The following is a 144,179-nucleotide window of genomic DNA, read 5'->3' on the forward strand; positions in this document are numbered from 1 at the left end:
TCTCAGCAAGTATCTTCCTTCCATGGCAATCAGTCATTTGCATAAGTTCAATAAGAATCTGTTCTCCTTGTAACAGGACACCATTGGAAACACTGGTTATTTTACCAAGTCTCTGACTGGAATGTCATATTTGAAAAGACTCAGATATGACCAGACAGTTTAAAGGAACTAAGTTTGACTTTATAAAACTTGGAGCTGTAAAGCCCTTTGGAACGGTTGGCCTGATAACTTGCTTACAGAGTTCCCAGCAGCCTCACCAGGTGAGTAAAGGATGTCACTTTCTGCCAGGTGCAGGACCTCAGGAAGAGGAATTCGCCCAAATCCGACAGGTATTGCAGGCATGTCTGATGGCAACTATGTGGCTCGCCTTCTGGCCTGGAGAGGCTACTAAAAGTTCAAACTAGAGATTCCTTATAAAAACTTCCAGCAAGGGGCGCCTGGGTGGCTCAGTGGGTTAAAGCCTCTGCCTTTGGATCAGGTCATGATCCTGGGATCGAGTCCCGCATCGGGCTTTCTGCTCAGCAGGGAGCCTGCTCCTCCTCTCTCTCTCTGCCTGCCTCTCTGCCTACTTGCGATCTCTGTCTGTCAAATAAATAAATAAAATCTTTAAGAAAAAAAAAAGAAGTTCCAGCAAAGCAGATTCTAAAAGAGCTATATGATCACACTCACTGTTCTTGCTGAGCTTATGTAAATAATTAGGCCAAGTTTATTAAAACTGGACTTGTTTTTCAAATAAATTAGTCCTGACTTGGCTATCTCTGGAAATGAGGGTTTATGGATGTTAAATTCTAGATTTGGTTGTCTTTAAATGTTTGTTTACCTAAGCTAGCAACTTGAGGTAAACTTCAGAGAAGTTGCACGATAGCTCGTTTAGATGATCTTGCTTCTGCCAGTCAGTCAGCCCCAGATATAAGAAGGAAACTTCAGAAAATTGAAGGATTTGAAAGGAAGAATCTGACTGAGTTAGTGGGAATAGCAGAGATAGCCGCTGAGGACTATGAGTCATGCTTTCGGGGGACGAGAGCTCTCTTACAGACTCTGCAGGAAAAAGGGTATCAGGTGTCAGCAATGAAAGCACAGCTTTGTCAGAGCCACACGACTTATTTGATCTCCACGAAGGAGTTCCTTGGGATGGTGGGCTACTGCAGGCTGTGGATACCGCGGTTCGCAGAGATGGCGCGCCCTCTCTATGAACTAGCTAAGGGAGGTCTCACTATAATAGAGTGGACAGCTGAGACAGAAGGAGTATTTTGGGAATTACAAACAGCCTTACTGAGTGCCCCAGCATTGGCCACCCCAGATGTCACCAAGCCCTTCCACTTGTATGTGGATGAAAAGGCAGGGGTGGCTGAAGGAGTTTTGACTCAGATTCTGGGGCCTTGGCAAAGGCCAGTAGCCTACCTTAGCAAGAAACTAGATCCAGTAGTGGCTGGGTTCCCCCTTGCCTCTGCATAGTTGCTGCAACGGCCCTCCTTGTCAAGGATGCAAGTATATTTACAGAAATGGACTAAATTAGACTATAAAGGAGGTGGGCTAAGACTAGAACAGGAAAGTTAATTCTTCCTCGAAGACTAGGAAGAAATTAGTAAGCCAAATACATCAGGGCACTCATTTGGGGACACGCAAGCTTAAGGAGCTTATGGGCAAGCAGTTCCAGGTTCCTAAATTAGGGCGTATGGCTCAGGATATGGTTGATAGATGTGCTCAATGTCAGGTGGTAAATGTGGGAGGAACTAGAATGGGAAGAGGGAAAAGAGAAAGAGGTAAGGAGCCAGGGATTTATTGGGAAATAGATTTTACAGAGATGAAACCAGGAAAATATGGACACAAGTATATGTTAGTTTTTGTGGATACCTTTTCAGGCTGGGTAGAGGCTTTTTCCACCAAACATAAGACGGCAGGAGTGGTAGCCAAAAAGCTACTAGAGGTTTGGGTTACTTCTCGCGATCAGGTCAGACAATGGCCCTGCATTTGTGAGTTCAGTCTCATAGGCATTGGCCAAGGCCATGGGCACTAATTGGAAACTACATTGTGCCTAGCTCCGGGCAAGTAGAAAGAATGAACTGGACTCTTAAAGAGACCTTGACAAAGTTAATTCTGGAGACTGGTGGTGGATGGGTGGCTCCCCTTCCTTTCACTCTCCTCAGGGTGCAATGTACACCCTACTTAAACAAGGTGATCCCATTTGAAATCATGTTCGGGAGACTCCCCCCCACTCTGCCCTTGGCTACAAGAGGTTGCCCTAGCAGAAATGACTGATCAGCCTGTACTCCAGTCACTGCAGGCATTACAGTCTGTCTTAAAAAGAACCCACACAGGGATCTGAACTGCCCACACTGGGATGGAGACGGAGGTGGAACCACATCCTTACCAACGTTGTCACCAAGTGGGAAACTTGGAGCCTCGCTGGAAGGGACCATTTACTGTCATCCTGACCACCCCCATGGCAATAAAAGTAGAAGGCATCATGGCCTGGATTCACGCGGGTCACGTCAAATGAGCTGAGGATGAGGACGCCCCCCAGAGATGGATGCTGCCACCGGTGGACCCCGCCGATCGTGGACTAAAGGTAAGACTCAGAAACAATGAGTTCATTGAGTTCATTGTTGCTCCTATTGTTAAAGTATAGGTGGGAGATATAGACAATTGCAAAATAGAGGAGGGCTTGACACACTATTTCTAGAAAAAGAGGGGGCTCTACGTAGCCCTAGGAGAGGAATGCTGTTTCTGGGTAAATCACACTGGAGTCATTAAAAACAGTCTGGCAGCCGTTAAAAAAGGACATAGAACTGGCTGAAAAGTCAAAGATTTGACTAATCTCCAAAGAAAAGTGGGGAATGTAAGGGCCTATTTAGCCAGAGCAATTCCATCCGGTTAAAAACAAGTCCCAGAAACCTGTCCCAGGTAACAAAGCCCAAATACAAGGGTGGGTCAGGCCAGGTGGAGATATCCAATCAGTGGGGGTGCATACTGTCTCCCTAGCTACCAAGGAGTGTGGGTCCCACCCTTTGGGTGCCTTTTGGGCACCAATTCTGACCAAGGTGATAGGCTAGTTCAGATATCTACTATAGGGTAAATTGTAATTCAATTGATTCAATTGGTCACTTATGTGTGACCTAGCATGACTATGCAGCTTTCTCTGTGTGTTGCAATCTCATTGGCCACCGGTGTGTGGCCAGGCCCAACCACATGGCCTTTGCCCCTAAAAGCTAGTCTGTAAGGCAGAGAGAGGTCGCCTCTTTATAAGAGATGGCCCTGGCTGGTCGGTTTGATTCTCGGTGCTTGGCGCAAAATAAAGCTTTGCTTGACCTTCACTTTGTATCAGTCTCATTCCTTTGACCATGGACCCAACACTTCCACATAAATTTAATTCAGGGACTTCATCAACAGTTTGTTGTTTATCTGTACTGGATTTGGATTTGGGGTGGGTGGACACCCACCAGGACACTGAGATACCTAGTGACTTCTGATGACTTGTTCAGTGTATGCCCATGGCAAGCCACAGGAGGGCAGAACAAGATACCAAGAAAGAGGTGAACTGCTTACTTTCTCCAGCTTACTTATTTTGGGCTAAGAGACTGATGATTGACCAAATCCTGAAGGATTAAGGGGCCTCTAGCCTGGTTCTTGACATAGCTGAACCAAATAGGTCATTGCTTTGATTCTCTCTTGCAAATGTGCAGCCCATTCCCAGGGCCAGTGCAAGTTTTGGCAAAGAGAATCAATTTAGATTCTGACTTCAAATTAGACTGGCCTTTTGGCCTTTGGGCATACTTTTCTTAGGATTAAGGCTGACCAGCCCCATTAACTAGTAGCTTATTTGCTTTTTGTTCCCAGGGGCACATCTTAGTTTAGGAATATGAGAAGACAACATGATGTTTGCACAAGGCTAACCAGTGAAAATGGTTTCTTGCAGAACACCTGACCTCAATAATCTGGAAAGAAACATACACATATCTAGTAACTTCTATTTTTCCAAGGACTTCCATATATGTTATTTCTTTTGAATTTAGCAACATCTCCATGAATGAGATGAAGTAGAAACAAATAGTCCTATTTGACTAGTGAGAAAACCAAAGTCCATGACATGATTTGTTCTAGACTGCAACAAGCTAATAACAGCATTTAGACTAAGTCTGAAGTTTTCTAACTCCCAGAGTTATGTTTTGTGCTATATTCTCTTATGTCATTTTCCTTTTTTTCCAAATATTTATTGAATACCTACCACATGCAAGGCACTATTTTAAGAACTGGGGATAAGGCAACAAACAGAAGTCCTTGCTTTCATGGAACTTACATTCCTGTGAGAAGAAACAATATGTAAACAAATAAACATAAAGTTATTATTTGTCAAGTGGGGTTAGAGGCTATAAAAAATTTTTAAAGGAAGATGAAAAGTGTGATAGGTGTCATTTTTTATAAGATAACCATAGAAAACATTCTCCATTAAGATGATATTTGAGCAGACACCTGAAAAAAGGAAAAAGGAAGATTATGTGAAGGCAAAGTATTCCAGGCAGAGGGAATGGCATGTGCCACAGCAAAGACTAAGGTAAAAATATACATAATGTGTTTGAGGAACAGTAAGGAGGTCATTGCATATTTTATGATGACATCCACAGACATCCTACTGTATATGAAAGCAGACAACACTCTCCCACCCTAGTCTGTTACTCATGCTATCAGAATTTGGGTGGGTTTATCAATAATGTGACTTAGGGAGCAACTCAGTCAAGGCAGAGCCAAGCTCTCCAAACAGAGTAGGGCTCTAACTCTGGTAGCTCAGTGGCATCATCAATCAAGAACTGAAACTGACTGTGCTACATCTGTATCAATTCAATTCAAATTCAATATTAAGATTATTTTGAAGTTCTGTGTTAGTTTTGGCTAAATCACTTTAGAAAATGCACAATGTCAGTCCCAGTTTGAATCAATTCACTATATGTTAAGAAAACAACAACACGCTTTTTTAAAAGTTTATTCAAATTCCAGTTACTTAACATACAGTGTATATTAGTTTCAGGTGTACAACGTAGTAATTTATGCTTTCATTCATCACCCTATGTTCATCGCAAGTGCATTTCTTAATCCCCATCACCTATTTAACCCACTCCTCCACCTACCTGCCCTCTGGTAACCATTAGTTCATTCTCCATAGTTAAGAATCTGTTTCTTGATTGGGAGGGAGACAAACCATAAGTGACTCTTAATCTCACAAAACAAACTGAGGGTTGCTGGGCAGAGGGGGGTTGGGAGGGGGGGGGTTATGGACATTGGGGAGGGTATGTGCTATGGTGAGTGCTGTGAAGTGTGTAAACGTGGAGATTCACAGACCTGTACCCCTGGGGAAAAAAATATATATATATGTTTATAAAAAATAAAATTATAAAAAAAAAAAAAGAATCTGTTTCTTGGTTTGCCTCTCTCTCTCTCTCTCTTTTTTTCCCCCTTTTCTCATTTGTTTTGTTTCTTAAATTCCACATATGAGTAAAATCATATGGTATTTGTCCTTCCTTGACTGACTTATTTCACTTAGCATAATACTCTCTAATTTCATCCACTTTGTTGCAAATGGCAAGATTTCATTCCTGTTGATGGCTGAGTAATATTCCATTATATATCTCTCTACTCCACATTCTTCCTTATCCATTCATCATGGACACTTGGGTTGTTTCCACAGTCTGACTATTGTAGATAATGCTGTTATAAATACTGGGATGAATGTGCCCCATTAAATTAGTGTTTTTGTATTCTTTCAGTAAATACCTAGTAATGCAATTGCTAGGGTAGTTCTTTTTTTTTTTTTTAAGATTTTATTTACTTATTTGAGAGAGAGAGAGGGAGACATAGAGAGTGAGAGAGATAGAGAGGAAGAATACGAATAGGATGAGGGGCAAAGGGAGAAGCAGACTCCCCACTGAGCGAGGAGCCCATTCTGGGGCTTGATCCCGGGGCTCCAGGATCATGACCTGAGCATAACGCAGATAATTAACCGACTGAGCCACAAAGGAGCCCCAGGGTCATTCTAATTTTAACTTTTTGAGGAACCTCCATACTGTTTTCCAGAGTGGCTGTACCAGTTTGCATTCCCACCAACAGTGCGAGAGGGTTCCATTTTCTCCACATCCTTGACAACACCTGTTGATCTTTGTGTTGTTGACTTTAGCCATTCTGACAGGTGTGAGGTGATATGTCATTGTAGATTTGATTTGTATTTCCCTGATAATCAGTGATGTTGAGCACCTTTTTATGGGTCTATTGGCTATCTTTACATCTTCTTTGGAAAAATGTCTATTGATGTCTTCTACCCATTTTTTAATTGGATTATGTATTTTTGGAGTGTTCAGTTGTATAAATTCTTTATATGTTTTGGATACTAACCCTTTATCAGATATGGCATTTGTAAATACCTTCTCCCATTCTGTAGGCTGCCTTTTAGTTTTGTTGATTGTTTACCTTACTGTGCAGAAGTTTTGTATTTTGATGAAGTCCAGTAGTTTATTTTTGCTTTTGTCTCCCTTGTCTCAGGAGACAGACCTAGTAAGAAGTTGGTATGGCTGATGTCAAAGAGCTTCTTACCTGTGTTCTCCTCTAGGACTTTGATGGTTTCAGGTCTCACATTTAGGTCTTTAATCTATTTTGAATTTATTTTTGTGTTTGGTAAGAAAGTACCCAGTTTCATTATCTTGCATAAAAAACACACTTTGGTTCAGATATCAGTTCAGTGAGAATATTTGGCTTCAGTCTGTAAAATGTGGCTTAACAAATATGTGTGGCTAGTCCTAGCATTTGGTTTTTTGTTTGGTTCCATCCAAATTCCAGTATTCAATATCCATCAGAGGCCCCTACTGTAATCAGAGGTAGAGCTTCTTGAAGCATTGATGGTGTTGGTGGTATAAAAGTATTTTTTTTTTTGTTTTTTAAGATTTTATTTTTAAGTAATCTCTACACCCAACATGGGGCTCGAACTCACAACCCCAAGATCAAGAGTCACATGCTTCACTGACTGAGCCAGCCAGGAGCCCCTATATGAAAGTTGTTGTTTTTTTTTTAATGTTTCAATAAATGATTTTTCCTATGTCAAATGTTTTGAAACAAAACCTCTAAGAGGCTGGAACTTGGGTTAACAGCACTGTGATTTAATGGTTTGTGTTTGTATATTTCCTTTAACATTTTAAGGAAACTTATTTCCACTTACCTGGCCAGAAAAAACCCAGGGAGCACACACTCTGACTCTGGTTGCTGACTGTGCTTGCCCCCGACCCTTCTGTGTTTTCCAGTATCTGCTTTGTCCATCAAGTGTCTGAAAGCTAGGAAACTATTCCCTCAAGTGGGAAAAAAATTCCCAGAATTCAGAATTCCAAATAGTCCAATGCCTTGCAAAGTCTGTAGTGAAAATGTTATTTTGGTCTCCTTGGATAATATCACATGATGTGAGTATAGTAGAATGTGAATGGGCTTTGGAATCAAGATGAACTGGTTTTGATTCTGCTTGCCACTTATGTTTGTGGTCTTAGGTAATATGCATAACCCCTCTGAGCCTCATTTTGTTCATTTGTGAATTGGGGTTCACAATAGTACCTGCCTTCCAGGACTGTCATGAGTACCAGAAGAGATCATGTTTGTACAGTTTCTAGCACATAGTAGGCACACAGTGATAATGCTAATAACAATAATGAGATTTTCTGCTAAAAGGAATAGATTAGCAATTTCTGGATTTGAAAATGTTGTTAACTGGCTCTTCAGAAAACTAATGTTTGGAATTAATAGCCACAGTTGATGTTTACTCCAAGGATGATCAGCTAAAAAGGAGGTAAGTCTTGAAAAGTCTACAGCGACTTGATTTCTCATAAATAGATAGCCGAGATAATTTCAGCACCCCTATCACAAACAAAAATCCACTTTGGAGATCATTTATCTGGTTTGGCTGCTTCTGTGGATTTGATTAAAAGGGTATTTGCCAATTTTTTTTTTTTTTTGCTGTATTTGTCAAACTTACCTTGATTCCTTGGCTGAGAAATGGATTGGAAGAGAAGCAGAAAAGAAACTCCAACTATTACCCATCTGGCACTACCTCTTTGACACTGTAATAAAAAATGACTGGAGAAATTTCCAAACACATGCTCAGGATTGCCAGGCTGTATGAATACCCAGCTGATGTCACAGGATATGGATTAACCATTGAGTTATTTTAATGAGGAAGACTTTGGACAGACTCTAGGAGACAGCTTATTCCAAATAGTTCTATTGTAGTCAGGTAGGTGGATGGTTTATCAGACCTCTGGGTATTAGTCTGTTTCAATGGTTAACATTTGATATATTCAAGTGTCCTTTGGAAGCTAAGCTTATCTCTATGCCACGGACCAGAGAGACAGACAGGGAGGACAGGTCAGAATTACAGTTCCACTGAACTTACTGTCATCACTGCCTATAAATGACTTTGAATAAATTCAATTCTTTTTTTCCCAAGATAGAGAATACCAGAGAATACCACTCTAGTGATTGTCATAAATAAGTGAATTAGCACTCACTGGCGTAAGTACAAGATAGAGTCTTGAAATCAGTTAACTTAATATCATGAAAACATTATTTGAAGGACTTAGTCTGAAAATTGTTACCTAGAAGATATGGCAGCTCTTAGCAGATTCTCAATCTGGTTCTAACTTTTCAGTCAGAAGATTTAGGCCAGAAGATTATGGAAACTAAACAGTTGATATGTGATCCTAAATTGATCCATAGATTGGTAACTTCAAATCTTTCTCCCATGGGGGAGAAGAAAGCTGAGTAAATATATTATTCACATAAGCATGATTTACTTCCTTATAAAGTCTAAAGACTAAGTCCATTTAGAAAGTGAAAGTCAGGAAATTCTTAAGAGTGTAGACTAAATAATCAAAAGTTGAGGCCTTTCCTTTCTATGATGTGATACAACTAACCAACTGAGCTTGTCCAAAAAATAGTTTGTGTAGCTTTTTCAGTCAGTGCCAAAGAGGAAGGGAGAAAATGCAAGATCATGGAATGGGCTAGAAATTTTATTGCCACATGAAGACTTAATGAATCATTAATGATTCATTGGCTTCTTTATGGAAAGGGGTCAGAATATATCAAACAGAAGAACAAAAGTCATTATGGAGGGGCGCCTGGGTGGCTCAGTGGGTTACAGTCTGCCTTCGGCTCAGGTCACGATCCCAGGGTCCTGGGATCCAGCCCTGCATTGCGCTCTCTGCTCAGTGGGGAGCCTGCTTCCCTTCCTCTCTCTCTGCCTGCTTCTTTGCCTACTTGGGATCTCTTTGTCAAATAAATAAATACAATCTTTCAAAAAAAAGTCATTATGGACACTGGGTAACTTTTCAGTAGCAGATACCCTGCTGATAGCCAATGTTTAAATTTAATAGTAACTATGCACCTCAAACAGAGGAGAAGTTCTAGTCCCGGCTCTGCCACTAACCAACTGTGCAAACTTGGAGAAGATAATTTCTTCTCTGGGATTAGTTTCCCAGTCCGTGAAATAAGAAAGTTGAATTAAATGTTATTTGTGGTCCCATCTACCTTTAAAATTCTATAAATCTATTTATTGGGAACAGAAAAAGGAATAAGAAGGTATAAAATCTGTATATTTGGCGTCTGTAGGTAGAATATTTGGGTAGATGATAAAGAATGTGTATCATAGTAATCAACCAATAAGCTTGACTTGCATTTTTATGAATATGTGCAAGAGCCTTTGCTAAGTTCTTGAAACAGTATGCCAACACTGCTATGAATCATTGAGTTATTCTCATTGCTGTGTTTATGCCATCTACTACTCACCATATCTATAATCAGAGTGCAAATCCCATCTGGTGTTAAAATCCCATGACTTACAACATGAGATAGTAAGGTTAGAATAAATACTGAAGTGGTTTACTTTGTTAATCTGGGAGTAATCTTCAAGAGATCTAGAAATTTAGGCATACTAAATTTAGACTTTACCTTTTCTACAATACATAGAAGCTGGTGTTTCTTTACTTCTACAGCTAGTATTAGGGCCATAAATGAGAGGATAAAAATGTTTTCTTCATGTCTTTAAAGTGCTTTCAATTCAATTTTCTATCTCTTAGCCAAATTTTTTGTTAATAGAAAAAGATGTTATGATTGGCTACTGAAATAATTTACATTTGGCTTTAGAATTTTGGGTTGAATTTTTGTTTCAAGAGGTATTCGTAATGCTTAGGGACTTCACACCACAAGCCAGACATTGAAGCTGCATTGCAAAGGGCTATAGAAAACACTGGGAAGTTTAGCTAGCCCCTCTTTGCTCTCTCTGTGTGTTGAAGATGGCATCTTTCATAATGATGCATAGAACTAGTTCGAGGTTCTTTAGCACTTCCACTAGGCTTGCTGCCTTTTCTGACCATATCAGCCAGCAGGCTTTTACTATATCTAACTACTATTTCCAAATATTTTTGTTTCCAACTCTTGTGGGGAAGCCTATTCTATAAGTTGGAGTAGAAAAGAAGAGAAATTGGGTTAATAACAAAAGGGATTGAAATTGAATGATTCCAGTAATTCATCTGTCCATAATGAAGAATTGACTAAGCTTCCATATCATGGTGTGAAAATTATTAATGTGTATATGTTAACTTTCTCCTCTATCAAACAGAAGTTGACTTTTGTTTTCTCAGATTTTTACCACTCCATCCTCTTTCTTCTGTGTTTGGCAAATTGATTTTTTGCTTTTTATGATGAATCAAGAAGAGAAAGAACAGGAATACATCAGAAGCAAGGGGAAAGGACTTAGGCTGAATTCTAAGTCAATATACATAATAAAGTGCTTGGAACAAAGGCAATATTGAGAAAAAAGAATTATTCTGCCTGGAGGTCCAAGAAAAGTTGGAGGGGGTGATGAATTGGAGATAGAGACACTAGAGACCTGTGGAATATGATGGAAGAAAAAACAGGAGAGAAAGTGGGATTTCAATGAGTTTTTCTGAATTCCTTTCATGGATTTTGATTAGTGCAAGGATATAAATTATTCTGAAATTCTGTTGGTGGCTAGACTATATCTTTGACCAAGACACTACTCTGAAACTGGTCAGCAAGGGTCCTTACTCCAAAAAAGTTTCATTAATTTCATAAAATCATCTTTCTCTGAAGTTGAATGCCTTACCCCTGTAGATATGCAATGACACTTCATAGCAGATCTGACAAATTGTCTTTTCCCAGTAGCTAACCATCAAAGCCCTCCCTTAGGCTTAGGCCCTGGTGAGATGCAGTCTGGTGGCAATAACACTATCCCTCATCCCTGACATTTGGTTAGAAATTGTAACTTTCCCATAGCTTTGGCATCAATTTTCTCTTCTTCCATCTTCATAGCATCCCTATGAGGTAGGTAGGACCAGAATGCATATCTCTACTCTCCTTTGCCAGCAAATATCTGGCAGAGACCACAAATCCTTAGACTCCTAATCTCTATTTTTTATATGTTTTTATATGTTTGATAATTTATTCAACAATAAATTATCTGTGATCCAAAGGATAACTTGATACAGGAGATACTTGAGAGCAGATAAGGATCATGTTAACTGTCCATTCTTCTAGGTACTCTGTGCCATGTCTCTATATTAAGCCAGACCAACAGAAAGCAATTTACCTTAACCATAATATCTTAGCTTTCTAAGAGAAAAAGACTCCTACTGGCTTAAGATGTGACATTTTACAGTTTTGTGTTTTTTTTGAAGGGGAAGCAAAGACATTTCCATTTGAAGATAGTGTCTATATCTTTTGTAAAACTCCATTGTCCATTATAATATACTACCTATCATATAAGGAATTACATGATAAATTCCTCCTAGAATTAAGTGGTGGAGGGAAAAAATCTATCTAGGCAGATGAACTCATAGTAATTTTACTTTTTTACTTGACATAGAACCATGTGACCCAATTTTGTTGTCTTCTTTTTCTACCTTAACTGCCAAGAAACTCAAGAGTAAAATTTAGTGGTCAAATGCAGTGATTTATCATGAGGCTATCTAAAGCTTCTAATTCTGCTTCTCATTACTTCTTGTCTGCTTTTAATTTGAATTGATCTGTTTTCATGTGTTCTTAACATTAAACACTGCTTAATTCTATTTTAAGGAGGCATGTTAGAAAATCATGGAATCAAAGACTCAAGTGGGAAGAAATATCAAAAAACCATTTATCCCAATCCTCCATACAATGCTAGAAATATCATCTACTCTTCCTCACAACATGGCCATTCAAATTCTTCCTTACATTGACCTTTTGCCTCCAGCTTCCATCATTTGACTCAGATTCTATCTCTTGAGGACCCATAAAACAAAGCGAAACCCTGCTCCCCATGGTATCTTTTCACATATATCAAGAGAGCTATCATGGCTCCTCTTAGTCCGTTAGTCTCTACTTCTCTTGGGTAAATAGTGTGTTTCCTAAGATTGGTTCTCTTCAAAGCTTCAAGGGAAAGCCACAATAATAACTGGATTCTTTTCAATGCATGAATCATCAAGAACACAATAAATAACAAGTGTTGGTGAATATGTGAAGAAAAAGGAACCCTTATGCACTGCTGGTGAAGATGTAAGTTGATGCAATCACTGTGGGAAATAGTATGGAAGTTCCTCAAAAAATTTTTGAAATAGAATCCAATGCATGAATGGGGAGCATTTTTGCTATCAAAGGTTAGTAACCTTCAAGAAAAAATAGCTAACCAACAATGGTATAATAAAAATGTGACTTGATTTATCTCTTTAGAATTTTATGAGGGGAATATGAAAACACTACTGGTTTTCAGATTAGAAGCATTGTATTTAGCCTCAATTTAACAAATTTGACAAATACAAAATATACTTTTTAAATAACAGTTAACTAAATTATATAAATATATCATTTTACATATCTAGAAATAGAGACCAAAATGGGTGATAAGAGATAGACAGCTATATGGGAAGAAAAACATTAAAGTAAAAAGGGAAAAGAGATAAAAATGCACAGAGAAAAGTACACAGGCATAGAAACATTCATTTATTCATTTAACAAATGTTTATTGAGTGCCATTTATATGTGTCAGGCTCTGTGCAGAGTACAAAGATGACTCAAACATGATTCCTGCCCTCAAGAGGCTGTAACATTTATTATTTTCTCTAGATCAAAACATAAGAGGGATAACTAAACAAACAGCTATATAAAACAAGTAAGTATTATATAACATTAAAGAAGTTAGGTAAAACTATTATAAAAATTCAGAAATAGGAACCTATCACTAGAGAGAACAAGGAAGGCTTTATAGAGGAAACAATATTTGACTACACTTTCAAGGATGGGTTGAATTAGGGCCTGTGGTGGTGGAAGGCAGGGGAGAGATTTAGATGGGGGAAAAGCATGAATAAAGACATGGAATCAGAAAAGTTCTAGAAAAAGAGCAAGTAATAGGTTTGGGCTAGAGCGTAAACTGTAAGAAGAAGGATAGAGAAAGTTAGGTTAGAACTTCACTAAGGAATTTATAAAAATGTACAAACATTAAAATTTTTTGGAACAAGAACTCAACTCTAATCCCAGAAAAGTACACTGAAATAGAGATACACAGAGGGAAAAAATTACTTCTGGAGTAACATAACCACCTTATGATACTCTTTTGGAATACTATCACTATAAACTATTAAAGTAATGTTGGATTTTCAAATTATAGGCATAAATGAGGATATTCCATGTTAATGTTTGTCCTGTAGGACCGTACTAAGTCAACCCAAGTCTGACCAATGTGGCAGGTTCTACAGACTCACAACTTTCCCAATGAATTTACTCTAACTTTAGGTTGTTCCTGGACCAAGGAATACTCAAAAGAAGAAGCATGTCTTGCTTCTTAACCACACTGCCATTTGTAAAGAACCTAGCTCCATCAACTAGCCCCTTAAAGGGCTCCCAGCAATTGCATTCCTTTTCTTTGATCTTTCATTCCAGGAAGGCATGGTCATGAGAGGTTCACCCAGGACTATTCCACATGATAGGCTCGATCACCCTTGAAGCAGCTAAAGTCAGTGAGCACAGGAGCAAAGTCCCTCTTTGTCTAGCTTATATTCACTAGGTACACAACAATGCCCACAACTCAGATATTGTTCTGGAAGATCAAGGTGGTGTCAACAAGAGTAATCTGAATTAGTTCTTATCTTGCTTTAAAGTCTGTGGGCTTAGTTCCCCTCTGACGTCCCTCACTATATACTGGAGTTATTATTTGAATGATGGGTACAATGAAAATATTCCTAAGATGTCCTCTGTAGTCAGTTCACTTCTCAGATATTTTTGAGACTAATTCTGTAAATGGGGCTAAGGTCATGTGCTATAAACTACAAATGAATCCACAGGGTTGGGAAAAATTGGAAGTTTGTTTTCCATACACTTGGGCCAAATCAATTTAGGAATATTTATGGCTATGAATAAGATTCTGTCTGCATGGTAGAGGTGATTTAGAAATCTGCAATCTTCTCTATCTCTGGACTGTTATGTCAGTACAGTCACCTAGCTCAAAACACTCTAAACCAAAGTATTCCTGCCAAACTTCTGCCCATATACATGCTTAGAGGTCTTACACCAGGTTCTCTGGAAGAAGTGTTCCTAAGGTTAAGAGTTGTCCTTGATAACTGACATCTCTTTTTGACTTTGGTAAGAGCAGTTCCTCTTCTATTAACTAGATGGTAACCATAAGAAGATGACTTCTCTTCTCTGGACCCCAGTATCCTTTTTTATATTTCAATAGGATTCATGATCTCCAAGGCCCTTCTAACTCTATAATTCTATATGCATATTTACTTGGAATTAGGTCACCTTTGAAAAATTCTTAATGGCTCCTGGAGCCATTCTAATTTGTAGTGAGCCAAAGTGAGAATATAGATTAATGGTCACCTCTATTCTCAGTGTCTCTTTGAAAATGATCCACTATTGTTTGCCTGCAGTACACTCAAACTGGAAAAGGGAGGAGATAGCAGGGTTTTTACAAACCACTCCAGAGAAACCCAAGCAACACATGAACAAATATATCATGTATTTTTTAAAGGTAACTTGTGTTTGTGTCTGTGGTCTACCTATCAGTTATCTTGACCTAAAAAGATGGCATGGCATGGACCAGGAAGGGGGTAAAGAGAATTCTATTACAGAGTTACCACTATTTTAATTGGGCTAGAATCAACCAACCAAATAGGAAATGTGCTTGATTAGGTCAACCAGATTCAACTGGAGAACAGGTTAAAATAAAATGGTCAATCCACTGTGGACTTTCATCTAATTAATGCTTACTTGATTCAACTAAGTTTTTAAGTTATATCCAATTGTTTGATGTCACATAGATGTGACCACCAAGTGCATGAAGTATTACTATTTGGCTGTTTGCCACCTCCTACTCCTTGCAAGTTGATTCCATTTGGATTAAGGACAAGAATGTAATGAGATGAGTAGCTTGGTAATAAAGCTGTTTATAGTAAGTCACAAACAAAATAGACAGAATGGAAATCCTTGGAACAACACTTTTTGGTAGAGTAGCTTTATGTAGTAAACCAAATTAGAGCTCACTGATGAGGTATAGCCATATGCTATCTCCTCCTGCTTAGCTATGCCAAGAGAAATAAGAACAAGTGGATCACTGAAAGCTGCCCACATTCTAAGCAGGTTCAGTCTCTTACCACCAAAAGTATAAGTAGCATGGGTAGGAATACAATAAAAGTGAAACAGGCTAATTTGGGAATCAGCTGACTTAAGGTATTATTTGGCTAAGTGGGTATTATAATAACATGCAATAATGTATGAGGTGAGTCCAAACAAGGATAAAATAGAATAAAGGATCTAAGGGGAATCTGAGCAATTTAAATTTCCTACAAACCTTTCTGTGTTTTTTAAATTTGCTATAATGAACCTGCATTGCCATTGAGATCAGTAAGAAAAAAGTCTCAAGGGACTTAAATGATGCCCCATGGGATGAGCATTTTGTTAAGTTACATTGTAAAGTACAAGAAAACCTCAAATAAGCAGAAACTAACTTGCAATTTATTAACACTTAACTTTCTTTCTCTAATAATCTATTCTTAGAAGAGACAAATCATAAGAAAACAAGCAAATATAAGAGAGGTGATTAAACAAATTCAAATCTTTTGAAAACATTGCGCAAATTGTTTTCCAAATATTTTGTTTTGTACAAGGAATATAAGCTAGAAAAGAGTTGTAATAAAAAATCATTTTGGTCCCTCTTAGCCACTAACTCAAGCCACTGTGCACTAGTAACAGGTGAAGAGAAAAATAATCAATTGTATATAAGAAGTGGGCTTTACCACTATGTAAGTCAAGTGGTTCATGGGAATAGAGAGTGTTTTTCTTCTCAACAGATAAGTAAAATGCTCAGGCAAATTAATGAGAGCTTAGTTTTGGTCCATGCAGAAGGCCTTAATAAAAAAGAATCCAAGAAAGGATAGGCTGGTTTTAGATAGGGCTTCATGACTGAATCAAGCAAAGGCAGACGTGATCATGCACAAGACAAGATTAGTAGGCAGTTTGGTTGATATGCTGGGCTTGAGAAATACCAAAGAGGGAATAGGGGATAGGATCAGACACAGAGCTAATGTATCAACCTCAGTGGGTCTTGTTGCTCAATATTTTGCAGACCTAGCCCTGGGGCTATAGTTCCTGCATTAAGGGACTGGACTAGGTTTGGGAGAATCCCAATCCATGGAGCCTATAGCTGAAGCCCCATCCCCCTCCCTTGCCCTCAATGATCCTTGCAGTACATACTAGAGGGCAGTGCCACCTCTTGTAGGAGAAGTGAAGTCCTCTGTTTTGAGTTGCTATCTTTCTTGGAAACTTCCCTTAGGCCTTGCCTCTCTAGAATTCTTTTTTTTTTTTTTTTTGCCTCTCTAGAATTGTTAAAAGCTCAGCTTTTGACTAAGACCTAGCCACAAATGGAGGATATTTCATGTCTCCTCCTCTGCCATGTCTAGAAAAAGGAATTAGAAACTCTGATCAAGGAAGCTGAAAGGAAGCTTCAGCCTTTTCTGCATGCTCTTGAACAGCTTTAGCATAGTAAATAGACAACTTGAGGCTGAGAGAGGTTAAGCTTCTGTGAACAGTCCGAGGGTGTTTTGACTGAAAGTGGAGGGGAAACTGCCGGGAAGAGCTTTTGACTTTAAGCTTAGATTCAGGGTAAGTTGATAATAGAGAAATTAAATATGAGTGAGAAAGGAATCAAATTATTCACTAGGCATTTTTTTTAAAGTCTTGTTCTAAAGAATTAACTGCTTTACTGGCTGATATGTTTGGGTTCAGCTCTTTTAATAAAGAGATTTATTTTTATAATAAAAGGGAGGGAAAGCTTACTTAACTATTTTAAGCATGTCTGTGACTTAAGTCTTATTGTTTTGGTCCATGTGACTGTGGCAAGCCATTGCCAATAACCCCTTGAAAGTAGAATCTGGAAAACTAAAAGCACAAAGTAAAAACAAATGTTCAAAGGGATCTATTTTAGGCCAGGGTAGGAACTTGAAAGGCAGAGTGGGCAGGAGAAGGGAGAAAAAGAACAAAATTTAAAAGGAATTGCCCAATTCACTCCACTACTTCTGTATCTTTTATCCTGACAATATCTCTTACCTCTCTTCCGTCAAGTTCAGAATATAATCCTGAGGCCCAGTGAGCTACTCGCCTATCTAGCAAGGACAATTGAATTATGTTGCTTAGATTCTCCTTACTTAGATAGGAAAAGAGACCATGACAGTTGTGGAAAGATTTGAATAGTAAGCAATAAGAAAACAAAGGAACTTCTTCTTAGCCTTCAATTATCCAAACAACACAATTAACCAGACTCTTCTCCTCCCCCCTATTTCCTATGCATTCCAGTCAACTAAGGTCATAGTGGACTGGGATTCAGATGTATGTTTGCTGGAAGGTTTGGTTTTTTTTTCCTGGCACTAATCTCATAGTATCTGAGTTATAAATTATACTCATTAAATACTTTCTAGAGATTCAAACGAAATGAAAAAGAAACAAAGTGCCTCCTACTTTTTCCTGTGAAAATAGAGACCTTCTTATCTTAGTCCAAGTTGGGCCTGCTATTTGGGAATGACTAAACTTGGAGGTGGTTCTCTACCCTTTCTTAGGATTCACATCCATTGCATTTTACATTCAAATGGCCTTTTTGGTGATGGCTATGTAATGAACAAAACTTATTAAAGTTACTTCCCAGGGGCTCCCTTACACAAGAATTAGGCTTGAATAACCCTGTAGACTGGTCATCCTCAGAGGTATAGTCATTCACTAACTTCTTGCCCAGGCAAAACAATTTGTTGAACTGGAGCGTGGTTTTCCATTGCCTCACCAAAAGATTCCAATCTCACAGCCCTTCACTCGTGGGTGGGAGAAGGAGAACACAGTAAGTATACCTTCTCCATCCTAGCCTTTCACAGGATTTCATTATGAATGATTCCAAGCCACACAACACTGCTCTACACGAAGAGCTTGCAAATTGCTAAACCTTCCTAGATCACTGAACAAATAAACATTATATTTGTCAGGTTTTCATAGCTAAATGTTGCTATTTATAAGGGTTTTTTTTTTTACAAATTTAACAAAAAAAGGGGCATGTTAATAAATAAGTAATCCTCAACTTACTAATGAGATGTGTCCTAAACATTTATAAGTCAATGATTTGGAACTTGGAGTGCTCTGTTCCATAGAAACTGTGTTCATATATATATATATATATATGTAGTGGTCAGGTTTCTAGGCCAGTCCTCAAAGGCTGATTTAACCCACATGGAGCAGTTATATTAAAGCTCTGGCAGGAGTCCTAGGTCCTGAGAGCAGAAGGAAAAGCATGCTTTCTTCCTATTCTTTACGTCCAAAGAAAACCCAGAGCAAAGGTTTAAAAGTGGGGGATTCTAAAATGACTTTTCCACTCCCATACTTGTTTTCACCCTTCTCCCATCTCCCAGGGATCTGTTACTCTTGTGTTGTCCAAAGACCTCCACTATGATCTTCCATCTGTCATAAGTGCCAAAATTCCTCATTTCTCCTGGTCCCAACCAACATGAAACCTCCAAGTGCTCCTGAACACCTAGCTCAATTCACCTTCACTCTCATATAAGGGATCCATCACCCCTTACCCTCCAAAAGGTACATCTATGATTGAAAGGCTCATCAACCCCAAATAGCCCAGCTGGTGAAATTCTAGGGAAAGTGACTAGATGAAGTGGTAACTTTTAGGAAGGTTTGGACAGTGGTAGGTATTTGGGGACATGAAGAAGAAACTGCTTGGGAGATAGCAGGGCTCTGCCTGAGAGGCAGCCACAGCAGTCAGTTCACCAGAACTGTGCTCCTTTCACATTATCTTTCTTTCCTCCCTGTCCAACCCCAGAGGTCTCTCTGAATGTTTCAGATTTTCCCCTAACAACTTCCATGATGACAACAACAGGTGAGAGGCATTCATTGGTATCGTGGGTCTTCTGTACAATGGTCCATCTCACTAGCAGTCAGCCTGCAAATTCAGATAGAGTGGGAAACATTGTGGAATAGGTGGTGTTACTAGATGACATCAACATAGGACATTTAATGAAAGAAGTGAAATGTCTGAGAGCTCTTGGATTTGGGTCAAGCCTTCTGATATTTGTCAAGGGTGCTCTTCTTGAGGATATTTGTTATTTGCACAGTCTGCCAAGGCCACTGTGGTCAATTAACATTTTATTAAAGCATAAGTGCTAACGAGGCCAAGATCAGAGGTCAAATCCATTTTGGGGCCAATTGGCTTCAAACTGTCCCAAATACTCACAGCCCACAGAAACATGCCCTCTGTCAAGGGGGTGCAGATGAGTGAGTATAAATGGCCTAAGCCACTTCCATCTGTAGGGCTGGGAAAGCATTACAATACACACAGTCAGTGATGGTGAGTCAGCTGCAGTGTCCTCTACAAACTCCAACACATTCTTAGGAATGGATAGGTTCTCACACAGTGCCTGCAATGTCTATGCCACCCCACTAAAGGGAAAACCCTTCAAGAGCTTCCAAGACCTTTCTTGTTGTGAAAGAAAGATAAAGAAAGAGACTGACTGTGTGTCTATGTGTGTCTGTGTGTTTCCTTCCCCTGGGAAAGAGCATTCCTGGAAATTAGGTGAATGTGCATCTCAGCTGCTTAATCTGCTTGTATTGACCAATAGGAAGAAACAGAGTTAAGTCCCAGGTGGCAGGATGGCAGAGGGTGGTACAGGGGACTGCAGGGGAGCCACATACTCAGTACTGAAGACTTTCAGAAGCATAAATATTATGACTTACAGAGGGTACCTGTGATAGCTGCAGAAATGAAGATACACTGGGTTTCCTTAGGGAAAAAAAACACTCATAGAGAGCTGACAAAGTCAACAGAAGCTAATGGGAAAACAAGAAGTATGTTTTATGCATTTGATAGTTGCTGCTAGAACTGTGATTATTCTGAAACATGCTAAAAAAACAAGGGAGCAAAAGTGTGTGGAGAAGTCATAATGTTTACTTCATAATCTCGTGATTTCTGAGGATATGTGGAGGGAACAATGGGTCTTAGGGTCAAAGTCTCCATAAAAGAAAAAATTAGAAAGCAAGATAGAGATGAGATACTGACAGGAGCCCCAGAAAGCAATGGATTCCTCAGAGATAAATACATGGGGAGAATTCTTGATAATCAGGATGTTGGTGCTGCTTCAGAATCATACCATTCTAGTAGGAAGAGGAGCGATGGGGAAATTTGTCCTGAATTCAAGCCAGGCAGTCAAGGAGTAAAAAAAATCTTATTTTGGTTGACAGTGCCAACCTCAGAAGGGATCAAACAGTGCCTCCAGAGGAAATGACATAACATCCCTCCAAGATGGTCTTGTCAATGGATCCTGGGAAAAAGGGGTCATCACAATATTGCTGTATTGTTCAGATAGATGTGAATCTCCAAAGATGTGATGTGGCTCATCATGTGGTCCTGGTATTTGACAATGAAACAGAAAGGTGCACCTGTTTGATAACTGCATGACAAGGCCAGCATTGTTAACATTCAAATGTGTTATCAGTGCAGGAGGCAACAGTCTTTCAGGCCAGGGCAGCTGACCTCCCTCAAATGTAGCTTGGTCTGCAACAGGCCTCCCCACAGGGTTTTTGCTCAACTCAGTGGAGATTGGAAATTCACCAACTTCATCACACTCTGCCAACAGAGTGTAGGCTGAGACTGGCACCCAAGCCAAAGGGAGCCCTCTGAGAATTTGGCAAACTCCAGTGTTCTGTTTTCCTGCTGGCCATTACCTTATGGCTTGTTTCTCACCAGTTGCCTTTCTGCTTTTCTTCTTTGGAAGGCTGAAATCTCTATTGGTTGTAAGCCATGGCCCACTTGCCTGTGAGACAGGAGAGACACAAAAATAGTGAAGACAGTGGAACATAGTGGGGCATAGGAAGACTCTAATTGTGTACTTACCCATCTTTGCCCACTGGTGGGGGCACAAGAAGGAGCTTTTTAAAGCCTTTTTTTTCCAACCAGCCAGAAGGTCTCTTCTGTGCCTTTGCCCTTATTATAGAAAATACAAAAAATCTTAAATGTGCTATAACCAGCTTTCCCAAAGATGTGCTTCTGATCAACAGTGTATAAGCATTCAGTTTGGCTCAGAAATTGCCTCTGCTTTCCCCTTGTCACCACTCCCTGGAGTCTTCCTTCCTACACAGCTTCCTTGCTATATATACCTGACAAGCTCCATAAGCTGACACAGTAGACAGACAAAATCTGAACACCATTTGGGGGAACTTGGGTGCCTCAGTCAGTTAAGCATCCAACTCTTGATTTCAGCTTAGGTCATAATCTCAGGGTCATGAAATGGAGCCCTGCCTTTGGCTCCATGCTGAACATGGAGCCTGCTTAAGAGTCTCTCTCTACTCTTCTCACACCACCCCTCCCCCTTCTCTAAAAAAAAAAAAGAAAGAAAGAAAGAGAAAGAAAAGTGAACACCATTTGAAGCTGCCATCCAAATGTTTTGTCTACACACTGCCACACAGCTCCATTGCTGAGCACGTGTGGTTGTTTGGCTTCATAGTAACCAAACATCTGGATGCTGAATTCAAGAATTTGTTTGTCATCTTTGCTTTGATCTTTTGACCATAGGCATCCCATTGTCTTTCCTGTCTAGAGTACATATATTCAGAATCTACCTCCCCCAATACTTGCCATCCAAAGGCTCTCCCAGAAACCAAAAATTGGAATAGAAATGGAAAGCAGGCTATACAACTTTAAAGGCCAGGGCATCTTGGCTGCTTAGAGAGGTCTGCATTTCTGCAGTGTTCTTTTCTTCCTGCCAAGGGATTCTCACGGGTAGAGAGAGACAACATGTAGGCCTCCATCTACAGCCTGGTTCCTTGGTTGTGAAGAATTATGGTCTGAGAAGAAAAAGGGAGTGTAAACTCGAGCTAGTCACCCCAGGGCCTAAGTGACTACCTCAGAGGAGCCAAGTTTTCTGCCTCAGCTTTGCCCTCCCCTTTTTCTAATAAACCCTCCTCTCAATGTGTTTCACTCTCCTTTCAATTTTCTTTCATCTGTTCTTTCATTTCCTCCAATCCATAGGAAAAAAGTGTGTTTACTAAAACTGAGAAAAGTAATGGGATGTGTTTCCAACTCATTAATCTGAAATATGGTCTCACTCTTGGCTGATCTCATTTGGAACAGTTCTAAATTGTTTAACTTAGAAATTCCAGTTAGGTTCCCCCCCCTTTAAATATCAAATCCATTGTTTTTTATTTTACATCACATACATTCATCCCTTAACAGTAATGACCACAACCAATAATCACATTTAGTGGAAGAATCTCAAAGCATTTTTCAGGTATTTGGTTCAAGGCTCTGAACAAGCCCACCATAGGCAAGTACGAAGAGAATACCACAACAACTCAATCTTCACTAGCTGACAACCAATTCACCCTAAAACTCAAATAATTGGACTGTTTGGAGCCACTCTGTTTTCAGAAGAAGTGAACAACTTTAAAATATACTCATATCACTCATTCTTACATTTATTCTACCCTCACTGTACCAGGTGTGGAAATACAGAAATGGCTCTGTCCTTCAGGAGCTCACAGTGCAGTTAAATAAAAACACGGTCGGGTCACGTTTGGGGCTTTAAATACAAACCCAAATTTTCTGCCTCCTAAACTCTGTTCCTCACAGTACCTAGTGCAGTGTCTCATATAGAATAGTTGCTCAGTAGATAGACTGTTTCATTCACTAGAAAACTCAACGCTTGAGCAATTGGAATACTCAAGGTGTCATTGGACCTCACTTTGCTAAAGCATTCTCTTAAGGCTCAAACTTGAGGATCTCAACCCTCAGGCGTATTTGGGTGTTTATCTTGAAATCAAGAGGCTATTGAGACAGTGTGCCAATACCCAAGGGAGCTTTGTGGATGCCAGGATTGTCCAGATATCTGGGTGAGTCCTGGGACACAACACTGGGATGCCAAAACTAATGGTTGCAAAAGAGAATGGGAGTGTTATGGACTCAGACAAGCTTCCAAATCAAACAGTATGCAGGGGAGCCCCAGGGGTTCTCTGAGGTTTTGGAGCCTATCCAGAATTCTTAAAATCCTAGATCTCTGTTTATCCACCCTATTTCCAAAATTCTGTTGAAGAGAGAGAAAGTGGGGGAGAGCAAGTATGCAACAACTAAAACCTAAAGCAAACCCCTTGACTTGGTATCAATCCCTGAGCAGTCCCAGAGGACCACCCCCCCAAATAATAGTATCTTACTTTGGTCTGACACTTTTAAGACACTTTGGCATCTCCTGTCTTTTTTAATTCTCACAAAAACTCTGGAAGGTGAGTTTATTATTAACCTCATTCTGCAAATAGGGATACTAAGTTTCATGGAAATTAAATGACTTGTCAATAAGCAAGCATAGCTGAAACCCGAACCCAATTTTACCAAACTCCAGGTTTTATTTATTTTCTTTTTACTACAACTTAGCTATTTTTTTATTGAGGTATAACTGACATACAATACTAGTTTCAGCTGTACAATATAATGATTTGATATGTATATATATTAAAAATGCTCATCACAGTAAGTCTAGTAAACATCTTAGACTCCAAATTTTAAATGCTCTTCCTTCTATACCACATAGCTTTTCCAACACACTGGAGTCAAGGGAAGGTCTAGAGGCCAAAATGCAATGGCTTGGAATTTTAAATCTTGTGATTAATGAGCTTCCTGATAATCACGGGTCAGAAGAGGACTCTATGTGAAGAAATGAAAGCACAGAGAGGATAAAGTTACTTGTCCAGTGTTACACATTAAGTCACTGATGGGACAAGTATTACAGACCAGACCTCTGACCTTCATGACTATGCCAATAAAACCTCATTACTTCTTTCTCTTTTTTCTTTTTTTTGTTTTTGGGGGGGGGGGGTGGGGAGGGGCAGAGTGAGAGTGAAAGAAAGAATCTTAAACAGGCTCCACACCCAGAACAGACCCAAACAGGGCTTGATCTCGAAACCTTGAGATCATGACCTGAGCCAAAATCAAGAGTCAGATACTTAACTGACTGAGCCACCCAGGTGCCCCCAACCTCATTACTTCTTAGCTCAAATGCTGGTGTGTGTGTGTGTGTGTGTGTGTGTCCACGTGTGTGTGCACACACTTACACATGTCCAAACTTCTGTATGTGAGTGCAAGGGGTTGAGGATGGGGTGGAAGAGGTTGGGGGAATAAAGAGAAATCACAAATAAAACAGGATTACTGCTTAAGGGCCTGAGAATCAAACACTATTTATCCCCAGAATGTTACAAGTGTCCACCCTGCAAGGACATAAACTGGCTGAGAACAATCATTTGGGAAAGTCTTCTCAGAATGTAAATTTACCTAAAGAGGTCTTAGTAAATATAACCGATAAGCCTAGATATATACAAAGTCTCAGCAAGAAGCTTCAAACTTGTCAGAAAAACAGTAACTGAAATAGGACTCATGTAAGAGAAGAGGTAATAAGATGACTTATCACCAGGCCATTAGGAGAGAAATTTTGAAAAAAGCAGACTTGGCCAGTTAAGCCCTGATGATTTGTTGCCAGTACAATACAAGAGGGGGTTGGAGTGGGCCGTAGGCCAACTCCCCATAGAGGCTGAGCTTGTCACCTCTAAATGACTCCTCCCCCAATCTACCTCAGCTTCCTCAGTTTGATGTCTTTCTTTGTTAACCCCACCCGCCTAATTATTCAACTGCACTATGTTCTCTTCTCTCACCCAACCCAATCCACACTTTTGATTCCACTAGGGGAAACAACTTAAAGTGTCATCATTGCAGTGAAGGAGATGGAGTGGGAAAAGAGTGTTGTTACTGGATCCAATCCTTGAACCCAAGAGAAGAGGTTCTGATGTAGGAATTTCAAATATCAGCCAGCTGGAAGGAGAGGATGTTTTCAACCATCCTCTTTGCTATCACACCTGGCAGGCTATCAAATGTGGTCCTTCTGACCCATGTACTAAAGCCATTCTTGCTTTCCAGCAACACAGAGTGAATGAGGAATGGAAATGTTGGATCAGAATTTCTGAAGTGTGCTGGTAATATGGTCATATTGGGGATATATTGCATGCCCCAAGTGACAAGGAATCTCCTGTCCCCCAGTCCCTACTATGTAATGTCCAATACCTATCTCTGGTATTGCAGACAGCAGGGGGTACAGAGACAGAAAGGATCTCCCATTTTCTCCCTTCCTTCTTTGGGACTTCCTATTCTCTTCTTCACATTGCCCCTCCCTCTCCCCTGGGGCCCCCTCTCTTCTCTCTCAGTATCGCCCTTTTATCAGGGAGCCTCTAACACCTCAACAAGCAAGGCCTGACACGGCCTTAGGGAAAAACTTTCCTTGCCTTTTCCTCCACCTTGCTGTATCAGGTTCCCAAATTCCCTGGGGTAAGGGAAACTGTGAAGTTTCAAAGGGCCCTTCTGAAGTAGTCCTGCTTTTATACTCAAAACGCCCAAAGATATGATTCTTCCTTAGAATTTGGGGGCAATAAAAGCCATGGGGGTTGGGGGCATATTTTTCCTTTTCAGTTTCAAAAGTGTCACCTCTTCAGCTTTTAAGTGACGGAATCTGTGCCCAGCAATCCAGAGAGGAAAGTGCCTTGGGAAATAAAGCCACCTTTGTCGTCCTCTGATAAGAAATGTGAATATATAGAGGAATCACAAAAGCCTTGAGGAATGTGATTCACTGTTCAAGTAATGTTGCCGCTTCTATCATCTCACTGAGTTCTCTGCAGAGGTGAGAAAAGAACCTCTGCCCCCTCATAAATGACTCATCCCATCTTCTAGAAGATATTCAAATCTATTGGAAGAGACAAACCAGAACTAGCCAGAAAAGGAACTGATCAATTAGAATCAAGCCTTCCAAACTTTAACTTCTGAAATCCTTTTACATGTAAATTGCCACCATCCGAGGAAGGCTTGCCAATGACAGAAACATATTGTGCATCATTCAGCACCTGGGTTTTGCTTTGCCGAAGTATAATCACTGCGAAAATAATTTTCATGCACAATGGTACCATTGAAAGGATACTGAGTGGGAAGTCAGACTTCCCTGGGTTTTGGCTTATTCTTATTGACTGTGTGACCCTGATCAAGTTACTTCACCTCTCTGGGCTTTGGTTCTTTGTCTAAAAATGAAAAAGTTAGGGGCGCCTGGGTGGCTCAGTGGGTTAAATCCTCTGCCTTCAGCTCAGGTCATGATCTCAGGGTCCTGGGATCGAGCCCCACATCGGGCTCTCTGCTCAGCGGGGAGCCTGCTTCCTCCTCTCTCTCTGCCTGCCTCTCTGCCAACTTGTGATCTCTGTCAAATAAATAAATAAAATCTTTAAAAAAAAATGAAAAAGTTAGATGATCGACTCTCTAGAGCCTCTTACAAATGGGGAAGCTAGGGGCTCTGGGGCTACCTAGAGGAAGATGAAAAGAATCCAGTGGAGATGGCAAAAAAGAAAGAAAGAAAAGGTAAAATTACTCTAATCCTGAATCCCAGATCAATCGTCCTAACAGAGAGAAAAGGTGCTTCAAAATGTTTGTCTTTCACGGGAACTGACTTTATTCCTCCTGGTCCTTCAGGGAAGACATAAAGCCTCTCTGTAAATGGGAGGGGGTCAATTGTGTGCATGAAAAATTAGAAAGGTGGCCACTGAGCAGGCAAATAGAAAACCCAAACTCACTAATACTTTAATTTATTGAATCATGTCTGAATTTCAGCCAAAGAGTAAACAAAGTTTACTTTGTTAGAAGATATAAATAATAGTGCAGTTCACTGAAAACCCAAATTCTGGGTTATCCTTTAAGAGAGAAAGATGCAGCTCATAGTCTGAAAAACCCAGGAGTTGTAACACTCCTCCTCATCGTGGCCATATTTTAAAGAGAAGAAAACTGAAGCAAAAAGGAATAATCTCTTGGGAACCGCAAATATGGCTGGAAATTCTGCCCAAATTATAGCTCTAAGTCTCAGACATCCAGGTAAACTCTTTCAGCAGACCATGACCTCTCTAGAAGCAGGTGTGTTCAAGTGGTTTGATTTAAACAAACAAACAAAAAAAGGATATTATACCCTGAGCGCTGTCCTTCCTCGAAGCTCTGCTTCATAGCCCTCACTCAGAGCTCAAAGAATTGTCACGGTGCTGTGACTGACATGAATGCAGTAAGCTGTAAAAGAAAGACAGATGTGACTGGATCCTTCCAGGTAAAATCAATGAGAAAATATTAATGTAATAGATGGCCCCACTCCTAAATGAACGAGACCCTAAGAAAAGTCCCTGAGAGAGAACTTCAGTTAGGATTTCAAAGGAGGAGGAACAGGGAATGGTGGCCTTCCTCACCAGGCCCAAATAAGGTGTTAGCTATAGCACCTATCAGCCTCCTAGACACTATCCCAGATGAAAGGCCATGCAACAGAAAGGTGTTAATTTAACTCTAAGGTTGTGATTGAGAAACAAGCTACCACTACTGTGCTCTCAGCTGAAATGTGACCTCCTCAGAGGCAAGTTAGGTGTCAGCAGCTTCTTCTCTGCTAAAGCAGAGCTTCCAAGGTCTACATACCCTACTTAAGAGACAGCAGGGTATCTTTTTACATACGCATCCATACAACCATGTTACAGTATTGCTGCACTTAAAATAGAACATCAATAAAAAAAAAGTCCCAAGACCTTGGTCAACATTCTGTGACAATTGTACATTTATAGATTTCCTGTGGGTAGACGCATCTATATGTATATACACACAAATGTATTATTTTCCAACTAATGAGCCCAACCCGGATAAGAGTGTTACATGGAAAACTATGACTAAAAATTTTATGTAGCAACTAAGTGTAACTCTTTGGTGAAGAGCAGTCACTTATTATTAACTCAGGTAGAATCCTTGACTTTCTCAAAAACTGTTATCTTATGAAGTAAGACCTGTTCAAGTTGAGTCTTAAATAAGAGTCCAAGACTTGTTCCCACACACACTTGAGAAAATAATTCTTTTAGAAGCTGAAAATAATCAAAGTAGGAAGGCACGGCTGGAAAGAACTGCAAGAAATTTCTGCTGTGTTCTCATAATAACTTTCACATAATAACATAATAACATTTTTCCCAGCTCAGTACTGTTGTTTTTGTCTTCCTTGCTAAGTCATGGTCACCCAAAACCTCTGTTCAAAAAGGGTCCCTAAAAGCTGCATGCTTGTCTAGGTGCCCTTTGTCAGCCCTATGTATACGACTCCACTAGCATCTGGTCGTCAGTCATAATCCTACTCGTGTGGAGCACACAGGTCAAAAGAGAGAGCTCATTCCAATGAACACCCAGGTGTTTTGCAAGGAGAATCAGTCCCGCACTAGGTCACTAGTTACTTCCTTTCCAGAATCAGTGAATTCAACTGGGCATAATGGTGATACTGATGAAATTAATTTTTAGTAGACCTCTGACATGTCCTGGTCTCATATCCAACATGAGGCTATCTCTTTACAAATCTTCAATCAGGTGTGGAGCTTAATGCCCTATTTTGGTCACAGTCATTAGTTTCCAGAAAAGCATACTAACCAGCCCCTTTAGTCCTGAGACCACATGTGTTTGCTTCTTTATATCCTTCACAATGCCTTCCTTGCATAGTCAGTGCTTAATAAACACCTGCTGTGCATGATTCATTCCATTTTCTTCTTCGTAGCTGCTCACTAGACAAGGTGATACCTAAAACTGAAAATTCTATTTCTGTTTTCAGCTCTATATTTCCAATGTGAAATGGGTGGAGTTTCCCTGGTGCAGACCAGAATATGACTTCAATCTTCTACAAGCTTACATCAGTCCAGAGTGCTGTGCCAAATCTGCATTGCGGTTCCATGATCAGTTTCACTTCATCCTGGGTTGCATTTCAAGAGCAAAGTCATACACATGCAGCAGTTCCTGGATGACTACTTCCATAGCTTCTGCCATGTCTATGGAGTTCGAAGACTTTCCCAGATGTCAGAAAATTTATTCTGACAACAGCTTCTAAGTTCTGTGCTGCCTCCTTAATCATGGCCGCACAGGCTAGATTGACTAAGACTGGACCCATTGTGCAAGCCTGTTTTTGCACATGAGTGGGGTCAGACAGGGCACCACCCACTGTGATATAGGCCACGATAATATCAGAGACTAGTCTGAGTATACTACTGGAGTTTGGGAAGAGCTTGTCTTGCCTAGTAGCTGCTAAAGCCAGGGCTGCTAAGAGCTTAAGTGTTTTTTAAGTAGAAAACCCATGAAAACTGTATATAGAACCTATTATTGTTTTCTATGCTTTCCTATATTAACATAAACAAATTGCTTTGCTCAATCCTGATAAAGGGCAAAGCCTGTTGTGTTTCTGACATTGCCTTGTAGTGGCAGTAAATAACCAAAAAAGAGGTGCCAGCATAGACAGATGGCATGAAGATTTGTACAGTTTTATTCTCAAAGAAGGGGGGAAAGAAATGGTATCTTTGACACCATGCTTGTTTTGATAAAAACTAAAGATTTTATATACAGGCTAATTGGAGTTAATTATTTCAGATTTCCAAGCTCCTTAGGTTGAAGGATTATTGCCAGCTAAATTCAAGAGGACTATTTGATAAAACCAGAACTCCTAGGATCCTAACTAGTTCAGAAAGAGGACTAGAGCAGTAAACAGCAGTCTGATGGGAAGCAGCTGATTCTGGTTGTGTCTCCACAAATTAGTTGAAAAACTAAATATGCCAGTCCCTTACTTTTTCTTTTTTCAACACGACTTCCCCGAACCCACCATGCTAGCCAATTTTTTTTTCTATTCCCAAAGGACATTTTTAGTTGTTTTGATCAAATTGACTGTTTCAGTGTCACTTAGCTACAGCTTCATAGCTAGAACAAGAAGGGTACATATTTAATCCAATATCACCCCCTACTGGCTTATCATTAGAGACCAGGAAATTTGTGTGTAAAATCTTAATCTTAAATTATCTTTCATTTCTTTAAAAAACATTAAAATATTAGGTGTCTTGTTCTCCTTCCCTCTCTAGAAAAATAATCACTTTTCCATCAGTAGGAGATTACCATCCCATCCCATCACAGGTACTCATGTAACCCTGTTGATTCCCTCCGAGAAGCTGTGCTCAAAGTGTCTCCAAACAGGCAGTATCTGGGCATGGTGAGCCCCACCACTCCAGCAACAACTGGCCCTGTAAAATAGCAGTCAGTTGGGATTACAGTCAACAGGTATATATCCAATGCTAATAGAGGAACACTGCCAAGGGAAAGGAATATAGCTGCATAAAAGAACAAAGTTGCCACCAAATAGCTCTGGGAATCTGAAGGAAGCCCTACAGTGAGTAATAAACTCTTTGCCCTACAAGAAAGCAAGTTGATAATGATGCAGGCATGACTGCCCTTCTGATTTACACTCTTGTTCCAAGTCACAGTTATACCCAAGATACTTATATCTGTCAACAGGGACAAATAAGCATAAAAGCCAAACCAGAAAGGCCTAGGCAGGGACTCAGGATCCAAGCATGTTTGTTACAATAAAAAAGAAGTGACCCTTTCTTATGTCTTAGGGTCAGAAGAAGGGATCTCATGGGGTTATTTATTTCCCAGGAGAATTATTACTAAGACAATTGGAAAATCTGAAAAGAAGTAGAATTGGCTTTCAATCATTTGTGTTAGGGGCACGGACAAGCAGCATATATAGATAACCCAAGAATATATTATATTTGCCTTTAGAATGTGTTTTGTTCTTACATTTCAATATGGCTGTTAGGTGTTCAGACAGTGAACATTACTTGCAAAAAACTTCAGCAACCATAATGAAAACCTAATTCAGAAGTATTTAAAAAATTTGGGGTGCCTGGGTGGCTCAGTGGGTTAAAGCCTCTGCCTTAGGCTCAGGTCATGATCCCAGAGTCCTGGGATCAAGCCCCGCATCGAGCCCCACATCGAGCCCCACATCCGGCTCTCTGTTCAGCAGGATGCCTGCTTCCTCCTCTCTCTGCTTGCCTCTCTGCCTACTTGTGATCTCTGTCTCTCAAATAAATTTTAAAAAATCTTAAAAAATTAAAAAAAGAAGTATTTTAAAAATTCTCCACCCTTACTTTTCTGGCCTCTGCTCCCTTTCTATTTGAAATTGTTCATCATTATCTTTTTGCTATTTCCTGGGTTAGAGAAAGTAATTAAGTGTTTTTGCTTCAAGAAGTTCTTCCTTTAATTTATAAGAATAAAAATAAATAAGAACTACAAAACTTATGTTTTTCATTTTAATTCATTTCTTCCCATTCATATGCATTCATTGGACACAGAGCTAGGCACCAAGGGGAATAAAAAAAATGTAACATACTTGATCTCAGTTCTGTAGGAGTTTATAGTCTAATTAAAGAGAAAAGACTATTAAACAGGAAGCAAGTAAGCAACAACCCAAAACAATGTATGGTTGAAATAAGATAAATGGGGGGGGGGCTGCTAAATAGGATCCGGTTCAGTCAAGAAAGGTCCAGTGGAGAAGATGGAATTTAATTTGAATCGTGATGGGTGGGTAAGACTTGAGTAGGAGAAAAGGGACAAGAATCAAATATTTGTGGTTTGAATTTACCATGAAATTTTGGGAAGCTCTCAGAGAAAGCAGTCTGCCTAGTTCAGGGGCTCAGGAAAAACTGGAGACAAGATTGGATATTGGGCTGTACCAGATGGAAGACCTTGTACCACTAGAGAATTTTGAGCAGGGAATTACATGACAAAAATGGTTTTTCCTTTTTTCTTCTCAGATCAGTGTATGGAATGCATTGAACGGGAAGAAAGTAAAATCAGGGAAACCTGTTAGGTAACTGTTGTTTTAATGCAAGCACAAGGTCGTGAGCACTGGGAAGGAGGAGGTGATAGGGAGTGGGTGGGCAGAAAGGGGAGATGAAACAGAGACATCATGAAAGGAGAACCAACAGACTTATTGGCTCTCTGACAACCATGAGGAAATTGGCCTGGGCTTATAATTCATGGAAAAAGATGACTTGAACTTTTAGATATGTTGAATTCAAAATAATGGTGAATCATCTAAGAAAAGTTGTGCTGAAGAAGGTTGAAGATGTGGAACTGAAGCACAAAGGAGAGATGAAGTCTTTTCTTTAAAAGAAAAATGCTGAACATAAGCATTCAGGATGCTAACATGAGTAAGATATGGTTCCTGCCATCAAGAAGCTTATAGTCTAGGGGTACCTGGCCGGCTCAGTTGATAAAGCATGCGGCTCTTAATCTCAGGGTCATGAGTTCAAGCCCCACATTTGACATGAAGCTTACTTAAAATATTTTTTAACTTTTTAAAAAAGATTTTATCTATTTATTTTAGAGAGAGTGAGCACTCACACATGAGTAAACAAGGGGGGAGGGGCAGGAGGAGAGGGAGAGACAATCTCAAGTAGATTCTCTGCTGAGAATCTACTTGATTCTCAGTGCTGATGTGGGGCTCTATCCTGCGACCCTGAGATCATGACTTAAACAAAACCAAGAGTTGGATGCTCAACGAACTGAGCCACCCAGGCACCTTTCCCCAAAAAAAATTTTTAAGAAGCTTATGATCTAATGTAAGGAGATACAAGTAAACACAGATTATGCTGATGACTATGAGAAGGATGGATAGAAAGAAGCAAGAGTGGAAGCAAGGAGATGTTATTGCAGTGATCCAGGCAAAAGATGCTGGTGGCCTAGACTTGAGTTATGAAAGTCAAGTATAGACAAGACAGATTCAAGAAATATTTAAAAGGTAAAATGCTCAAGACTTGGTAAATGGTTGAATGGTGTAAGGGTGAGGGAGGAATCAAGAAGGATGACTCCCAAAACTAACTGGAGTAACTAGGTGAATAGTTGTACCACCAACTGAAATAGAGAATAAACACAGGAAGAAGAGGAAGCTTATGTGGGAAGAAAATAATTCTGTTTTGGGATTGAGTCTGAGGTCCGTGTAGAACATTCAGGTGGAAATTTCAGCAGCAAGTTTGATATAGAAGGCTGAAGCTTAAGGGAGAAAACATATACAGAAGTGGGGATGGAGAGAAGTTTGGGTGGCTCAGTTGGTTAAGCAACTGCCTTCAGCTCAGGTCTTGATCTCAGGGTCCTGGGATAGAGTCCCGCTTCAGTCTTCCCACTCATTGGGGAGCTTTCTTCTCCTTCTCCCTCTGCTGCTCCCCCTGCTTATGCTCTATCACTGTTTCTGTCAAATAAATAAATAAAATCTTAAAAAAAAAAGAAATAGGGCTGGAAGTCATCAGCATACAAGTTGTACTTAAACCATAGATATGAATGAAAGAAAAGTATGTAAGGGGAGGAAAAAAAGTGGATGAAAGACAGAACCTTGAGCATCAATATTTAAGGGATAGACAGAGACAGAAAAGATTATCAGACAATGGTAGAAAATGAAAGCCAGGTTGGAGTGGGTTGAGAAACAAAAATCAAGATCTGAGGAGAGCAATTAGATCACAACTCAGAGCTTTACAAAAAATCGGGTAGCAGCTACAGTTAGAGAGCAGGAGTTTCCAAGACAGCCAGTGAATGAAAGGAGAAAAAGCATTCAGAGTGAGGAGCATATCATAAAAGCCAGTTGAGGGAAGTTTTAGGCATAAAGTTATCAGGGGCACTCTACCCTTTTTCTAGTCTTCCCCTGAGGCACATAGGAAATGTTGGCTCTAACAAGAAAGGTAGATTGAAAGGGATTGGTACCTAGAACAAGTACTTCTGCCCAATGGGGTAGTACAGGTGTTGGGAAGAGAGTAAAACTTGGGTAGGCATAAAGAAATTAGGCACCATTAGACACCTGGATAATCCAACTGCCAGTAATCAGGGGAGCACCACCCTCTCCGACCTTTTCTAATCTTCTCTTGAGGTGCATGGGAATGTCTTTTCTTCCTGTAGCTGGTTGTTGTTACCTGAATGCAGGCCTATTCGAATCTGGACTAGCACCTCTGGCATGTGTCTCATCTTAAAGGTCCCCATGGAGCTCAGGATATCTAGGGACATGTTTGCAATCTCAACTGCATGCCGACTACCATTCCTCTTTGGGAGGCCTGAGGCCACCATGTAAGCATCTCCAATGGTCAATACTTGGGAATCACGGGAAATAGAATGAGCAGACAAATTGTGTGTGTATGTGTGTGTGTGTGTGAGACAGAGAGAGAGAGAAAGAGAGAGAGAGGAGGAAGGCTTATTTCTTGTAAAGTGAGGAAGATGGTGAGAGACTGTCAGAGATTCAAGGTCTGGCTGCATATTAGAATCATTTAAGGAGCTTTATGAAAAAAAAATTGATGTCTAGGTCCCACACCCATAGATTCTGAAATAAGCAACTTTGCAGTTTCTTGGCTGGCCCTAGAGAACTATCAGGCCCCAAGTAGTTCCTGGGGGAAGGAAAAGAGGAGATTTGTAGGAATATCCATGGATACCCATGGAAGAGTACCCTAGGAGAAGGTACATATAATATTCCTCTAGCAAGTATTTCTCTAGAAGATTTCAGGTAAATGAGCTAGCAGCCTTAAGACAAGTATAGAGAAAGGGAAAGGAAGGAGGTGGAAGAGACTGTTCCTTCTGCTTTGCATTGTTAATATGATGAAGTTAGTTTTGTAGTCCCTTGGGTGTGAGAACTGAGTCTTTTTTCCACCAGCTACCCCCTCCTCTCCTAGTGCCACTTGTCAAAGGACAGAAGAACCCGCCCTCAGCTGCTTTAAGCTGGACACCTGTAAGGAAAGGCAAATCTGTATTCCTCATCTTCCCAAAAGAAGTGTGCTCACTTTTTTAGGTGACTAGTAAGTAGAAGCTTTTCAAGTAAATCCAAAAGATAAGTCTACTGGAAGGACTTCCATGAAATGTGCCAGTCTGACTCTGCTAGGACAAGTTTGGATCCAATTAAAATCCATGTTCTTCTAGAGAACTGCACTCACAAGTGCAATAGTTAAGACCACGAAACTCTGATGTCACACTGCCTTGGTCAGAATTCCAGATGTACCATTTACAAACTGTGTGGCCTTGCCAAGTCACTTAACTTCTCTATGCTTTAGTATCCTTATTTGCAAAACAGGGATAATAAGAGTATCTGCCTTATGGAGTTTTCTAAGGACTAAATAACTTAACATATGCCACAGCACTTAAAACCTGCCTGGTGGATAAGTGCAAGCTATCATAATCATCATTACCATCATCAAACTAATATGTCTTAACATAAGTCATGGGATGATGGCTATGACTCAGCTCCAGAGAAAGTTCAGTAATCAGCAATAGGCCTCTCATCTTGACTTTCTGTATAGCCAGTAACAATGATACTTTGAATACACAAGACTTTGTACCTCACCATGCTTCCATCCAGGGCCTCCCTTTCCTTGTACAATTGGAGAAAGGGATCCCTGTCCTCAAATAAATATGCCAGCCTGCACAGAGGAAGGGAACAGGTACAATCCAAATGTTATATGGGAGGGAGAGACTCACTTACTTGCTGGCCATTATCAAAGAATAGTGGTTGACTCTTCCCCGAAATGAGTCAGTCACTCAGGAGTCCCTACACACATGGATGAGGAGAATAGAAGGGCAGGGAGCATGGGCAGTGCCTAGCCTTGGTGAAAGACTGTTGTGGGGGACTGCAGGGGGGCATGAGCCAGCAGGAGGACACAGAAAGGACAGGAGAGGTATAGAACAGGGGCTGGTTGAGATGGGTGGTGGCAGGAGAACAGAAACTGAAAACAAATCACCAGCTTTGTAATTTTGCAGTAACCTTCTCACTTCCATTTGATTATCAAGTGCTGGGGAGGTGATTTCAATTTTACAGGTAAAGAAAATGAAAATACAAACGGGTTTGGTGACTCACTGCTGGTTCAATTTTATTTCCTTTGCCCTGTTGCTTTTAATAAACAGGACTGAAAAATTAGATTTCATTTTTGGATTTGGAGAGCCCCACTCTACCCTGGAAACAGCCCACGAACTCCTTACTGCAGCCATGAAGTACCAAAATGTCTTATGGCCTCATCCCTAAGACTTCAGACAATTGTCTGAAGAGTATCAGCTGCATTGATTAAACCAGTGGCTGTGTTACTGCCCACGCTGAATCATCTTTGATTTTAGTTTCAAATGAATTAGCTTTCGGTGATTTGTTTTCCTCTTCAGGCTGCTTGAGTTCAACAAGCTAAGACAGGTAGTCTGGTTCTATGGATTTTTCCTCCACTGTGGCTTCCATGTGTGCTTCTTGATAAGTTTGCAGCTCCGGTTGATTGACAGGTATGATATCTATTTCTGAGCCCTATTTAGATGGCTTAGCCTATCCCTGAGGCTCTCTACCTGACCTGAAAGGGCCCTGTCTAATCTGAGATAAACACACTGCCCTGTGTGTGATTTGAGAGTTGGAAAATTTCAGACTACTGTGAAGGATCCAATGAATGGAGGTACTCATTCCCCAGCTCTACCTTGGTTCCTGGGACCGAGGAGCTGTCTAAAGTTTGGGATGCCTGGGGCATGTTTTTCCATCAATAAGACAAGTATCCATGTTTCAGGCAATGTAGAAATGGCCTTGCACAGCTATAAGATTTTTTAGTCATTTTCTGCCTAGAGATAAGACAACATATAAAAATCAAAGGTAGGGAAGCATGGCAACCAAAGGAGTGAACGTAGTCATCTATTCTCTGCTCATCTTCAGCAACCTTGGATAGGAGGAGTGGAAATTGACAGCTAGAGTGGGGGGATGTGGGAGCAGTAGGTTGCAACCTCACACTTTTAATGACTTCCCTAGACCTCAGACCACAAGATGGGCTCATGGTTACCCTATAGCAATCCCTTTGACCTATGTGATGCCAGAGTTCCCTCCTGTATAAAAACGGTACTTAGGGGAACAAACCAAATTTTAACAGCATGTGTTAGATCTACATGAGTTTTACCAAGATGAACTCTGTAGCAGTCACCAGCTATGGGCAAAGTACCAATGCTGCTTCTATTGCCCTTGTATCATATCTAGCATGATACTACCTACACTGTGGTTACTTAGCCACTGAAGTACAATAACCCTTTTGGCTCCAACCTCTTCTTAGTCTCAGTTCTAGAAAACAGCTCAAGAGAAATCTGCCTGGCAATCTCTTGCTCAGTTCATACTGTTATTTTATGAAGTGTGAGATTGTATGCATTCTGCCTGGCCTTCATTTCCAATAAGATACCAATGGAAGTGCTATACTATTTAAATTTTACGTCCTTAATCAGCATTGGAGACAAACCGTGAGTGACTCTTGACTATAGGAAAGAAACTGAGGGTTGCTGGAGGGGAGGTAGGTTGGGGGGAGGGAGTAAATGGGTGTTGGGCATTAAGGAGGGCACATGATGTGGTAAGCACTGGGTATTATATGCAACTGATGAATCACTGAACTCTACATTTGAAACTAAAATAAATAAACACATAAATACATAAATAAACTTTACTTCCTACATAACAGCATTCAGTAAAATTCCACCTTTTAATTTTGGGATTGCGAGACTCATATAAAAATTTCTCTCTAGAATATACTTCTCTGCTCAGTAACTTACCTTGTAGACATCATGACTGCCTATGACAGCATCAAAGAGGGTGTACAGGTCATTGAGAAGATTACCACCTCAATAGGCTCACTCATGGCTGAGATGGTGGTGAAGCCCACAATGTCACTGAAGTACAAGGTGATCAAGTCAAAACCCTCAGGTTCAACCATGTAGCCCTTTTTGAGGGATTTGCAACTGATCAAAAGCAGAGACAGCTATTCCTCAGAGGACACAGGCCTCGCGGCATGCCACACACACATCTGCTAAAACACAATTTCTCCGAAAATCACTGCCAAGTAAATGAGTAGGAAGAAGATGTCATCTGGATGAAAACATTAATTCTTTAATTTAGTCTATAAATATATTTTGAGTGCTTATGACGTGCCAGGTACTCTCTTCGGTGCTGTGTTCCAGCATCTGGCAGACAGCCTTGGTCTGTGTTTTTGTGGAGCTTTTTTTTTTTCTTTAAAGATTTTATTTATTTACTTGACAGAGACAGAGATCACAAGTAGGCAGAGAGTCAGGCAGAGAAAGAGGGGGAAGCAGGCTTCCTGCTTGCTGAGCAGAGCCCGATCCAGGGCTCAATCCAGGGCTTGATCCCAGGACCCCAGTATTATGACCTGAGCCGAAAGCAGAGGCTCAACCCACTGAGCCACCCAGGTGCCCCTTGTGGAGCTTTTCCTCAGCTGTCCCTTCACTCAGGGAACGATCCCAGGTGGTTGCTTTAGATGAGACCAATTTCCCCAATTATCTCCTAAACAATCATGTTACAATATGATCAGGTGTCTCGGAAATTTTGGAAACAGTATCAAAAAGTAAGGCTTTGAACAAGGAAGGAAAACCTAGAAAAACAACTCCGCTACTCTCCTCTAGGACCTCAAAGAACTGACTCTTTTTAATTGGTCAGCTTCTAGGCAAAGTCATGAAGTTACACATAGAAAAACAGAAACACCAAAAACTTAAATGACCAGCATGCTCCACAGGCAGTGGGAAATTAGGAAGGTGTGCTCTACTCCCTTGGTTTCCAATTCATCTTTGATTTGAAGGTGTGGCTCAAACCTACCGGAAGTAGAGAGGGTTCAGGATAGGGGGAAGGAGCAGTTAGTTATGGGTAATTTTTTCTTTCAATTTCTAATAGAACACACTGTTACAAGGATTCACACTCCTCAGGTGTTCACACATACAGTGGTAGCATCTGTGTTAGAAGTTTTTCCGTTTTCTGTTTTTCAATTTCCAGCTCTTCAGTCTGTTCCCGGATCAAATCTTCCAAGTTGCTAGAATATTGCTCCAAAATCCGAAGCATGGAGTCAATGATATTGGTCTTCTTCCCTTTATTCAAAGTTTTAAACTGAAAGTAAAACAGAAAAAGGACCCAGGGGAATTTTTATTCTCCAAACTCAGAGATGATGGAGTAGGACCTCTTATCACAAATTCCTTCCTCTAAAATGCCAGGGCACAAGAAGTAAACTGAGGTATAAATGGAAAAAGTCACCACTCAACCTCACTGTTACCCTGTCCCATTCACAAGGTTCTTTTTCCCTGAATAGCTCTTCCCCCACACTTCTGGCTCTTTGAAGTCTGAGCAAAGGTGTTCTGGGAAGGGTTCTCCAGCTCTCAGATGCTGTCACATGGTAGTAGCCACTTCAAAGGCAACAGGATATTGTCTTGAGCCTAGGTCATTTGTGAGTGGGATGAGGAGAAGAGAGGGCAGGGAGTACTGTTTTACCCTTCTGGGTAATCAACCTATTAAGTCATCCTGACTTCTAATGTCACTGTGTTACCAGTTTTTGGATAGTGGATGGTTCCTTGACCTCTTAAATATGACCCAAGACCTATATGGTAAGATCTACTCCCTATTTCTTACCATCTTACCACGGAGGTCCAGGAATAATGATGTGCTTTAGCACCTGCCCTTCATTTCCATCAGGGTCATGTAGAAATTCAGCTGGTCTTGGCCCATTCTATGCCCTGATGCCACAGGGTGCTGGCTGCATGCCACAGTTTTTTAATGTGCCCTCCTGAGCCCTGTCCATCTACAGAAACAGGGAGCTTGGCATAGCATTGGAATCACGAGGGGGTAATCCCTCCTTGCTGATGTGTTCAGCATGCACAAGGCTGTGTTTACAACAATAAAAGACTGGTGGTAGTTTTGCTGAACAGACATCCAGAAATCTGTCCCAATGAACCTTCTTATGCATCTGGGCCACACATGGTCTCCTTAGCACTCAATCCCCCAAGGCTGATACCAGGAGTTTCCTTCTGAGCCTGATCCACATCTACAGGTCTACCAAGGTCCTGCAGGTAATCTCAGTAGTCTGCTCAGATGTTTAAGGCTCCCCTATTGCCTGACCCTGGGAACCTCCCTCTCCTTCTCAGCCCATTTAAGTTTTATTAGCTGCAGGGAGTTGGCAGGCTATCCTGGTCTTTCAGACAATCTAAACTTCCACCAAAGCATTTCAGTGAAGGCAGCCCCCCCAATGTCCATTTGAAGGCTGTATGATGTACACTCCTTCCATCTATCACCAGCTTCTCTTCTGTCTTCTGAAATAACATCTCTAGTATCAACACAAGGACAAATGCTTTCTCTCTTGCCTCATGGTAGGTTCTCAGAAATGTGACCTTCATGGTCTTTTGCCTTTTCCATACTATTGAATACCTGTTTGAGTGTCCTCAAGAGACCCAGTCAGTCTAATGGAAACATTGTTAGCTGGGGACATGGATGACTTCATACACAGGGCCCCTAAGGCTTTCAATCCACCTCTTTCTTTTTTCCGCCTCAGATACCTGCCACTCAGAAAGCATCTCAGTGCTGTACTCCAGCCAGGCTCGAAAGCCTCTCCACCAGAGCTGACACAGCATTCACAGAGAGTACCCTCAGTTTCATTATCCTATAGTTTCAACAAAGACCTAAGCTGCATGTTCCAATATAAGAACTGCACCCTAGGTACCCTTGGCAGAGCTTTCTCTGTCCTTTCCTCATTTCCCCCTTTCTATCCCCAACTCTAGGAAAAGAATCAGACTCTTTAGAAATTCAGTATCTTAAGGAGAAAGTTTACCATTTTTGTGCAATGTATTGCCTCAAGTAGTTCCCTAGGAACTTAAAAAAATCTCCTGCTTTTGTACTCCCCATTTGCACATTTTTCTGTCATGAGCCTCCTTTCAAAGACCCTATGTCTTTCCTCGCTCCTCAAAACCACCTGGTGTTACTTCAGTGGTATACTCAGTAAAGTTTTCTGGCATCTCCATAGCAAACATAGCCCTACAAGAATTTGTGCCAAGCTGAAATCAAATATGATACTCATCTTTTAACAGTCTCAATGCCATTGCCTTGCAAGTGCCCAGTGGTTCAATTCTATTTCTGAAAGGTTGGTTAGGTCAGATTGTGAATGGTTCAGAATAGAGGTTCATATACAGAAGCACATTCAAATCAACCATTGCACACTTGGAGGATGTGCTAGGGGTGCTCCAGTATCAAAGGCCTCCAAGTAGCCACCCCAATTCTTCCTCCCCAAGAGGAGTGATTTTTTTTTTTCTCTCTCTTGCAGGAGTTTCCTTTTACAATATGATGAAAACTCAAGGAGTTCGTTTGGGGTAGGCTGGCTTTAGGATGCCTTCTGGGCAGTGCTGAGATTCACAGAGTCCTTACCTGATTAAATATTTCATCAAAAGTTGGTTGCTATTCTGAAACTTCAGCCCAGCACTGCTTCATCAGCTGGAGACATTCTGGAGGGGCACACTCAGGAGGAACCATGGGTCTGTACACAGGAAGAGGCTTCTTAACTCTGTCTAAGATTTCTGTCCAGAAGTAAGAAGAGAAAGTTTTATAAATCATAGAAAAAGTGCCAAGATTTGACAAAGATCATTGAGTTTTAGCAAAGAAAGAGGTTTGTCAGGAAAAAAAAAATCACAGGCCATCTCCTTTGCTTTCTCCTTAAGTGGCTTGAATATAAATTGTCTCCGAGCAAAGGAAGTATTGGTCAATTTTAGGTTTTAGGTTTTAGGTTTTAAATGTGGCCTATCTGATGTCAATTTTAACACTATACCCCCAATGATCTGTCTCCCTTCACCCACCCCCAAATCATCTAAACTTTCCAGTCCCCACAGTAGACCCACTTAGCCCTCCCTGAAGGCCCAGACCCAGCCCAGATCCATGCTGTGAGTCCTGCCTGGCCCGTAGGAAAGAGGATTAAGAACTCCAATAAATAGTTCAAGACCTCATCTAGATCCTCCTAACTGCTTGTCCTTGAACTCCACTTTCAGTGGAACATGTACTATGTATCAGACTATGGACTAATGACTTTGAACACATTCTTCCATTAGATTCTCACTACAAACAGATGATGTAAGAATCCTTATTTTTATTTTACAGAAGGTTAAAATGATGAACAGAGAAAGTCACATGGCTAGCAAGTGACAGAATTTGAATTTGACTCCAGGCAGTCTCAATCTACTACATTGTCCCACTTCCAAATACCTCAGACTTCAACCAGGAGTTCCAAAACTCCCTATTCAAATCCAAAAGCCATTAGTGACTGAGAAGTCCAGATCAGGCAGACTAATAGAAAATTCCCAGGAAGTAGGAGAAAATAGTTAACCTTCAATGTCTTCAGCAATCCACACCGGACCTCAAACTGTTCTCTCTGCTTCCAGGCTAGCCTTCTGCAAGCATTCTTAAAACATGAATTTGGAGATGTCATTTTCTTGCTTAAAACCCTTTAATGAATTCTCATAACACACAGGGTAAAATCTATGCCCTATCACTTCAGCTCATTTCTTACCCCTAGCCCCCTCCCCAAAGCCCCAACTCCAACAGGCACCAAACCTTGCTTGCCCCACCAGTGTGCCCTTCCCACTCCTACATTGGATGTAACACTCCAACAGTGCTGCTTTATACCATACAGTAGGCATCCCCTTGCCTCCATGAAAGAAGAGGAGGTTGTTGCCTCTGACTTCTCCGCAATTTGTGACATCACACTTCTGCTCCTTTAACCCAGGTTGGCCTATACTAGTAATGTTTTCTCCATTGCAGTGCAGTTTTCTCCATTGCAGTGCCCACTGCAGTATAATAGATTCCATGTGAGCCAATCCCTTGGAATGTGACTGTCCTCATCCAGTCTCTGGTAAATGGAGTCCTTATCTTTTTACCAGAGCACCATAGAGTTGAATGGGTTATCTCTCTACTTAGGCCCAGTATAATTCATGCCCTTGAGGAGCTTATAGTCCAGTGGAGGAGCTAAACAAGGACAAAGAATATAAGTGTTCTAGCAGACATTCTACACAGGTAAGCACAGAGGGGGCACATGGCCTGCACTGAAGAGGTCAGAGAAGGCTTTCCAGAGGAGGTGACAAAAACTGGATGAGGCAAAGTAGGGAGAAGGCAAGGGCATTCCAGGGACTCTGAACAGCTCTCTTGAAGGCACAGAGGTAAGACCATGGTACTTTTAGTCACGTGGTTTAGCTGGAGTGTAGGGAGTGACAGGAGGTAAGCTCAGAGAGGTGGCTAGAGGCCAGACTGCAAAGAGCCTTGTATGTCATGTGAGGAATTTGGGCTTCGTTTGATAAGTGATGGGAAACAGGAAGTTTTGAGTAGTGGAGTGATATGGGACTCCGAGTGAGGCAAAAGATAGCTAAGTATTTGGGTTTCTTTGTTTTTTTTTGTTCCCATTTTTTAATTTTTTTATTTTGAAATAAATTTAGACTTCCAAAAAAGTTATAGAACTAGTATAATAATTACCTACTCTTCACTCAGCTTCCTCTAATGTTATTAACTTATATAACCATAGCACAAAGGAAATTAATATTGGTACATTACTATCACTATTATATTACTATTCTGGTCCTCATTTTAATTTCATCAGTTTTATTCCCAGTATCTTTTTCTGTCCCACAATCCAATTCAGGATCCCATATTGCATTTAATTATCATGTCTCTATCTCCTTCAACCCATGATGGCTCCTTATTCTGTCCCTGCCTTTCATGACTTTGACATTTTGATGAGAATTGGCTAATTATTTTGCAGAATGTCTCTCATTTGGGGTGTGTCTGATGTTTTCTCCTGGGTAGACTGTTATGCATTTTTTCCAAAAATTCCACAAAGGTGACATTGTGCCCTTTTCAGTGCATCATGTCAGGGGGTACATGATGTCAGTGAGCCTTGATCACTTGGATAAGGTGGTATCTGCAAGATCATCATCCTCTGAGGGCGCCTGGGTAGCTCAGTGGGTTAAGCCTCTGCCTTAGGCTCAGGTCATGATCCCAGGATCCTGGGATCAAGCCTTGCATTGGGCTCTCTGCTCACCAGGGAGCCTGCTTCCCCCTCTTTCTCTGCCTGCCTCTCTGTCTACTTGTGATCTCTCTCAAATAAATAAATAAAATCTTTAAAAAAAAGATCATTCTATGATAGTAAAATTATTTTTCAACTTGTAACTACTAAGTATCTAGTGGGTTCATACACTCAGAATATGCAAATATCCTGTTTCCCCTTGAACTTTTGCCCACTGATTTTACCATTCCTTCATGGATTGTGCCCGACAGGCAATCATTTTGATGAAAGATGAGGATGAAAGCCTATGGCATGTCACAGGGAAAGTATGAAATGACTGTGCCATCCAGGAGCATCATGAGGGGTACTGAAATACCTGGCAGGGACTGTCTCAAAGGAGAGGAGGTTGCTTAAAAAGAGGGGGGTCCAACATAGGTCCTGTAAGTACTTGGCTTACATCATAGTTTGGAAAGGACCAGCTTCCTGAGTTTGGAAACTTCTTCCAAATGCCTAAATCTGTTTGGCTCTAGTCCCACCTGCTCCTAACATGCTATTTGCAGGCCAGCAGGCAGTTAGCACAAACACATAACTGTGTTCGCTCTTCTGGCAAATTACAACAGCCTGGGTTAGGCTGATGATCTGGGTCATGGCAGGCTCTTGGTGGCCTTTTCTCACCTCCTGCTTACCTTTGACAGGCAGATCCATCATGCAGAATGGGGTGCCCCGGACCAGCACTTCTTGCATGATGATGGCAAAGCTATAGACATCTCCTGCAAAAGAACCTAACATGCTGCCCTTTGGGGTTCTCAACAGTTCAGGGCTGTCCATAGCAACTCTGAAATGAAAGCATTGTTTTAAGAATGCAGGGAGGATTAACTGGCAGCCTTTGCAATGCCCTCAAGGGTTCCAATGGCGCTGTTTCATTGACTGCTTTATATTTTTATTAGACTGACTGGCATGCTAGTCCCCCCCCAACCCCGGGGTCCAAATCTATGAATCTAAGAAACTGTGCATAGAGAAAGCATACTACTCTCCCCACTCCAGAACCATGCAGGCAGACACAGCAGAGGTGTGGAGCAGGGCAGAAAAGCTTGAAGTAGAAAAACTATCTGACACTTGCTTTCTTGTTCTCTTGAGCCTGCAAGTAGCAATTGGCAGGCTTCCAGAGAAAGGCAAGTACACAGCCACTCCGGTTGCCATGGATTTGCTGTTGAGATCTATATGTGTCTGGTAATTTGATTGTGCTCGGGCTTGGGAATTCACAAGTTGCTTTCTCCAGGTCTTCTCTAAGAGGATTTGAGGATCTCTAGGCCTCCTCTATACCTCACAGAGCAAAAAGATGCAACAATTCCTTCAAGTCAGTTCTACAAATATTTATTGATGGTATACTACGTACTGGATACTACGCTAGGTGCAGGAATGGTGCCAGAGTTGAATTAGACCTTGCCTCTGCCCTTATACGGTTCACAGAGTAATGGGCAGCATAGACATGTGATCCCCTAACTGCAATATGTGGCAGGACTACTTAAGTTAATGTATGAAGAAATACACACTGGGACACCTGGTTGGCTCAGTCAGTTGAGCATCTGATTCTTGGTTTCAGCTCAGGTTGTGATCTCAGGGTCATGAGATAGAGCTCCCCACCCTCTACCACTGTCAGACTCCATGCTCTGCAAGAAGTCTGCTTGAGATTCTCTCCCTCTCCCTCTGCCCCTCTCTCCACTCATGTCTCTCTCTCTCTCTCTCTCTCCCCTTCTTTCTTTGAAATAAATAAATAAATAAATACATAAAACACATTTGTAATATAAATGCAGTAGTCAAAATTTTACATGGAATCATACAAAATTGCCATTTCTGTGGGTAAAAATGGTTGATATTGACAATTCCATGAGGCTCAAACTTAAAAAAAAAAGAGAGAGAGAGAAAACTGAGCTGATCATATTAATCCAGGAAAACTTCCTGAAAAAGATCTTAAAGGAGCTTTTTAAAAAAGTCAAGGATGCAGGTTCCTAGAGCTGAGAGGGTAAGGGCTTTGCAGGGAGAAAGAACAGTACGTGCAAAAGAACAAGAAGTAGAAAGGAGCAAATTGCAGATGGGGGTGGTGGTAAGCAGATTAGCTTGGCTGAAGAGAAGGGCTCTGTTAAGGAATAATGAGAAATGAGAAATGGGGTTGATGAAGTGGGGGAGGGACGGTGGCTAGAAGAATGAGGGCAGAAGGTGAGAGGCCCTGAAAGCCAAATGAAGGCATTTGGAGTGAATACAAAAGGCAGTAGGGGTTCGGGAGCTGGAGAGAGATTTGATGAAAGCTGTGTTCGGAAGATTAATCTGGCAACCTGCACAAGCTGGACTGAAGGAGAGAGGCTGAAGTCAGGGAGACCAGCTCGGAAGTCATTACAGTAGGAGCCAGAGGCCAGGTGAAAGGGGCCTGAATAGGGGTGGGGGTGGCAGCAGGAGAACAGGGAACAAGATACACAGGAAGGCTATAATGAAGAAGTTAGTGACAGGGCTGGGGATGGACTCAATGTGGTCCTTGGAGGGGAAAGTTTTGGAGGAAACAAGGGGTGGAAGTCCAGAAAGGAAGGCTGGAAAACAGTGTCTGCTGAGGGCAGGGGTGGTGGGAGGAAAGTGCTAGCTAACTTTTCATCTTGTTAACTTAGGTATTGGGAAGGGACCCCAGGGGACAAGCTTCTGTGAAGCAGGAAGGAGGATGGAAAGGTCAGAGATTATTCTGGTGTGTTAGTGAAACCCAGGAAAGAAAATTCACCTTGGAAATTCCAAAGTTGAGCCAATCCTCATCAAAATGGTAGAACAGGGATTTCTAGCCTCACCCCCAATCATGTACTCATCTTCTCTCTTTGTCCTCCAGGTATCCCCAGTCTTTGTCACACACCACCCCCCACACACTCTCCTCCCCCCAGGGAAGTGTCTGATATACTCACTAGAGTGGTTTTGCCTTTTTGCCTTCTTACCTAGTAGGACTTAATATTTGCAAAGAAGACCCAAAGAGACTGAAAGTTACTTTGGTCAAAGGAATGCATTTCTGATTGTGGGATTTCTGGAATACCTTCCTGATATGGTTTGGAGGGAGGGCAGGAGGGTTATCTCAGAGCAAGAAAAATGCAGCTGTTTCTTCTGCTATCCTCTCTCCTACACATTTAAAAGCATAAAAAGGGAAAAGAAGACAAAACTCTCCAGTAAAAAGCTGGGTGATTAAATACAATCATTACCAAACAGTATTTTCAAAGAGCACTTACATGTATGTTGTTAATGGCCAAAATGAGACTTTATTTGCACCATACTTATGTAATTGAAAGTGTAATTGACAGTAATGAATACACTTAGGACCCACCCCTATTTCCCCATCTCCACTCTCAAGTAAGATCCACTACCTACCATTAGACTTGAACTCTCAGGGAAACTAGAAAAATTACTTTGGCTTGTTTTGCATCCGCTGATGCCACTACCGACTCTGAGCCTTGCCATGGTGATAAAAATCAACTGTGGAGAGCCAGTGTGGTGAAGTGCAAAAGAACAGAAAACTCAAAGTCAAGAGACAAAAGTTCAAAATCTTAGTTTGGTCACTAAGTGGCTCACCTTACAGAACCTCTGCTTCCCCATCTGTAAAATGGACATTGAGTCAGATGATTTGCAAGAGCCCCCCAATTATAAGATTTTATTAGCCCTGTCATCTAAGGAGGAAGCAGCAAGTTTCCTTATTTCATTTTAGTACATCCATCTGCCGAGTCACCAAACATTTATTCTGCCAGGTATGGTGAAAGGCACTGAGGGAGGCAAGCCTGTTTCTTGCCTTTGCAGAGCTTTTAAGTTGAGTTGGGAGAGAAGACAGCTAATTAAACATGTAATACCAACAAAGTATGGAATTACAACAAAGTTCAAAGCCCTAAGGATCATAAAGAGGGAAACTTTGCTGAGCATAGAGGGTCATGGAAAGTCTCTTATTGAATCAGTGGTATTTAAGTTTAGCTCTGAAGAAGGAGTAGAATCTAGCCAGACTCAGAGGAGTTTATAACAGAGTGGGAAAGGAAGAGTGTCCCAAGGGATGGGCAAAGCACGTGTAAAGGTCTGAGAGTAAGAGAGAACCTGGGGTAAATAAACAACTGGCAGGAGTTCAGCACTGCTAGAGCCCAGAGATGGAGGGGGAGTGATTAAGCAGGAGAGGTCCACAAGGCCCAAACCACACAGGGCTCATAAGCCATGTAAGGAAATTTGAACTTTATCCTAAGAGCAATGGGAAGTCATTCAGTGAATTTTGGCACAGCTCTAGCATGATCAGATTTGCAGTTGAGAAAATTCACTCTGGCTGCTGTGTGTGAAGAATGGATTGAGCATCCAGACTGCCATTGCAATTTGGAGAGTGAAATGACACAGTAAGAAGGAGAGACAGAGCAAGAGACAGGGTACACACACACACACACACACACACACACACACACACCCATCCTTTCCCCACTCTAAGACCAGAGTTTCTTAAGTTTGCAAGTTGCCAGCCTGTGAATTAAGTGGAACTCCGGGAAGATGGGCATTGTGTTTTAGCTTTTAGAGATGACTCATCTTGACAGGAAGCTAAGTACTTGCTGATCTGCAGCTACTGTCCCCGACATCCTAGCATTAATACCAGGCAACTACTCCAAACTTTCAAATTGGAATTAGCCAAACAATAACCATAAGACTAAGTTGGCAGCAAGCACAGGTCCACAGAAGTTGTAATTTAGCTGCATGTAGGGGCCAGTCTTCAAAAGACCTGAATCAAATTCCTGGAACTGCTGCTAAGTAGCTGTAGGACTGGGGCAAATCGTGAGCCTCACTTTATCTCATCTGTAAAATGAAAGAGTTGGACTAGATGCCTCCCTAACGTTCAATATTCAGCAAGTTTTATAAAGCACAAAGATACCACCACTGATAACTGGGCTCTCTTGTCTGCATCTACCCATATGTCTCTCTGTATCTTTCAGTGTTTGTTTCTCTTACATCGCAGTTTTAAAACTAACACTGCCAAAGATTCTTTTAAAAAATATACGTTGTAATTTTCATCTGTCCCTCTGTCTCTTTTTTTGGTTTGCCTGTTTCTGTTTTTATGTCCCTCTCTCCTTCACCCTTGCAATGCTAGCTAAAAATTTTAATGCCCAAACTTCCTCTATGTATTTAATTCTACTCATTCTCTCTCCTTACTCTTTCTTTTTCTTACTTCCTCTTTTCCGTCAGCTCATTCCTTCCTATTTCTCACTCACCCATTCCCAATTCCTCATCGCAGATTTCTCCCACTTCTTTGATCTGTTATGACCTCTACAGGCATTGTTTGGTGCAGCCACTAGGGCGCTAAATATAAGACAGAAAATACCAAATGCGCATTATGGGCATGCCTACTTATCTAAGTAGAAGGCCACAGTTCTGTCTGAAGCCATCCCAGGCAACCCATAGAGTATTTACTTGCTGGGACCCCCCTCCTCCTCCTCACTTCTTTCTCTTTGACAGAGACAGTAAGGGTAGGCTCTAGTGACATCCCATTCCAGAATGTGCTTTGTGGGGTCCAGCTACCAAATTACCTTCCATTCAATCTGACAAGTATTTATTGAGCACCTACTGTGTGCTTATCGCTCAGCAAGTTCCTCCAGAGACTCCTGGGGTCTCCAAACAATACAACCTAATCCTGCCACAGCGGGAACTCAACATTATTGCACTGGCTTTGTTCTAAAGGTTAGGCTGTGCTGAGATTACAGCCTGCGGACTTCATTCAACTCCTTTGGCTTGGAAATGAGGCTGAATTTTCAACAAAAGTGGGGAGTTGAATCAGCCTGAGGCTTTAATTCAGTGCATACTCTCATTTGAATTTTGGAGTTACCTTGAGTACGTCAGAAGATTATAATAATACATTGCTTACCTTCCGCAGAAGGTTCCTCTTGGGAGACTTAGAGTTTCCAAGATGTCATTAAAGCCATAATCTGTCACTTTTAGTACAAAACACCCATCTACCACACAGTTCCGAGATTTCAACCTCCCATGAGCAAACTCTCCGTGGTGTAAGTACTTCATGCCCTGCAGATACAAATAGGATTTATTTAGTAACTTCTTTAACTATTTTGTGCTTTTAAGGGCAATTTCTGAGCTTGTTAATGGCATGAGCTATTATGGGCCAGAATTCAGCCCCTTTTTTCCTTATATGCAGGCAAAGCAAAACTGTAACAACAAGAAATATTTCCGGGTCCTTTCCAGCTCTAAGATTTTATGCTTTTGATGAAGAATCATATCTTGTATGTCTAGAGAATGGTATGCTATTGGGAGATTTATTAACATTTCAAACATAGGATGGATCCATACATATGTAATTTCCAAGAACTGGAAGATTCTGATTTTCTCCCCTAAAGATCTAGTTCAACTTTCATTCACTGTTGGAAGAAATGGAAATTGGTATGTCCTTTTTGGTGGACAGTTTGGCAGTAGATATCAAAATTGAAAGCATTCATACCCTGTGACCTAGGGATTGTGCTTCGTCTCTAAAGAAATGCTTGTACATCTGCACAAGGAGACATACACAAGAATGCTCAAGGCAACTATGCTTTACAATATTATATAATTAAAATACAATAAGTATCTGTCAAGAAGGGACTGTCCAAATTATGTTGCATATGAACTATGCAATATTCTGCAGCAGTTAAAAATAATAAAATAGATCTGTATGTACTAACAGGGAGTCATGGCTAAGCCATAAAGTAAGTGAAAAATGAAAAGGTGCAAAACTATATAACAGTATGTATTTTAAAAAACAAAATCTATAATGTATGTAAATATACATGAAATGAATTGCTAGGTTAATCACCAAATTGTTAGCAATGGTTAACTGTGGGGGAGGATGTGAAAGAGGGTTGAGTAAATATTAATATTTTTCTGTATATATTTATATCATTTGATTTTTAAGTTTAATTTAATACATTACTTTTGTAATTAAAAGTAGGTAATTAAAAAGAGGAAAGCTGAATACTGCTGATCTCTGCAGCTTGCTTTATATAACATTCAAATGTGATCTACAGGGACTCTTTTCAGATGGGTTTACTCATTCACATATAAATACAATTCATGTTCTAGTGTAATCATCTCAGAACTGTTTATGCTGAGCCCTTTTAAGTATCTGGCTCTATTTTGTGGCCTGACACCCCTCTGTATTTGTATGCTTTACATCTTGTGCCCTCAGAAATTCTGAAGTTGCCAGTACTCCCAAGCCTAGTCTGCAGAGGGTGAGATTTCCCCTGGGGATTGTCTAATGTTTGGGTTTCATTCATCATGGTCCTGAGAGGACTGTCATTTAGAGCCTTCTCCCTTAAGTCATGGGACCTTGTTGATAGGATGAGTGGAAAGAGTACTAGAATTGAAATCAGGAGATTTGGATTCTATTATCAGCTCTGCCACTTAATAGTTGGCTAATAAATATTTATTGAGCACTTACTATGTATGGCAGACACTATAAAACAAAATGTACCTCATTTAGCTTCTCTGAGCCTCTGTAAAAGGAGGCTAATCGTACTTATTTTATGGAGAATTGGAATGAGATAATGTCTATAAAGCTACCTTGAAAAGGGTTAGGCCATAGTATAAAGGTTAAGACTGTGGTCAATATGCAAGAAGCTCAGCAAGTCATTGATTAACCAGTTCAACCCCATAAAGATGCACATGGACACAATTTGCATATTATTCCCAGGAGTTCATGGACTCCACCAAAGCCCATCCATAGACCCATCCATGAACCCCTCTGACTCTCAGTAGTCCTTGCCTCAGAGAATGGAAGTTCTTCCTGATAGAGCCTATGGTCTTCTGGCTTTCTGGTCATGCTGAGTTCCACAGTTATACCTATGATGTGCAAAGACTTATCCCTTAGTTCTAGACTGAACCACCTTTTAGAAGGTGAAAACCAGGAGATGAGGCTAAGCAGCGTCAAAAGATCTGGGAATGAACACTTTTCTACATCCAGAAAGCAGAGAAATGGAATGGAAGGAAAGGTTGCTTAAGGGGAAGAGTGCTCAATGGCAACAGAAAGTAAGGACAAATCTGGCCCTCAAACTGGGAGTAAAGAGTGGGGCAAGTAAGTCCCTTCTATATCAGTACCTTATAACAGATATGGACAAAGGGACTATGAGAAGGGCTAGGGGGCAGACCCTAGGAAGGAACTTGGAAGAATGAGATCATCACAATGATCCAAGGAAAATTAAATACCCAAAACTTTTAAATTCTAATCTACAGGGAAAATCCAAGATTTCCTCAGTCTTTTTATTAACCTTGAAAAGATCCAGCAGAAGTGATGATTTAAATATCCAGTCAAGTTTCACATCCTGATTTGTCAATATGTCTTCTAGGCTCCTTCTGGAACAGAATTCTGTCACAATGGCAAATATCCCTGAATCATAGAAGAAGCCCAATAAAGGGTTAATATTTTCATGATGCAGGTCCTTCATCTGGAAATAGAGGGAAAGAGGAAAGTCACAACTGTCCTATCACAATTGGGAACCAAAGTTTAGGGCACATACCCTTCTCTTCATCCTTCCTGTGACTGCTTACTGTGAAAAGCTGAATTTTGGTCCCCATGATCTCCAATCTCTAATGTTAGTCCTGTGATTATTATGTTTTGTGGCAAAAGGGAGATAATTCAGATAGGCTTAATCTGATTATATGAGCTCTTCAAATCAGAAGAGGAGGGAGGAGAAGAAGTCAGAGAGATTCAAAGTGTAAGGACTCAACACTCCATTGTTGGCTTTGAAGCTGGAGGAAGGAGGCTAGAAGCCAAGGACTGTGGGCAGCCTCTAGTAGCTGGAAACAGCTCTCAGATAACAGCCAGCAAGGAAATGAGGTCTTCAGTCCTACAGCTGTACAAAACGAAATTCTGCTGATAACCTGACTGACCCTAGAAGTGACTTCCCCCCAGAGACTCCAAATAAGAGCCCAGAGTGACTGACACCTTGACTTTATCCTTATGTGACACTAAGTGGAACACCCAGCTGATCCCACTTAGACTTCTGATCTACAGAACAGTGAGATAATAAATGGGTGTTGTTTTAAGCCTATGTTTGTGCTACTTTGGTATGGCGATAAAAGTTCTACTCACCAATTCCACTGTGTGGGGGAAGGGGTTCCCCACACAAGCAAGCAACTCTCCTACACCAGCTGGATGTCCTATAATTCAACTCAATTCTAACACTATCTACCTGGAGATAGCATCAGATTCCACAGGTTAAGGGTTCAGTCCTACAAGACTGCTCCCCCATACACACTTCAGACACCAGTCACAAGTCCAAGTCCCCTGGGCTTTTACAAACCAGTTATAGACTGAAGGTTCTAATGACCCTCACCTTGGGTTTGATTAATTTGCTAGAGTGGCTCACAAAATTCATAGAAATATTTACTTACTAGATTACCAGTTTATTATAAAAGGATATAATTCAGGAACAGTTAGATGGAAGAGATGCGTAGGACAAGATATGGGGGAAAGGTGTGGAGCTTCCATGACCTCTCTAAACGTGTGCCACTCTCCCCAAATCTCTATGTGTTCACCAACCTAGAAGCTCTCCAAATTCTCTCCTTTGAAGTTTTTATGAAGGCCTCATTACATAGAGGTGATTGATTAAATCATTGGTCATCCGCAGAGTCAACCTTCAGTCCCTCTCCCCTCCCTAGTAGTCAGGGGTGTGGGACTGAAAGCGCCAAATCTTCTTTTTTTTTTAAGATTTTATTTATTTATTTGACAGAGATCACAAGTAGGCAGAGAGGCAGGCAGAGAGAGAGGTGGAGGCAGGCTCCCTGCGGAGCAGAGAGCCAGATGCGGGGCTGGATGCGGGGCTGGATGCGGGGCTCGATCCCAGGACCCTGGGATCATGACCTGAGCTGAAGGCAGAGGCTTAACCCACTGAGCCACCCAGGCGCCCCAATTGCCAAATCTTCTAATCATGTGGTGGGTTTTCAGGCAACTAACTAGCTCCCATCCTTAGGTGTGGTCCAAATCTCATTAACATAACAAAAGACACTTTTACTACTCTCCCCACTTAGGAAATTCTAAGGGTTTTAGGAGCTCTGTGCTAGAAATACTGATGAAGAATATATATATATATATACATATATATATATATATAATAAATAGGTGGGTGTTGTTTTATATATAGTATATATATAGTAATACATATTACTATATATATTACTATAAATCACAATATCATAGGCAGTGATAGAAAATTAATGCAATGGTCAAAAGGGGAGATTTTAGAGAGAGATCTCTGTTGGCATATTAAGTGAATGCTAAGGTTGTGGCCTTCATCCTGACTCTTTGGGGACTCTGAAATGGAGCTTGGTGAGCCAGGAGAACTAAAGAAGTTTAATACAATGAAAGGTGGAATAGATTGTCTATTTGTGAATATTTATTAAAATAAATAGCTTACATAAACATCAGGCCAAAATCTTCAAAATTTGTTTCAGAAGAAACATCTACAGTTTTGACTCCATTTTCCCTTGCATCATTAATTTTTTCACTAAGCAAGAAGCATTTAGTATGTACCCACAATGTCCACGGAACTGGACTGCATGCTAGAGATACAGAGTTAAACAAAATGAAATGTAGTACAAAATTACAGCTGTCAGCTTATTTGTCTATCACTCCCCCTTTGAATATGAACTCTTTTAGGACAGTAATCACTGAAAATGTTATAAATACCGGAGAAGTAAGATAAAGATGAAGAGAGAAGAGTGTTTGATTAATTTGACCAGTAATAAATTGTTAATTATAGAAACAACCTATAAATATGTTTACACCGACATACAAATATATATACACACACATGCTCACATATATATACACAAATTTTATATATATATATTTTTATGTGGGAAATAAGGGAAAGGGTTAAATCACATATTATTCTATTCTGAGCATTGAGAGCATAATGGAACATAAACTGAGATGGAGTGCACTGGCTTAGAATATGAACTTACTTCTCCAACAGGGGGTTCCAAGCTGAGGTTTAATTTCTCCCTGGTGCGAATGGCAGCTATTGACCGTTAAAGCTGCCTTTCAAGGGGTGCCTGGGTGGCTCAGTGGGTTAAAGCCTCTGCCTTTAGATAAGGTCATGATCCCAGGGTCCTGGGATCGAGCCCTGCTTCAGGCTCTCTGCTCAGCAGGGAGCCTGCTTCCTCCTTTCTCTCTCTCTGCCTGCCTCTCTGCCTACTTGTGATCTCTGTCTGTCAAATAAATAAATAAAATCTTTAAAAAAAAAAAGCTGCCTTTTAAGCATAAAAGCCTGACACCCATTACAAGTCACTTAGTCCACTGCAGCTTAAACCAGCTAAGGAGGACATGTAAATTCAGCCCACACATAACAAAGTGGGCACTTACTATGAAGGTTTTATTGTGCCATCTCTTAGGAAACAAGCAGCAAAAACTATTGGGTTCTAAACTTCTTTTGGAAGACAGAATACAAAGTTAGGTCTGTTGGCTGCCCAACACAAATCTATTTCCCTTCTTATTGGGAAAACAACTAGTCCACATTTTACAGCTTCCCTTGGACCTAAGTATAGCCATAGGACTGACTTTCAAGCAGTGAAATGTAAGAGGAAGTAATACATGCTCTTTCTAGGTTAAGGCTTTTAAGAAGTAAATACATGCTTTTCGTGTTATTTTTCACTTGTATAGAGGAATGCAGATGATGACAGGGTCCTAGGAGAGGGTAGAGCCATAAAATGGTTATATCCTGGGTCCCTGAATCCCTATATTGGAAAGAAGTCACCTGCTAACAAAGAACAACTACCTTGTACTGTTATTTGGATGAAAATTAAACTTCTGCTGTGTTTGAGACATTAAATATTTGAGACATAAATATTTATTACAGAATCTAGCTTTACACTAGCGGCCCTAGCATGTAAAACGTTCAGGTTTTCCCTAGATCTTTACAGTCCTATGTCCTCAGCTACAACTGTCATATGTCCTCAGCTACAATCAATAGAGAAGACCCCATTCCAGGTAGATACCTACATTCAGTCATGTGCTACTGATATTTTGGACAATGCCAGGAAGCAGAGAATGTTTGGAATATACCCTTTTTAGTAAGACAGTCATCTGAACATTTACTGGGTAGGCATGTACTTCACCCCTTCAATAAAATAGTCATCATCAAATGTTCAAGAGTTAAATTGTCCTGTCTCCCAAGATGTTTGTTAGTACTATTTCTGACATGAAACCTTTAAGCATACAATCACCAGAGGAACATGCTCCTGAATCAAGCATTAGCTTAAGTGATCTTAAAGAGGTCTTCAACTGCTTGACAATGTTTCTGGGACATTGTAACATCAGAAGAATTCCTACTTGCACTGCAGCTGCAATACCATCCTAGTGGCAGGTATGGACCCTTATCAAAATTTAATTCTCCCTACCAGTGCCTGCCATTGCTATATCAGCAATTGCTACCTATTTTGGCAATAAGATTTTTACCTCCATGGACTAACTGGCTGCTATGTCTTTTCCTCTATTTCATTTTGTTTTGTTTTGTTGTAGAGAACTATTATTCAAGACCTCCTACCCTTGTATCAATCTATTCACTCTTTTTTAAAATTTAATTTAATTTTATATTTTTGGTGTTCCAAAATTTACTGTTTATGCACCACACCCAACAATCTATTCACTCTTTACCACCCAGAGGTCAGTGGTCATATAGAACATATTAACCAGGTACTAGTGGAAGATTTCTGATGTTATGTTTCCTGCCAGTAATACTTCATCAATTTAACAAACATGTATTGAATATCTTACTATATGTTAGGTCCTGAGGTAAGGGTTGGCAAGACAAATGGTGAACAAAATAGTATATGGTCCTTAACTTCTTAATTTAAATAATTTTACATGAAGAAATGTAAACTTGTGGGGTGCCTTGGTGGCTCAGTACTTTAAGCGTCTGCCTTTGGCTCAGGTCATGATTCCAGGATCCTGGAATTCAGTCCCATATCAGGCTCTTTGCTCTGTGGAGAACCTGCTTCTCCCTCTCCCTCTACCTCCTGCTCCCCCTGCTTGTGCTCTCTCTCTCTCTCTCTCTGTGTGTCAAATAAATAAAATCTTAAAAAAAAAAAAAAAGAAATGCAAACTTGCAACTCTGACAAGCCCTGTAAAGGAGAGGCACATAATGTAAGTATGTATAATTGGGGCTATGACCAATCAGAAAAGTTGAGGAAGGTTCCTGGGAAGTGAGAATTGAGCTGGGAGTTAAAAGATAAGTGGAATTAACCAGGTAAAGAAGGGAGAGAAAAGTATTCCAGAGACTGGAAGAGCATGTGAAAAGGCTCTGTGCTGGGAGTATATCACAGTCCAAAGACAGAAAAAAAAAAATCCAGTACGTCTGATGCAGAGAGGGTAAGGGAAATATTGTGGTATGAGATAAGGCTGAAGAGGCAGGGCAGAGCCAGACCCTAAAGGCTCTAATAGACCATTTTAAGCAGCTTTTTCTTGATATTAATGACAATTAGAGGCACTTCTATACTATGGAGGATATAGTAAGTCATGGCAGACTACCATTCCTGATACCACAATATTAAAAACCCAGATAAATTGCAAAAATATATTTTAAAAGACAACAAGGATATGTATAAGCAAAAAAAAAAAAAACCCTGAAATTAAGAGGGGCAGGAGGCCTTCTGAGATAAGCAGATTATTGCCACACATTTTCTTCCCTTAGGACATTTGCTAATCCTTGGCACAAGCTGAAGATCAGGTTTGGCCTAGCAGAAGGGCTTTGCTGGGAAAAAGAGAAAATCAGCACAATTTTAGCAATTGTGGAGTACTGGCATGACAATTCATAAACTTCAGGAGACTAAATGTGAGCTGGATCCCCCAGCCCAGTATATAGTCTGAGTTTGGAAACTAAGGAAGACTAAGAAGCTTCTATATAGTGAGCTGAAATCTCCTTTAGTCTCCCAATATTCAGAACACAAAGTCTTACTATAAGAATAAGGCCTGCCGCAAACACATGGCTGGACTTTTCCTCAAAATATTTGCCAAATTTGGAAGCATCATGAGGTAAAGGTAGAAGCCAAAGAATAAGGATCAAAGGCTCTGAAGCACAGTCTGGACATACCAAACTTTAAAAGTGGAGAATACAGAACCCTGCAGGCTTCCAGAAGGATATGCTTGGGAAACATAACAAAACTAGAGGTGCACTGAGTCTAATTAAAACTACAACATAGCTTCAATTCAGCTCAGTTTCTGATTAGATGAGTGCGTTTACTTCTTTACCGTATCCACCTAACAGATGAAAAGAGAAAACCCTCATTGGTAGAACATAATGCCTGGAGTCTCTATAGTGTCTTTCTCTGAATTGACTACCATATAATAAAAAAATTACTACGTGTTTGAGGCAGAAACAAAGGAGACAGAAGACAATGGAATATGCTTTTAAATAATCCAAAGACCAAAACCTCCATAATATATGGGCCAATATTTTTTGAACCATGAAGGAAGTGGAGAGTGACCAAACCCACAAATGGAGGTAAAGGTAAACCTGAAAACACACTAAAATAGGTAAAATTTGTGGGTTGTTTTTTTGTTGTTGTTGTTGTTTTGTGAAACTGTATTCCCCAAACTGTCATGACTTGAAGGCAGAAAGTGCATCCTGGCAGGTTTGAGATGTCAGAAGGCAAAGTCTGAGACCAAAAGAATAGTTAGAAAGTTAGGGAAGAATTCCTGGAAAGTAATAAGCTATAGAGCAAGTTCAATCCCAAAATATACATATAAAATTTGCTCAAACCTACATTTATCATGGTGAGCATCTCATAAAATATGTAATTGTGAATTCCTAGGTTGTACACCTGAAATTAATATAATATTGTAGGTCAACTATACTTCAATTAAAATTTTTTTAAATCTGCCCAAATGCTTGGCTGAATGTTAATCTTTGCATGCATGGGGAAGATCCCAGGGACCTCATAAAAAGGCAACAACTAAACCTGAAAGCATGGACCAGAGATTTTAGTTACTATATACCACATGGGAGAAGTTAAAAATTGAGTCTAGCCAAGATAACTGCCTGCAAAAACAAACAAAAATCATTCTTCAGAGCAATCTAATGGAATCCAGAATTTCTAAAATACATCATTCATAACATTCAGCAATTTTTAACCAAAAAGCCTTAGATATGGAAAGAAACAGGGAAATGTGACCTATATTCAAAAAAATCAAAGCAGTCTGTAGAAATCAACCCTGAGATGATATAGATGCTGTAACCAACAGAAAAGAACTTTAAAGCAGATATTCCAAATATATTTGAGGATGTAAAAGACAATGTATACAAAATGAATATACAGATAGGAAATATCAGCAAAGAAACAGAAGCTATAAATATGAATCAAATGGAAATTCTATAGCTAGAAAATATAAAATTCACTAGATTGGCTTAGGAAATGACAGAAAAATCAATGAACTTGAGGAAAGATCAATAAAAAATACACTAAGCTGAACAACAGAGAGAAAAAAAATTGGGGATAAAATGAATAGTCTCATGATTAAAAAAATTTTCACAGAAAATCATAAATAAGGGCATGTATGAAAAACCCTTCAGGTAACATCAAACTCAATAGTAAAACATTAAATCATTTTCCTATTGAGCCAAGAGCAAGGCAAGGATGTCTTTCTTCACCAGCTCTACTCAATATAGTATGGGAGCATCACAACACTGATGAGAAAAATTTAAGGAAACTTAAATAAATGAAGATCTATACCACATTAATGGACTGGAAGATTCAATATTGTTAAGATGTCCATTGTCACTAAGTTGGTTTATAAATTCATACAATTTGTATCAAAAGTTCTCAAAGCCTTGTTTAAGTAAAAGAAGCTGATTCTAGAACTTACTGAAATTTAAAATGAATGTTTTTATCCAAAACAATCTTGAAAAAGAACAAATTGAATGTGTTTACACCACTTGACTTTAAGATTTACGCTAGAGCTTTGATAATTAAGCAGTGTGTTATCAGCAGTACAGTACATTAATGAGTTAGTGAAACTGAGTAGAGTCCAAAAAATATACCTACACACATATAGTCAGTGAATTCTTACCAAATTGAAAAGCTAACTCAGTGGAAAAAGGAAAGCTTTTTTTAAGCAGTTACTGTAGGAACACTGGATATCTCTATGGAAAAACAATGAACCTTGATCACTCTCTCAGTCTATACACAAATACTAATTCAAGATGAGTCATCATCCTAAATCTAGAATCTTGGAATAAGCAAGGATTTCTGGGTAATTAAAATAAAATAAAATAATCAAGAGATACCACTAAGGAAATAAACAAGCCACTGACTGAGGAAAAATATTATAAAACATGGATCTGACCAAAGGTTTATATCCAGGATACATGAAGAATGTCTACAATTCAAAAATTAAAAGACAAAAAAACCCACAATTTTTTATTAAATGGCAAAAATTTGAATGGGCAATTCACAAAAGAAGATACACAGATAAATTATAGACATATGAAAAGGTGCTCAACAACTTTACCCATCAAGAAAATGTTAATTAAAACCACAATAAAATACCATTTTATACACACCACAAAGGCAAATATCAAAAAGATATATGTTGCTGAGAAATTAGAACAAATGGAACATCCATATATTTCTGATAGTAGTGTAAAATATTATAACCAATTAGAAGAGCTGGTTGGATGTTTAATATAAAGTTACACTTGCATCTGCGCTATGACTCACTTAGTCTATCCTTTTTTTTTTTTAAGATTTTATTTTCTTAACTGAACTCTATACCCAATGTGGGGTTTGAGCTCACAATCCTGAAATCAAGAGTTGCATGCTCTACCAACTAAGCCAGCCAGGCACCTTTCAGTTAGTCCGCTCTTTGAGTATTTACCCAAGAGAAATGAAAATATATGTTCATAAGAATACATAAAAAATGTATAATTGCCTATTAAAAGATACTCAACATCACTAATTATCAGAGAAATGCAAATCAAAACCAGAGTGAGACATCATGCCACACCCACTAGGGTGGCAACTATTAATAATTTTAAAAAGAACCTGAAAATAATAAGTGCTAGCAAAGATATGAAGAAATTAAAAGCCTGTGTACTGTTGACAGGATTGTAATTAAATGATGCAACTACTGTTGAAAATTGTATGAAGATTCCTCAAAAAATTAAAAAAAGAGCTACCATATGATATAGTAATCCCACTTCTGGGTATATACCCAGTGAATTGAAAACAGAGTCTCAGAGAGATATTTGCAAACTCATATTCATAGGAGCACTATTCACAATAGCTAAGAAGGAGAAGCAACCAAATCAAGAATGAGTGAATAGCATACAACAGAATATTAATCAGCCCTAAGAAGGAGGGAAATCCAGTGACACATTACCACAAAGATGAACCTTGAAGACATTATGCTACATGAAATAAGCCAGTCACAAAAACACCAATGCTGTATGATTCCAATTATATAAGGTGTCTAGAGTAGTCACATTCATAGAAACAGAAAGTAGAATGGTGTTAGCAGAAATTGGAGGGAGGCGAAAAAGAGAGTTATTGCTTAATGGATACAGAATTTCAGATTTCCAAGATTAAAAAAAGTTCTGGAGGTCTGCTTACAACAATGTGATTATACTTAACAGGACTGAACTGTATATTTAAAAAGAGTTAAGGGGGGCATTTGGGATGAGCACTGGGTGTTGTATGTAAGTGATGAATCACTAACTTCTACTCCTGAAATTAAAGTCGATTCTTAAACAAACTTTTATATATTTATAAAATGAACTACTACTCAGCTATTTTAAAAAATGAACTACTGTTACATTCGAAAACATGAATTAATCTTAAAAAGTACTATGCTGAGAGAGAAAAGCCAGGCACATAGGAGTACATATTGCATTATTTTATTTATATGAAATCTAAGAACAGAAAAAAATACTAATTTATGGTGATAGAAATCAGAACAGTAGTTGCCTCTGGACTACGGGCTTTGACAGAGAAGGGTAACAGAAATTTCTAGGATGATGGACACATTCTGTATTTGTTTTGGGGAGTGGCTACAGAGATGCATGCATTTGTCAAAATTCATTAAATAGAACATATAATTAAACCTGAATAAAAAATCTATTTTAAAAACACAATGATAACTATGTGAACTAAGCCAGTCACAAAAAAGACAAAGGCTGTATGATTCTACTCATATGAGATAGCTAAAGCAGTCAAAATCACAGCACCAGAAAACAGAATGGTAGTTACAAGGAGTTAGACTGGGGTGGGTAAGGGGAGTTGTTTAATGGATACAGAATTTTAATTTTGCAATACTAAAGAGTTCTGACAATGTGTTGCAAAACAATGTAAATATACTTAGCACTACTGAATCATATACTTAGAAATGGTAAATTTTGTTATGTTTTTATCACAATTAAAAATAAAAATGTAAGGGGTGCCTGGGTGGCTCAGTTGGTTAAGTAAGTGTCCAAGTCTTGATTTCAGCTCAGGTCATGATCTCAGGGTCCAGAGATCTAGCCCTATGTTGGGCTCTGCACTGAGCGTGGAGCCCTGTTGGGATTCTCTCTCTCCCTCTTCCTCTGCCCCTCTACCCCTACTCCTGCTGATGTGTGCGCTCTCTCACTCTTTAAAAATAAAAAAAAAATTAACAAAAGAAAAAGAAAAATTTTTAAAAACCAGTGAGGGGTATCTGGCTGGCTTAGTTGGTAAAGCATGTAACACTTGATCTCAGGGTCATGAGTTCAAGCCCCATCTTGAGCACAGATTACTTAATAAAAAAAATTTTTCTTTAAAAACCAATGAGATACCCATATAAACCCACTAGAATGGCTAAAACTATAAATACTGAGAGTATCAAATATTGCTGATGATGTAGAGCAAAGGAAACTCTCGTAACTTACATGCAGAAAATTAAAATGGGAAAAATAAAATGATAGCATCTTATAAACCTAAATGTACACTAACTTTAACATGGAAATTCCACTCCTATGTATTTAACTGAGAGAAATTAAAATATGTGTCCATAAAAAGACTTGTTAAAAAAAAGAGAGACATGTAAAAAACATATTCCTAGCAGCTTTATTCACAATAAATAAAATTGGAATCAGCCCAAATGCCTGTCAACAGGAAAGTACATAATTAAATTCTGCTGTATTCATACAATTGAATACTACTCATCAATGAAAAGAACAAGCTATTTATACACACACAATAACATGGATTAATATCATTTGGGATGCTGTATGATACCACTTCTATGAGGTTGTAGAAGAAGCAAAATTAATGTACAATAGGAAAAACCCTGGAACAGTGGTTCCCTCTTTGTGGGGGGGGTTGGGACACAAATTTACTGATGAACAGAAAGGAACTTTCTGGAGAGAAAGAAATATTTCATATTAGGGATCAACATTCTTTTTCTATAAAGGTACATATAATAAATATTTTCTTTTTTGGAGATCATATACTATTTTTGTTGCATAAGCTTTGTTTTCCCCCCCCTTTTTTTCTTTAGTCATTTAAAAATGAAAAAACAGTTTTAGCTCCCAGGCTGTGAAAAACAGGCCAGGGGTGCCTGGGTGGCTCAGTGGGTTGGGCTTCTGCCTTTGCTCAGGTCATGATCCCAGGCTCCTGGGTTGGAGGCCCACATCGGGCTCTCTGCTCAGTGGGGAGCCTGCTTCCTCCTCTCTCTCTGCCTGCCTCTCTGCCTACTTGTGATCTCTCTCTTTCTGTCAAATAAATAAAATCTTTAAAAAAAAAACAGGCCATGGACAGATTTGGCGCATGGGCCATAGTTTGCTGATCCTTATTCCATATCACGATAACCATCTAGACCATATGGGCATATCCTTTTATCAAAATCATAGATCTATAATATAGGCATTTCAATGTAAATAATAGTACTTCAAAATGCAAAATAATAGCAATAGCAATAATAACCAAGTTAGAGATGAAATAATAATGGTAGAATGTTGGTAATTTTTTAAGCTGGATGATGGGCATATGGAGTTTGGTTATATTATTCTGCTTCTTTCATATATGTTTGCTATTTTCCATAATAAAAAGTTTTTAAAAAGAAAAGAAAGATTTCCAGGATATAGCCGAAGTAGTATTTAGAAGGAATTTTCTAGCTTTAAGTGACTATATTAGAACATAAGAAAGGTTTCCAGTTTTAAGAATTAGAAAGAGCAACAAATTAAATACATAGAAAGTAGGGGTGCCTGGGTGGCTCAGTAAGTTACGTGTCTGCCTTCAGCTCAGATCATGATCCTGGGGTCCTGGGATGGAGCCCCATATGTGAGGCACCCTGCTCAGTGGGAGTCTGCCTCTCCCTCTTCTTCTGCCCCTCCCCACTGCTCATGCTTTGCTTGCTCTCTGTCTCTCTCAAATGAATAAATTAAAAAATCTTTTTAAAAACCACAGAAAGTAGAATGAAGGAAATAGCAATATAAATCAATGAAATAGAAAGTACACATACACTAGAGAAAAATCAGCAAAACCAAAAATTGATATTTGGGAAAGATTTTAAAAATCAATAGTCCTCTAGCAAAACTGATCAAGAGGGAGAAAACACAAATTATCAATATCAAGAATGAAAAGGGGGCATCACAATAGATCCCAAGGCTACTTAGAAGATTGCATGAACATATTAGGTACATCTTTGTGCCAGTCAGTTTCACAGCATATATGAAATGGACAATTTTCTTTTAAGCCATAACTTACCAGAAGTGGTACAAAAGGAAATAAAAGGTTTGAATAGTCCACTATCTCTTCCAGAAATTGAACCTGTAATTTATACAAAGAAAAGAGTAATAGGAATCTATTTAAAGAGATTTAAGGAGAAAACTGACAAGATCAGATTCTATTTTGAAAAGACCACTTTGCAAAATGGAGAAAAGATTTGAGAGTGATAAAAGTAGATGTGGAGAGAGTAGTTAAAAGACAATTACCAGTGGTTGCCAGGGATTAGGGAGAGGGAGGTATGAATAAGTGAAGCACAGAGGATTTTTAGGGCATTGAAACTATTCTGCATGTTACTATTATGGTAGATACATGTCATTATACATTTGTCAAAGCCCACAGAAAATACAACACCAAGAGTGAACCCTAATGTAAACTATGGACTTCGGGTGATAATGATGTATCAAGGTGTCCATCAGTTATGACAAATGTACCACTCTGGTTCAGGATGTTGATAGTGGGGGAGGCCATGTGTGTAGTTTGGGCAGCGGGCATATGGGAACTCTGTACTTCCTATTCAATTTTGTTGTGAGCCTAAAATGGCTTTTTAGAAAATTACTCATCTTTATAAAAAAAAAAAAAGATAATTGCATTAGCTCTAGTGGAAGTTGATGGTGGTTTGGAGCAGGATGGTAATAGTTAAAATAGAGGAAAAGAACATTGGAGGTTGAAGGAGCATGGAAAAATCTCTGAAGTATGAGTTGTAGAAAGCAAACTAACAAAGTATAATGGACTTAAAAGACAGTGGTAAAGAACATTTTAAGAAGAAAAACATGAATTTATAGTAAAAACAATATACCTTATTGCATGACTTTCTGCCACAATACTTAGCTATTCGAGTGCGGGCACAGAGAAAGTCAAGAGTTAAGATTGTCCAAAATCTGAATTTTGAAGATATGTTTGACCAGAAAGTGAGAAATAAGAATGTGTTCAAATGATGGCTTATGGAATCTAAAATTAACACAAAAGAAGACAAAAGAAGAGTTCGTGGGTTGGAAGAAAGCAGAGATCAGTAGGCAGGAAGACCTGATGTAAAATACAGGCACAGGTGAAACAAAAGGAGGATACAGTCAAGAGTATGATGTCTGAATCTATGATTTTGGAGGCAAAGCATTTTCAGTAGCAATTAGAGATGATGACAGAGCCCAGGGTATAATAACAGTAGTGGGTGGCCAAAGTAGAATGGAAAAAAAAGATGATTAGAGATTACATGGCAAAAAACAAAGTAACCGAGGTATTAGGTGGCACAGGAAATATGCCAGACAGTTGTAGATGGTGGTGAAGAGCATGAGCCTGGGAGATACAGCCTGATTTTCCTACATACACTTTTGCAGAAATTAAGGCCCTAAAGGGATGTTGAAAGTTATCAGTCCTTTGGCCTTCTGACTCCAACTGTTTGCCTTTCAACAACATCCATCTCCATCTCCAAATCACAGCATCTCATCTGATCCCTGGGATACACCCTGTCCACAGGAGCCCACTGTGCAGGGCTCCTTTCTATAGCTGGCTCACCAAGATCTGCTTTCCAGTCTGGCTCCTAGTATCCAGTCCCAACATTTTAACATCATGAAGGCACATAAGTGGTCAAGGCAGTGTTGGACACACAGTGATGGCCCAATGAGTTCTATCTCCTGCTTTATAAAAGTACTAGAAAGGAATTGGGGCCTTTCACATGATAAATTCTGGAAAACTCTGGCCTTGTCCCTAGAGCTGAGCTGCTATCTGCACCTGACATGGCCACATGAGTCAGTAACAGGACATGTAAAAAGATGTTATGAGAATAACGGGAGCCAGTTTTCTCACTGTTTAAGAATGGAGTCACAGTATGGAAAGGGGAAAGGACAAAATTAACTGTGGCATTCAGTTCTAATTAGAAGCATTACTGTAAATTCACGGTTTTAGATAGATGATAGATAGATTTGAATAAAATTTAAATCGGTACATGCACATTGATATAAATAAATGAATAAATAAATAAATAGTAGAAAAGGTAAGGCTCTTTCTAACAACACCAACTGATAAACACAGAAAGAATACTGGAGTTAGAAAATCAATGGGTACCTCTAAAACCAATATAAGACATTATGTGTTAATTAATTGAAATAAAATTTTAAAAATGTTTTAAAAAGAGAGAAAAAAAAGAAAATCAATGGGTCCTAAAACTAGTGAGCAAAAGTTTGATGAAAAACAAGATATTTACACAAACTTAAAGTATCAGTTTACAGATTATGTGCTAATTACAATGGGAAAAAGACAGTAACTATACTGGAGAGATTTAGTAGATTTTGAAACTACCTAAACCAAGTAATCAAAATTAACATCACAATGTGACAATTGATATTGTATGCCTCCTGATAGAAAGTACTGAAAAGTATAACATCACTTTTGTAGTATTCTGGCTGAAGATGCATAAACTAAATCTAACCACAAGGAGCATGGGATAAACCCAAATTGAGAGACTATCTACCAAATCACTGATCTGAGTTCTTCCAAAAATACCCAGGTGAAGAAAAAACAAAGAAAGGCTGAGAAACTCTTCCAAATGAAAGGCACTAAGGAGACATGACAACTAACTATAATATGTGATCCTGGATTGGAAACTGGCCTGGGGAAAATTAGCTATCATTTATTTTGACCATTAATAAAATTAAAATATGGACAATAGTTATATATTATTATATCAATGTTCAATTTTCCAATTTTGATAATTACACCAGAGTTACATACAAGAATGCCTTTTAAAGGAAATACACACTGATGTATTTAGAAGTTAAAGGGTGGGATGTCTACACCTTACTTTGAAATGGTTCAGAAAAAATAATATACATAAGCTTACAGAGAATGAAAAGTAGGCAAAATGTGAACAATTGCTTTATCTGGGTAGGGTATACAGGAATTCCTTGAATTATTCTTGCAGCACTTCTATAAGTTTGAGACCATATCAAAATCAAAAATTACCCAAAAGTCATGGACACATTATATCTTGGGTCAATACCTATCTTATTTCCCCTAAGTTTGACCCCGTTAGGCACCTGACTTTGAAGTTAGCTCTCTGTTTAGCATCCTGGATCATCAAACCAGTGTGGGATTGCCTATTCTAGCTCTGACATTGGTCGCCCTTCTGATTTCATCTCTCATTATTTTAGTGTCAGCGCCAAGCATCGAAACCACACCTAAGAGAAATACCAAATCACAGTATCTCATCTGATCCCTGGGGTACACCCTGTCCACAGTAAGCCACATATCTCCCATTTCCTCCTCTCCTTTGTTTTCTCACTTGTACAGTGCTTGGGATGTAGAAGGTGTCTGATTCATACCTGTTGGATTGATTTGAACTTGCCTGCTTCATAGATGTGAAGAAATCCATTATTACTTTCTAAAACTCCCACTCTTCTGAGTCTGAAGGAACCACAGACAGTCTCTGTGAATCTTTTATAGACTCAAAGCTCAAGAAGGAGCCAAGATTTTAAACAATTTGAGTGGAATCCTCCTCATCCCTGCCTTATCTACACACTGCTCCCTTAAACAAACCACCCAAGGACTCTTTAAACAAAATCAGTGGGACTTGGGAAATCACCATTTTTCTTATGCAAGTCATAATTACAAGATTACTTTTCTAGGCCTGGCAACTGGAGATTCTGAATGATTATGGGATATGTACTTAATAATAATCATAATAGCAACCATTTTACAAAGAAGTTATATATCAGGAAATGCACAAGATGCTATACGTGTATTATCTCTTTTAATCCTCATGTCAACCCTGGAAGTAGACATTAATATACTTCCTTTACAAAGAAGGAAAGTAAGACTCAGGGGTTTAGGTGACTTGCCTAAGTTAAAATAGCTCTTAAGTGGGTAGAGCTAGGAATGGAATTCTTCATGTCTCTTTGACTTCAGAGTCTATACTTCTGCCATAGCATTACATGGTCATATCAAGACAGTCGCAGTATTCCCCACACTTACTTGTTAAGGGTCTTCCTAACAGCTGGTGTTAGTTACTTCGGAGAAAGGATTGGTTTTAGTGGGAATGTACATAAACAAGGATTTCTCATACCATTTCAAACATATCACTTGCACTGAATTTGATGGACTTAAGGTCTCCAAAACCTCCAAAGGGGAATTTTTTCAGCCACACCCCATCACCCTAGAAAGAAAAGGCAGAGAAGAGTGATGAGATTTAGTTGCCAACAGCTCTAGAGCAATATCCCTTCCATATGAAGGGTTTATAATCAGACCATCAACTCAAACAGGCTTTGTTCTTCCTCCATCACACTCCACCACATGGACACACTGTATCTGAGCTAAAAATGAGGTCACGCAGGGACACCAGGGTGGCTCAGTCGGCTGAACATCAGACTCCTAATTTCGCCTCAGGTTATGAACTCAGGGTGGTGAGATCAAGCCCAGCCTCAGGCTCCATGCTCCTCATGCTTGAGTTTCTTTCTCCCTCTCCCTCTGACCCTCCCCCCCAATCACTCTCTCTCTCTGTCCTAGTAAATAGATAGTTGGTAGATAGATAGATAGATAGATAGATAGATAGATGATAGATAAATCAAATCTTTAAAAAGGAGGTCATGCAGAGAAGTAAAAGGTAAAAATTCCAGTTAACTAAAGACATGGAAACCACAGCAGGTAGGCAGACTTCAGAAAAGGAAAGTTATCACTCTCTGCAATGACTCCTTTCACTAACTGTAGAAAGTGCCAGGTCATTTCACTTATTCATAGCTAAGTGATGTAGTACTGGGTTCGCCATGATTAATGATGATGGTTGGTGGTTGCAATTGTTACTGCCTTCAGGCATCCTTGGTGGGAGATGTAATGCAGCAAATGTTTTCTGCATTTACCTTGCTCCATTTTTCTCCTGTGGGACAGGCCATTTTGGGGGCCTCTTATGCTTCAATCATAAACCAGTTAGCTTTAGTGTAGATTAAACATTTCTTATTTGGATGCACAAATGTACTACCTTAGTAATATGAGTCACCTAGACCCTTTCAGAAGTCTATTTCTGACTTTTTAAGTACAAAGCCGCTACTTCTAAGGCTGCTGTCAAAAACAATTATTTTATTGTCTTTACTTTAACATCAGCAACTGATTGATAATTTTCTTCTCTGTTCATAGTCTCAAGGACTAATCAGTCATCAAGCCCTATTTCGTTTCTGTCCGACCCAAACTTTTTTAGAAAAGCAATACAAATATGGATTCCTTGTTCTCCCTGATAATAATAATAATGCCTTGCATTTGCACAGCGCACTTTACCCTTCAAAGTGCTTTCACATCTATTACCTATAGCCTGGAGAGTCCATTTCAGGCTGCACCAATTTGTCGGCAAGGAGAGATAATAAAGCAGAGAGCTCTGTGCAGTCAAATTCCAGGAAGAGAGTGTAAGCATTCTCTTATTAAGGAATATATCCAGTTGTGGCACTGCATCTGGAAACCTGCCAGAGTCAAAGGCTAATAACGGGAGCTGCGGGCATCTGAGTTCCACACCCACACTCTGGGTTAGAGGGCATCTTCGAGCCAAGAAGCTTGAAACCCTTTAACTAGGGAATGGCTCTTGGAGGTCTTTGGCAGCTGAGCAGAACTATGCCAGCCAGGCTCAGTGCCCACAGAGTCCAACAAGGTTAGTCCAGGATCCGCACCTGCCTGCAGCAAAATGGCCAAGCATGAAAGGCAGCCTTCCTGGTCTCTTGCTGGGAAATTCTCTGAGCCTGGTCCCAGGCCAGCTGCATCACGGTCACCTGGGAACTGGTTAGAAAGGCTGAGTCTCAGGCTCCACCCCACACTTAACTTCCTTAATCATAGGAGTCAAGAGGGACAGACCCGAGCTCAAGCTCGAAGGCTTAGCCTTCAGGGGACTTTGCCCTCTACAGGGATCAAAACCAAGGTTTCAGCCAAAAGACAAAAATTCTAACTGGGAATTCACAAAACCAGCAAACATGCGGGATATAGTGGTGGGCAATAAAGCCTTTCCAGCACCTTTGCAACCATTTTCCATGGCCCCTGGTCACTACTAGCTGTTAAGTCACCTTTGTGCTAATTAGAAAGGGTGTTTTCCCACAAGGAACAATGAATAAACAAATCAACATGTGAGAATATAATTTTACAGCTGGTGGCAGCTGGGCGATGTTGGGCGGCAGCCCTGGTTGAAAACATACATGCATGTGCCACGCCCTCATTTACTCTTACATCCTCCAGATACCAGGGAACACATTCCACTGGCAGCATGGCTGGTCTGCATACCACCAACCCCTGCCTGCCAGGTGGAGCCTCTTTGTCAGGTTTGGAGTCAGGCTGTAGAAGTGGAGGAGAGAAGCTGAAATTGGACCTCCAAGAATATTAGGCAGAAGAAAGGAGTAACCTCAAAAAACTCCTGGGGAATAGTCAAGGTAGCATATAATCAGGTGTACATATGTTTTATTTTACCAGTGGCTATGTACGTGCATAGTCGAGTGTACAGATATAAATGTAGCTATGAGAACTAACCCCCACTGCCTTGTTTCTGAGCTAGGCTGGAGGTCAGAACCTCTCTGCCCAACCCTTCACCACTCTAAGTTAGTACATGTCTGTAATGTGAATAGTACCCTCTTAAATACACGTGCCCTTGTGCAGTGCACAACCTGAACATCAGGACTGGCAACCCTAACTCTGCCTCTAACCAGTACCTGATACTGTCTTCCTGGAGTCAGCTTTATTGTAGAGAGGATTTAGCCTCTCTCTGGCTGGTTACCTTTTAGAGATCATTAAGCCGAGCCTTTACTTCCCCCCAGCCAAATCATCAAATTTGAGAGCTGGAAAGGGTCTTGGGTAACCCTGTTCTAATCCCTTCGTATTTTGGTAAAGAAACTGAAGTCTAAAGAGATGAAGTGACTTGCCCAAGGTCAGAAGGCTAGGTAGTAACAGAACCAAGGTCTTCCCTTTTCCACTTTCTACTTTATTGCTCTTTTCTCTCATGGCTTTCTTTGGTTTGGGGGATTTGTGTGTATTTATTTTAAGATTGAAATAGTTCTCACAAACTTTATAAGCAGATTTTTATTGAGTCTGTGTGTGTTCTACTTCATGAATAATGAGGAAAAGGAAGGAAACAGGCAGGTTTTATCTTCACCACACATGCATTATTTGTTTTGTTTTTTCTTTTAAGAGAGAGAATGATAAAATACTTCATTCATCATTCAGTTTTTAATTAAGAGGAAGAAACATCCAACTCTAGCCACTAAAGTTTTTAGAAGTAATTTAAAGTCCATCAGTTTTGCACTAAGGCTGTGGAGCATTAACTAAGAGTCAAGAGAACTAGGTCCTGGATCTGGCTGTGCCTCAAATTCAGGGGTGGCCTCAGAGCAACCACTTCCTTGGTCTGAGCCCCAGTTTTCTAATGGACAGAGCTAGACAATTCTGTGATGAGAGAAGTGGTTGGTGGAAAGGAGACGGTGGGGGTGTGTGGAGACAGCTCTAGGAGATATAGAAGAAGGTGGGAAAATAGAAGAAAAAAGGCTCTGGGAAAGGAAGATGATGGGGAGGCTGTGCGGGGAAAGGGGTGAGAGAAACGAGACAAAGAGGAAAACAACTAATCTTGACTTCATGGTGTGGTATTATTCTCACTAACACCCTTCTTTTGTGCAGATAAAGGCTCCCTTTGGCTTCAGTTGAGAAATCCTCATGCTCTGACTGAGCAATAGTCATTATGGGAACTAACTCAACTCTCTGCCTCCTTCTAAGAGGTGGAAATATCTGACAGATTCTTATAAGCCAGTTATGTACAGATGTTTACTTTTTCCCTTTCTCAATTCTACACTATAACCTTCTGTCTCCACCAAACAAAACATACCACAACTCGATACATAAATTCTTCCACAGCATCAGAGAGTCATATAGCATATCTGAGTCAGAAGAGGCCTTTGAGATCTCTTAATTCATCCATCCCCAGCCCTGACTATACACATAGGGAATCTTGAAAAAAATTCCAATGCCTGAGCCCACCCCATACCGACCAAATCATAGTTACTAGTGGCAGAGGCTAGACACAGGTATGTTTTTCAGGTTTCCATGGAGATTCCAATGAGTATCCATGATTAAAAATTTGGTTCAACCCCTCATTTTACAGTTAAAAAACCAAAAGACCACCCTAGATTACTGAAATTTATTTCAGAATCTTAGCAGTGTCCATATACTCATAAAACCATCAGCCCACTGCATTTGACATTTAAAAGCTCTGTGATTATCTTGGTTTTGGTCTTTGAGAGAGTAGAGCTGTCAATTCCCCAAAACCACAAGTTTTACACTTGAAGCAAAGCTCCTCTTTGAGTCAATGAGCTTCGAGGCAAGATCCGGAGGTTTCCTGCTTCAAATTTAAGTCAGAGCCCTCAGGTACACTGAGCAAATATAAACCATGCCAATCTTGGCATTTTAGGCATCTGGCAATTATTTGGCCAATGGAGGAGAGCACTCACTCGGAAAATTCAATATGTTAGACAGTCAAAAAACTCATTCTGTCCTGTTTTGGACTTTCTTTGTAGTTACTATTGACATTGAAAGTGTTTGCTGCTTTTTGGAGTATCTTCAAACAAAACAAGGAAAGCACACTGGGAAGGCATCACTTAGGAGGGACTAGTTTCCCTCTTACCCCCTGCTTAACTCTTTCCTGCTGAGAAGAAACAGTTCATCTCTCCAGCTGTTGCAAGATTTGTTCTGGTTGCCAAATTCCAGTATCTAAGAACAAGGGGCCACGAGTGGCCTCTTAAACTTGAAAGACAGAAACTTAAGTGAAATTAAAAAAAAAAAAAAAAAAGATTTCCATTGTACACAGCAGAAAGTCACCTGTTACTCCAATAGAGAGCACAGGCTGAGGAAAAAATGAAATAATTTCTAAAAGATTTCAATAATATCAGAGGATAGCAGGTATAGGAAGAACAACTAGAATTTGAAGGGAAGGGTTTGCCCAAAACTTTACACAAACATATTTCTAGACATTCCATCACAAACAGGTGACTCAGGAAGTCAGGAAGTCATTTCTTCTATTATTATACGCTATCTTCTAGAATGAATGACATGATAAACTGCATGGATCTGCCGACTTTTTTTTTAAGGATTTTAATTGTTTTTTTAATTATTTATGACAGAGAGAGATAGTGAGAGAGGGAACACAAGCAAGGGGGAGCTGGAGAGGAAGAAGCAGGCTCCCCACTGAGCAGGGAGCCTGATAGGGGGCTCGATCCCAGGACCCTGGGATCACGACCCAAGCCAAAGGCAGATGATTAACTGACTGAGCCACCCAGGCACCCCCTGACTATTTTTTCACATGCACAATAAATAGATGGATTTGAAAGATTAATGAAATTATAAATAAGTAGATCAGTTGCTGAGGAAAATCATTGTCCAAAAGCTTAGTGAAACAAGTCCATGAGTGGATAGCAAACAAAAAACTGGAAAGATTTTCCAAAAGTCTTAATATTTTTACCCAAAGACTAAGTCCTAAATCACTGTCTCATTTTAAAAACCAAGATGGCAGCAGATAAGATAGCTGTTGGATAGCCTACCTCGTAAATGGATATGTTGGAGTTTTCATAGGTAGCTGGAGTTAGACTCCCTGAGGAAAAGGGGAACCTTGGAAACCTTCCACTTTGGACTTCTGAGGTGATCTGAAAGCTTACACTGGTGCAAATTCCTCTCTGTGAAAGGATTAGGGAAAAAAGGTTATAAACAAAACTCCCATGATTTAGGACAAAGCAATGAACTGTGGTATAGATACTGCTCTCATCTGGCTTTCCTTTTTCTTTTTTTTTCCTCAGATAGTAACTATATGAGTTGAACTTTGTAAACATGAGATTAATTTGCCCATCCCCCAGCACAACTTTTTTTAGGCTAGGTTTGTTATCATGCTTCACCTCTGTATATCATGAAAGAAAGGTAAATGTTCGCAGGTACCTCCATCTCCTAGAAAGGATTTGATCTCTGATTTGGGGGACACTTGGGTGGCCAGTCAGTGAAGCATCTGCCTTTGGCTCAGGTCATGACTCCAGGGTCCTAGGATCAAGTGAGGAGTCTGCTTCTCCCTCTCCTTCTGCCCCACACTTCTCCCTCTCTCACAGACTCTCTTTCTCTCTCAAATGAATAAATAAAAAAATGTTAAAAAAAAGGAATCAGAAATTTGGGGGGGCAGAGAAGAACACCAGTCATAATTTAATCTGGGATCCTCTATAGACAAAAATAAGAACACAAGCATCTAACATTTTGGAAAAAATCAACAGCAGAACTAGCACATAATCCCTCCCTTCTGGCTCTCACGCCTGGCTCCTTTTGTTATACCATCTTGAATGGCAGCCTTCGTTGTGCAGGCAAGATTAATGGCAGAAGGTATCCCAGAAAGCAATAAGACAGTAGAGAGTGAATAGATCATCTGCCCATGATTTATGAGTCTGATGCTTAAACAGACCAAGTTCCTTATTCCTTGATTTGTTAACCTGTACACATGAGTCTGGTAAAAGAGGACCAGGAAGTGCACCGTTGAACCAAGAGGAAGACTTATCTGTAATCTGTAGTAACCTTTAAAATCGACCAGCTTTATCTTCAACTAAACCAGCAGACTTATTTCATAAGAAAAAAATCATAAATTAACATGTTCCTCATATTCTTCTCCATGTCTCCAAATGTGCCTTTCTTGAAATTACAGTAATTCAGAGCTATTATTGTGTAGTCTAGCCCCCACACCCCTCAACTCTAACACCCTCATTTTACAACAAGGAAATATAGACCTAGTGAGGGCTATAGGCACTGGAAGAGGAACATGGATGTTACCATTCCCAGTCTTGTGTTTTTTCTAATGCACCACGCTCTGTTTCACTCTTGCTTGCCAATAAAAATGAATCTTAAATACTTTCACATACTCTGCTCTTAATGGTCTTTGATAAACTGAAGATAACTAGTCGATTTAGCCCCGAGTTAAGTTCATTCTATCAAGACAAGACTATCACGAAGTTCCAAGGCACTAGTAAACTATACCAGCTCCTAATGTGTTGAAATCCCAACAGCTCGTGATTCAGACAACATGTAAAACTTGACTCTTCACATAACCCTTGCATCAACCTGAACTCTCCTCAACAGAGCGAGGCCAGGGAGGAATCTACTTCTCTTTCATTCTTTATTTTCATATCTCAGCAGGAGCACCTAGATCTGTATATTGAGACATAGACCCCTGCGTGAAGGGGCACAGGAGAAAGCGAGAGAATCTGCCAAAATCCACATACATTTGGACTTCAGCTTTACTTTCTTCTAAAAACTTCCTTTCCTGACCTGACTTCTACTGACCTGCCAATTTTTCTGGACTGGATTAATTTTATATTCACCAAGAGTTTATACTTTCAGACATTCCATTTGGATGGAATTCTTGGCTTGGCTTCTTGACTGATTAGACACAACCAGCTGCAAGTTTGTGACCACACAGTGATTTAGGAAAATGTACACTTCCCCTACCTTTTCCTATCAGAAACTGATACAAGCCAAATGCCAAAAAGGATCTGGAGTTCAAGAACTATGTTCTAGAATAATGCCATCCTTTTCCACCAGGGCCAAAATAGTAAAAAAATAAAATAAAATAAAATAAATATTCCCTATAAGGCTATCAGTCCCTGTTGCTCTTCATTTTTCTCACTTAATGCAGTGAAAAGTGATTATTGGTTGTGGGTTTTTTTTTTCTCTCTCACTACGTCAAAATGTATGCACAAGTTAATGAAGGATCTATCATCATGAGCAAGATTTTAAAAACTTGGGTACTTTGTTCATCTGAAAGTAGCCCTATTCTGTTATCTTTGGGGATTTCTTGGAACGCTGTACGAAATCCAAACATGTTTTGTGTCTCAGTAGGAAAGAGAGAAGGGCAGGGGGAGCTTTTCCACACTTCACTGGGCTATTGCAAGGCCTCTGCAAAGAGAGAGTTAATTCAGCCCGAAATCGATCTGTGTTTGTTGCTTTGACACTTGAGAGCCAAAACTTTGAGGCAATGGACATGAACTGAATACCACCCCAGAAGTGGGATTTTTAAAAACAGGTTTATTGCTCTTGACCACTTTAGTAAACATTGCTATGTTTAGAAAGATGACTTCTAATCACCTGCTTTTACTACAGATTACCCATTTCTGGATAAAATATCTTGGCATAGAAGTAACTACTTGTTTTCTCAGTATCAGGTTATCTATCAGAGCTTGCACTCCAGTATCTGCCTCTTCTGATGAAGGTGAGAAATTTCATATGAGGCATATGGGGTATGACAAATCCAGACAAATTCTACCAACCTGAGTGAGTTCCAGGGTCTTCTGGTGGCTTCAAAAATAGAGACTAACATCAGTACATCTTTACAGCATGAGAGTGAAATGTAGCTTTCAGCCACAATGATAATTTTGGCATTTAGCAGTACATTTCCAGGAACATGATATCAACCTTACAAAAAAAAAATTAGATGACTAGAACAAATCAGAGTTAGGGTTGTAACTGAGAGTTAAGGTAAACAGCTGAACATTTCATCTGATTCCAACTGCACAGAGTATTGCCATGTAATCCCATCATCACCCAGCCAACTAGTTCAAGTATACCTTTCTCTGCCACGTTTACGCAAATGATCAGTTTGGTCACAGAGATCCTGAATTCTCAGACCTGGTATACTGGTTTAGTAAAAGTAAATGTCACATGGGGACAAATAGGATGTGTTTGCATTCTCTCCTTACATCCTGCTACCACTATACTAGAATTTGGACAAGCAAATGTCTTCATTTTGGCCACATAGACTGGGCAAAAAGAGACAACCTCTCCTGTTACTACTACAGTTGACAAAACTCTTCCTCATGCTTTCTTTTTTTCCAAGCTTTTGTTTATGCTGTTTTCTCTGCCTACTGGGGTCAGGAAGGTAAATACAAATTGGTCACATAGACCAAATGTAAGATAGTAGAGAGTGATGGCAAGTGGGTCAAAATGCAGAGAGCATGCTTCTTCCGAAAAGGGCAACTACTACTGAGTCCTGAACAATTGCCATGATAATACCCAAGGCTGACAGATCTTCCAGCCTTTATAAAACACCCAGAGGGGAGTGTGGGTGGCTCAGTCAGTTAAGCATCTGCCTTTGGCCCTGCTTCTCCCTCTGCCTGCTACTCTCCCTGCTTGTACTCTCTCTCTCTGTCAAATAAATTTTTAAAATCATTTAAAAAAATAAGAAAATTAGAAAATTAAAATACCCAGAAATCCAGGTCTTTATGTGCAATCTCCCAATTTCAAAGTTCTGGCCGCTATTTTTTATAACTATAAGGGTGGTTACCAAAAGTGGTTACCAGTTTGTGACCTGTGACCTAGACAAATCCTATCTGTCCTTATTTAAGACCCAGCTTTAGTGTTGAGTCTCTTAAAAAAAAAAACCCTTCTTCCACTGATACATCTCCTCTGACGTTCGCCATATTTCTAGTGTCTTTTGTGCAATATGGCAGCTATCAGCTCCCTTGTGTGGTATAATTTGCATCTCTGACTTAGCTCTAATTTCCTTGAAGGCATCTCTCACAAAGCCTAGTCCAGGGCCAGAACAGGCATTCAGTGAAGAGCACCAGTTGTTACACAATAACCATCAGAACAGAACCACGTGCCACCCCCCAGGGACATTCAACTGATTTTCACTCATTGATTCACTCACCAAACTTTGGCAAGCACCTATTACACTATCAGCACAAGGTTGGGAGCTATGGGCTAACATTAAAAGAAAATGGATCTCTGCCCTTGACGAATGAGCACTCGAACGTGGAGTTCAGATATACTGAAGAAGAATGAAATATGAAATCAAAGCTACATTGTTGCTCAAAGTGCACTGCGTGGCCTTCACAAAACTGTTGTAAGGCAGCACTTTCCACTAGAACTGTAACCTGAGTCACATATGTATTTTTAATCTTTCTAATAGTCATGTTAAAAAAAAACATAAGAAGCAGGTAAGAATAATCTTAATATGTTTTATTCAGAGGGGAGGAGCAAGATGGCAGAGAAGGAGACCCTGTTTCAACTGGTCCCCTGAATTGAGCTAAATATCTACCAGAATACTCTGAACACCCAAGAAATCAGCCTGAGATGTAAGATTATACACTTCTGGATCTCTACAGGGGCAGGAGATCATTCATGGAGAGGTGTACCTTGCCTGAATCACAGTTGATATACTCAGCTCTACATCCCCTCAACCACTTCTCACCAAAATGACTAGGAGGAGGAACACTCAACTGAGGAAAAATTCAGGGACTGTGCCCTCTGCCACAGAACTATTGGATATGGACATAAACAGTATGTTGGAAAGAGAATTCAGGGTAACAATTATCCAGGCAATGGCTAGGTTGGAGAAGACCATTAGTGGCAACATAGAATCTCTAAGGGCAGAAGTGAGAGCTGATCTGGCAGAAGATATGCTTTATTTAACCCACAACATCCAAAGTATCATCATTTTGACATGTAATTAATCTTTTTAAATTAATGAGATATTTTACATGTTTTTGTACTAAACCTTCTAAATCCAGGGTATATTTTACGTTTAGAGCACATCTCAATTTAGACTCACCATGTGCTTTTTTTCAAAGATCGACCAATTGATGTGAGTGAGATATTGAGAGAGAGAGAGACTGAGAGAGCATGAGTTGGGGGAGAGAGAGAACCTCAGGCAGACTCCACACAGAGCGCAGTGCCCAACACGGGGCTCAGCCTCACCACCCTGAGATCAACACCTGAGGCGACATCAAGAGACAGACCCTTAAACGACTGAGCCACCCAGGTGCCCCCAGACTCGGCCCATGTTAAGTGATCCATAGTCACCTGTGGCTTGTGAATACCATATTGGACAGTGGAGCAAGGGAGGGGGTTGCTCCTTACCTTACTGCCAAAGTGGGGATTGATAAACGTCACATCGTTAAAAGTCAGTAGAATTCTATTGGGTCCTTTAATCAACTGGATTTTATTTATACGACACCTGAAACAAGTGTAAAATCAGAGGGTCACAGGGAGCTGGGTATTTTGTGAACCCAGGATAAATTTGCCCTGTGATGGAAGTTTTAAAATATACAAGATAATGGGGAGACTAAATACACATAAATCTTTACCCTCATACCCAGAGCAAAGAGAAACAGCAACCCTGACTCTCACCACTCACAGAATTACAAAGACCAAAAGAGAAAAATGAAGATGCTATTGAAGAGACATCAAAAGGGAAGGATGAGGCTGCTGCATGGGGACAGTAAGTCAGACTAATAAAATGGCGATTCCCCCCCCAAAAAATGGTGATCCCACATCAAGAGCACATTCAAAACAACACCTTGCAATACTCATAAAGAACTCACCACCTTTTCTCATATGCCACAGTACATATTCTAATAATAGCCAGGCCAAGAAGCATTCATCTCCATTTTATAGGCACAAAAACACATTCAAGAAACAAAACAAAATTAAGCAAATTGTGCAATTCCCTAGCCTGAGGCAGAGCTGGGACTCCAGTCCTCGGTCCCTGGCTGCAGGCCCAGATTTCTGTCCACAAGACCACTTGTCTTGTGAAGTAGCATCTATGCGTTGCCAAAGCAACAGGTTGAAAAGTGGAAAAATTCAATCAGTTGGTTGCTTTGTCTACATGATTCCAAACAAGTAGGCTGACTGGGTTTTTTTTTTTTTCTTTTACTGAATTGGTCTCTTGTCTGTGCATTACACAGACACAATTTAAACCTGATTCTCTTCAAACATGCCCATTAATTTGCAGCAAATGTAATTATTTCCTATAAATCAATTACTAGACACATAGGAGTTTTTGATGTCTACCCACACTGCCAGGTAGGTCATCTCAGTTGAGCTGACCCGGCAACTTAAGGACCTGAAGGATACCTTGGATTTAGTCTGTGTGGTTGTTTTGTTCTGTTTTGTCTTATGGGTGCTGACAGCTACAGTTTGGCTTCGCTTTTTCCACAACCCCTTAATGGCCACCCTATGGAACGTATTAGAGCCTGTGCCAGAGTGTGGAAAACAACCACTGAATCAAAATGCTTTGTCAAGTTACTGTAAGCAAGTCTGCGATGTCACTGTAGCTTTAAGCACCAGTAACACTGTCTGTTTTTCTCAGTGACTCCACTGGTTTTTAAACAAACAATTAATGTGTTTCTAATTGTCTGCCCACAAGTATGACCCTTATCACTGTGGGAGCTGCTGCCCTGTGGTGAAAATTAAAAGCACCCTGTAGTGAATTCTTGGGTAAAGCACATGAATCTTTTGGTGAAGTAAAGCTTCGCCCCCTAACTTATCTGTTTCATATGTGTGGTGATGTCTTAAAGCAGGCACACCTGTGAAAATAACCATGCTACACACTCTCGTAGAAAGACAACTGGACTCCCAATCCAGAGACCTGGGGTGCAGTGCAGATTCTGTCATTCATTAGCCAGATGACCTTGGGTAAATAATTTAACCTCTTCGTGCTCCGTGTCCTCATCTGTCTAGCCAGATAATGGTTTGTGCGTTACCCGCTTATAGAGTTGTTTTGAAAATCAAATGAGATAATACATGTGAAAGTGCTTCAAAAAGCATGAACACCATGAAAGTATAAGAGCTCATTATTATCATTATCATCATTAGTTTTACAAAGCACTGAAGAGCTTTATAGAAAGGCGAGGCAATCTGGTTCAGAGTCGGGAGAAAGGACGAGTTCAAAGAATCCTTTGTTTTGGGGGTGGTTGGGTTCTTTGCACATCTTTCTTTCTGGAAAAAAAAAAAACTTAAACAATCAAAACACAGAGAAAAGGAAGGAACAGAGAGTCACTCTCCTGCAAGTAATCACCATCTATTACAGACACTCATCAGACACTCAGTTCTGATTGCAGCCGTGGTGGGCAGAGAGAAGGAGGCAGGCAGCAAAGAGAGGGCATCTTTTGTGCTCTGTTAGCTGAAGTACCAAGGACCAAGTAACTCTGGGAAATGATGTGCCGCTCTCCCATCTCTGAGTTTTCGGTGACCACTTCAAGTACCAATTGTCTCAAACTCATTTTCCTCTCCAATCATGTCCATCTCCAATCATGTCCCTCTCCAGCCTTCTTGGCCCTTCAGCCCACAAACTCCAAACATTCCCCCCTTGTGATTTTATAGACTTTTCCCCCTTGCCTTCACAAGAATTGCAGATTGAGCTCACTCTAAGCCGAAAGAACCAGTCCTTTCCATGGGAAAGACCAGTGAGGCCAGTCACTGGAGGGGGGAAGGTAAGGTGGGAGGTTGACAGGTAACCTAAGCAGCTTAGTGACTCCGTTTTCAATCTTGCCACGGGATGTTTTGGCATTATGTAGCCAGAGCCCACTACTCTTCAAATCTCCCTAGAGAGGGGAGATTTCTGATTAGATGACATTTATTTTCCCTAAGCATAGTCTAATGATGTTAACTCAATACTCTGGTCTTCGGCAGCAACTAAACTCAATACATTAAATTTCTGTTCTGAGCCAGAGTATGTCACAGTCGCAGAAATTAAAAAGAAGAACCACCTTCGATATAATGTTTTTGTTAAGTGTGTTTTAACAATTCACATGATACCCACCACTCTGTATGGCTTTATCAAGTTTCTAATATAAGGAAATTGAATAAGAGTGGTTTTGGGGGGGTTTTGTTTGTTTGTTTGTTTTTTGCTGTTATGCCAACATACTAAACACTAAGAGTACCACCTGTTAGAGTTTCGAGCTAGGATTTCACAGACTCATTATAACATCAGAACTGGAAGGGCTCTTCAAGTTCACTTAATCCAATCCCTTCATTTTACAAATGAGAAAATTCTGGCTGAGAGAGGTATAGTGCCTTGTCCAAATTTACACAGCTGTTTAGTACACTCTGGATATTTTTCTCAGAACTTGCCAAAGGAGATCCACTCTATTCCCACCAAGTTCGTGTCATATTGTTGTGAGGACCACTCTTACAAAAAGATAACAAAGGTGTGGTTAGCAGGATGGAAAGTGTGAAGTGGGAGGGTCATGGTTGATTTCATTTTTTACTTTCCCCAAATCATCTTAATTTGGGGAGAGGTCAACTGTTAAAATGCCAAGATTATGAAAAAGGAGCATCCTATTAAGCCATCTTCAGCCATGCCATTTATGCCCCGATCCTGAATTCATTCATCAGAGTAGTTGGTCACCTTTTATGGGATCTGAGGGAGAAAGACAAAGACATGTTGATAATGATGACGTTGATGATTAGCTAGGATAGCTTTTGTCCAAGGAAGAAGGACAGTGTGAATCTGGAGTATAATACCCATGGCAAAAGGTATGAGTGTCAAAGTGAGGGTTCTGGGCTCCCAATAATCAGTGGGAGAATCCCATGTGCCTGGGCAGGAGATAGGACTTTACCACTCAGAGTGCCTCCTCTGAGTCAGGTATTATTCTAGGTGTTTTACATACTTCAGTTTATTTAATAATCCTCACTACAATCCTGGGAACTAGGACCATTATTCCCAACACCTGGATTCTTGCCAAAGTCTGACTAATTCTTGGAACTAGTTAAAATATCCCAATTTTATTTTGTCCTAGTCCATACCATTTGAGGAAAGAGGTGGGTAGTGGAGACTGCCATTGGAAAAGGGAGCACAGATAGGGAGTACACAGACCCTAAAGTACTAGTTCTCTTATTTCAGGATAATGGGGCAAGCCAGATTTACTCACAGACAACAACACCGACAACACAGCTGAGGAAGTTATTCTTGGCATCATGAAAACACTTCACTCTAAATGGGGCCAGTAGGGACAGTAAACCGCTATGGAAAACAGAAAATCAGTTGGTCATGTAATGAGGAAATTGTACTGAAACATGACTTCCTGGAAGTAAATTTTAACAAAGCTATTATGGCCTTTTACGTTTATATAAAAAAAATGTACCATATAAAGTAAGCAAATCCATTAATAGCAGGGCTATAAGCAAAGCAAGTCAGACCATCACACAAAGACATTGTCAATGTCTATAGAGAGCAAGAGGAAGAATTGCATTACCAGAGAGAAGCTGTAAATGAAGGGCACCACGAAGCAGCTCCTCGTGCTTTCTGGTGAGTCTAAAATCAAGCCACATCTACCTAACTTAATTCCATTTTTCTACAGCACAGTATGTCTTGTTGACTTTATGGACACAGAAAGCAATTTCACTGTTCTGAAGCAAAACCACTCACCACTCTGACAATAACAAATCACATGAATTAAGGGTGACCTGGGTGTTGCTTTGGAGGAAAAAGTCCATGAATGGAAAATTCTGAGTACCTTAATTTAAGGTGGATGGCAATAGAATTTTTGAGAATAAATATGTTATCTCACCTGTGAAGGGTAAGTATTATGTCACCTTCATAAAATAAAAGACATTTTAAATTCACTAGAGTCCATAGACCTTGTGCGTTATAGATGAAAAACATAGCACTTGTCCTTCAGGTGTGAGTCTGGTTTTGATAATTAGGTTTTCGCCGAGATGTAAATTACCCTCTAGGAAACCTAAACATTTGGATGGATTACTAAGATTTCAGAAGGAAATATATGATGACGCTAACATCAGGGTAGTAGGGTATGTCATGCTCAAGCAAATTAGAAACTGAAGTCCATTTCAAACAGATGCATTTGGTTTTAGAAGGGTGTGGTGTACACTCACACAGGAATAATATGGATCCTTCCAAAGTTCCCCTCTGGCTCTTAGAGATTGGATGGAATTTCCACTCTTCCTCAAGCTAGAGGAGTTCCATCAGTTAATCTAACTGCAAGTATTTATTGGACACCAACTGTGCTGGTTGGGGGGGTGCACACATAAGAATTATTAGCTATGGTACCTGCCCTCAAGGAGCGGTATGTTTGGGAGGGGGAGAGACAATCAATACACAAGAAACAATTGAAAAGCAATTTGGTGCTAAGCTGTGAGGTACAGACTTTTAGTTCAGTGGGAGTTCAGAGAAGAAAGGGTATAGAAATGATATCTTGATGCAAACTGACTGACAGATTTTGTATACATCAAGGGAAGAAGCGGTGATCTTTCTAACGGAAAATGATCACAGGTCATTGTCAACAATAGACTGAGGAAAAGATTCAGGCCTTCCTCTTCTTAGAGTAACCTCTTTGGAAGTGGGATCATTATGAAAATGAGTGAGGGTGGCTTTTAAATTGTAGATGATTTTCCAAGGCTGTAAAATAGCTCTCATCTTCATTATTTTAAATTAACTACCTGGAATGCCAAGATGTTTATCTCCCCGGAATGCAAATGACTGATTCTTTGAGTGTTCCAGTGTTAAAAGACACCTTCCCTTAAATAGGTTCCCTTGTAACCCACGCTGAGCCAAATTGACTACCAATGATTTTTTCTATTCCTTACCTCGACAGATCTTCCCTTCTGCAAACCAGCATTGTGCATCTGCTCGAGGGGGCCTGCCACCAGCCGTTTCCATGTCCACAGTGTAAGTGCTATAGAGTTCCCATTCTTTCCAGCTGGTGTCCAGGATTACATATGCTGCGATTCCATTTCCATTTGAATCTGTCCTTATCAACTGGCTGAATCCATAGAACTGCGTGTTTCTGGAATGCTGAACCAGGCTGGCAGCACTAACCCGTCCATTTTCTTTCATAGCATTATTCATGGCTTGTGCGATAAAGTAAATTGAATTATAGGTGGTTCCAAACAATGGTGAAATATATTTTTAAAAATTACAATTATCTTGAGCCCTGGTCGCCCTAGAGCAATCTCAGAGTGTATTCCAAGCCTGTGTTCATTATTATGGGCTGCACGTCTGAGTGGAGGAGAGCTATGAAGACCCAGAGGAAAAAAACAATTGTTTCTGAGGACTTGCTTGGTTTCTCCCCCAGGCCTTCACATCTTTAAATATATCAAATATGACAATTTTATGAGCAAACCAGTCATACGCAATATATTTTTATGCTCCTAAACTAAGAAAGTGATTTAGAGTTATAAAGGACACTAAAAAAAACAAGTATGGAATAGACAAGAGGCACGCAAAGGAGATTTACCAGGTTAATTACCAGTGCATTATGCGTGATAAAATCATTTTGCTGGCACTACTAGAATGGAAGGTGAGTGTGGTAAGACTGTAAGTAATGTGTTTCCACAGTCCATGTCTGTGTCCTGTCTTAGTCCAAAATGGCTCTTCTAGACACGTGCTCCCCGGAGAAAGTGAATGCTAGAATACAGTTTGAAACACACAACCCCACACATACACATGCAAACATGCATCTGTATGATACATAGATACACATACACTCCCCCAAAGACAGTGCCAAGTGTTGTAATGCATGGAGAATGTGGGTTTTAATCAACAAACCCTATATCCTGCTGGTGTCCAAAGAGGCAAAGCTTTGTTGAGAAGCCACCGTAAAGGAGTAAGGCTTCTACAGAGGATAGCGTGACTCTGCCTGCCATACATTTAAAGTAAAAGCAATAGCATTTGGTGTACTATCCCTGACACACTGCTTAGTGACCTAGTAAATTTGGTTTTGGAACAAACTTGTATCTATTCCAAAAAGGTAGGGAGGAAGAGAGAACAATCCCTCCCTCAATCCCTGCCCATCCCCGCCACAGGCCATGGCTTCACGGTTTTCCATAATATTTCACCTCTAGAATGGAGTTCAAGAAAGCGATGGTCATGCCATTTTACTGAGCTTCAGAGAAAGCTGATACTTGCTACTTTGGTTTCACCAGGACTAGAAAGCTATCTTCCTCCTTCATCTGAATAAGAGGGTTTAAAATTGAGTGGATCATTTTTGTGTTGGAAAGACCCGTCAAGATGCAGAGAATTATAGTAGCAGCTAGCAAGACAATGCCATGCCCTGTTGACAGAGCAGCGTGTTGTCAATTACCCAAGGAGTATCAAAAATACCAATGCAAAACCCAATGCAGACAAACAGAATGAGATACTTTAGGTTTGGGATCCAGTAATCAGTATTCCTGAAGTGCCCCAGGTATTCTAATACACATACGTGGGTTAAAACAATACAGAAGAAGAAGACACAGTAGCCTGTGGTCTCTTCCTAATACCAGAATGTTAGGCAAATCATTTATACCCTCTCCCTGGGCTTCAGTTTCTTCCTCTCTAAAATGTCTAGAACCACAAACGTCTACAGTTGGAGATCATTGGGTCTGTCTCTCTCTCTCTTTAGACAGGAAAGGGAGGCTCAGAGTAGTTCAATGATCTGTCAAGGTCACTGACTGGGGCATAAAATCAGGACTAGAACACAGGTTATCTGTTCTTAGTTTAGCATTTTTGCTTGAAATAGGCATTACCTGAAGTCTTTTTTAGGTGCGAAGTCCTTGGTCCTCTTTCCTAGCAACACTCACTCCATTGGGGATCTCCCTTGGTCTCATGGCTTTAAATACCACATTTATACTATAAATCTCAGATTTATACTTCCAGCCCAGACTGTTTGCTAAATTCCAGGCTCATAAGTCAACTACCTACTCTGATATCTTTACATGGACACTAGTTTTCAATGTACCCAAAATCAAGCTCCTGATTTTCACCCAAAAATCTTCCTGCTTCATCTATAATGATCTTCCCCATTTTTGTTAAGAGCAGCTCCATTCTTCCAATGGTTCAGGTGAAAAACCTTGCCCCAGATAACAGAGCTAACTAAGAGCAGGGCAGAAATCAACATTTCAGTTCCCTGAGTGTTTGTCCAGGGATGTCTCTCCACTGACTCGCCTTAACACACACTATAGAAGGAGGCATGGTGAACAGGTGTCATGTGCATCCACAGTTAGTCACCTAACACACACTGAGGTCCCTAAAAGCATTTTCACTAACTTTCCCTTTTGACTTTCTCAGATGCTCCATTTAATTGTCCTCAGGATTTTTGCGAGAGCCTGCCTGTTTTCTGGGGCTTTGGTAGGTTATGACAATAAGTTAAGGCTGGAAGGTGGAGTATAAAATCAATACTAGTAAAACAAATGAGTGTAAGAAAAAAAAAAAACAGGGCAGCAAGCCCCTGAAAGCAGAGAAAATGCTAGTATTCTGTTTTGAAAGGCACGGAGCCTTCTGGGAAAGAGACTGTATCTACCTACAGCCAAAAGCAAAGATTGAAACTATTAAAAAACAACACCCTCACCTTTGAGTTGACCCATCTCACAGGATTTTCAGCTAGTCAGGCTATGTTGCCTTCTGTGTTCTTGGAGTGACCCCTATTAGAGCTGACTGACAGCAACTCTCCAAGATGACTGAAACCTGAAGCCTGTTTTTCAGGATTCTCTAGCCTCCACCACATAGCACACCTGCCCACGTACATGTGTGTGCGTGTGCGCATGCGTGCACACACACACACACTCTCTACACACGTGCGTGTGCATACGTGCACACACATACACAAACAGATCCACAAAAATAGAGGGACCTGAAGCTAAAGGAAAGGGCATAGCTGTAACAATAGCGTTCAGTTGCAAAAGAACTGTCACAAGGGCCCACTCTCACTGTAAGGGCTTGAATTTGTGTCCCAGCTGGTTTGTGTTGCTGTTTCACCCACTGTGCCCTTCGGTGCCCTTCAGTAGTAGAAATTGTCCCTTCCTGTAAGTCAAAGGCACACTCTGTGAGCATTGGTCACAAAAGGTCTCCAGCTGCAGCTGCTGCAAATAATGAAAGAAGAGGTAGAAGATGGGGTGAGGGAAAAAAGGCCGTCTCCACGCCCTCTGTCCCCGCTTCTGACTACAGCTCCAAAGAAGCATGATAGGATTGGCAGAAGTTTCTGTCAGGCGGATGACCTTGTTGACATCACACTCATGACTCAATCTATTAGTTTTGCCTGCTGCATAGACCTGAACCTGATTGAATGAATTATGAATAAATGAATGACGATTGATTGTTTGTTATTCAGCAAATTTATCTAGTTCTACCCCAGGCTTCTTGGAGTTTGGTATCCAAGAAAACAAGGTCTGGGTCAGGAGCAGTGATCTTCGAATTTGTTCAATTTAATGGTTCATGTTGTTGTTAAGTTGACCATCATCAGTTCCGATTTACTGTGCTCACAAGACACAAAACAGGCTTCCAAAGTATTTTGTCCTTAGAAACATAGATTGAAACATAACCTGGGTCAGAAAGCATCATTTGATGGACAAAATGGCAACATCACTTTTGAACAAAAAGCCAGGCATGTGCAGAGATCAAGAAACCAGATGGTAATCAAATTCCTCTTATTCAACGTGGTACCTCCAATGCATTATCTCAACACTTAGACTTAGCCAAGAGATGGCTAATAACCCAATCTATTTGATATAATACTCAGGAATATAATACCTTTATTTTTATAGAATGATCCCCTTATTGTTTTTATAGAATGATATACAAAGATAAGTGTAGCCATTGTAAGCAGCAGGCAACCTTTCCTGACAAGTGTCTGGTGGGCCCCATCCTGGAATGCTTCAGCCCTAACCACGTCCCCTGACAGGCACACATATTTAAGCTAATAGAAACCAGTGGGTTCCAGGAGCTTCAGGGCCCCCTGGGCTTGCTGAGAAATCCAGAGGATTTCCTTTGCTTAGGCAAATAAGGCCACATTTGGAAAAATTATCCCAAATGTGTGTTCTAGCAATATGCATTTGTAGCCAGTAGCATTTTCCTGAAAACAAGCATTAGGAAGACAGCAAAAGTAAAGGATGTAGGCACTAAAACCTTACTTCAGAAGTCAAATTTTAAAGGTATAAAGTGATAATCTTTGCCCAATCATCCTGAGACTAAATTAGGAAGTTTGTCACTGGCTTCCTACCCCCCAATCCCTCCATTTTGATTCATTGTTGTCTCTCTCTTTTTTAAAAAAGATTTTACTTACTTATTTGAGACAGAGAAAAAGAGAGCAAGCATGAGTTGGGGAGAGAGGCAGAGGGAAAGGGAGGAGGAGACTCCCTGCTGAGCAGGGAGGTAGATCCTAGGATCCGGAGATCACGGCCTGAGCTAGAGGCAAACTCCCAACCGACTGAGCCACCCAGGCACCCCTGATTTACTGTTCTCCTTTCATGGGTCCTCATAAAGTCCTAGTACCTCCTAGGTTAGAGGAAAACAATCTGAAAAACCCATTCAAATCAAAGTGTTAGTCACTTAGCAATATTACATTGAATAAAGCATTGGACATGGGATACAGTGTAATTTATTACGTAGTTAAATGGTCAGGTTCTGTTAGCAGATCAGTATTGGAATCCCAGCCCTGCCACTTGCCAGCAGCTGTATGACCTTGGAAAAGTTACCTTGAGCCTCAGTTTCATCATCCATGAAGTAGAGATAATAATACCTAATTTGTAGGCTTGATCTACAGATCTGATGAGAACATTTATATTAATTACTAGGCACAGAGTAAGCACTGAATACATGAGAGCTGCTATTATTTGCACTTCAGAAGAGGAACACAGAACTCTAATAATACCATCCTGGAAGAATAGTGGTCAAGTACCTTATAACAGTCTTGAATTTGTGACCAATAAGTAAAAATCCCAATTTTATTTTATTCTATCTTAAGATTTTTTTATTTGTAAGTAATCTCTACACCCAATAGGAGGCCCAAACTCACAACCACGAGATCAAGAATTGTACACCCTACTAGCTGAGCCACCTTGGTGCCCCTAAAAGTCCCAATTTTAGACCCAGTGTTCTTAGCACCCTAAAATGGTAAAACCGTTCCCCTTCATTGGGGAAAAGACCTTATTTCTATTTTGTTCTCCATGGTATCACCTGCAAAGTGCTGAGCCCATAGTAATAATAAAAAGAACAACACTAATACCACTAATAATAAACATTTATTAAGGAGCTATTAGGTGCCAGGCAAGCTCTTTATGTGTATTAACTCATTTAATTCTCACAATAACTATATAAGGTAGGCACTATTATTACTCCCAACTTAATATAATGAAGATACAGAGAGCTTAAGTAAATGTACAGCACTTTGCCTTCAAAGCCCATGCTCTTAACCATGTTATATCTGAGCTTAATAGATCTTTGCTAAATCAAGTAACTGCTAGATCCACCAATAACTTTTTTGTAACTTCTTTTTTCCTTCATGACTTCCTGATTGAAGATAGTGAGATCAAGATTTTTTTTCCTCAGTCTCCTCTTCCTCTCAAATATCACTCTCAAACAAGGAGAACAAGGAACAGAAACACCAGCCTTCCACACCATTCCCCCAAGGGGGAATGTTGGTAAGCAACAAGCAGATTTCCCCACCCCCAAGAATCCTACAAAGGCATAGGAATTAGAGGCACCAAGTACTGTAGAAGTTTGAGTGAGGCAGGACTTTAAAGGAAGGACAGCCCTTTGAATGTCCTTGTAAGGAGTGATTAGATATCTGCCATCTCCACCTCTATTAAGGAAAGCCAAACCCTGCTGGAAACAGGTTAAATTGATTCAGAACAGCTCTGGAGCTGGGACACATAATCCAAAGGAAGGTAAAAGTTAGGCAAGCCACAAAAAAGAGTGATGAAGTTGAAGTGCTTATACTTAACAATGAGAGTCCCAGTCTCCCCCGCACCATGACTCCTAGAAATAGTGACAACCAGGATTATGACTCCCAAGAAGATGGGAGTATTCTTCCCTGAAGAGAGTGTAGCCCAAGAGGCAAGATCTACAGATATTGACAAAAAACTTCAGCTGGCTAGCCAATTTCTCCACTGGTTAACAAACACACAATGTACATACACCTTCAAATCCATCTCTTAGAGCTTCATTCTTTTCATTCAGGATCACCAGAGAATTAAGGAAATTAAGAATTAAGGAAACTTCCAACATGAAATAGAAAGACCAAAACAAAGAAGCATGAAAAATTAGAAATGGAGAAAAACACAGGGAGAAGAAAAGAATTTCAAAGAAAGTACAATGAATATTTTCTAAGAAATAAGATAAAATACCATATTTACAAAACAAAACCAGGATGCCATCAAAATAGACTAATCAAAAAGCATGAACCAACTCTTGGAAATTAACAATATTATATGGAAAAAAATTAAAAATCAGTAAAAGAAGATGCAAAATTGAGAGGCTCTGTTAGGAAGAGTAATTTATAACAAAAATATGGATGATACAAGAGAAACAATTAGACAATTAAAAAATCAACCCAGACAATCTTATAAACAACTAATAGTATTTTCAGAGAGAACAAAGACAATGTTGTCGAAGAAATTATCAAATAAATAATACACAAACATTTCCCAGGTAGAATGAGACTGAAAGGCCCCACAATAGATACTGCATAATATATGTCAAGGACCCAGATATCATCATGAAATTTCCTAACATCAAGAATAAAGACAATCTTAAAAGCCTCTGGAAAAGATGGGGAGGAATGAAAAGAGGTTGCATTAAAGACTCAGGAATAACAATGGCATTGGAATTGTCAATGCCAATAATGGAAATAAGAAGACAGCGTGCCATGTCTTCAGAGTGCTAAAGGAAAATGATTTTATTTTATTTGATGGTTGATTTTAAGTAATCTCTACACCCAACGTGGGGCTCAAACTTAAAAGCCAGAGATCAAAAATCACATGCTCTTCCAACAGCAAGCCAGGTGCCTTAGGGAAAATGATTTTTTAACCTAGATTTTTATACTCAAACTATCAACCAATAGTGAAGATAGAAAAATGACTTTCAGATATGCAAAATTTCGAAAATTTACCATCCCTGTACCTTTCTCACTAGACAGTGTGCTCCACCAAAACAAGAGTAAACTGAGGGAAAATAATGGGAGCCACAAGATTCATGCAAGAGTGGATTCAGCACAGAAAAAAAAGAGAAAGGGACCTTTCAGGGTAGTGAAAAAGGTGATATTAGCATAATAGTTGTGCAGAAGCTTTAGAGAGCAATAAGTTTAGATTGGAACAGGAGGACAGAGAGCTTCAGGATAAACAAATGAAACTGATAAAGGATTTTTGCCATGTATAAAATTGTTCTGTGAAAAGTCAACAGCTTTATCAGACAGTGTGGAAAAACTTCAAAATTCAAGTTAAGGTAAACAAATTTAAAAACGAGACAATCGTTAACCCCAGTAAAAATCAAAAGTTACACACAGAATGAACTGTTACCATAATATACCATATGGATCAGCAATCAATGATATTTAGATAGGTATAATACAAAAAATACCAAATATGAATTTAACTAAAAAGTGTGGCATACCTATATTGAAGGTTTGAAGGAGCATAAGGAAGTATATGAGAGCTAAAAATCCTCAACTGTAATAGAAAGTCAACAAATAATGTCTAAAATTGATTAATCAAGGGGTGCCAGCGTGGCTCAGTCCCTTAAGCATCCAACTCTTGAATTTGGCTCAGGTCATGCGTGAATAATCTCACAGTTGTGAGATGGAGCCCTGTGTCAGGCTCCACGCTGGGAGTGGAGTCTGCTTAAGATTCTCTTTCTCCATGGGGCATCTGGGTGGCACAGCTTGTTAAGCAACCAACTCCTGGTTTCAGCTCGGGCCCTGAACTCAGACTCATGAGATCAAGCCCTGCTTCAGGCTTGGTGCTCAGCACAGAGTCTGCTTAAGATTCTCTTTCCTTCTGCCCCTCCCCGCAGGCTCTTGCTCTCTCTTTCTTTCACTCTTAAATAAATAATCTTTAAAATTACACAAAAGACTCTCCTTCTCCCTCTACCCCTCCTCTCTCTCTCTCTCTCTCTCCATCTCTCAATAATAAATAAATAATAAATTGATTAATCAAGAGATAACCGAGAGAGAGAGAGAGAGAGACCAGTGGTGGTATGGTATTTACAAACCCAGAAGTAAATACCAGAATGAAAAGCAAAAAAGACAAGAAAGTGGTTGCTTCTGATGAAAGGTGGGAGAGAGGCCTAGGAACTGCTTTGTTGTTGACACAAACTTTTTAGCATTTCTTAACTGTTAAAACTATGTGTGCATATCACTTTGACAGTCTTTGGTTTTACTTTTTAAAGAAGAGCATAAATTAAAAGAGATTGCAAATACTGCTCTAGGCTATAGCCTCTCGATGGAAATTTTAACTCCACTGCAAGTTATTGGGCAAGAGGGAAATATGGCCATGTTTTTCATATGTTTGTTTATTCACTTACTATCCCTCTCACAGGAATTGAGATTTCCTCTACACCCCAAAAGATCAGGAACAAGAGATGTGCTAGGAAACATTTGACTCTATATAGAGGAAAATAGCTCTTACTTGTATCATTTACCAATTTCTGTGGTGCAAATACTCCCGATGGCTGGTTTCTAGCTACCAACATGATGCCACTGGACACAGAAATGGGAAAAAGTGCACACCATCAGCTTTTGTAAACAAGTTCCAACACACCACTGACGAAAATCTTGTCTTGTTAACTGTTCTATCTGGTGTTCCACACAATGCATGGCGCATGGCAGGTGCTCAGCAAATAATTATTGATCTGTTGACTTAACAGGGCAAAAACAACAGGAGTCCAGGGACAAACAAACAATGCACTACATCTTTTGATCTAAGAAAATATCATTTGGAATTCTGAAAGCAAAATAATCTTGAAAGCTTAAACTATTGAGCAATTTTCTGCTAGGAATCAGAAAACTTCAAGAGTAGGGAGCTGAAATCAGATTCAAACTTAGATGGTAAGTATAAGATCATTCTGGCCCCACGGAAGAAAAAGTGGAAAGGAAGGAAACTGTGAGCCAGACATTCTGCTAGTTACCTTACACGTGTGACTTTGTTTAATCTTTGCAATAATCCTAGAAGATGCAGATCACTAACCCATTTTACAGATGAGAACACTGAGACTCAAAAAAGTGGAAGTAATTTGCCCAAGGACACACAGCTAGTAAGAGTGGAACCCTGGTACTTAAACCCAAGTGTGTCTAACTCTTTATCTATGCTCTTTCTCCTATACCAGCTGCCTTCAAAAATTTAGCAAAATAATTTAGGCAAAAGAAGGTTTCGTTTATCAGAAATCCGAAGATAACTGTGTCATCCTTCTCTTAGTCTTTGGTTAGGAGGGTATACCCTAGGAACCTGCAAAGAGGGGGAGGAAATGCATCCAAACAAGCTGTTTTATAAGATCTAGATCCTTTGCTTTAACTCTCTCTATTTTCTTGTCTAAAGCAGGGTACATGCTGCCTAGCAACGAAGATAGTGGTGTCTTTTCTTTTCTTGCCTTAATTACCTTATGTTTTCCACAAGGTATTGTGGTGTAATAAGGTGTAATATTTGAATCAAATATTACAAGTAGTAGGTCTGAATTTTTTATATAAAATATCTGTTCATATTTATGCATGTACAATACACACACATACAAACACACACACACAACACACCCCTTTCTCCTTCCCTCATTTCATGATTAAAGTAAAAAGACTTACTCTGTATCGATGTGGTGTCATATCATTGGCTAAAAAATACAAAAATTCACCATCTCTTTGCTTGCTTGTAAATAACACCAAACAACTGGTTTGAGCAACCATTCTTAAGAATCTGAGGGATTCTTGCAATTCATGACCAAACTGACCACTTGTTTTTAAACATCTGTGTGTTTCCTAAAAGAAAGATTTATTATAAACATCTCAGTAGCAATAAAGTTCAAAATCTGCCCTGTTAATATTTCTGCTGGTCACCTTTTTTTATTAGAACAAGAATCAGCAAAATCTTTGTTATCAATACTTAAACTAAACCTAAGTTTTATCTGAATTATTTGTTCAGAGGCAGAAGCAGTCCACGGGATAAAGAAATAAATGGTGGATATAAAAAAGAATATCATTGAGAATGTGAGTGTTAGACACAATCAGCTGCCTCCCTGACAGCCTTCTTCCCTGCTAACAGAATCTCAAATCTGTTCACATTTTTCCAGCAGCTATAGGTTAACCATGATGCTTTTGTTCCTCTTCCTAAATGATTGATTTTGGTATGTATATGAGACATGAATGTGATCAAGAAAGTGTGGAGAAAAGTCTGCCTGAGGAGCTTCTGGGAAAGATTTCCTCACTCTTAAAAAGAGACACAAGAAAAGATCATTGCCCATTTTTATCTGGAGGCAGTTCCACCTATAATATGTAATGTCTGGAACTGTGGCAGCCATCATGGGACCTTAAGACCAACCAAATAACGATGGCAAGTTAGCATGCTATGGCTTGTAAAATGGAAAGATGAGTCAAGTGTGGTTCACTGATAACATCGTTGGGCTGATAAATAATGGACCCTTGAGCTCCCATACCTTCAAATTTTGAAAAGAAAAATCACCTGGGCCATTTTGTGTTGAACAGTCTGTTACAGCCAGAAGCATTGTAAATGATACATATGCTAGCAAATACTAGAACTTTTAATTCTACTCATGTGTTATTCTAAATACTTCTAAAACTGACTGCCTTCCAAATCTAGCCTCCAACCTACAAAAACCACCTCTTTATTTTTTCAAATCTAACAGGTATCTTTGGCCTCCCCACCTTCTTCCCATATTCCTTGTCTTTTTTGGATGTTTCCTCTTTGTTTTTGTCTTTGCTCTCCATTCCTTTCTCTGCTTTGTTCCCCTCCCTGCTCCTTTACCTTCCTCAGGCCCTTTAGTGTCTGTGATTTGAATCTGAAATGTGTTTATACATATATTCATTTATACACATGTAAATATCACATCTTACATATTAGAAGGGAGGAATTCTTCCCCATTCCAAACTATTCCTTTCATACAGAGATAGCTCTTCTAGCAAAAAAACATCTGACCTCTCCTCACCCCCTTACTCATTCCCTCCCACAAAAGAGGAGTGTTTTAACCTGACTGGTTAATTTGGAAGGAGAACTAAGGATATACAGCCCAGCCCTTCCTAACTTCTTTCTCTTGGGAGCCACCTACCTCTAGGAAGCACATACTCCACTATGCTCCTCCAGGCTGTACATTTTACAAAAGGCATGCCCTTGTAGTGCTGGAATATGGTGGTACTGCAATGTTGTTGACTAGGTAGGGAAGTCTGGGTAATCCTCAGATTCGGTACTGGGAAGCTCAAATGCTTACAAACAGAAGCCATATTCTCTAATACCAGTTTCATCAATAATAAATTTAATATGGTCTTATACACCAGCTCTCTTTGATTTTGAATAGATTTAGAACTATTCAAACCAGCTGAACTTGGATCAGACATAAGAATTCTCTAGCTCCATTGAATAGCACTAGTATATTATAAAATTTTTGTTTCCCTCTTCTTAAATAGATTTTACTTATTCTTCACAGCTGCATGCTGTCATTATGGGCAGCTTGACAATTAAAAAAAAAAAAAAGCTTCAACAATGTGTCTTTGTTTTACAAATGTTTCCTGCAAACAAAAGGTGTTTTTAATTTGTGCATGGTTGCCTCTTCTTGACTGGGTTGCCTATGCAATAGAGGCTTTTCACAGGAACAATATTGACCGTCTTTTGTTTGAGGGTCTCCACTTATGATAACTTATAAATCTGCACTTACCTGATCTGACTCCAGCTTCTCAGTAATTTCATGTATAGCTGCTGCCTCAGTATAGGCTTGATAGGTTTTTTCTTGGGACTCCACTGTAATGGTCAACAAAGCATCATAGGCTTCCCGGAGTTTCGGGTTGTTCCTCAGGACCTGGTAGGCGGTATGCTTATAAAATAAACTGTAGAGCAGAGCATCATAGGGAACAAAGACGTAGTTTCCATCAGTCATTTTCACATCATGAGCCCATTCCAAGAGATGCATCTGAGTCTCTCCCCCAATCAAGGCCGAATGCACATACATGATGATTACTGAAACCAATAAAGCAGGAGGATTATGGCAGTAATATGCTAGTAAAATAGAATTCCAAAAACCACAGATCAGGAAAAATAAATAGATGTGTTATAACCAACTGGTAAATGATTTTTATCTTACGCCTCTAAGATGATCAAGATGTTGAAGCGCTGAGCTAAGGCTGAGGTATGCTCAGGACCCTGGATTCGGCAAAGGGAAGACGCAGATATGACTACAGCCTACAGAGCCTACTACTAGACAGGAATAAGAATAAATTTAGCAAATGGGAGGTAGCATAATGAAGAGGTTTTGGGATTGGAAGATTCAGGTTTATATCTTAACATCACTAGTCATTGTTAGCTGTATACCCTTAGCTTACCTCTCTCTGCCTCACTTATAAAATGGAGATCATAAATATGTACTTCATAGGGTGGTAGTGTTGATTGAAGGAGCAATTCGTATAATGGGCTAAACACATAGAACTCAAAAAATAGTACCTAAGAATAAGAAGGCTAAAGGGTGAGGATGGGGGATATTCTCAGAGCCACCACTGCTACTTATGGCCCTGCTCCAGCAAACATACATTCCAATAGATTTTGCACAACTGTTCCCACCCTTACCATGGCCATTATAGACAATGAATGGCACTAGCTCACACTCACCTCTAAATGCTAATAATATTATCAGTGATATGTTCAACTTTTAAAAATCTAACTTCCCTGTAATTGGAAATACTTTGCTCTCTATTTAATTCCTCCTAGACTTATGAAACTATGTTGTTTGGTAAGGCTATGCTAGAATAGAGTGGATTAGAGGAGGCCACGGTTGAAGAATGGCAGCAAGATCATGAGACTGAAAGTCTTCTATCCAATTTCGCCCTTGGCATGCTAAATGAGTTTAGTTTAAGCCCACTTGTGCTTCAATGCCCACATCTTTAAAATGCAGATTCCAAAGCATTTCACAGGTACATTGAGTAGTTTAATTAGATAATGCCTGGCAAGTATTCTAGTTCCTCGAAGAAAGGCAAAGGTCCTATTGATATTGGTAAATATTAATTATACGTGCTTTCATGGAACCTTTAATCTCAGGAAATGAGTACGCTTAACTGCGTTCAATGACTGGTCTTTGGCATTTACATATTTCTTCATCTATTTCCAAAAACTTTTTTACACTCATTAAATAACCCCCAGAAAATTTCCCCTTTGACCTAGAGCTGATAATTTCAGTTTTTTAAGGTGTAACTAGCAAGTTATGATGATGATTTAAATCACATACGCACACACAGTGTAACTTTCAGTTTTCAAATGACCATTAGTTCCTTCAATATAATTGCCCTAAAAGGTTCTACGTGTATTCTGATCCTTAAATCTTCCTTCAAATACTCTGGGATATCTTTGGAGCTAGTTCATGAGCCACTCAAGGAATTCAAACTCCTTTGTTCATAATTACACATTGCATAATGGGAAAATGGAGTGCCAGAGAGGTTTGACAAGGCAAAAGCTGGATTTAGAAGGAAAAACTAGAATCAAAGTCATCTAAGTCTCTAAATATGGTTGCACCATTAAACATGAAACAACATAAACATAAACATAAACATTAAACAACTAGTCCAGTAACAGGTCCACTGAGGGGGAGAAATGAGTTAAGTCAGCTGTTTCAGGTAGTTGGCCAGTTTGTCCACCAGGATCCTTAGCAAGCAAGTCAGTATTGGCATCTTTCTTCAACAAAAATAGAGATTAGGTGATTTGACCAAGATTACCCAACAGAGATAAAATTTTATTGACTATATTTCAAGGAATATTAAAATTACTTCACTAGATGGAATGTTAAATGGAATTGTGTTGGTTGAAATACAGCAAATACTTTAACATACACTCTGTGTTGTGGGTGCCGTGGTGTATCACCCATCTGCACCCTTCACAACTGACACACTCGTTCTCCTAGCTGCTGGGGGTGGGGCTGTGTCAGGAGATGATAGCTAATACCTCTCAGAGAATTGCCCTCAGCTGAGGAGAGCCACTTCTCACAAGGTCACATTCCCTCAGAAGTGTGTTGGAGCTGGCTGGTACTAGTTCAGAAGAGCCTGTGGTTAAATTTTCAGGGATTCTGTGCACCAGTCAGTGTCAGACTGGTAGCTTGAAATCGGGCATGGTGGGAGTGATTATGGAAATCTCTATGAAAATTGGCAAGCATTATAAATCAGGGCAATCTTCCCCCCGACGAGCCGGCTATTCAACAATCATTATCACATTGTACCCCTTTCTCAACATCGGCATGTACCCAATGACTGGTCAAGGACTGTGTCTTATTTATCTCTGTATCCCGGTACATCTTATGCACCCAATGAACATTGTTTAAATGAATGCCTGAAAAATCAGAGGTTGTACACTTGGGTATCTTTTGTGGGTTCCTTGAGATGTAAGGCATGGGCATATCTGGATTGTTAGTATGGAGGAACAAGTTGAAGTGATATTTACCTGGCAGATAAATTCTACCATACTTGTCCTTGATGTTTAGTGTCATTAATTATGCTCAAGACCTTCCTCTCGACCTTAATCTCTCCTTGTAATTTTTTTTCCATGGGCCCACACTAAGGATATCTTAGACAAAGAGTCAGAATTTTTATAACTGGAAAGACTCTTTGAGACCTACTCGTTCCTTTCATTCCCCTCATTATTTTACAGATGAGAAAACAAAGCTTTGGAAAGGGTATGATCTCAGTCTCCTCCATTTTTTACATGGCAAGATCTTGCCATTCAACATGACTGAAATAGAAAGCATAAATACTGAATTCAAACAACAGCATCTTCATTTAATAGATTGAGTGCTTTGTGAACAGGGATTTGTGGGTGCATCTGTTCTACATGATGATTTTATTAAATAGCTTTATTATCTCAAAATTACATTCATTAAAATGGGATTTTACCTGTAAGTTGTTGTCAGGCAAGGATTAGTGGACAGAAACCTTAAATCCTCGACAAGGCCTGGGTCAACGGGTGATCACTGAATAATACTAATTTGTAAGTTTCCATCCTGATTGTTAACAGTCAGCCACTCTATAGCCAAAAACAAGGATCAGGAGATACATCTTGCTGAGATCCCAGCTCACCATGATATGATACTACGCCCCCGCATTCTAGTGTTCTTTATCTTCATTTTAACCGTTCTGCAACATCCCCTATCACTGGGGGGGGGTGTGTGTATATATGTGTGTGTGTGTGTGTATGTGTGTGTGTGTATCACTATATATTTTAATCTATTTCATTTTAACAAATGCTGCGGGTGGGGGGGGGAGTACACAAGCCAGAGGAAAGGGGGCATGCTCTGTGATTTATCCCAAGTCTCACATTCCCCCAGGGTTCAACCATCTGACCACACTGTGAAAGAAGTACACCCGGACCCTCTTTCCGTCAGCTTTCTTCCACGCAGTCTATAAAATGGATGTATAAGAAGAAGGTGGGAGGCTCTGGAATCAGCCTGCTTCCCAGCTCCACCCCCCACTGTGATTGGGTGCAGACAGCCTTCAGAGCACAATTTAAGAACAGGGCACTGGGCAATGTGTGACTGTTTCTTCCAGCTAAGGACACCCCCCCTCTCCCACCACCCTGGACACACACATTTTTGGCTTTAAGTCCAGAGACCATCACTTACTTACCTGCCACCCATGTTGAACCCATACAAGTAGCTCAGCATGATGTCAGACACACATTATATTTAATGGCCATTCCACCTACACTAGGTCATGTTTTCTTATACCCAATATAACTGGTATTCCAAGTGCATTTATTGCTTTCACATCGCGGCCCAGCTTGAGATAAGTTTTTAATATTTCTCTACACCTTGCAACATATGTTTTCTTCAACTTTTTAAAAACTGCTATCCAGGTAAGACCTCTTAAATGTTGAAAGCTTAGATGCTGGATACTTCTACAGAAACTTCTTTGTGTGCTGGATCTCCAATAATTTTATCATTGCTGATATCAAACCCATTCATGACAGCAGGTTGTCTTTCACCATTTACCGTTATGTAGGCTTATCCATACCAAATCCTATACAAAATGCCCTATCAACACGAAGGCTCTTAGCCATGGTATTATCAATATCACTGTTGTTATGACTATAGGAAAATAAGGCCAACACTGGCTACATTGAGGCACTTAAAAGAATTTCATCAGTGGGCCCAACAATTAAGAAAGAAAAATGGAAGAACTGAATTATACAACCTACGTGGCACACATGGTTTCAAGTGAGTATGCTTTGGGGACATACCTCAAGTAGACAGGAGGCAATAGAGTGTAAGTCTTTCATCGGACCAGTGGTTCTCAAAGAGTGATCCCTGGACCAGCAGCATGGGCACCACTATGAACAGGTTAAAAATGCAAATTCTGGGGCCCTTCCCCAGCATTTCTTTCTCTTCCTGAACCAGAAACTCTGGAGAGGGAACCCCGAAATCTGTGTTTTAACAAGCCCTCCAGGGGATCCTGGTAAACACCAAGGTTTGAGAGGCACTGTTTTAGAGCAACCTGAATACATAGCTTGGCTTTCCCATTCACAAGCTGTGTGACATTTGGCAAGTTATTTAACCTCTTTTGGCCTCTGAAATCTTATCCATAAAGTGTGTTAAATAATAATTAACCTTATTACTTAAGGATGTTGCAAGAACTGAATGAGAAGGTCTGTACAAAACCCTTGCAAGGGGCCCCTGGGTGGCTCAGTGGGTTAAAGACTGCCTTCGGCTCAGGTCATGATCTCAGGGTCCTGGGATCAAGACCCGCATCGGGCTCTCTGCTCAGCAGGGAGCCTGCTTCCTCCTCTCTCTCTGCCTGTCTCTCTGCCTACTTGTGATCTCTGTCTGTCAAATAAATAAATAAAATCTTAAAAAAAACCCTTCCAAAATGAAATGACTAGCACACAATAAACCCTCAGGAAATATTAGCTATTACCAAAGTTGCAATTATTTCTTTGGTTTTTTTTTTAACGTACAGTAATCTTCAATAGATGGAAGAGGTTAGCTGGCAATAACATAGTAATAAGGTTTTCAATTTTGTACAAACAAGAGAAGACCATTCTGTGTCCTATTTTCTAAATATCCCATTGTAATGAAGAAGACCTGATTTGAAAGAATTTAAAGGCATCCCCAATGGTTCAACAACCTGGTTAGTCCAAATGGAAAGGATTTCACAATGAGCCAAGCATTGATAGGAAAAAGGTGAGGAGAGGAGGGTTTGAAATAGCCATTTGAAAAGTTCTCCAAAGAGCTTTTCAGTGGGGCCTTCTGCTAGCCTCTGTGAGAACTGGCAACAAAACAAAACAGAACAACAACAACAACAACAACAAATACCTCCTGGGTAATTGCAATCCAACAGGTGTTCTGCCTAGTGAATGGATGTTCTTTTACGCCATGGGATCAAAACTTCTACAAGGGCTCATGGTTTAAATAGAGAATGAATTGGATTCATTCTCCTGCCCACTCAGCTAGATCCCCTGGTGCAGGACACAACCTCCCATAAGTAGGCACAGCAGCCCTGACTGTAAATTGCGGCCCTTTGTCTTCGATTCCTATCTTCCCTATCTGACTTGGTCAGAAACAAAGATTATTGGTAATTGCTTCTGAAGCTTCAAGGAAATGAGCCGAGCATCTGGGAGAGGCCGAATCCCCCCTTCTCTGGGATTTCATTCACCATATTGTTTGTTGTGAATAAGACCTATACCTACCTACTTGTGATGTGAGACTCACAGGTGTTGTAAAACTTGAAAGGAAATACCTTTCTTCCGGGTAATCCTGAGGATTAAATGAGATTAAGTATATGCAAATACCTTGTAAACTGTAGAGAGCTGTTCACATATAAAGTGGTATTATGGTTACGTTCATTGTCTCTAAAGGCAGCATCTAATAACCCCCTGCTGTTTCCCCTCCAAAGAGCCCATGGCCATTATTATTGTTATTATCATCTTTACTGTTAAATGTTAGCACTGTCTCAGTATTGTGTAAGCACCATTTAGACCCCTTTCTGAGAAAGATGGTTCTTCTGACTCCAGCCAGGTGACAGTGATATTTTTAATTGGAAACCTAAATTTACAGAAATGAGAAGCCACACACCAGTCCGCAGTAGACTCCCTTTCTCTTCCCTGCCTCCCTGCCACTGTTCCTCACTACCACCACCATGTGGGGCTGGAATCACTGTTACTGTGAGCAGATTGGACCAAACCCATCTTTTTCCCATTTTTATTACTGCCCGATATTGCTGGGCCTCTCCAAAGGACAGGATCCATTTCCACCGTATTTTGTACATCACAAAATGTCCTTCTGTGAAGGTTCGGGTGGGGACCCACTGTGTAAGGAAGAGCCTCATATCCAGCGGAATAGGGAAGGCAAGGCTCAGAGGAGCTCCCACCGAAAGCTTAGTGCCTTTTCCATCAAGATAGATAACAGCTAGGAATACTTCAGCAGTTTCGGTCCCACCAGATAAGAGGGACTAGAAAAATGAGCCAGAGATTTGATCTAGTATATGCTGTGCTTTGTTTGTTGTAACCTTTCTCATGGCCCTGTTGCTCCAGTCCATAGTCATTGACTCAGTTTCTCAGCGGATCTCTCACTTTCTGATGGGACCAGAAATGGGCCCTGTACCCCAGGCTGCTTGGTTCAAGTCCTGGTAGTCTATTTATGTTCATAATCCGGATCCTACTTCTCATGCTTCTACTGGCTGGGGCACAGCTCTCACCTGACAACAAGCCTATCTTACTTTGACTCACTCCCCTTCCGTGACTTCTAGCATCACACCCCACTCACCGCTTTGTCGCGCCCTCAGATGCCACCAAATGGCTGTACCAAATGTGAGTTCTACACACCTTTGGATACTCCATACTGTCAGAGGTCATACCCAGGCCGCAGCCCAACTGATAGCTCAGTTTCCCTGCTCCCCACCCCTACCCACATTCTGATTCCTGTCACAGAGTTCCGGACCTGCCCCATCTGAGTCTGTGTTTTGTCCAAAACAAGAAGCAAAATCCTGCAGGGCCGAGCTTGGTCTTTGCTGCCTTTTCTCTCCCTTCCTGAGTCTCTACTTCACTTCCCGTTGCTGTCCTCCATACCCAGGGTCGGCCTCTACTCCATAACCACAGAATTTCCTCTCTAGGCGTCCCCCTCCCCAATCTTAAAACTTCCATTCCTGTAACAGGCTGCTGTATACTGTTATGAAGAAAAAAGTCTGATTAAACAATGTTATATTAAAGTAATATTATATTAAACAACGTTATATTAAAGTCAACTTAAAGTAAGGAACATTTATTTGCATTTTCATTAACTTAAAGCAGTGGTTCTTTTTTTTTTTTTAGATTTTATTTATTCATTCGAGAGAGAGGGAAAGCAAGAGAGATCACAGAGGGAAAGGTTGCGGACTCAAGGCTGAGCGGAGAGCCAGATGTGGGGCTTAATCCCGGGACCCTGAGATTATGACCAGAGCCGAAGGCAAACACCTAACCGACTGAGCCACCCAGGTGCCCCAAAAGCAGTGGTTCTTAACCCTGGCTACATTTTACATGCACCTGGGAGGATACTGAAAATACCTCTGCTTCGGCCTCATTGGAGACCACCAAAACCTCTGGATGTAGCGTTCTGGCACCAGTTGTTTAGAAAAGATGTCCAGGTAATTCTAGTGTGTAGAGTGAGAACCATCGACCTACAGGAATGAATCTCAAAGAGTAGGGCCATAATATGTACATTTGCTATCTCTCTGCCTCAAAGGACGTGTGGGTGGTGAGCACTCAATCCTAACTTCTCTCAGCCCAAAGAGTTTCAGGGCCTGGATTTATTTAACATTTCATGGTAGAGGCCAAATTGTCATTTCAAAGAGTATACTATTTAGAATGGGTGGGATGCGAATCCCTCATGGAATGTAAGCTTGCAGGAGACACTGGACTTCGTGAAGATTTGTAACATATTCTAAAGTTATACTAAATCTGTGAGCCTGTTTCTGGCATGACTCCTCCCTGGAAATGGTTTTATATCTCTCAAAATAATTCTGTGCTCTGCTTTGAAAGTATCAATCTCTATTATGAAGTAATCAAAGCCACACTGATTGCTTAACATTAAAGGATCTTGTAGACTGGAGCTGGAAGCAGACAACTGTAGTTCCAGGAACTAAAACTTCTTGCCCTCATCTTCCCATAATGATCGTAATGAAGGTCCAAATACTGGTGACACTTGAAACTTATAATGGGCTTCTGTTTATCGGCCAGGCTAACCCTGACCATTCTCTAACAAACCCATTGTTATCTTAAGGAAATGACTGGGACCAGGACTAATCCTAGCAGTCATCAATTTGACAAGTAGTTTCTGAGCCCTCCGTTCATTCTCAAGCAATGGAGTGGCTTGCAATAGTGAAATGAGCCGTGTTCCCACAAATCACTGACACTTTCCAGGAAAAAAAATCTAGTTCTAAAAAAACTGGAATAGAAAATATCGAAAGCAAGTGCCACAAGGGCCTGCAATAAAAGTAAGTAAGAGACACTGGATTCCAGAGGACCAGGAACGGCTCTTCTTCCCCCAAACCACCTCAGCTAGGTCTGGTGACAGTAGCTTTGCTGGGGTCTGCCCTTTACTTCAGGTTTTGTCCATGGTCTCTGCAAGAATCACCTTCAACATCAACCTTCTCTTGGAAGGGGAAAGGTTAAAATCTGGGCTGACTCCTCATTTTAATATACTTTTATTTATCAGCTAGGTCCCTGGGAATGGCACATGAAAAGATAAGCCCTGTTTTGGGGGGGCAAGGGAGGTGAGTGCAGAGGACAGAAGGGAAGTGTATATTGTGGAGTCCAGAGAAGACAGGTTCCAAGTGAAAGGTGATGAAGCAGGTGGCAAGAATGGGCCAAAACAGAGCCAGAAAAACACCCTTCTTTGGCTGATCTCAAACTACTGGGGTCCTACAGGTGTGGAAGGTGTGTGGCTCCCGTTGTTCTTGATGCTGAGAGTAGGCACTGGGACCCAATGGCATTTATAACCACTTTGTACCTTTATTTCGTTCATCAAACAGGCTCCCTTGAAGCTGAACAGTCTTGGAGCCTGAGTGTGAGTGCAAGAGGGCGGATGCCTGATGTGCTCTCCTAGGGTGCGAGGGTAAGAAACCTTTTGGAAATTGTCCTATTCCCAGCAACCCCCCACCCCTTCCCCGGAAGCCACGTTTAAACCTCAGCGGGGAGAAAGCGCTCACTGAGAATTCTGTCAGCCTGGCGAATCGATTCGCAGGAGCGCTGTCCGAATGCTGCGGCTGTCTTGTCCTGAGCTCAGGACGACCCCTACCGGTAGGCCCCGGCTCTGCAGAGCGCTTGGTATTTGATTGGCGGTGTGCACCCAATGTCTTCATCTAGGAGATGACTCCGGCGTGAGCCCACTGGAAGTATCTCATGACAGTTACCAGCACCCGGCCCGGAGAAGGGAGTGTCCGAGAAAAGGTCGGGTGGCTGATTTTATTGTCTAATTCGTAATTCACACAAGCCCAAGAGAAAAGCCCTTTGTTCCAACTGTTTCCCAGGAGCGAGGCGGCCTCGCAGTTGCCGGGGTTGACAGGGCCAGTGAATCCCGAGGCCATCTGGTGGTGAACAATGAAACCGCAAAGGGCCCTGGCGGTCTGGCAGTCTTCATTGAGAATCACGTATTCAAAAGAGCAACCCGCGTCAAACGATGGGTCCCTGTTGAAGCGCTCAATGGCTAAGCCAGCAGCAACCTCAGGCAGAGCCTTTGAGAACAATGGGTCGCAAGTCCAAGGGCCCACTACCCCTATCTTGTAAAGGGGCGCCCACACCCACTGTGGGATGCACGGGAGGGCCAGGAGGCACGAGCACCATAGGAGCTTGAAGGCTGCAAGGCCATGGTGTTTTTGCTGTCTTCTGGGAGCCGCACACCAGAGCATAAGGTGAGAAGAAGGCCATGGTGCCCAAAACATAGCCCTCCTGCTTCCAGCAAACTAGTGAGGAAATGTCTGAAGGTTAGTCTGCTTTCCTGAGACGGACCGTTGTGTTTCCAAATGCCTGTCAATAGGAGGGAGAAATTCATTACTTGCCTTATTCCTGAAGCTTCTGGAAAGACTGATTATAAAAGAATGGCAGTTCCCAAACCACCTTGACCAAAAACGCCTCTCCTTCGCGCACTTCTGTACTCCTTGTCTCAATAGATGGCACCTCCACCCACCGTTTGGCCCCTTGCTCCAGGCAGAAACCTGCTAGTCAGCTGATGCTCTTCCTTCATCTCTGCCCCCACATTCAATCTATTACCGAATCCTGTTCAACGTTGGCAACAGCTACCCACTTCACAACGTTGTGAGGATTATGTGGATAAACATACAGCAAGCATATGTTGTTAGCATTATATTAGTGATATTATTATCATTATCACTTCTACAGTTTAAAATGTGCTCATTTATCTCCACCCTAATGCCTTTTGGAGAGAGACACAGATATAAACCCATAATGGCAATGCAGAATTTAAAAAATTGTATGATTTTATGTAGATCAGCAGAGGAAAATAGAGAGGATCACCCAAACTCTGATTTCAGGGGGAGGTGAGGAGAGAGAAGAGACAGTCCCTCCAACTTGAGTACTGAAAGAAAGGTTAGCCAGGTTAATGGGGTTATGAGGGTGATGGTACTAAGCACCTTCCAGGCAGAAGGAACAGCATATAGTAAGACACAAAGGTTTTTTTTTTTAAGAAAATTTTTTGTTTTTTTAAAGATTCTATTTATTTAATTGAGAGAGAAACAGAAAGGACACGAGTGGGGACAAGGGCAGAGGGAGAAGGACAAGCAGATACCCCAGTGAGCAGGGAGCTGGTCTCAGAGCTCGATCCCAGGACCCTGAGATCATGACTTGAGCCAAAGTCAGACACAACCAACTGAGCCACCCAGACCAGGCACCCCTAAAAATTATTTTTAAAGAAGAGGATATGTTAGATACTCAGAATTCCAATGCATTTGTTTTGTTCAAATCTATGATGGCAGCTAAGGCAAGGGCCAGGTCACCAAGAGTCTTATATGCCATTCACAGGTTTTTAGATTTAATCCTGTAAACAATAATTTTAGGCAGAGAAATGGCATAATCAGATTTCCATTTTTAGAAGATTGTTCAAATAGCAGTGTGATGAACAGGCTGGAAAGGGGTTAAGACTGGGGACTTCCAGGTTCAAAGCTGTTGTATTAATTCCATATTGGAAATGATGACAGACCAAGAGAGGGGTCATGAAGATATAGAAGAATGGAGAGGAATTCCACAAAGATTAGAAAATATCAAAGAGATTAAGAAAGTAGAACCGACAACAGCTTGGTGACTGACAGGATGGAGAAGGCAGGGAGAAAAAGGACCCCCAGATGATTCTGAGCTTTTCAGACCTAGGCAACTGGTTGGAAAATGATACAAGTCTTTGAGATAGGGAACACTGGAGGAAGGTGGTGAAAATATAATGCATTCCATTAGACATGGTGAACTCATAAAGCCTGTAGAACATACAAGTGGCAATACTCAGGACAATTTGACACACTGGATCTCATCATAGAAAGCTGAGCCAGAGAGAGAAATATGAGTGTGATCAATTGATAGAGAATAATTAAATACATGTGGAAGATTGACAAAAGAGAGTTGTGAGGTAAAGAACAGAATACAGCCCTGAGAATTCATGTCACTTAAAGGTCAGGCAGAGAGGAAAGAGGTCATAATGAAAACTTAAATGGCAAGGCCAGGGAATCAGCAAAATCCAAGAGACAGGGTGGTATCTTACAATCCAAGGGAGCTGAAGCTTGGGGGATAAAAAATGTTTATCCCATCTCACACTCCCGTGAGAAGTCAAGCAAGCTAAAGATAGAAAAGGAGCTGCCCATTGGATTTGGATTCAGAGTAAGGCTGCCAGTTAAGGGGACCACAGTGAGTCAAAAATGAATGGGAATTAGTGAAGTGGAGTCACCCTTTCAAGGTGATACATGCAAAGGGTTTCTCCGTCTAGCCCTTGCCTTTATACCCTCATCTCCCGCTGTTTTCACTTGATGCTGCAGTAAATTTCCTGCAGACATTCATCACTTAGCCTATCGGGCATAGGATTTGTAAAATGCCATTCCTTATGTCTGAAATTCCCCTCCCTTCCTGCCTTTCACATTCTACTCCTGGGTTCTGATGAACTTTACCTTTAAGATCCACTTGAAGTGTTCCCTCCTCTGTGCAGCCCTAGTTAACACCTTCAGACTGAGTTCATTGTTTTTTCCATCTGTGCCTCATACCCATTAAGGAAGATGTCACTGTGATTTATAAATTGCCCCTACTTCTGGTCTACATTTTGGCATGGATACCATTGGATATCTCTACATTTATGGGACCTCATACTTCCAACCACAAACAATGAGCAATAATGAAGGAAACTCCCTATGGGGAACAGAGCCCACTGGATTGGGAACTTCTAAAGGTCTTCTTCATGGTCCTCATGCCTAGTCAAGTTCCCAGCATAGTAGCTATCAAATAAATATTTGTGAAATGAATTCATAAAACATTAAGGATGATCCAAGGTCGGTAATAACCTCACCAGGCATAAGTAGAATGAATTGCTTGGTGGGGGGGAAGTATTAATGAGGGAAATCCTTAGTGAATTTTTAATTCCATCCAAAGATCAAAATAATGGCATGGCTCTTTTCAGGGCTGATAATTAGTGCTGGTGTGTACCAGTCAAGCTCAACTGGTGGTTCATTACCAGCAACAATTCTGCCTATGCCAGTCTTGTTGGTTATTATCTTGAGTCTCATTCCTAATTTTATGGGAAAGTCTGACTCCTCAAGAGACCAGCCAGGGGCACACATTCAGGATCTTAAAGACCTACCACAATAGTATACCTCAACATTTGTAAACAGGCGAAATTGGGTTAAAATGAGGGTCAAGAAGTACTTAGGGAGGAGATGTTTCAAAACAGCATGAGCCAGAAGCTGAAGGGTATATATGATGGAGAATGAAAACTTCCAACTTTACTTTGGAGGAAGTAAAAAGGTGGTTCTGGACTGATTATATCCATAAGTTCCTCAAATCTATTTGCAGACCTTCAGAGTAATCTAACCCCAATCTCCATTCCCCCAAATAGATTTATTCTGTTTGCTGACCGTGTTGAAGGCATGAGGGTGAGATTCACAGTGGATGAGTTATGAGATGTAGACTTCGCCTTCAAAAAGCTCCCAGCCCAACACTACAAGCTGAGCTCTAAGGAGCTCACATGCTTCTCTTCCCACTCTCCCCCAACCCCACTCTTTTATCTGTCATGGCAAAATTTGGGAGCAAGGGTACTCTCTGGGTAGCTTGGAAGAGGTTCCTATATTTGGTCTTTATTGTGATGAGGTTATTGAACTAGATGATATCTCTGTCCTTAGAGGACCTTGCTCTTTCAACCACTAGGAGTAGATAATAGAGAGGGTAACTCTATATGGGGAAGAGTCCTGTCCACAAGCAACAGGGAAAAGTGGCCAACCAACTGCCTCTTCTCCCACAAACACACCCAGTTTTGTGAGTTCTCTCCCATAAGTACTATATTTAAGCCAGAAACTAGCATTCAGTTAACAAAGACAAATATTTATTGAGTTCTTGCTATGACTCAAACACTGGGCTAAACTCATGTGTTATCTTCTCGTCAAAACTCAGTCAGACAGAAAAAATTCACCATAGTCTTTGAGGCAGGTATTATTGTGACCTACACTTACAGATGATGAAACAGAGGCTCAGAAAGGACAAGGAACTTGCCTGAGGGCACACTGTGGTAGAATGGGGATTTGTACCCCAGTTGATTAAGCAGTAAAACAGATAGACTGTTGACTGCCCCTAATCTGTGAAGTTACAGAGACCATTATTATACCTTCTTTGCTACACACATCAAGTTTGACTAATTCACTTGTGGTTTTAAAAATTCCCTTAGTCCCCCCATGAAAGAACAAATTACAGAATGAGGGGTTGGGGGAAGAGTAAACTGGGAGGAGCAAACACATTCATTATCCAACCAGAAGGAATTTGCCTCTACTGTTGAAGCCCAGTCGTGGAACAGCTCTTTTTACTGGGCTTGGGAGGTACCAGTCACACTGTATTCTATATAGAGCTAATCCTAGTCTTTGAGAATGGAAATTTTGGGAGTGCAGATGTGGAATGTTAGTTCTGATTCTCAATTTCCTCACCAGTGAATTGGAGGTAAATTTAATTTAATGATTTTGAAGTGAGGGATTAAATAAGATAGAATGCTGAGCACACACTTTTCTTTAAATAAATACTAGTTCTTCCTTGCTGTTTAAAAAGAGGACTCCATGCGGAATCAGGAGGCCTGAGTCCTGAACCCAGTTCTGCCGCTGACTTGCCACGTGACATTGAAGTTTTCATTCCTCCTCTCTATCTCTCTCGTTTTTTTCCCCTCAGCTGGACTAGAGGATCTGCAAGTCCCTTTCCTCTCTCATATGCATTGATCCTGGGATTCTGTACATCTTTCAGGCAGTGACTTTATTAAACCTCTGCTCCTGTTAAACTGCTTTCCGAATTCATTCAACATTCTCTAGCCTTTGCTGTTCTAATTAGTTTTTCACTAGTGTTGTATTTCTGCAAGTGGTTTGTACTTACTTCTATCTGGCAGATCCAGTTCCTGATTGTTTTAAAATATTGGTCTAGAATCCTCTATCAAACACCTACAGTGTGAAGTGTGACCCCCACCCCCCCATACAATCAGATCAAATGCTGGAGTTATGCTACATGGAAAAAGTCTGGGTTCCTAAAACCACTCATTATCTTATCTTCATTGTTAAGACGTATCCTTTGAGATCCTGGTTTGTGCTATCCCTGAAACTACAAAAGTGGGGAAATACAAGGCCTGAAATTTCACCAAGAAATGCAACTGGGTACACCAGAAGTAAGAGGACAATAATGTCTACCAACAGAGTTCACATGCAAGGTAAAATTTGTACCTTCCCTGCTTGCTTTTCTCACCATTTTATGTCCAGTGCCCTGCACAGTAACTGACACATAATAGGTACTCAACAAAATCTTGCTGAATAAATAGTGAATGAGAGAAATGGAGCACAAATGAAATGTTTTATATTACTATGTTCCTGAGTAGGCTCTATTTAAGGCCTTGTTCAGGAACTATCTTCGTCACAATCATCTAGTATGTAATTTGTCTTCAAACTTTTTTTTAAATATTTTATTTGAGAGAGAGACACACACAGTGAGAGAGGGAACACAAGTAGGGGGAGTGGGAGAGGGAGAAGCAGGCTTCCCACAGAGCAGAGAGCCTGATGTGGGGCTCAATCCCAGAAACCTGGGATCATGACCTGAGCTGAAGGCAGACGCTTAACAACTGAGCCACCCAGGCACCCCGGTCTTCAAACTTCTGGTCTGACTCTCTCCACCCTCCCTATTAATGGAAAGAAAAACAACTCTAGAAAAAAGAAGCTTTTCATATAATTTCCAGTGATTTGTAAAAGATTAATATTTGAAATTTCCCATATTCCTTCCCAAACAATGGTGTTTCCTTTTTAATAGGGTGTCAAGAAAAGTTTATGCCACAGGAATTAATCTCCAATAGTATAATTTCAATTTCGAACATCAGTGCAGGTAGGCAAACGAGGAGAGACCACTTTTGGAGTTGAAAAACGAAGGGACTTTTGGTGTTCCTCAAATCAAAGTGATTAGCTCTCTATTCTAGATGTAAGGCTGACATTTTTATGTTATAATCCAGGTTATTCCTCCTAAGCACAATGCCTACACATCTCAAGTTCTAAAAACTTTGCTTTCAACATTAAAAGGATCATACACATGATCAAAGGAGATTTATCCTTGGGATGCAAGGATGGTTCAAAATACCTAAATATTTCAAAATACCTAAATATTTTGACACACAACATTAACAGAATGAATGATAAAATGAATGAAGGATAAATGAAGGATAAAAATCACATCATCATCTCAATCAGTACAGAAAAATCATTTGACAAAATTCAACACCCTCTCATGAATAAAAACTCTCAACAAACTAGGTATAGAAGGAATATACCTAAATATAATAAAGACCATATATGACAAGCTACAGCTAACGACAGACTCAATGGTGAAAAACTGAAAGCTTTTCATCTAAGGTCAGGAATAAGATAGTGATGCCCACCCTCACCACTCCTATTCAACATAGGACTGGAACCCCTAGCCAGAACGGTTAGGCAAGGAAAAGAAATTAAAGTCATCAAAATTGGAAAAGAAGTTAATTATGTTGGGCCCTAGATTGCATGATCTTATATGTGAAAAACCCGAAAGCCTACACACACAAACACATTAGAACTGATTAACAATCTAGATAAAGTTTCAGGGAAAAAATCAGCATACAACGATCAGTTGCATTTCTATACACTAACAAGGAATATCCAAAATGAAATTAAGAAAATCCCGTTCACAAATGCATCAACAATAAAGTACTTAAGAATAAATTTAACTGAAGAGGTGAAAGATTTATACACTGAAAGCCACAAAATGTCAATGAAAGAAAATAAGAAGACACAAGTAAATGGAAAGACATTCCCAGCTCATTGATTTGAAGACTTAACCTTACCAAAATATCCATACTATCCAAAGTAATCTATAGATTTGATATTACTGCCATCAAAATCCCAATGGCATTTTTTTACAGAAATAGAAAAAATGTCTAAAATTCATATGGAACCACAGAAGACCCCGAACAGACAAAGCGATCCTGAGAAAGAAGAACAAGCTGAACATATCATAATTCCTGCTATCAAAATATATTACAAAACAATAGTAATAAAAAATTATGGTACTGACATTAGAACAGACATATAGCTCAATGTAACAGAATAAAGAACTTAAAAATAAACACACACGCCTATAGTCGAGTGATCATCAAAAACAGAGCTGGGACTCCTGGGTGGCTCAGTCGTTAAGCATCTGGCTTTAACTGGGGTCATGATCCCACGGTCCTGGGATCGAGCCCCACATCAGGCTCCCTGCTTAGCAGGAAGCCTGCTTCTCCCTGCTTAGCAGGAAGCCTGCTTCTCCCTCTCCCACTTCCCCTGTTTGTGTTCCCTCTCTCATTGTGTCTCTCTGTCAAATAAATAAATAAGTATAATCATTTAAAAAAACAAAGAAAATGGAGCCAGGAATACAAAAAGGGGAAAAGACAGTCTCTTCAATAAATGGTGTTGGGAAAACTGGATATGAACATGAAAAAGGATGAAATTGGACCTTTATTTTACACTGTATACAAAAATTAATTCAAAATGAATCAAAGATCTAAATGTGTAAGAGCTAAGACTATAAAATTCCTAGAAGGCAATAGCAGAAAGTCGTCTTGGTAGTGATTTCTTGGATATGACACCAAAAATGCAATCCACAAGGCAAAATAGACAAATGGGACTCCATCAAATTAAAAAGCTCTGTGAGGCAAAGGAAACAAGCAACAGAGTGAAAAGGCAACCTACAGAATGGGAGAAAATATTTGCAAACCCTATATGACATAAGGGGTTAATGTCTAAAATATATATGGAACTTCTACAACTCAATAGAAATAAAACAAATAACCCATTTAAAAAATGGCTAAAGGGGGGTGCCTGGGTGGCTCAGTGGGTTAAAGCCTCTGCCTTCAGCTCAGGTCATGATCTCGGGGTCCTGGGATCGAGCCCCACATTGGGCTCTCTGCTCGGCGGGGAGCCTGCTTCCTCCTCTCTCTTTCTGCCTGCCTCTCTGCCTACCTGTGATCTCTATCTGTCAAATAAATAAATAAAATCTTTTTTAAAAAATGGTTAAAGGACTTGAATAGATATTTCTCTGAGGAAGACATACTAATGATCACTAGGAAGGGGTGTCTGGGTGGCTCAGTAGGTTGAGCATCTGACTCTTGATTTGGGTTCAAGTCATGATCTCAGGGTCCGGGGACTGAGCCACACGTCAGGATCCATGCTGGGAAGAGAGTCTGCTTGAGAATTCTCTCTCCCTCTCCCTCTGCCCCTCTGCCTACTCATGTGCTCTCTCTCTCTCTCTCTCTCTGCCCCCTGCCTACTCATGCTCTCTCTCTCTCTCTCTCTAATAAATAAATATATTTTTTAAATGGCCAGTAGGTATACCAAAAGGTGCTCAGTGGGGCACCTGGATGGCTAAGTCAGTTAAGCATCTCCCTTTCCTTTTTGCACAGTTCATGATTCCAGGATCCTGGGATCAAGCCTGGTATCGGTATCAGGCTCCCTGCTCAGCAGGGAGCCTGTTTCTCCCTCTCCCACTCTCCCTGCTGTGCTCTCCTCATTCTCTCTCTCTCTATGCCTGTCAAATAAATAAATAAAACTTTATAAAAAGAAGGAGGAGGAAGAGAAGAAGAAGAAGAAGAAGAAGAAGAAGAAGAAGAAGAAGAAGAAGAAGAAGAAGAGGGAGAAGAAGGAGAAGAAGAAACGAAAGTTGCTCAACATCAGTAATCATCAGGGAAATGTAGCTCAAAACCACAATGAGGTACCACCTCATCCCTCTCAAAACAAAAAGAAGTCAAGTGTTGGCAAGGATATAGAGAAACTGGAAACTTCTGCACACTGCTGGTGGGAATGGGAAATGGTACAGTAGCTGTGGAAAATAGTGAGGACATTCCTCAAAGTATTAAAAGTATAATTACCATCTTATCTAGTAATCCAACTTCTGAGTATATATCCAAAAGAATTGGAATCGGGATCTCAAAGACATATGTGCATATTTATGTTTTTTAAGGTTTTATTTTAATTCCAGTTAGTTAACGTACAGCGTAATACGAGTTTCAAGTGTACAATAGAGTAATTCAACACTTCCATACAACATTCTGTGCATCACAAGGACCCTCCTTAATCCCCATCAGCTATTTCATCCCCCTCCCCTCTGGTAACCATCAGTTGGCTCTCTATAATTAAGAGTCCTTTTCTTGATTTCTCACTCTCTCTCTCAATCTCTCTCATTTTTTTCCTTTTGCTTGTTTGTGTGCACGTTTGTGTTTATTGCAGCACCATTCACAAGATGGGGAACCACCTAAATGTCCATCGATGAATGGACAAAGAAAATGTGGTACATATGTCGAAGAGAATATTAAGCCTTCTCTCTCTCTAAAAAAACTCATTTATTCATTCATTCATTCATTTTAAAAGGGGCACCTGGGTGGCTCAGTTGGTTAAACATCTGGCTCTTGATTTTGGCTCAGTTCATGATCTCAGGGTCATGAGTTGGAGCCCCGAATGGGGCTCTACACTGGGCGTGGAGCCTGCTTAAGATTCCCTCTCTTCCTCTGCCCCTCCCTCCACTTGCTCTCAAATACATACATACATACATACATACATTTTATTTATTATTAAATATTGTTAAGCCCTAATAATAAATATTATATTAAATACTTAATATATTATTAAATATTATTAAGCCTTAAAATATTGTTATTTTAATAAAAATATTAATTAAAATAAGATAAATATATTGTTTATTACTATAAATAAATAAATAATTTATTTATATAAATGTTACAAATAAAATATTATTAAGCCTTAAAAAGAAGGAAATGCTGCCATATGCAATAGCATACATGACCCTGGAAGACACTATGCTAAGGGAAATAATCCAGTCACAGAAGGACAAATACTGCACATTCCACTTGAATGAGATACCCAAAAGAGCCAAACTCATAGAAGCAGAGAGGAGAATAGTGGTTGCTGAGGGCTATGGAAAGAAGGAAATGGGGAGTTGTTCAACTGTTGGAGTTAATGTAGGGCATGAAATCAGCCATAATACCTGGCTTGCTAAAATGTCACACAGAGGCTGCTGAGGGCGGGGAAGGTTTTGGAGAAGGGCGTACGCAGGCCTTTGGAATGCCAAGGCCTGCCAGACCACCCTGCCACTGGAATGCCTCGGGGAGTTGCCTTCCCAAACCAAGAAGCTTCCCAAACCAAGAAGCCCAACCAGCTGCTGTGTGATCTAAGAGCTGTAAACATGGTCCCTTAGGCTGTCTTTAGCAGAACTCATGGAACGCACTCCTTAGCATATTGTATCTTTCAGTAAACAGAGCCTCCTAGTTCCTGTAAAACCACTTGTCACACATCACGTGCTTGAGAAACAATGATAAGGATCTGTGATTACCCTGAAGGACCAATAAGAGTGGGAGCAAAGAAGAGCAAAGGGTCTTCATCTCTGAGTGTTGATCCCCTTGCCTTCTCCTCTCTTTCACAGAAAAGTCTGGAGTAATCTTTCATCCCTTGTTACAGGGATTGCTGGACATACTCAGCATTCAGTGGGTATAGGTTTCAGTCAAGCAAGGTGAATAGGTTCTAGCGATCTGCCACACAACATAGTTCATATAGCTAACAACACTGTATAGTGCACTTGAAAATTTGATGAGGGTAGATGTGTTGAGTGTTCTTATCACAACAACAAAAAAAGAATTAACTAAGAATTTTGCCTTTTCAAAATAGCATTTTCCAAATATACACATTTACAACACAGATTTTTCCTCAGCCCACGTGTTAGAAAGTAACTCCTGTTATTTGTTCTCAGTTTTTAGGGCTCTTTGTTAAACAACCTTCATGCTGGTGCATCATCCCTCTATTTTTTTCTGAGCTCTATTTCATGCATTGGGTGGTATTTCTAACTCTGCTAGGACTCCCTGTAGAACCAGAAAGTTCTCTATTACTCCAGGATTTAGTCTTGTTCCTGATCCCAAGATTTTGCAGAAGGAAACTCATTCTTTTTTTTTTTAAAGTAGGAAACACAGAAGAAAGGAAGACAAGGAAGGAAGACAGGGAAAAGAGGAAGTGGGGGAGGAAGAAAGGGAGGAGGGAGGGAGATGCCCTATGCCTTCACTTGCTGGTTTGGACTTAAAGACAGTATTATAAAGCCCTTTATAAAAGATACTGTGTTCAAAACAAGCTGACTGAAGCCTCCCCTGGGGTTAATGGGAAATGTGGAGATAACTAAAAGCTTAAAGATACGAAATGTTGGAAATAGAATACTATGGACCCACAGCTCTTCTGGGGCCATTGCCTAGGTAACTCAGATTTGAACACCTGCATGGAATCGGGCTTCCAAGGAAAGTAGCCAGAGCATAGGGAGGCACCGTTTCATTTCAGGTGGCTTTCACAATCTGGTGCGAAGGCAGATTTCACAAGGAAAACAACTATTCTTTAAACATGTACAAAGACGGACTATGTCAAATAGCTCTGAGGAAAATGGTTCCTCATCCTAGCTTGTCAAGCCAAGGACTTCTGTGGCTGATTGATTTTTGCCGTTACAGCCTGAATCCAGTTAATGGCTTGTGTAAGACAGCATCAGGAAGAAATAAAAAGAGTCATGAGTGAATCGAAGTGAAAACCTTTGAGCCTAAATCTTGATTTAAAGTATTGAAAGTTCTTCCCCCCTCCCTTTCTTTCCTTCTTTCTCTCTCTTTCATTCTTTCTTTGGCTTCCTTTATTTTTACTACATGTTGCAGTAAAACTGTTACCTCTCAGTCAAAAATTTCAGCCCTTATGTGGGCTGTCTTTCTTCCCCATTACAATCTTTCTTAATAAACAAGAGCTGTCAACTACTCTCCATGTAATTCGCTGTTCAAATATCTTCCATTTGCCTTCTGTGCATGCAAATCTCTGGATAGTAAACCTTCTAGTGAACCACTCTTTGGCATCCTCAGACCAAGACTGGGATTAGGATTTAGAAAGACACTTCTAATCCTTTAATTGATCCCACTTGGAACAGAGTTAATGCTGACCTAAATGCATTGACCCAGACATTAACGAACAATTAGAGTCCTCTGGATAAACACGTCCTCCGTGGATTACTGCCGCCTTCAGCCTTTCAAAATCAGACTTACATGGCCTCAGATTTGCCTCTGTTTTCTTCCTTTTTCCTTTCTGTCGAGTAGCCACACATCGCCCCTTCTCTGGGACAGCTTGAAATGCCAGAACATTCATCAGCTGTGATTTCAGTCCAGGATATGAAAGATGGTCCAGGCTGGATCCCTGCAAAATTCAAAGTACATGTAGTTTGTCTCTCCTTCTAGTCCCCTTAAATGCCTTCACTGCCTTTCCCTCCAACTTAACCCACACATTGGCAAACCTCCCATGCTCTAGATCTATCCTTTCCCTGAGTCATGAGCACCATTCGTTCAGGCCCTGTTCTAGTTTACTAAGGTAAGAGCAGAGTGTTGCTGGTGGCTGAAAATTACTTGTATTAAATTAGGGCTACTATGTGGCAGACATTTAAAAAAAAATAACCACTTGATTGAGACATAATTCAGATACCACAAAATTCACTCATCTAAAGTGTACCATTCAGTGTTTTTCAAATATATTCACAAGGTTGTAACAACCATAACCATCTCTAATTCTAGAACATTTTTGTTCTCCTCCTCCCAAAGAAATCCTGTACCCATCATGGACATTTCATATAAGTATAAACACAGTATGCAGTCATTTGTCACTGGCTTCTTTGACTTAGCGTATTTTCAAGGGTGATGTGTGTTGTAGCACATGTCAGTACCCTGTTCCTTCTTTATGGCTGAATAATATTCCATTTTATTGACTTTACTGCTTCTGTTCATTCATTTATCCATGGATGGACATTGGGGTGGTTTCCACTTTGGGGCTATTATGAATAATGCCTCTGTGAACGTTGTGTATACTTTTTGTGTGGACATAAGTTTTTGATTCTCCCAGCTATATGCCTTAAACTGGAATTGTTGGGTTACAGGGTAACTCCATGTTGAACGTTTTGAGGAACTACCAGACTGTTTTCCAAAGATGCTGTACCATTTTACCCACCCACTAACAATATATGAGGGTTTTTGTTTCTCTGTGTCCTTGCCAACACTCACTATCATCTGTCTTCTTTTTTGTATGGTAGGCATTTTCACATGTACTTCGTCTCATTTTATATTCACAACAACCATGAAGATAGGTATTATTCTCCCCATTTTGTAAATGAGGAAGCCAAGACACCAATAAATAAGGCAATGTTATTTACTGAGTGCTGATGATGTGACAGGTGTTCTTAGAAGCCCTGCCTCCTTTCACCTGCACAATAATCCCATGAGGTAGATACTATTTGAATTCCAGATGTGCAGAGAGGTTAGAGCAACTTACTGAAAGACACATAGCCAGGGTTTAAACCCAGACAGTCTGATTCTGGTGCAGTCAGAGTTCAAACCCAAAGCAATTGGTCTCCAACAAAGTCCATGCACATAAATAAAATTTCTACAGTAAATTTTTTAAATTGAGATCCATAAGTCCTTGCGTCTTTCTGCAAATACTTTTTTTTCTGCAAATACTTTTTAAAGAATTATTTATTTATTTTAGCAGAGGCAGAGGAAGAGGGAGAGAATCCTCAGGCAGACTCCCCACTGAGTGTGAAGCTCTGCATGGGACTGGAGCCCTGGACCATGAGATCATGACCTGAGTTGAAACCAAGAGTCAGATGTTTAACTGGCTGAGCCACCCAGGCACCCCTCTCTGTAAATATTAATAGTTAATAGTTATTGAGGGTTCACTATGTGCTAGGCAATGTTGTATGGGCTTTACATAAACTAAATAACAGAATCCTTGCAACAGTCCTATAGGGTTGGTATTATTAGCATCCACATTTTATAGATGAGGAAACTGAGGCACAGAGGATTCAAGTAATTTGCCCAAGGACACACAGTTAGTAGGTGGTAGAGGCAGATTGTGAAGAAAATAAGTGGTCTATATTCAGAGTCAAAGCTCTTAACCACTGTCCCTTAAAAGAAATCACAGGGTGAGCCCATTGGATTTATCCACAGACTCAAAAATACCCATTGGATCTCCAGACTTCGGTGACAATATAATTAATGATCATTTTAGAACAACTCTTTGGGTTCCTCGTGAGTCAAACAAAATTCAAAAACTTCACATCCATGAGTATAATCAGGGATCATGCCTACAACTTTTTTTTATAATTTTTTTCAAAGATTTTATTTATTTATTTGACAGAGATCACAAGTAGGCAGAGAGGCAGGCACAGAGAGAGGAGGAAGCAGGCTCCCCTTGGAGCAGAGAGCCCGATGCAGGGCTTGATCCCAGGATCCTGAGATCATGACCTGTGCTGAAGGCAGAGGCTTTAACCCACTGAGCCACCCAGGTGCCCCATGCCTACAGACATTTTAGAACCACTGGATCAGAAAGCTCAGCCACACTATCTGGTTAAATATTATCCCACTGGAACGTTAGTGGGATCCTACTGGATTTTACTGAAATATACCGGTTCCCGTTCTACATTCCCAATATCGAAGGCTAACAATTCACAGAATTCACTTACCTCTGAATGATCTTTACTTCCTAAAAAGCCATGGAATGAAAGCATCCAAAATGACCTTTTCGCCCCATAAGACTGATTGCAAGGGCAGACCATCTCTTTAGCTTCCTTCTTAGGTTTCGTTACAGAGACAGAAATACAGTCCCTTCACATTTAATTATTTTTTTCATACTGCTAGACACTACAGGAGCCCCCAATTATATACATCATGGGAAAGTAGCAAAGGCTTTCTTTCCGTGCATTAGCCTGGGATCTATGTATTCCTTTTGAGACCAAGACACAGAATGAATAGCTAATTCTGCAGGGCTGGGGCATGGACCATAAAAATAGGTCCAGAAGGATGTGTTCTTAGTTAATCATCCAGAACGAGGCTTGGACAAGTAGCTCCTTGCAGTCAGGAAGTCACGTGAGAACCTGGGAAGCAAGGGAGGTGGGAGGAAGTTGAATGAGAGTAGGAGAGGAAAACTCCAAGAAAGGATGTTAGACAAATCTCTACATTTGGCCACAAGGGTTGGCTGAGGTTGAGGAGGGAAACAGAGCTTTCAGCTCTACCTGCCAATCACTGCGTAGGAGCATGAAAGGCACTCTCTCATTTCTACAGTCACAAAAACTCTGTGCTGCCTGTCATATTACTTTCTCTGCATTAGGTAAATGAGGGTGAGGCAGAGCGGGGAACCTGCCCAGGACAGACTCAAAGCGGGATCTGCCTGATTCCAGTCTGGGCTCAGAATTGCAATTCTGAACCTCTTTTTAAATGCTTCACATAAACCCTAACCCACTGAAAGTTCTTTGGTGAATTCAGCAGTAATAAAAAACTTCCCTCATTGCTTATGGCACTCCACAAGTTGGGTGTGTGTGTGTGTGTGTGTGTGTGTGTATATATATATATATATATATATATATATATATATATTTATATGGTATAAAGTTATATGTATATATAACTTTCCCTCTGCCGAAAGCAGATAATATCTATTTTCGGCACAGGTAATAATCTCGGTGCCCTAGGACTGACCCTGCATAAGGCTCCTGCTCAGCAAGGAGTCAGCTTCTACTTCTCCCTCTGACTCTAACCCCAATCGTGCATTCTTTCTAGCTCTCTCTCAAATCAATAAATGAATTCTTATAAAAAAGGGGACATATATTTTTATATATGTATATATATATAAAACTTACTGAGTGCCATAAGCAAAGAAAAAATATATGTAACTATATATCTATATATAGATATAGATATATTTTTTAAAGGACAGTATGGGATAGGAGACAATATAATAATTGCCAATTATCTCTTCTCAATGGGCACTACTGGTTTGGTACTCAGTACAGTTTTTCTTTTATTTCTCATAACAACTTGAAGACGTGGAGGCTATTCTTTTTTTCGTTTTCTTTTTTAGAAATATATTTTTTCACATATGAGTGAAACCATGTGATAATTGTCTTTCTCTGACTGACTGATTTCACTTAGCAGAATCCCCTCCAGTTCCACCCACGCCGAGGTAAATGGGAGGTATTCGTCCTTTCTGATGTCTGCGTCAGATTCCAGTGTGTATAGGAACCACATCCTCTTTATGTAGTCATCTTTCCTGTATGGAATATAAGGAATAGCGTGGAGGATCACAGGGATCGAGAGGAAAACTGAATGGGAAGAAATGGGAAAGAGAGACAAACCACAAAACCCTCCTGACGCCGGGAAGCAGTGTGACCTTGGCCGAAAGGGAGGTGGGCGGGGGGATGGGGAAACCCGGTGATGTGTATTCAGGAGGGCACAGGATATGATGAGCCCTGGGTGGTATACGCAGCTAATGATGTATTCTATGTTGGCCCATTGAATTTACATAAAGAAACAGTTCATTTATTCCTTTGACAGAGAGAGAGAGAGAGAGAGAGAGAGAGAGGGAGAGAGCACACGCACGCTGAGTGGCAGGCAGATGGAGAGGGAGAAGCAGGCTCCTTGCTAAGCAGGGAGCCCGGCGAGGTGGGGCTCGATGCCAGGGCCCTGGGATCAGGACCCAAGCGCAAGGCAGATGCTTCACCACCTGGGCCACCCAGGAACCCCTACTTTCCTTTTTTAAGGAAGCCCCACGCCCAGTGCGGGGTTTAAACGAGGTCAAGAGTCAAATACTCTACTGACGGAGCCTGCCAGCCACCCCAAGAGGAGGACAATTTTTATTCTCACGTCAGAGGTGGAGAAAACAATCAACTCCGGAGAGGTTATGTGATGTGGCCAAGTTCTCGCAGCTGGTAAATGGTGGAGTCCTGGGTCAAACGGAGGCAGCATGGTTCCAGGGCTCAGAGCTAAATAATTTGCCGCGTTGCTACTGGATGCAAAGAGGCTGCTTGAGGGTATTTACGTTATGTATCCATCTACTGATTTATCCATTTATTTGTGGCAGTTTGGAGAGGACAGGTGGAATCTTGACCCAACCTTCTGCCACCTTCAACCCCAGAAAACCCGACAGAAAGCAGCTCAGTGCTGCCCTCTAGTAGCCAGATCCCAAACTGAAATGAAAGGAATTTCTTGAGTACTTTGGTCATGATCCCTTGTAGCCACGCGATGTCAGTATTACACAAGAATTCCTCAAACTCCCAGGTTTTCAAAATCAATGTGCTGCATGACCGTTGTAGCAAATATTTTAGAAGATGCAGAACGGTAAGTAAGAAAAAATACATTTCATCTCATTTTACTATTTTATTTTCAATGAATCGTGTATCTTAAAGTATAATGAAAACATGTAAACCATTCAGTAAGCTCTTTGTATTCTGGTTAAATGCTTGATGCTACAGCATAGGTCAGATCCCATGAAAAGCTGAGGATTTGGAGTCACAGCCACCTGCCTTCCAACTCCAGCTCTACTTTTCCAGCTGTTGTGGGGATTAAAGAAAATGGTGCAGGAGCACCTGGCTGTCTCAGTTGGTGGGAGCATACAGCTCTCGCTCTTGGGGTTGTGAGTTTGAGCCCCAAGCTGGGTGAAGAAATGACTTAAAGAAAAAGGAAGAAGATGGTGCATATTGTCTGGCACATAGTAGGTTCTCGACACACATTCAGAATACTTTAAGACCATGCTAAACACTAAGCATGCCTGCTTTCGGTGGCGGGTCCCCCTCACCTTCCCATAAAGACTTTAACCCATACTCAGATCCTACTTTAAACATATCTTTTGCTAGAATTTGGAAGTAAATTGGAAATGTTGTTTTGGATAGTATAGAGGTTCCTCAAAAGGCTAAAAACCGAACTCCCCTGCTATCCAGCAATTACACTATGAGGGATTGACCCAAGGGATACCAAAATACTGATTGGAGGGGACATGTGCAGCCCACTGTTTATAGTAACATTATCAACAATACCGAAATGATGGAAATAATTCAAATGTCCATCAACAGATGACTTGATCAATAAGAATGTGTGTGTGTGTGTGTGTGTGTGTGTGTGTGTGTGTGTAATGGATATGACTCAGCCATCCAAAAGAATGAAACGTTGCCATTTGCAACAACAAGGATTCAGCTGGAGAGGACTATGCGAGGCAAAATGAACCAAAGAAAGACGAATACTATATGATTACACTCATAAGTGGTATTGAAGAAACAAAATAAGTGTACATGGGGGGGAAATTGAGAGAGGCAAACCAGGAAACAGACTGGCAGCTCCAGGGAAGAAACTGATGATTACCAGAGAGGCGGTGGGCAGGGGGATGGGCTAAACGGGTGATGGGTATGAAGGAGGCCATTTGTTGGGGCGCCTGAGGGGGCTCAGTTGGTTAAGTGTTGGCTTTCATCTCAAGTCATACTCTCGGGGCCCCAGGACTGAGCCTCGAATCAGGCTGCCTGTTCAGCAGGGAGTCTGCTTCTCCTTCTCCCTCTGCCTCTGCCCCCCACTCATGCTTTCTCTCTGTCTCTCTCTCTCAAGTTACTAAATAAATAATTTTAAAAGAAGATGGCCCTTGTGATGTGCACTGGGTGTTTTATGTAAGGAATTGCTAAATTCTATACCTGAAACTTACATTATACTGTATGTTAACTGGAATTTAAATAAAAACTTGAAACTATAATGAATTACTTAATTAATTTTGTGTTTGAAATTTACCATTAGTTAGGACTTTATGGCAGGGATTATATACATAGGAATGCTTACAAAGTGATACAATCGAACCAACTATTTTTCCAAAGTATTGTAGTTTTTCTGAATATGAAATATAATTTGTAAAATTGTTGTTACTTTTCAGCTTTTACTTAAACATGTACTGACTTTAATTTTCCAGTTACCTTTATTTTTCCAACCAGTAATTTTTGTCACCTTCAAATAGATTTGTTGTTCCTTGAATAGTTCATAGGCCTTAGGCATTGTCTTTATATTGATCAATGGATTAAAATAAAAGTCTCTAGTAACATTTTGATCATTTCACTACTGCATTATTATATGGCTGCAAAATATTTAATTTTGCGTATGTTCCAAAATTTACTTAACTTAAACGTTCCTGTATTATTATATTTAGGTTGTTTCCAATTTTTCCCTATTACAAATGATGCTATAATAAATATCTTTGAGTATAAACCTCTTTTCAGTATATTAGGAATATTACCTTAAGATAGTTTTCCCAAAATGTAACTACTGGGTCACAGTGTATGACTATCAGTCATGACTCTTGACATATATGGTCTATTTCTTTTCCAAAATATTTGGACTGCCTTGTGCCTTTTCCAACGGTAAATAAAAGTGTCCACTTTATTGCTCAGTCACCAGCTTCAGGTTATCTCTAATTTATATTAATTACTTCTACAAGCCAAAAATAAGAAGTGATCTGATTTTGCTACTGATTTTGAATTGCCGGTGAGTTGTTTAAAAATTCTTCTCCCCTAATTTTGTAAGTCATATGCATTTATTTTTTGTGAATTGCCTCTCTGTCTCTTTCTCGCTTCTAAGGTCCAGGGGCAGGCAGTGAATAGCGGAAATTAGGGTGTTTTCCAGGCTTATGCAGAAGTCGGTAGTAACACTATACAATAATCACAGACTGTGCTAATACTGTGGGCTGGTTTCCTTCACTTTCATTCAACCTCTTAATCCCATGCAGCTTGGAGTTTGCATGAGCATTAAAGATCACTGTGTAGATGCACTTACATGATTTCTGGCAGGTGGAAATAAACTCACAAGCTGGAAAGAGCAGTCCTATTTTCAGCAAGGTTTCTTCTTCAGTTTCTTGGGTATCAAAAACAAAAGAAAACAAAACAAACAAAAACAGAGGTGCCTGAGTAGCTCAGTCCATTAAAAGTCTGCCTTCAGCTCAGGTCATGATCCCAGGGTCCTGGGATGGAGCCCGAGTCAGACTCCCTACTCAGCAGGGGAGACTGCTTCTCCCTCTCTGTCCCTGTGTTCATGCTCTCTCAGATAAATAAATACAATCTTAAACACACACACACACACACACACACACACACACACACACAAAACCGAGGGGTTACCCCTAGCAAAGGCAGGAACAGCAGTTTGTTTGTTTGTTTCTTTCTTTCTTTCTTTCTTGATTTTTTTAGCAGCAGCAATTTCTTGATCTGGTTCCTAGTCATCAGATCAAAGCGATGGATGCTCCTCGTCTATCCTCGTCTAGCTCTCTGAGTATTCAGCGATGGCTGTGGCATCTAGAAAGGTGACAACAACGGCAGATTCTTGACTCTCGACAGAGCTCTAGGGGTGACATCAGAGGTAGTAGCTCCGTTGAGTTTTCAGTCCTGTGTTTTTCTGGACCTTTTCTTTTTTTAAAATACATTTATTTATTTGACAGAGCGAGAGAGAGCACAAGCTGGGGAAGCAGCAGGTAGAGAGAGAGAGAGAGAGAGAAAAGCGGACTTCCCGCTGAGCAGGGAACCCAATGTGGGTCTCAATCCCAGGACCCCGGAATCATGACCTGAGCTGAAGGCAGACGCCTAATGACTGAGCCACCCAAGCACCCCAGACCTAATCTTTTAAATCCAGCCTATACCCCACTCCTTTATACCTTCCAGCCATTTTGTAAGGATTTAGTTCTCTGTTTTAAATCCATTCCCAAAAATTGTTATAAACTTTTTGGAATATAATCTAGTTCTGTCTATTATAGTTAGAAAATATGTAATACCCTTTGACCCAGGCAATCTCATTTAGAAACTTCTTCTGCGCAGAAATAAAAGTACCACAACTCACTGTCACAAAGACATTTACTGTAGTGTTATTTTTAGTGGCAAAACAAAAACAAACCCTGGAGACAACACGAATGTACATCCACAGGGCAATGGCTAAATGCATTACAGGATATCCACACTATGGAATATTATAGATCGTACTGAAGAATAAGGTTCAGTATGTACCACACTGACAGCATGCCACAATGTATGATCTACTTAATGAAGCAGATTGTAGGATTCCATTTTTAAAGAAAGAGGTGAAGGTAGTCCCTGACTTCTTAAACTTCTTTTTTTAAAAAGATTTTATTTATTTATTTATTTGACAGGCAGAGATCACAAGTAGGCATAGAGGCAGGCGGGGGAGGGGGGGGCAGACTCCCCGCTGAGCAGAGAGCCCAATGTGGGGCTGGATCCCAGGACCCTGAGATCATGACCTGAGCAGAAGACAGAGGCTCAACCCACTTAGCCATCCAGGCGCCCCACTTCATAAACTTCTAAGAGTGCTTTCTGTTTCGTGCACTAAACTCTGAGTATGGTGACAGCTGGTAACTACACTTACTGGGTGGGCAGTCATAATGTATAGTAGTGTCTGTGTTGTTCCCCTGAAACTAATATATTCTAAGTCACCTATACTTCCATAAAATATACTGTGGTGCCCAAGAGACTTCCACTCTGAGCTGGTATAACTTGGGGATCACTGTCTGGCTCAGTCAGCAGAGCATGTGAGTGACTCTTGATCTTGGGGTTGTAAGTCCAAGCCCCATGTTGGGTGTAGAGATTACTTAAAAAAATGATGGAGTAATTTGTAGCAGACCAATGCCATTCTGAGAACAACTAGAAAAATTAGGTAAAATATGGAAACTAATTTTCTTTTTTGAAGGCATCAGAGAGCTTGGATTTCAGAGGTGAGATCCCGAAAGAAGGGAAACTCACCTGAATAAGCCCAATTTCTTGCATGTTGCTTTTTTTCCTTTGGAATGCCTGCCAGTTCTTGGACCCAACTCTGTGGAAAGTGGCTCCCAAAAGGCAGAGAAGCCACTAGAGCTTTAGGTAATATCACAGGACTATCCCAACAAAAAGTGGAGTTTAAGGTCTGCGAGGCCATCTAGAATTTGGGTGGCCAAGATCGAGAGAGAGGAGAAACGCAGAAAAGTGAACCTGACACTCAACACAGGTGGTGCCCTCAAGGAAATTGCCAATTCAGTTGCACAGGGTAACAAATGAGAAGCCAGGGGCACCTGGATGGCTCCGTTGGCTAAGGGTCTGCCTTTGCCTCAGGTCACGATCTCAGGGTCCTGGGATGGAGCTCTCCATCAGGCTTGTTAGGTCCCTCTATCTAGATCCCAGAAAATGCTTTGTCTCTGAGACCTGGTTGTTTAGTCTTTCCTTCTGGAAGCTGACCAGGTGCCTTACAAATAAATTCCTTGTTTGGTCAGTGTCATAATTTGGGTAAGTAATAAACCCCTAAATCTTAATGGCTTAAAAAATGTGTATTTCTCATTCATGTCCAATCCCAAGTGAGTCAGCCGAAGGATTATATTCCACAATCAGGGATCCAGTCTCCCTGCATTCTTTGGCTCTGCTCTCCTCCAGGTCTTAGGAGTTGCTAAGCATTTAATGTTTCTGTCTCCCCAACAGGTATGTGGTGAAGCCCTAATCCCCAATATGATGGTATTTGGAGGTGGGGCCTCTGGGTGGTAATTAGGTCATGTGGGTGGATCACTCATGAACGGGATCAGTGCACTTAAAATAAGAGACCTGAGAGAGATGATTTCTCTCTCTATGTGAGAATCTGGCAAGCAAGCATCATCTGAAGACCAGGAAGAGTCCTCATCAGGAAGTGAATTAGTCAGCACTTTGGTGTTGGACTTCCAGCTCCAGAGCCATGAGAAAGAAATTTCTGGTGTTTAAGTCATTCAGTTTATAGTATTTTGTTATATCAAGTTGAACTGTCTGCATTCAACTGGTAAGCTCAAATGGGGGAGCTTTTTATGGAAAATGACACATAGCACTTTTGCTCATATTCCACTGGCCAGAACTTAGTTACATGGCCACACTTTGCAACACTGAGGCCAAGGTTTGATTAGTGGACTACTAGTGCCAAGCCCCAGTATGTGAGTCCCATCACATTCAATCTTGAATCCTGGGAGAGTGCACTTCTGTCAATATATTTGCCTCGACCAATTGTACATTTCCTCACCTTCGATCTAATACATTCCGAAAATGGTAAATATGGGTGCCTGGGAGGCTCAGTTGGTTAAGCATCTGCCTTCGGCTCAAGTTGTGATCCCAGGGTTCTGGGATTGAGCCCCACTTTGGGCTCCCTGCTCAGCAGGAATCTGCTTCTCCTTCTCCCTCTGCCCCTCCCCCACTTAGTCTCTCCCTCCCTCTCTCTCTCAAAAATAAATAAAAATTAGAAAGTGATAAATACAGGAGTACACAAAAATAAACATTGATTGCATAAAAACAATAATAATGTCAATTTGTGGCATCAAAAATATAGAACAAAAATGATGGGCAATAAATACACACAAGTTAAAACAGGGCAATCAGAATTAAAGTGTCCTATGGTCTTTGTATTGTTTGGAGGATGGCAAATACAGTGATTTATTTTAAACCCTATTAAATATGCATGCTAACATTTCTAGGATAACCACTAAAAGAATAGAAACATGACGTTTAACCTCTAAATAGAAAAATAAAAAGTAGTTGAGATAAAGACCTATTTTTAAATATCAATTCAAAATGGAAGCCAAAAATGAGGTCAAGGAAGAGAGACAAGAGAAGGAAGACCATGAGAAAGATCAAAATAAGATGTTATAATGTAGAAATAAATGCAAATATACCAGTAACCACAATAAACATAATAGACTAACCTCTTCAGTGAAAACCAAAGGCTGGATAGGAGAAAAGAGTTCCGATTCCAGGCATAAAGTTGTAGCTTGTAGCAGACTAATTCTCCCACTGGAAACAGTTAAAAAAATTACACAAAATATATACTTCATTTTTTAAGATTTTGTTTATTTATTTGAGAGAAAGAAAGAGAGCGCGTGCACAAGCTGGGGAGAGGGGCAGAAGGTAAGGGAGAATCAGGCTGCCTGATGAGCATGGAACCTGATGCAGGGCTCGATCCCAGGACCCTGGGATTATGACCTGAGCAGAAGGCAGATACTTAACCACCTGAGCCATATAGGCACCCCAGAAAATATATACTTTAAAAAGTGTTCGGAGATATTAACAAGCAACCAACAAGAAAGTGTCAGCAGTCCTGGGATAAAGAGATGGAAGTAGAGTTCAGGACTAGCAAAGTGGCTGAAAGTTGAGGGACAAAATCACAGAAACAAGGGAATCACAGAGAAATTAGTTTCAAAATGTGTATATGAATTCCCTACAAATTGTTGGGAGACTCCTGAGCTACACATGGCCAGGGTGGGGAAAACAAGTGGTATTCTGGAGCCATTTCTCACCAGATATGTGAGTGTGCATATGTCTTCCCAATTTCATGCCTACTATGTCACATTGGTAATTTCACATTGTCCACGGTGGCAAATACAACAAACCAGGGCTTTTTCCAACCCCTGCAGAACCAGCTTACCAGAATGCAAAAGCATACAATATAAAGCCCTCTGGTAAAGATAACTATGCAAATACAGAATCCCGTAATACAGTAATGGTAGTACAAAAATAACATTTAATTTAGTATAGAATTTAAAAAATAAAGCTCTAGGGGCTCCTGGGTGGTGCAGTTGGTTAAGCTACGCTCTGGCCATGATCCCAGGATCCTGGGATCCAGCCCCACATTGGGCTCCTTGCTCAGGGGGAGACCACTTCTCCCTCTCCCTCTGCCTGCTGCTCCCTGCTTGTGATCTCCTTCTCTCTGTCAAATAAATAAATAAAACCTTTTTTTTTAAAAGATAAAACCATAAAAATAAGTATAATTATAAAACTATGTTAATGGATACAAAATATCAAAAGGTATATCTCATGACATCAAACATAACAAAATAAAGCTCAAAACCACTAACAGAAGGAAAGTGGAAAAATTTACATGTATGTGGAAGTTAAATAACACACCCTTAAACAATCAATGGATCAAAGAAGAAATCACAAAGGGAGCTAGAAAATATCTTAAGATATTGAATATTCATATTTTAAGAATATTCATATCTTAAGATATGAAAATGAAAACAAAACATACCAGTTCTCATGGGATACAGCAGAGGTAGTGCTAAGAGGAAAATTTATAGCACCAAACACCTACATTAAAAAAGAAGAAACATCTGAAATCAAAACCATAAATATGCCCCTTAAGGAACTAGAAAAAGAAAAGCAAATTAAACCCACCACCAGCAGAATAAAGGAAATTCTAAAAACTAGAGTGTAGATAAATTAGAGAATAGAACAATTAATATGGAGAATTAATAAAATCAAAAGTTGGTTCCTTGAAAAAATTAATGAAATTGGCTAGACTGACAATGAAAAAACAGAAAGCAATAAAGATCACTCTCATAGCAACTTTCAAGTATATAATACAGTATTCTTAACTATAGTCGACGAACTGTTCGCGTATCAATAGTTAATTTCATATTATGTGAATTTCACCTCAATTGAAAAAAAAAAAGATTTTCAAATGAAAGGGGTTTTGTTTGTTTTGTTTTGTTTTTCCCGGCAGATGCACACTACAAGAAATATGAAAGGGGACACTTTAGGCTGATGTAAATGACCACAGATGGAAGCATACTGCAGGAAGGAACAAAGATCACTGTTTAAAACAATGATAATAATGTCCTGTAGGGTTTCTTTCTTTTTAACTGTGGTATAATACAGATAGCATAAAATTTAACTCCCAAACAATTTTTTAATAATTAGATGGAGAGAGAGGAATAAAAGAGGAAAGAAGGAGGAAAAAAAGAATTAAGCCTACATAGAAATACAATATATAACAATAGCACAAAAGATGAGAGGTCAGAAAATGGAGTGAAATGGTCATACAGTTCTTAAATGTTGGGGGAAGTGGTAAAAGTATGAATTTAAATCAAAGAGGGACAATTATTATACGACCTCACTGATTTAAGGAATTTGAGAAACAAGACAGAGGATCATAGGGGGAGGGAAAAATGAAACAAGAAGAAACAAGAGAGGGAGACAAACCATAAGAGCCTCTTAATCTAGGGAAACAAACTGAGGGTTGCTGGAGTGGAGGGGGATGGGAGGGATGAGGTGGCAGAATGATGGACATTGGGAAAGGTATGTGCTATGGTGAGTGCTGTGAATTGTGTAAGACTAGTGATTCACAGGCCTGTACCCCTGAAACAAATAATACATTATATATTAATTTAAAAAGCATGAATTTAAGATGAACTAGAAGTAAAGGATGCATATAATAATCTATGGGATCATCACAAAAGGAATCATAAAAGAATGAATAATTGAAAAGGTATAGAGGATAAAAATGGGGTAGTAAAAATACTTGAGGGGCGCCTGGGTGGCTCACTTGGTTTTGCGTCTGCCTTTGGCTCAGGTCATGATCTCCGGTCCTGGAATCGAGCCCCACGGTTCAGCTCCCTGCTCAGCAGGGAGTCTGCTTTGCCCTCTCTCTCTGCCCCACCCCACTGCGTGTGTGCATGCTCTCTCTCTCGCTCACTCTCTCTCTCAGATGAATAAATAAAATCTTTTTAAAAATACTTGAATAATAAAAAAAGGCAAGAATGGAAAAATAAAGGATTGGACAGATGAACAAGCAGCAAGAGGGTAGCTAGGAACCCAACTGTGGTCAACAATTACTTAAAATGTAAATGGACTGAGAGCTACCCTATGACCCTACAATTGCACTACTGTGTATTTACCCCAAAGACACGGAAGTAGTGAAAAGAAGGGCCATGTGTACCCCAATGTTCATAACAGCAATGGCCACAGTTGACAAACTGTGGAAAGAACCAAGATGCCCTTCAACAGATGAATGGATAAAGAAGATACGGTCCATATATACAATGGAGTATTATGCCTCCATCAGAAAGGATGAGTACCCAACTTTTGTATCAACATGGACAGGACTGGAAGAGATTGTGCTGAGTGAAATAAGTCAAGCAGAGAAAGTCAACTATCATATGGTTTCACTTGCTGGTGGAACATAAGGAATAGCATGGAGGACATTAGGAGAAGGAAGAGTGAATTGAGGTAAATCGGAGGGGGAGATGAACCATGAGAGACTGCGGACTCTAAGAAACAAACAGGGTTTTGGAGGGGAGGGGGGTCGGGGTTTGGGTGAGCCTGGTAGCCTGGTGGTAGGTATTAAGGAGGGCACTATTGCATGGAGCACTGGGTGTGATGCATAAACAATGAATTTTGGAACACTGAGAAAAATAAAATTAAATAAAATTTGAAAAAAAATAAAAAATATAAATGGTCTGAGCACCTTCATTAAAATACAAAGACTATCAGGCTACTTTTTCATTTATAGAAAACAAAATGCAAGTACATACTACTTACAACTCAGATTAAATAAAGGGATATGGAAAAGTTGAAAGTAAAAAAGGTGTGAGTATACACAAGTCAAACAGTAAAAAAGAAAGAGATGCAGTTATTTCTAAAGAGGCCAGCAGAACCCTGATACCAAAACCTAACAAGGACACAAGAAAGGAAAATTGCAGGCCAATCTGTCCCAAACATAGATGCAAAAATCCTCAACAAAATATTAACAAATGAATCCAGCAATGTACCAAATGAATCATGACTAAGTGAGGTTTATCCCAGTAATGGAATTTTGGTTAAATATTTGAAAGTCATACAGTGTAATTTATCATATTGGCTGAATAAAAGAGAAAGCTGCCAATAGATGCAAAAAGGACATTTAATTAAAATCCATTCGTGACTTTAAAAAAGTACACATCAAACTAGGAGTAGAAAGAAACTTCTCTAATCTAATAAGGGATGTTCGTTTTAAAGCTAGACTCATACTTGATGGTGACATGTGAACTCCCTTCCCTAAGATCAGTTTATGTGTCCTTTATCCCATTGATTGACTTTTGTGTTGTTTCCGGTTTGAGGCTATTAAAACCACACTGAGTGTTATACACAAACAATGAATCTTGGAGCACTACATCAAAAACTAATTATGTACTGTATGGTGACTAACATAACACAATAAAAAAATTTATAAACCTTTTGGGGTGGGTATGGACTATGGTGAGTGCTGTGAAATGTATAAGCCTGATGATTCACAGACCTGTACTCCTGGGTCAAATAATACATTATATGTTAATAAAAATAATTTTAAAAATTTATAAACCTAAAAAATTTTTTAAAAATAAGAATGTTTAAGAATGCCTAAGCCAGTGCTCTAATGTAATAACATGGATGACTTTCACACTACCATGGAGTGAAAGAAGCCAGATGTTAGAGAGTACATATAGATGTTAGCAAGTACCTACTCTATGAATCCATTTGCATGAAGTTCAGTAACATACACAAATTCGCTGTGATCATAAAAGTCATCATGGTGGTTACCTTTGGGGAGTACTAACCGAGGCAATAGGAAGGAGCCACCAGCCAGTGGAAATAGTCTCTGTCGTGATGCAGTTACTGGTTATGTGGGCGCATACTTTTGTGAAATCCAGCAAGCAATAAACTTAAACTTTATGAATATTAGGTAAATCATATATCATTAAAAAAGATATCAGGCAAAAAAAAAATCCAGCTATATGCAATTTACAGAAGACACACCTCAACCTAAGGACTCAAACGATGGAAAATAAAATGATGGGGTAAAAGTTATGTCAAGCAAATAATAACAAAAGATTGTTGTAGATCTATGCTAATTGCAGGCAAACATATACTTGAAGTTAAAAAAAATTACGTGACGGGGTGCCCAGTTGGCTCCATCGGTTAAGGGTCTGACTTCAGCTCAGGTCATGATCTTAGGGTCATGAGATGGAGCCCCGCTTCTGGCTCCCCGCTCAGCAGGGAGTCGGCTTCTCCCTCTCCCTCTGCTTGCCACTCCCCCTGCTTGTACTCTCTCTCTGTGTCAAATAATAAATAAATAAAATCTTTTTTAAAAATTGACTACACGAAGCCACTAACATTCTCTTCCTTCATTCCTTCCTTCCTTCTTTCTTTCCTTCCTTCCTTCCTTCTTTTCTTTTCCTTCCTTCCTTCCTGCCTTTCTTCCTTTCTCTCTCTCTCCCTCCCTCCCTTTCTCTCTCCCTCTCTTTCTTTCTTTCTTTTATCTGGAGGGAGCAGTTTTTATTTTGCTTATTTTTGGTTTTGTTTTAATTGAGTTTGTGAGAGCGGGAAGAAGGTTCACACTAGATGGGAGGGAGAAGATGGAAAAAGAAATGGGTGTTTAGTGTAAAGGTGATTTCTCAGATAGAGCTAAGTAAGATAAGGAAATGTTCAGGTTTTAATTCCTCATCTTGTTAATTGAATGTGTGCCCCTGCCTGAACTTTACATTACGATGTCTTGACAATGAAAATTCACGTTTTTCTAAGAAATTTGCAGAGTGGGTGAGCTAGGGTCTTGGTGGAATTTCCTCAAACCTGAGAGCTCAACCAATACAAAAGCCTCATTGTACGTTTTGCTTCTGGAAATAATTACTTAAAGCAAAAGAAGTTTCCAGCAGAGAGTTGAAAGAATTTTTCTCCCCTGAAGATAAGACTTGTGAATACCCCATAGTGGAGGCAATTGAAAAATAATGAGGTGAAAATGGATTATTCTCTCACTTTTTCCTGACAGGAAGAAAAATTTCCCTTTATAAGAAACAAGTTCATTGGGGCACCTGGGTGGCTTAGTGGGTTGAAGCCTCTGCCTTTGGCTCAGGTCGTGATCCTGGGGTCCTGGGATCGAGCCCCGCGTCGGGCTTTCTGCTCAGCGGGGAGCCTGCTTCCCTTCCTCTCTCTCTGCCTGCCTCTCTGCCTACTTGTGATCTCTGTCTGTCAAATAAATAAATAAAATCTTAAAAAAAAACAAGTTCATAAAGAAATAATAAAAATTCTAAAATAAAAAATTTTTAAAAAGTGAGGGGTGCCTGAGTGCCTCAGTCAGTTAAGCCTCTGACTCTTGGTTTTGGCTAGGGTCATAATCTCAAGGTCAGTGGATCAAGCCCCACATTGGGCCCCAGGCTCACCTCAGAGCCTGCTTGTCCCTCCTCATCCCCCTCTGCCCCTCCACCTGCTGGCACATGCACCCTCTCTCTCCCTCTCTCGTTGAAAGAAAGAAAGAAAGAAAGAAAGAAAGAAAGAAAGAAAGAAAGAAGAAAGAAAGAAAGAAAGAAAGAAAGAAAGAAAGAAAGAAAGAAAGAAAATCTTTGAAAAAAAGAATTTAGCTCACACCTTCACTTCCTTCAGACTGGATTCAGAAGCAAACTAAAAGGAGGAGAAAATTTCATTTGGTCATTCTCTTTTAACCACCTATTTTGCCCAAGTTTTTACTTGTGCCAGTGGTCTGAAGTAAATGTTTAATATATGAAAAACACATAAAGTTAGACCCTCAAAATCTGACCAATATATAAATAATAAAAGGCATCTAATAACAGTGTTTTTCAAAAGATAGACCAAAGTGCTATCTAGATGGAGCTTCTAGAATGGCCAAGTAAAGACCTCTGTAAATTCACACCCCTATAAAAGCAAGGAAAACACTGACAAATGTTGTCAAGATTAACTTGTCCAGAACTCTAGAAATTAAGCAAACACTTGCAAAAATCTGAAGAGCATGTATTCAAGAAAGACCACTGAACACCCATAAGGACATCAGTATTCCTGGTGATGTAACTGGATGTACTCATGATCTTGAGCACAGCTCCATGGTAGTGAAAAGACAACCCCCAGAATGAGATAAAATATTTAAAAATCATATATCTGATCAGGGGCTTGTATCTGGAAAATGTAAAGAATAATTAAAACACAATAACAAAAGGACAAGCTAATTTTTTAAATAAACGAAGGATCTGAAGAGACATTTCTTCAAGGATGATAAACAAATGGCCAATAAGCTCATGGAACGATGCTTGAGATCATGAGGTGTCAGGGAGATAGAAATCAAAACCATGGGGCACCTGGGTGGCTCAGTGGGTTAGGCCTCTGCCTTCGGTTTGGGTCATGATCTCAGGGTCCTGGGACCAAGCCCCACATCAGGCTCTCTGCTCATCGGGGAACCTGCTTCCCCCTCTCTCCCTACCTGCCTCCCTCCCGACTTGTGATCTCTCTCTCTGTCAAATAAATAAATGAAATCTTGGGGAAAAAAAAAGAAATCAAAACCACAGTGCCATATCACTTCACACCCCCTTGGATGGCTATAATAAAAAAAGATAGACAATGACAAGTATTGGCAAGGATGTGGAGAAATCACAGTCCTGATGTATTGCTGGTGGGAATGTAAAATGGTGTAGCCACTGTGAAAAAATGTCTGGCAGGTCCCTAAAACATTAAACAGGTTAAAAACAAGACGACAGCTCCTCCCGCCATGAAGTTGCTTATGCTAAGCCCCACGTCATCAAACCAAGACTTAACTTACTTACAGTTTTGCCTCTCCGGGGAATGGAATCTCAAACCAGTCAATCAGGAATTGCCTGATCAGCATTAGCTAGGTGACATGCCCCATAGACCCCTGCCATGCCCTAAAGGAAAGTAAACTTGACATAACCGATAGGCTTTTTTGCCTAGTAGAACTTCCTTGTTCCCTCTCCCTTCTGCCTATGAAAATCTTTGATTTTGCACAGCTCCTCAGAGCTCCTTTCTCACTGCTAGATTGGATGTTGCCCAATTCATGAACTATTGAATAAAACCAATAAGATCTTCAAAATTTACTCTGATGAATTTTATTTTTTAACACATAACTTACCATACAACCCAGCAATTCCACTCCTAGATATCTCCCCAAGAGAACTGAAAACATATCTGCACAAAAACTTACACAGATGTTTATAGAAACATTATTTATCATATCCAAAAAAATGGAAACCACCTAAATGCCCACTAATGGATGAATGGATAAATAAAATGTGGTACATCCATACAATGGAATACTACTCTGCAATTAAAGGAATAGGAGTATGGATATATGCTTTGAAAACATTGTGTCAAGATACATATTGTATGATCCCATTCTTATGAAACGTCCGGAATAAGCAAAATCCAGAGAAGCCAGAAGTGTATTGGTGGTGCCAGGAGGTGGAGGGCATGAGGAATGGTTACTGCTAATGGGGAGGAAAGAGGTTCTTTACAGGACGTTGAAATGGTCTAAAATATCATGGCAATGCTTGCATGACTCTGTGAATATACTAAAAACCACTGACCTGTACACATTAAATGGGTAAATGGTAGGGTATGTGAATTCCATCTCAATAAATCTGTTTTTAGAAGTGCTATCTGATGTGAACCAGCCAAAGGTGCCTAGCTAACTTAGTTGGTAGGGCATGAGACTTAATGCAACCAGGCTGATCACCAATCAGAGACCTAAGAGGAAGGGGCTGACTGCTTGGATCACTTCCCTGATTGTTCTAGACTAGTCCATCTCAAATCCAGGGCAAGGCGAAGATTCAGATAGGGATGGTAGTAACTCCAAACAGCTTTAATCCCATTAGGTCTTTGTCTGACCAGGGAAAATGGCTGCACAGCACCGCCACAGGCAGTCCGAATCAACCCAATTTATTGCTCCTACAGAGCACCCAAGCCTCTCCTGAACTATGCCGATGCCTCTCAATACACCAAAGCTACCTAGTATTTCTCAGCTTCATACTCTCAAATAGTTGGCTGCATTATCTCTGCCATGGGTAGGGGAAAATAATGTTCCTCAAGCAGAGACTGCATGCCCATAACAACAGTGTTACAGAACATGTATTAATATTATCATTTCTATTTTACAAATTGGGAGACTGATGCATGGAATAGTTAGGTTATTTGGCCAAGGTCACAGAGCTATTCAGCGGCGTGGCCAGGATTTAAACCCATGCGGGTCCCAACAACAACGTGCTTAACCAGGATGTTGTTCGGCCTTCCAAGAAAAGCCCTTTCACACCCTTCCTACTCAGCCTCCCCACTTCTTACACCTGTACAGCCATCGAGCAAAGAGCAGTTCTGTGTCTCATTTGCCTGGTTCCCATTTTTCCCCCAAACATAGTTTTCATATGGTTTAAATTCGCTGTTCTGCCCGATGAGAGTCCAGCATTGTTTCCTATGTTGTTTTCCCAGCCTCCCACCTGTGTAGCACATCAATGAAGGTACACAAAATTCTGTGCAAACGTTCAGTGCAAACCTCGGAGCCTTTGCTCCACCTCTAGCTCAGCTGTCCCCTTTCAGCTCCACCTCTAGAGCTGTCCCAAAACTCCTCTAGTCCCCAGCGCTATTGCTCATCACCAATAGATACTCATCATGGCCATAGGACAGGTCACAGCCTTTTGGGCAGGTAGAAATGCAGGCAAAAAAAAACACTTCAAAATAAGCATAGTTTAAGCACATGCATGGCTAGCAGTGTCTAAGAGCAAAGACTTTGGGACCAGACAGCTGTGAGTTGAAATCTCAGCTCCAATAGCGGTGTCATTTTAGCCAACTTACTTAACCTCTTTGAATTGACATTTAAATTCTTCAAAATCTGAGTAATAATATCTATTTCTCCAGGGGTCCTGAGGATTGAACGAAATTATAATGAATGCCAGACACATATTCTGAACTCTCTTTTTTTAAGATTTTATTTATTTATTTATTTGACAAAGAAAGAAAGATCACAAGTAGTCAGGGCAGCAGGCAAAGAGAGGGGGAAGCAGGCTCCCCACTGGGCAGAAAGCCTGATGTGGGGCTGGATCCCAGGACCCTGAGATCATGACCTGAGCTGAAGGCAGAGGCTTAACCCACTGAGCCACCCAGGCACCCCCATATTCTGAACTCTTAATTAAGAAATACAATCACCTATAGAGCAGTAAACATGAGTCATTTTTGGCAAACCATAGTAATTAACTTTGCCACTATTGGCGAATAATGGGAGAGAAGTCTGGAAAGGCAAATTGAGACCAAACCAAGATAGGCCTTTAAAAATTAGGAAAGTTTTGGAAAAATGAGAAGAGTGATAATGTTTGTGGATTGAGGAGAGAAAGTGAGGGCGGGGGAGGGGAGGGGAGGGGGGTGAAAGGGAGAGGGGGGAGTGGAGGGGAAGGGAGCAGAATGGACGGGAGAGAGGGAAGGGGAGGGAAAGTGGGGGAGGGAAGCAGAAGGGAAGGGGGAACAGAGCTGAACAGAAGGGATGGGGGAGAAGAGGGGTAGGGAGGGGAGAGGAGGGGTGGGTTGGGGAGAGGGGAGAGGAGCAGAGGAGAGGGGAGGGAGGGAAGAGAGGTTGCTTAAAAAACAAGAATTGAACAAGTTACTTGGAATTCCTCTGTAGTACATTAATATTTTGTTTATTGTCTTTTATTGCCATTATACTGTGAAGTTTATGAGCATATGAATCATGTCTATTTTTTTTTACCACTCTATATTCAGAACCTTGCATAATGTGGTAGTCCATACTAAATGTTTATTATTTTTTGAATGAACAAATGAATTATGATGATGGGGTGCTACAAATAAAGATTCCAAATATTTGAACATAGATGACTCAAAGAATACAGATTGGATGTGCAGAGGAAATAAGGAATTCAAATTTTGGACTCCATGAGTTTGAGAAAGCTGTAGCACAGTCCGGCGTTCGTTCGTATCTAGCAAAATTCCATATGCGTAACTGGAGGTCAGGAAAGGGGGGGCTAGAGCCGTGTTACGTAGAGTCATTAGCATACGGGTAGCAGTTGAAGTCACGTGGGAGGAGGGACGTTTTAAATAAGAGACAGCCCCTGGAAGTGACGCCAGTAAGAGGGGCGCAAAGGAAGAAAGCGGGTGGATTTGCAGTTGAAGCTAGTCTGAACAGCGGAGAGTTCAGAGGAAAAAATAACGCCTGAGTATGAGAAGATTCAGGAGAGATTGGTCTCATGGCGGAGACTCAGGAAGATACCAACGAAGAAGGGAATATTTTGATGAGGAGCCAGAAACCAGTTATTCGTGGTAAGGCTATAGAGTATCTAATTGATTTGACCACCCAGAATTTGTCAGTGCCTATGAGGTGAATGGTTTTAAAGGATGCTGGACAGTGAAATCAGGTTGTAATGGTAATTAAAACTCTCGAGCTTGAACCCTAACTAGTTTGTGACCCTGAAGGTTAATCAACTTGTGCCTTAGCTATAAACCGGAGAGGATTACATCATAGTGTTATTGAAGTAATAAGTGAATGTAGATTAAAATGCTTAGAAAAAGTACTTGCTCATGGTCATCAGGCAGTAAAATCCTAGCTGTTCTTAGAGAGTCGGTTGCAGAAGGTGGTAAATGGCCATGTATACTAATCTTCATTTGAAGTCTGAGACAAAAATGGTATGTTAGAATGAAGGAACTTGATAAGCCTTTCCCTATGAATAGCAGATAACCAAATCCGTGATTTGTGAATAATTTTAGGAATGCTACTGAGACCGTTGGGTTTCAATTCAGTGAGGTTAGATTCTTCTAGAATGTTCCAGAACTTTAAATCCTTCTCCACTAGTCATGCGCAGAGTGATTGCCTACTTCGCCAAACTCCACCCCTTTTTCCTATAGGCTACAGAGATAGCAGGTCTCCTCGCGTTTCTCATTGGTCTTTGGCTAGCCTTGGCCCCGCCTCTTGGAGCAAAGAAGCCCCGCTATTGGATCGTTTAGATGATCTTTGCTTGTCCCATGTCGCTAGGAAAATGGATACTTTCGGTTAGAGTATCTCGTTTATGAAAGCCGAGGATTTTTTTTCTCCCCCGAAGTAGATAAATAGCTAACAAATGAATACAGAAGGCAGATAGGAGGGTACGGTCGGAACTGAAGGGACGTGTGCTTAAGGTGGGAACATCGGGGTGCTTTTAACAACGGACTGAGCTACTTCCGGGGGAGAATGGGCGGGTAGAGAATTCGGGTTTGGCGGGTTTAGCTGTCTTCCTAAATATTTGGTCTTGCAGCAGCCGAGAGCGCCGGACACGTGAAGAGGTAGTGACGCCGCCACTGCCAGAACAGGCTGCTTCGGGCTCGCTCATGGCCACGTCCGTGGTGAGTGCCGGGGCCGCGGCAGGGTGCCGGGGCGCCGCGGCTTGGGCAGCTGAGGGGAGGGGCGCTGGGGCGGGCTGCCTGGCGGTCACGTGGTGCAGTGGCGAATCAGGGCCTGGCCCGCTGGGCTTCGGGGGCGGGATTCCCTCTCTGTAGCCCCTCTTGGTCCGTAGCCCCCCTATTCCCCCACCGCCACCCAAACCCCGGCGTCTGTGTAGTCTCTTTCTCCTGGAAAGGACTCCGAGATGGGAATTGGCCAGAGGCAGGAATGTTGGGGTCTGTTTATGGCTTGGGATCCTTTATTCTTCATTATTTCCCTTTACAAATAACTTTCCATCACCTGACAGAGAAATGAAACGGATTCTTAATTCAAATAATAGGCTGGGCTCCGTGAATGGCTGGGGGAAAAGTACTTACTAATCATCCGGCAGGAGAAAACCCCAACAGCATTTCTCTTCTTCGGTTCTGCAATTCTTGGCAAACGCCAGTGAATTTTTACATAATGTGGGGAAGTTTCCTAAGTATGTACTTTTTCAAGTATTTCGTTGGCCTTTATTTTGTACTCTTATTTTGTTCCCACTGAGCAACTCCTTGTCATAACTTCTGATTCAGCCCTCTACCCCTCGCCCGCCCTTTTTAAGGTTCAGACCACATCATTTCTATTAAGGTTAATGTTTTGTAAAACATTGGAAGCCTACAGTACTTAAACAGCACCGGTTACCAAGGAAAGATTACCAATTTCAATTTAAGATGAGAACATTAATGAGGGATGACTATGCCCTAAATACATGTACTTTAAAATGGTAGAAAATGTAAAAACTGGAAACTTGAGCCCTGAACTTTATTTATTTATTTTTATTTTTTTTTAAGATTTTATTTATTTATTTGACAGAGATCACAAGTAGGCAGAGAGGCAGGCAGAGAGAGAGAGGGGGCAAAGCGGGCTCCCTGCTGAGCAGAGAGCCTGATGTGGG

At 40.4% G+C, this 144,179-nt stretch overlaps 2 protein-coding genes across 5 annotated transcripts in view; one reads left to right on the forward strand and one right to left on the reverse strand.

The window, feature by feature from the left end:
- Positions 1-21,277: 21,277 nt before the first annotated feature.
- On the reverse strand, positions 21,278-107,621 carry GUCY2F (guanylate cyclase 2F, retinal). The gene is given in 24 exon segments (XM_032837144.1): positions 21,278-21,365; positions 21,446-21,498; positions 21,500-21,535; positions 27,582-27,676; positions 30,577-30,675; positions 34,399-34,572; positions 38,014-38,079; positions 38,082-38,203; positions 39,187-39,356; positions 41,655-41,803; positions 44,958-45,092; positions 45,095-45,106; positions 50,171-50,199; positions 50,201-50,325; positions 52,557-52,733; positions 69,080-69,169; positions 74,556-74,687; positions 79,897-79,993; positions 84,188-84,191; positions 85,366-85,704; positions 97,396-97,698; positions 106,890-106,920; positions 106,922-107,033; positions 107,035-107,621. Coding segments are annotated over 24 exon segments (3,225 nt in total).
- A 34,353-nt stretch (positions 107,622-141,974) lies between these two features.
- Positions 141,975-144,179, forward strand: part of NXT2 (nuclear transport factor 2 like export factor 2) — a 7,275-nt gene continuing 5,070 nt past the window's right edge. The window contains exons 1-2 of one of the 4 annotated variants that reach the window (XM_032837066.1): positions 141,975-142,152; positions 143,121-143,208. In XM_032837066.1, coding sequence (XP_032692957.1) covers positions 142,052-142,152; positions 143,121-143,208 — 189 coding nt within the window. In that variant the 5' untranslated portion in view covers positions 141,975-142,051. Of the gene's footprint in view, positions 142,153-142,820; positions 143,005-143,120; positions 143,209-144,179 lie in introns of those variants that run through there. The other 3 variants (XM_032837067.1, XM_032837069.1, XM_032837070.1) reach the window with 3 other exon arrangements.

The sequence above is a fragment of the Lontra canadensis genome, unplaced genomic scaffold (genome assembly GCF_010015895.1).
Source record: "Lontra canadensis isolate GAN:19392208 unplaced genomic scaffold, GSC_riverotter_1.0 scaffold96, whole genome shotgun sequence".
NCBI classification, from domain to species: Eukaryota; Metazoa; Chordata; class Mammalia; order Carnivora; family Mustelidae; genus Lontra; species Lontra canadensis.